A 144,179-nucleotide genomic window follows, 5' to 3' on the forward strand; every position below is an offset into this window, starting at 1 on the left:
ACAAACCAGTTTTGCAATATTAACTTCATCATACACTGTGTCCTAAGCAAAGTCAAGCGTGCATGCATATGTCTGACGATGACTTAAGTAGCTGTGACAACAGCGTGTCTTCATTAATTAATTAATGTTTTAAGTTTTTTGTGCAAGCCAAACATGCAGCTGCTATGAGCTGGAAAATACACGAAATCTTCATCCTAATAAAGGGGCTGAAAGTATTTTCAGTCTAAGAAATGTTAACATTTACTTGTCAAAGGATGAGTGGACTAATTGAAGACTTCCTGAGAAACAATCCCAGGGAAACTTCTTTAATGAAAGAATTATTTTCAATTTCAAGAAAGCAGTAATGACTTTGGGTTTGTATAATTGAAAGCGTTTTCGTGCCATTTTGACAAGTCTGTTTGGCATTGTTTGACTGTAAAACTCTTAAATTGCGTATTTGATTTTAAGACTAAAAATGACTAAGAAGATCAAGCATATTTTGTTACTACATCCTTTTAATCTACTGACACAATCAAGTGTCAAATAGGTGTGTTTGTTCATCAGGCAGAAACCCACGAATCAGCTTATCCAGGGACTTAATTTGAACCTAATTAGCATTCTTATGTTCATTTGCTGTCTGCCCAGCAGCTAATGTCTCCTGTGATAACATCGGCAACTGCTGCCTACTCGTCTGCCTGTGTTTATAGACGCCAATGCAGGCGCCTTTCCTGGACACACCCACAGCGCCCAGCTGTAGGTTGGTAGAGTAGATCTGATAGACAGCAAACTTATTATTCTCGTATCTACACAACACACTTCTTAAAACACAACATATTTCAAGCCTGGTTTCAATTCATTTTGTTTTAGTCATATTTTGGACTGCATGTTTTTAATTCTTATTGAAGCAAATTTGCAAAGGCTTGACACTTGTTACAAGTGCTACAGTGCTAAAAAAAAAAAAAAACACATTTCAGCATTTCTACTTTTTGCACGCCTGGAATCATTTGAGATATCGTATCTTTGAGGTTTTGGTTGTATTTTTTCAGTTGTGACCACTGGGGCTGATTTCATGTTTTTAGATGTATTGTAGAGATTTGAGAAAGATGAATAACCTCAGCCAGGATAAGGACTGCATGCTTCATAAACTGTTTGCAGTACCATGCACATACCTCATTTCTTTTGCAATTCAAACAGATTTCCATTTAAATAACACCAACAAGAATATGGTAGGTGGGAGTAAGAACTGTAAATTATCTTCTAGTGTTACTTGCTAACTATATAAAAAAAATAATGACAAATGGTAGCAGAAAACTGGTGACAAGCATTGAAGACAACCACGAAGCCATACTGGTTGTTATTCTGCTGATATAAAATGGTCAGTGAATCCTTCATTATTACTTCACTAAATTGGACATACACTTACAAGTCGCTTTAATAGATACACCTTGCCAATTATGGGTTGAACCAGACCAGTTAATGTTTTTCCAATCTTCAGTTATCCAATTAAGGTGAGCCTGTGCAAACTGTAGCTTGAGTTTCCTGTTTCTTAACTGATAGAAGTGGCACCCGGTGTGGTCTTCTGCTGCTTTAGGGTTCAGCATGTCAGCGATGTGTTTCTACATACATAGTCTAGGTATTCTCCACTGACCTCTGGCATCAACACTGCATTTTCTCCGAGAGAACTGTCGCTTTTCTAATTTTCTAATTTTTACACTACTCTCTGTAAATAATAGAATGCTAGTCATTTGGGGAAATCCCAGTGGAGCAGCAGCTTCTGAAAATACTCACAGCAGCCTGTCTGGCACCAGCAACCACCAATAACTTAAACCACCTTTCTTCCTCATGCTGATACTCAATTTGAACCTCAGCAAATCAACTCGACTCGCTACACGTCTAAGGGCATTGAGTTTCTGTCATGGCTGACTGTCAGATCAAAGATTTGTGTTAACATTTAGCCCAACAGGTGTGCCTAATGAAGTGCCCAGTGTGTGTTTGTCCCTCTCTTGTTGTTCATGTGAAGAAAAAAAGACATACTATTTGTAACTCACTATTTTCCAGCCCCTTATAAAATAAAGTTACCTATCATGAACGTCTGGTCAAACTAAAAACACCTACTGCACATACATTTGACTAATGCAAAGCCATTTAGGTGTTGTACTGCATAATATATGCAGTAGTTTATCCATTTCAAGGTCACCATGCCAGTTGAAGTAACTGATGTACTAGATGTGTGAGAGGATACAGCTTGATAAATAGCTTATAACAGTTGGCTGGATAAATGTGTAGTAAGCCAGTAATATATATATATATATATATATATATATATAATTATATATAGCCAGTCAGTATATATAATTATATATTATAAAAACAATATCAAACAAACATTTGTGTAATATTGCACAAATGCAGTGACATCTTTTTCTCTCTGTCTCTCTCATATTTTTACTTCCCATTTAAACATTTGCACTATGATATTTTTAATTCAGTTTGGTTCAGTTCAATTATACTTATAAAGTGACACATCATAACAGCAGTCTCCTCAAGGTGCTTTTTATTGTAAGGTAAAGGCCCCACAGTAATACAGAGAAAACCAAAACAATCAGACGATCACCTTTGAGCAAGCAGTTGGCGATAGTGGGAATGAAAAACTCTTTTAACAGGAAGAAAAGAAAGACAAGCTGTGGAAGAAAGCTACAGATTAATAATAACTAACGATTAAATCTAAAGGGGTGTATAAACACGTAGAGAGTGAGAAAACGTGAGTGAAGAAGAAACACCATCATGGGAATCCCCCAGCAGCTTAGGCCTACTGCAGCTTAACTATGTAAGGACTCAAGGCCACTCATTCCTAACCATACACTTTATTACGCAGGGACTACTATGTACTATAAACTATAATATTGCCTTACAAATGTGTACAGTAAAGATGTTTTCAAACCCAGGGGGTCGTTTTACATCCAATATCACAGCAGGTGGCGGTTACAAAAGTTCAGGCAGTGTGAGCATGACACCTCCATGCTATCATCCACTGCTATCTACATTTATGCCCATGGTCAAAGGTGAACAGCCAAGCAGCAGCTGTGTTGACTGTCTTCTTGCTCCCGAAGCTGTTTCTCATAGTCACCCCTGAGTAATCGCTGATTTCAGTTTGATTGCAGACCAAGTGGCAAGTCCTGAGTCAACCCTGTCTGCTCTGGTCAGTCATTTTGCCAACTGGAGATGCAAAACAAACATCAGCGAGTCAAACTGACAGGGCAGCGTCCTCTGAGGACCTGAAGCCAGATTATAAATCAAGACTTTCATACAGTAATGACAAATCTGTGTGCAGTGCTTTTGCATGATCTAGGGATTTAACTCTATGCACAGTGTGTTACAGTTTCGTAGAAAATGTTGTTGCCACATATAAACTGAGCTGTTGTGAAAGGGCAAGGACGTATTTATTGCTTGTTGACAGACAGACTAAAGCACATTTTCTCCAGATATTCACTGACTTAAATTTCCAGCACATGGCTAATATTTTGTCTTGATTCATGAGAGGCAGCCATTCTGGATGTACAGCAGGGGGAAAGTCAATCCAGGCAGCACTCGCTGACCCAGATGTAACCGGTGTGATGGATGGAGGAGGACTAGCCGCTGCAAAAACATGCCTATTTCAGTCTCCCATTGTTTGGTATTCAGTCATCATTGTGTATACAGCAAGTCAACAGCCAGTCTCCTGTGTGTACTACCCTTTTGCAAAAAAAAAAAAAAAAAAAAAAAGGAAAAAAGGAGCATGTGTTTCCTCTCACTCAGCACACGTCTTTCCACTGAGTAAAATGCCCTTCTCCCACTTTCATCTCTCTCATTTTCTCTAAAACACATGCTTGGTTGCATCACATGTAGAACTGGAAATGTTTGGGTGGCATGGCAACACGTTTCCAAAATGGAATAAATGCTTGGCAGTGCACGTGTTGTCAAAGTCTGCTGTCAGTCTGTGGCCCTGTGGCACTTTTTTTTTTCTTATAACAGGGAGAGCTGGCAGCATTGATCATTGCCTTTGAAAAGCACTTGATTTGAATATTTGAACGAGCTGCTGGGAATACCACAAAGGACATCAACACCAAACAATATTACCATCTGCTCCCCATAAACTGTGCAGTCGTTATGAGCAGTGTAACAAAATTAAGTCTGGGTTTTCCTGGATGCTTTTTTTTTTTGGTCAGGTACTGTGCAGATGATACAATTATTCTGTCATTCCATACCTTCCAAGTAACAACATAACTTCTTACTTTAATTCAAATGATTTCTGAAGTTGATGACAAATAGTACTCAAATGGCCTAAAGTGTTTATAGCTGCTTTTTATTGGTTTTTGTGTTAAGAACATAAATGTCTATTGATTAATAGGGCTGCTGGAAAAGGCAAATCAGGCAGCCAATAATCTTTCACTTTATTTTATAAGCACATTAACTTTAATTGTTATTATTTTTGTACTCATGAAGCCTACTGAAAGTCAGCTCATTAATGGATCTGAGATATCTACAGCTTGTGCAGCAGGGATTTTCAGGTGCTCTTGGGGCTGGTGTATAAGAAAACCAGTCATTACAGGATACTATGAAGATGTAAATCACACTGAGAGGGGGAAGGGATGGGACTGTGTTCATGGGAACCATGGTGACGACGTGTTGGGTTGCACTTTATCACCTCTGTGAGGAGAACTAGACAGTCACTGACATATGACACTCCCAGCCACCTGTCTAACTAGGTGTCTGCCAAAGCACTTCCAAGCACACATGTAGATGCAGGTAAAAGCAGGATGATTCATTTGTCCAAATGTAGCGTCAATAAACAGAAGGTGCAGCTGTCAGCATTTTTCTCTCATGGACAACGAGGTGGGAATGCCCGTTTGGGAGCTACCTTTACATAATTATGACTTTGGTTTTAACTGAAGCCTTTCTCTTCTTTTCCCTTACATGTAACACACACTGTGTGCTTATTAACAAAGTTTGATTCAATGTGAAGTAATAAAAGGCCTGGAAGCAATAGTACTGATGTCAATACAACTGCCAGTGCATTTTGTATTCTAAATACAATCATCGTTATTTTAAATGTTTAAACATTTTTATTGATGTTCACTTATTTTGCATTTACTACCTGAATGTTAACCCACAAAAGTTTGTGGGTTTTTGTGGTTTATGGTGTATATAGTAAAACAGTGCAAATGCTAAAACCTGAAATGATGTACACTAGCTGGCCACTTCATTAGGTACACCTGTTGACCCACGTGTTAATGCAATTATCTAATCAGCCAATCACAAGTCAGCAACCCAGCGTTTTTAGGCACGTAGGCATCATCAAGACGCTGATTTAAGCAGCTGTAAATGTGACATAATTGCTTACTAGACTGAATGTTTCCGAAACTGCTGATCTACCGGGAATTTCTTACACAACCTATCTGGAATTGTGTGAAACAGTGAAAATATGCAGTGAGCGCCAGTTCTCAGGGCTAACACATCTGGATTAACAATACATCAAACCCTGAAGTAGATGGGCTACATTAGCAGAAGACCAGTTACCCTGAGACCTGTCCTCAGAATTTGTGGTAAACAACATAAAAGCATGGCCCATTTTGCCATTTTGGCTCGTCCTCCCAATGGTGTAATAGTGTGGAGAATATTTTTTGGCATACTTAGAGCTCCCTAGTACCAACTGAGTCTACCTGAGTATCACCATAGTGTGCCCATCTTCTGATGGCTGCAAGACAATACGTAACGTCACAAAGCTCAAATCATCTCAAAGTGCTTTCCTTCAACATCACACTGTACTCAGATGGTCTCCACAGCCACCAGATCTCAATCTAACAGAATGACAAAGCACCTTTGGGATATTGTGGATTCATATTTTGAACGAGCAGCCAACAAATCTTGAGTAATTTTCTGATGCTATCATGTCAATATGGTTCAAAATCACTGAGGAATGTTCCCAAGACCTTGTTGAAACTGTGCCACAAAGATTTCAGACAGTCATTTACACAGGAATGGCATAATTACAATGGGAGACACAGTGACACTCAAAAAACAAACCACTTCTCTTGCTTGAGTGTATTTTTTTATACATATTAATGCTATTTTTTGCTCAACTCTTACTTCATCTGTTTCCCTGTTGCTATTCTTGACAAAGCCATTTTTAACAAAACAAGCAGCCTCTGCTTCAAGTATACAGCCACAGACGAGCATAACCGAAGGAGACTTTGAGGCATCAAGCAATTCAGTATCCTTTAATGCTGAAGTGCAAGTACGACTCCCACCCATCTGGACGCAAACACTAGATTACACTTGAAAAGGCTGATGAAAATCTGATGTCATTAATCTCCCCTCCTCTGTAGTTCTCAAAGGACAGTTGAAGTCATTTTGCTGACAGTGTTTAAGTGAAGCTTTTTCTGAAAATGCAGCCAATGTCTTCTCACATGTAATGTAGGTCGATCAGTCCAGGGCGCTGTAAATTTGTCTAACGTGGCCTTTCCTGTCTCCCTCTCTCCAAAATCTACATTTGGCAACCATAACTACAATGCTCCCTATTTATAGTGCTTTTACCTCAGATATTAACTCTCTCCCCCGCTTAGCATGCCACTTCCTGCCAAAGAGGAAATATGTGTGTGTGTTTTCTGCGTATGTGCGTGTGGTTTACTGACCTCTGGGAGCAACGAGTAACCAGACTACTGTTGATAGCAACATGATTTTATGTTTCCAGTCTTTTGTGTCCAGTTCACCATTGAAGTGTGAACTTTCAGACATCGTGTGCTTCTTTTCATGTGCCATGTTCAAAATCTGAGCCATGTGACCTTCTTCTCATCTGCAAATCCTTATTCTTCCAACATCAGATGGACCGATCCACTGGGAACGAAAGAGAAGCAATGGCTAATCCAGTTTTCCAGGCCAGGTGACTGGTTTTCTGTGTATACAAACATAGCACATTCAGTATCTATTTCAGGGCCTTTGAATAAGTGTACATGTTTGGGTGCATGTTTATGTAAGCCAACACCTAAGCGCTGAGATGTCGGAGTTCACCTTCCTTCAAGGCCATCATTGAAGGAAAGGCTGCAAGTGACTCCAACATCCTGTTTTCAGCATAAACAGTTTTGGACTGAGTGCCTTCCTCCCCATGCCGGAAAAACAATCTGTCCTATCACTTAATTTCAGCAATCAGCCTCCCTCGTGGCCAATAACAATGATGATGATGAGACAAGACTCAAATTTAATCTTAATAGATTAAATGGAGGCAAGTCTTATTAAGGTGACGGTGCTGTGAGCTTAGTTCAGAAGCTTGAACAGAAATGATAGGAAATCCCAGAGTGGAAGAACCCTGTCCGGTCTACATGTCTGGCTCCCCACACATTTTCTCCTGACATCACCTCTGTCCAGTGCAGGGTTACTGGACAGGAATATTCCATTGCTAGATATCCTGCCATTTTGTCTGGGAACTGCACACAACCAATATAATTTTCTTTGTTTTGTTTTTAAACCCGACTTGCTGTATTCTTCAATAGCCTAGGTAGCCACTGTACAGAGAAATTTTTTACAGAGAAACGATTTGGTGCATAATCATGTTATGTACCTGCGGGTATTCAAAACAATACAAGCTGAGTGAGCTTCAATGAAATGGCTCTGAAATGTTATGCAGGAAACGACTGTGTGTGGGTATGGCTTCTAAAGATTATCTGGAAACTTTGCAGCGTGTTCAGACTTTTGATCTGTCTGGGTGAAAGCTATCTTTTACAGAAATCTTGATTACCACTGAGCAATCATTACAAAATTACAAACTCAAATTAAACCAGACAAGTGAGTGCAGGATGTACGTTTATTTCATATTCATTCTTATAGAACAAAGACCTTATATTCTTAATCCTGCACAAACAGCTCATTAAAAAAAAAAACCTGTTACTTAGAAAAATATACACTGATGTTAGAACTGACAATTTGAGATTCAGTGTTTAATTCAAAAAATACAATTTGTCTATTTGGGTCAGAAAAGGTGGCTTCGATTGAGGCAAGTTTCTTGAAAAGAACTGAGACAGCAAGCATCCAGAAGAAGGCACTTTACATTTTCTGAACTCCACATAAAGCTTATTGAGCCTACATTCAGCAAAAAAAAAAATCAGATTTTCACGTGTGCACAAAAGATGAAGAGGAAGGCCAAGGGTAAGTCTGTCTTTGCCTCTTTCTGTGTCACCCCATTGTTGATGCCCTCCACTTTCTCTGGAAAAACAAATTTGAGCTAAATATAAGAGAGCCCAGCTACTGCTACAGTACTACAAACTTAAGGTTAGCTGACTTTGGAAAGGTCATCAGGTTAAAAGACAGCAGGGGGCTGAGACACTTATTTAAGACAAACCCTCAATTTCCCACTCCTGAGTTAAGCTGAATATCTGATCCAAACCCCCCCCCAAAAAAAACAAACAAACAACAAAACAAAAAAACCAACACAAAACAAACTAAGGTTACTGCTTTTTAAACAAACAGTAAGAGGTGTCATTAAAGAAGCCAGCCATTAGCAACATATGCAATGCTTCATCATATGTATCACCATCCTTGTCTTTTCAAAGCCTTTCCCTTACAAAATTAGCTATTATTTTTCCTCATATTTATCTTAATAGTCATTTCTCTATAACAGTCCAGACACAGTCTTAAAATCGTCGATGCAAAGTTTAGTTTCTTTCGATCTGTTCAAGATCCAGCTCTCCCCCAAGCTGAAAAATGTCCCTCTGTGTCCCACAGTCACCCTTCCAGAGGGTGCGTTTACCATCTTCGATGCCTACAGGAGACCCAGGCCGTGAGTCCACACTACAAGCGGAGTCGCTATCCTCGTAAGATGAATCTGCTTCCTCGTCATCTCCTATCACTTCCTGCCATGACTCTAGTCCCAGCTCAGACACGCCTGTGAAGTCTGAATCCGGTTGGTCGATTAAGTCCAAGGTGGGCGGGGAGAAGACTGACTGGCAGTTGTCGCTAGATGAAAATCCAGGGCAGCTTAAGCTTTGTAAAGTCTGAAAAAACAAGAAAGAAAAAGAAAAGACCATGTTAGTCTGGACATTTTTGCACACGTTCACATCATGGCCTCTTTCTGATGAAGAGCTACAGAAGTCAAAGACTATGTCAGGGAGCTCAGAGTTTCCCAGAATGTCAGTTTGAGATTGGGTTTCAGTTGGGCATCTTAAAAGCCGGCTTTCCCTTTCACTGATGGCATGTGAACATGTAAACATGCAAAAACACCAGTACACGCACAAGGCATTGAAGAGTATACACAGAACGCTAACCCTCTGGTTTGTTTGAGCAAAACACTGAAATGAGCACCAAACCACTAAATGTATCTCGTGTCAAACTGTGCTCTAGGCTTATTTATCACTGGAAACCACTTTGAAACACATACCTAACCCAACCCTGTATGGTAAAAGACATTTCTTATGTCAGTCATTGTTGTTCACAGTTGTTATGATGTTTTGTAGCTCACACTAGGGAGTGCCAGGGACAATCTGGATGTGAACAATTGCCTGCGTTTTTGCTCTCAAAACTTGACCTTAAAGAGACTCAATTCACAAAGGCTCCTGGTTTGCTTTCATGCTCTCTTTCCACCCTGAATTCCTCTCTGCAACAAAGAAAGGCAGCCGTGCAGCACAGTGAAGGGGTTAATGATCTCTGGAGTGCCCTCAGCAGCAGATGTTGGAGGCATGGAGGTGAATAGAGATGAGGTTTTCTCTATAAAGCCCAGGCTTTCATGACAGACACCTCTAATGTTCCCTAGCATGTGTTGAGACATTGCCTTTCCTTTTACAATGAGCTTGGAGACACCCTTTCTCAAATCTCATTTTAGCAGGCTTGCCGTTTCCCCGTCCAAGAGAAAACTATAACATAGGGTGAGGTTTAAGTTTAAGGTTAGCTCACTTTTCAGGATTAACTTTACATGCAAGTACCTCAAACACACCATGCTTCAACTGAAAGCGCTTGAGGTGATCATGTGAGGAGTGGGAAGCCTTTGCTGTAGTTACCCCACTGGAGTGGAAAAGGGGATTTCAGAGCTCTTGCTCTCTCAGTTCAACCCCTGGTATTACCCCACTACTAATTATCACAGCAGAGGAGGAGACGAAAGCAAGAGAGAAAGGAGGTGGAGAGGCTGTCTCTATACAATATGCTTTCTATAAAATCTACTGAGCCTGACTGGGATTTGGGTGGGTGTGGTGGTAGGCTGGGGGAGCAGGGTTAAATTTCTGCTGTGTACCCAGCTTTGCCAGATGAAAAACACCCATGTACACACACAAATCACTATTACCACACACATGGGCTCGCTACCCTGGACCTGTCATATCTCATATTACCCACTGCCATTACCAGGAATCTAACCATACACAGACGAAAACCACTTTAAAGTTATTATCCTCAAATGTCCTATTTAGAAACACACTTCATTTAAGGTTGGAGAACCACAATAAAATTTTTAAAAGAATATAAGAGCAGATTTCTACTTTTAGTCAAAAATGATTAATCAAGCACAAACAAAGCTACTGGAAAAAAGTGTAAAATAAAACTACAACAAAAACTGAAGCATGAGTTTGAAAGATTTTAAACTCTACACATCTCGTCCTAATCCACAGAAAATACTATGCAGCAGATTTTAAAGACTATGACTAATAAAGTGAACTTCTGGAGTCTTGGTGATGTGCTCCTTTCAGTTTTCAGTTCTTGCTGATTTGGCAAGTGCATTTAAATAGCATGGGTCTGGGACATCTGTTCTGTAAAATAAAATGCACATTGACCAGAAGCAGAAATACAAAAGAGGAATTATTGGGCCTGTTAATCTTATAGTCAAAAACTTTGGACTGACAGGGTAGGCAATATCATGTTATTTTAGTAAAGAAATTAATAAATAAGGACAAAGAAAACAACAGTGTCATCTAAACAGATAATTTAAAAGGATAATTAGTATTCCCATGATGATATAAATTTCTGTAATACTCAAAAGTAGAAATACCAGTCAATAATGCAGCTCAATCATTGACGTGTATTACTCTGTTTCACTCAAATGACTTCTCTATCACTGATAATTTGACCAAGAGCACCCTACATTCCAGCTCCAGCTACAACATGTGCAGTACTGTGCAAAAGTCTTGGGCCAGCCTTTTTAAAGTTTTTCTTTAGACACTGGCTGCATTTTCACTCATTTCTTGGTACTTCTTAAGCCACTTAACATTGACCTATAAATCACTCAAGCATAAAAAAAAGGCACCTACTACATAGGATGAACCTATGTTATGCCTACATGTAATAGATAACTTAGGAAACAATCGATTTTACATTGTATTTTTAGACATTCCCCAGAGCCCAGAACAAAACAAAAGACAGTCAAAATCCAAAGAAGAGCTTTGAATGTCCTTCACGATGCCAGGAGACATTTTCCTGAAGTATACTTAAATACATTCCAAGAAAGCTTGCCTAAATGGTAAATGGCCTGTATTTATATAGCGCTTTACTAGTCCCTAAGGACCCCAAAGCGCTTTACATATCCAGTCATCCACCCATTCACACACACATTCACACACTGGTGATGGCAAGCTACATTGTAGCCACAGCCACCCTGGGGCGCACTGACAGAGGCGAGGCTGCCGGACACTGGCGCCACCGGGCCCTCTGAACACCACCAGTAGGCAACGGGTGAAGTGTCTTGCCCAAGGACACAACGACCGAGACTGTCCAAGCCGGGGCTCGAATCGGCAACCTTCCGATTACAAGGCGAACTCCCAACTCTTGAGCCACGATCGCCCCAAGTGAGTTCAAGCTTTTTTGAAGAATAAAGGTACACTTCTTTGTATGTTTTCACATGTTAAAAAAACCCCCAAGCAAACAAAAAAAGAATTTTTTTTTTACATTTTCTTAAGAAAATATAGAGAAATGAAAGGTGGCTCAAGACTTTTGCACAGCACTGTATACATGCCTCTGCAAAACTCAGCATAGTCCCAAGCAGTACCATGTTTTAACCATACAACTTCATCAATGCTGCCATACACATTAAGGGAAATGAGAGCATGGTTTTCAGTTATATCTGACACATCAGGTCTACCACAGCCACGCATGCCTTCCAGCAAGTCATGTTTGAATGTTGAATAGAAAAAGTGAACAAGACATGAGATCCACTGGATTGGTTTATACCTTTTTTGTTTTTACGTTTAATATTCACCAAAATCCTATAAGAACACATATTTTAGAGCTAAGTGGTGTTTTCATAGAGAGTGTAGATTATTTTATACCGTGATCTACACAACAATGGCTTGGACTGTAAGGATGTTATTTAGAGCATGGGTTCAAAAGGCAGCTGCTGTCGAAGAAGCACAAGCACATGCCAGGAGGTTAGGCAAATACCCTCCTGATGATTTGGGTAAACAACTAAAATCACCGAGCTAAATGCTATGCAAAGGCCCTGTTGTGAACCAAACTACAACCACAATCACACATATAGTACACTACTGGGAGGTGCAGGTACTTTACATTGCATTCACTGTGCAACTTCAGATTATTAGTATACGAGTCGATAGTGTTTCTTTGGTTTAGCTCTGTGCCGAAATTAGGTCACATAAACATTCAGAGACACACTGGTCTGAGGATGACATGCAATCAGACCTCCAGCGACAAACAACTGTGAAGCAAAAGAGAGGACAAGGAGGTGCAAGCAAAGACAGGAGACTATAACAGACATTCACGCACACAGTCTTTGTTTTGGTGTGTGTATTCATCTACTATTTTACTCCTCTGCAGACAGAATGCCTGGCTTATTCATGCAAATGCCCAGAGGTAAAATGATGATAAAAGACTAAAGTGTTGGGCTGTCAGATGTTGAAAAAGTGTAGGCGATAATGTGTGACTACAGACTAATGTTCGGCGATGCTCTACAATGCACATTTATGACAAGTCACAACATGTCATTATACCCGGTGAGAGCTGCACCTCAAGACGCCTACCTAGGTGTTCCCACAAGCATGCAGGGCTCAGTTATGATCATCATGTCTGCCATCCAAGGAATGAAGTGTGTGTGATGGAAGAAGGAGGGGAAGACCAGAGCAGCTTGAACTTGGGCCAGGAGAAAGAAAATATTAATAGGGAGGGATACAAGTTTGTGTACACACACACACACACACACACACACACACACACACACACACACACACACACACACACACACACACACACACACACACACACACACACACACACACACACACACACACACACACACACACACACACGACAAAAATGGACAATAGCCCAGCTGAAGTTAACTGACCAGGCTGGACTTAAGCACACAGCTTCCTCAAATTCACTGTGCAAGAAGTGTCAACAATCATTCAGTGAAGGACATGGAGTTTGCTATGCCCAATAGCCAGTCCATTAAAAAACAACAAACAAAAAAACAATCCCCCAAAAAAGACAACAATGACAGGCCAAGGTGGAAGGGCAGGCAGAGATAACTTATCTACATGGCTGACTGGGAGGACATTCAAGGAATTTTGGGGGTGGCTGCATGTAAATCCCCACGGTAGTCAAGTTATAGCTTATTAGCATGACATGCATCCCCAGAATTCACACCCGCCTTCATTGACGTGGTCGAGGAATCTAAAGGCCAAATTACATCATGTTCCACTAACTCACACTGAGGGCTTGTTGACCACCATGATCCTTCACTCGGCGAGTCTCTGGCGCACGTTCCATAGAAAATTAATCAAACAACACCTGTCTGTATCCACTGCAGTTCAGACAAATGTCACAGTTTCCTGCCCCATCTACAACATGTTTGCTATTCTTTTAATCAATGTTAGACAGTATTACTCAAAACACACCTACAGTGAAAAAAAAAAAATCTGTTTACGTAGGTATGAAAAGTAATAATGTTGTCATTAGGCTCACCCAGTTCTTGAGAAAGAGTGGGAGGAATTGTGTGTGCGTAACCAGGGAAAAAAAACAAAAAACTGCCACTTCAATGACACAGAGGCCAGTTAAGAAGTCTTGTGATGCTCAAATATATAACATCAGAAGAAAGATCACATTAAATAACTGATTTCCAATCAGAGTTGGTGAAATCTATTATATTCCCAACCCTGGCAGTACTTTGCATGTTCTATCCTCTGTAGATCAGACACAGGTTGTAACCAGCCCTAGTTTTCCACATTAACACTTCCTTTTCCAGACAGTCTGCCAGCTGGGATCTTTTTCTTTCCCTAGGCTCTCACAAAGGTCAACCACTTTTGGTAACAACAATGTCAATCTCCAGCGGTATCTTCTTTGTGCTTTTGGTTTATTAAATTTAGATTGAGATATTACAACGCTGCTTGTTTAAGTTCCTGGCCACACTTGACCTGGTTTAGTTATTGACATCAAGTCTCAATAACAGGAAAAGAAAATGAAGCAAGGGAGCACGTATTAATCATACTATCTTTGTTGTATGCAATGCTTTACTGGTAACTTTCCCGAGGTGTGCATGAGGATGAGAATTTAAACATGGTTACAGTAGATCTGAAATGACCCATCTAACCTGTACGACCGGACTCCTTTCATCAACATGCACTCATGCAACTCGACTCAAACCCCCGAAAAAAGTGAAAACATTTTTTGACCCGCTAACCTTTGAGAATAGATCATTTGCTGACAATAATCTGTAACTGGCAGAGTAATGGCAATGACTAATGGCAAGTCGAGTTTAGGGCTGTGCGATATGACCAAAATCTCATATCCCAATATAAGACATCTATCGCCCGATAACGATATAAAATCACAAAAATTTAACATTTTCTTTAAATTCTGTGAATCTCTGGAAGCTCGACTTGCGTGAAGTGATTCCAGCTGGGCGTCGTGTACCTGGAGTCGAGTTTTTAACTGATGCGTGAAAATATATATTTTTAGACATAAGTTGTAACGGCTGCAGTTTTCTTTATGAGTATTTATTACACAGCGTGCTGCAGGGAAAAGCCTGTTCTAACGTTTGAGTCCAATCTATTTTTTAGCACCTGACGGTTCTTTTTTTGCTTCTCACCCGTCAATACTCTGCATACTATTTCACGTGATTCCGTTTATTTTGAAAAGTCTCAACAGGATCTTGAGCTTTATTGTGAAAAATATGTTTATGCGGAAAATAAACAAGCAGACACGCTAACGACAACGCATAAAAACAGGCGCTTGTCCGTCCGTCGTGTGGTTATATTAAATATAAGAGAAAGAGAGAACTTTAGGAAATGAATATAGCCACTACAGTGACCATCAAAACGCTGAAAAAAATATTGCTGTAAACAGTTTATTTTGCGACACCACGAAACAAACTATAGCGTAAAATGAAACGATAGACGTTTTTATATCGTCATCCGATATATATCGTTATATCGAACAGCCCTAGTCGAGTTAATGTAAAACTGGCTCCATGTGTGTGTTTGTGGATTCATTCTTTATATGTTGCATGCCTAATTTTTCCCCTCTTAGAAGCTGGCAATACAAGGGGAAACATGTTTGCTAGGCTCCATTACCCATGCCTTGTTAATCCAACCCTGGCTAGGTCCTAAGTATGACTGGCTGGGAACTAATATTATTTCCAGAAAGGAAAAGGGGGGGTATATGGATGAACTGATGATAACTTTCTAGTAAGAGACAGGAAAATTACAATATTTTCCTGAAACAAGGTACTGTGAAGGATGATTTTTGAGTATCAAATGACTTAAGTGATCAGGAAAGGATGGGTAAATAGGACAATGTGTAAAATTCCCAGAGCATTCACATAAATAATGAGCTGAATGTGATACAAGAATCAGATCAAGATCTTTCAGGGCACTAGAAAAAAGAAGAAGAAACAAAGCTCTGCCAAATATCAAAAGAGTTCATGTCATTAAAATACTTCTCTGGATCTATTTTGGGTTTGGGTTTACTCTCTGGCTGTTGCACTGTTTCCTCTGACCTTACAAAAGAACAAAAACTCTTGACATTGGGAAATCCATCCAGAGCTCTGTGCATCCAAATATACGCATAATTCACTGCTGCTTTTTCTGACAGGTAGAAATATTGGGTAGGAGTTGCAGAGAGGAAGCAAATAAATGGTGAGAAGTCCAACCTTTGGATGGACTTGTTTACCCAACAGAGTTAATGAAATTATAAACACGAGAGGGCCTTGCTAGAGAGTGGTTCAAGGCAGCGTGACTGAACATGAGGAATGCTTTCTTAGTAAGCACCGCTCCCTAAGCTAGAGGGAGGAAAGCCTGAGATCACTTAGCCTCGAAGCCTCGGACTGACGACGCAGAAAACTTAATACAGTTTAATTTAATCCACTCCCTGATCAAACTCTGAGAGAAAGAGACAGACTTAGTTTTGTTTGAAGATGTCTTGAACTTCCCTTTAGTCTAAGAACAAAAAAGCATTTGTCTGTGTTGTAAGTGCATCTGGTTCAGGATTAAAGTGAATGCAACAGAGCGCATTTTCCAGCATTAAAGCAAGATTAGAAATAAGCTGATACTCATTTGTGTGCAATCAGCAAACACATGTAATATTAAACTCTGAAATTAGTCAAATTCCAATTGAATGCATTCAAATCAATGAATATGTAAGTGCTTGTCTGTGCAGGTCAACATATGTTCAACATTTCCAGCTAACCTGAGTCATCTTTGTCAGGTCCAGGGAGGGCCGCTGCTCCTGAGCATCTTCTGGTCTCCTGCGCTTCATGCCGACCTTTTTCTCATTTAGCACACAGGGCTGAGACCTGCTCCGAGACAAACACCCCTTTCCCCTGGCTCTCTGGCTAGCTCGTCTCCCCAGCTCTGGGGTGGAGTCTGAAGAGCTGGTCTCCGATGCCTCTTCCCTCTGGTGTTCTGGCAGGCTGATCTGCTCATGGGAAAGTGAGAGAGGCCTGAGGAAGACGTGATTTTGGGAGTGGTGATGATGTGTGGCAAGAGAGGTAGGGGAGACTGGAGAGGCAGTGAATTGAGGGTGGAGAGGCAGCGGCTGGTTGAAGAATGGCAGGTCCTGGATTCCATCAAAAGTGATGCTGGAGTGTGAGGGCAAACTAAAGCTGGAGCTACGCTGCATGGTGGGAAAATGGCTTCCCCCACCTCTGACACTCCCTCCACTGTGGCACCTTCGTTTCTCAACCGTTGTCCATACTCGGGACCCTTGGGGCCTCCAAGATGAGCGGAAGCCAGTGAATTCTTCAGAGAGTGACAGAGAGCGACACTGACGTTTGCTCGGGGGTGCCGTAGGAGTTTGGCTGGTAGCCGTAGTGGTGTAGTGTGCAGTGGCGGATACGGCGTGAGTGCTGTTGCAGAGACTCAGATCTCTTATCAGGCTGGTGATTGCTGTGGTGCTGCCTGGTTCCTTGGCACAGTGGCTGTTGTGATCAGGCGTCACATCCCATAGAGGAGTACCAGACTGGCATGGAGCTCTCTGCTGGATGGCACAGCTTCGCCCCATATCCAACCATCTATCTGCCTCTGTAATAGGGAAAACATAAAAGCCTCACACTAATTGACCTCAACAGCAGCCCTTCTGACACATCTTTATCTGTGCGGCAAGCAATATTAAGCAAAAACTGCATTTGTTAACTAGAGCATGATGAATTCTAGCAGCAATATCTGGAAGGATAATTTAGTACTTAACAACAAAGACACAAAGAAACACACAAGCAGAAATAAGCTTAAGGCAAAGAGGATTGGTTGGTGTAAGAACAAACTGTTTGGAAGAATAAAGGGAGATTATTGTCTGCTTACTGCAATGGTGAGCTATTACACTAAGAAGAAAGAAACAGCTAAGTAGAAACAACAACAACAACAAAAAAAAGAAATCATGAGCTTTGGAGAATTACAAAAAAGGGGTGGGAGGTTGTTTGTCTTAACATGATTGACAAGGTTATGCCTAGAGGAAATAAAACTACCAGTTGAACAGTTCAAACCAGTGCTGCTCCTCAGTAACTGTAATGAAAGCTGGACTGAAAATTCCCAATAATGTTGAAAGAAAAAAAAATAGTCAAAAAAGTCATTTTCTGGAAAAAAAAAAAATAAAATCTGTGCATTCAAAGATGGAAATGTTTTAAAAGTCTTAAAAAGTTGGCTGCCCACCCCCCAAAAAGTCACAATGCTCAGTATAACACACTACATGCCGAGTAGGTCTCAACAAGATCACTGTCTGTCTGCTTGTTTTTCACATAAACAGCTGCAGGACATGCAGTGAAACCTCAGCTGTGAGTTCTTACTGGCACATTACTGTTTCCGAGCATGAGAAACACATTTCTGCCTCCATTACTTTTAGAGTTAAATATGCAAATAAATAAATAATACTGTGGTTTAAAACACCAACACACACACACAAACAAAACAAAAAACACACAAAAAAACCCAGATTACAATAAATTCTCTTCCTCAGCTTGAACCAGCTCACTCCACTGACTGCTATGTTGGCCATTTTTTTTAAGTTTCCAGCAGTAACATTCCTGACTATTTAAAACTTGGACATGCAAGAACGTTGATTCCAAAAACATGAACTGCACATTATGACAAGAATCAGCCAGTGAAACAGTTGGGCAGTCACTCCCATTAGTCAAGTGGTTAGTAGGATATGCGTCAAAGCAGTATGAATTTCCAGCTGTCTCACCATCGGGACAAAAGAGTTTTGTGGAGGATAATACACCTACAGTAAAGTGTGGCTAAGTTCGACTCTATTGAAGCTTTTGTCAAAAAGAGCCCCTTGCTGATCCAAAAACCATCCTTTTGGATGCTTGCCTCCAATTCTGGCACGCTCTCTCCCAGACTACTGGACGGAAATCATTGTTTTGGCTGGACAAACAATGTACGGGGGCTACAGTGACGACCTGACAGGAATGTTAGGAAAACAACTGGACAAAAGGAGAAAGGGATGAACTTCAAAAGGTCACCATTTGAAAGCAAAAGACAAAGTGGTTGAACTAACAAAACACGCTAGCCAATTTTAATGTCAGGATTAACAGTGGAAAAATCTTTACCCAAAAGAAAGAGGGGGGGGGAAAAAGGAAGAAAAAAAAGAGGGCAGTGGGAGATAGCTGGCCTTGTATTGACAGTAGTATTTCTTTTAACACAGAGGATAATTACACAAACACAGCTAAAGGGAAATTGTTGACATAGGCAGCAGAATATTCAATTACAGTTCACTCCCATGAGAGTGCTGTGCAACGTTGTGTGGAGGCAGGTGCACTCTGATCATGAGTGGGGGATGAGTGACAGATGGAAAAGGGAGAAGTGAGTGATCGAGTGTGGCAGGAGATAAACAACAAGACAACTGCAATCGCTGATTTTGATACTTCAACTTATTGGGGAATTAAAGGCGACAATTACTTGTGTTATATCAGTTGTGAAATGTTTTTTAACAAATAATCAGCCACTGCTTTTTTCCAGATGTTAAATGCAGAGCACAGAGGGATGGCGTTTAATAAATGGAAGCAGGAGCAAAGGGGGAAAGACAAACAGAAAGACATAACGAGTGATAATGAAGATAACTCACCTACGGTTCCACGGGAGAGGAGGGTGGTCCCTCTGCTCATGGTGGGGACCTCACACTGTTGAGGGCACAGGCGAACATAAAGCAAAAGTCAAGAACAAAAGCCAAGGAACAAAAGTTCAGCCCTCAAATCAAATGAGAAGACTGATTTGTCTTCATTTTGAGGTCAGGATTATTTACACGCTGCTGCCAAACGACCAGTGTGAAATAGCCAAAGATCTGCGTCAACCAAAGCCAATGCAAATGGTTACTTACGCTTACTGTTTACTTTTTATGGTCTGCGAGTTTACCGTTTTGGTTCACAGCAACAACTAGCTCATACTCAGCAACTAGCGGGTGACTAAAGAATTAGATACATTTCTGAAGAGGAGGCGGAGAATAAGCAGTGCACAAAAGAGTGAACATTAGACTCCATGAATAAAGACTCCAAATGAATGCTAATTTGCTCCATTCTTGCTGAATATGTAGGGTGTTTCCCAACAAGCTTACTAAACAAAAAACTGCACTAATTTACGCTTCATAATAATTTACGCTTGTATATAAATTTTAATACATTTTTGTAAGACTTGCGCATTTAAATAGTTTCTAATGTTAAAGCTAGTTAAGTCTCAAGTCCTTTGACATCATAGTAAATTACAGTTACACCTACCCAAGCTAGCTAGCTAGCACAAGCAGCTTAACACACCATCGCTGCTATTGTTGCTACTTAAAACTCAAGGATTCAAGAGTGTAGTCCATTATCCAGTGGGTGAATTACACTCTTTTGGACTGGTTTTACACTTTCACTTTTGTCAGAGCTGGAAACTACTTCCTAAAGATTATCCTTTAACTCACTGCAAGGTGCATGAAATACCTTCAAGGACAGCTGGACAATGATTTTACAATACAAAAGAACGTTTAGCTAAATTTTGTAACGCACCTGTTTTATTTCTTGGGTTTAAGGTACAAAGGCTATTAGGGGAGTATAAAACAGTTTTGCCTACACCCACTTATCTTTTAATCAGACACCCATCCATCCCATAGTTAATTTCTTACAAGAGGGTGTTGGCTATCTGCACACAGAACAAAAAAGAAAATGCCACATTTCACTGCAGTGACTCGCCTTGAGGTTATTATAACAAAACAAAAAAAAAAAAGTTTTCTAAGATACCAAGCCTAGAACTCAAAATAAAGGCTATTGTGCCATAGGAGACGATCAAATGACAGAATTGGTACACTAAACCCCCAGGCCTTTAACGTGAGCAGCTGATGAGTGCAAAGGTAGCAGTGAAAAACCTCTGTCCATAAGCCTTTTTGATTTTTTTTTTTTTAATTATGCATGCGATTACATTTACAGCATATTATATAAGACTTACATCAGTCTCTGAGGTTTAACAAAAGAAAAACATTTAAGACTTGTTGGGCCCAAGAAAATAATTCCTGGACGTTTCAGAACAAATCATATTGATGTTAAACGTGTCAAGAAATGTTTGTGATCCTTCACCATCCAAGCGCTTGAAGGAGTGTTGAGATTTTGTAGATTAAAAACTGCATATAAGCAGCATGATAAAAGCGGGAAAGTGAAAACTACTCTCCCGTGCTTGTCTGAATGGAGTAGTGAGATAAAAATAAAATGTAAATAACCCCTATTTTACTTTGAGAAGTGAAACCTAGGTGCTGGTTAAAAAAAACAAAAAGTGAAATAATTCTCAGGGGTGACACACCAAAAATAACATTTTGACTGAAATTTTAAAAAAGCTCTTTTTTGTTCCATACGTTGCTTTTTTTAAAGTTTTAGTCACACAGATCATTCACTAAAGAATAACGTTTATTCTCCTGACTGGCTCGCTGGAGGCCACTGACCTTTGTTGAGTGTAATCAGTCGCAAAGAGTATGCTGTACCAAAAACTTGCTTGCTTGAATATTGCCACAGTCACCTGTAGTTCTGATGTAAAGTGCAAACACTCTACATTTTCACTGCTGCTTGGTGGTGAGTTAAAAAGTGCTGCAGCCTGTAAAATAAAAGTTGAGCCTTACCGCTCAAACTAACAAATTTCAAAAGGCACAGCTTTTATACTGAAAGCAAATATCACCATTTTGCATCACACTTTTCACCATTTCACTACCGCTCAGAGTAGTTGGTGAGTGCTACGGGGGGGGGCGGCTGCAACAATCTGGGAGGAGGTTTTCAGTGCAGCATTCTTCTTCGCAACCAATTTCACCAACTGACAGCAAGCAACCTCCTGCAACCACTTGCCAACTGGCTGGAGAATACACATTTTTCCCAAGCAACCAGTGATTAGCAGGGGATTGTTAACCGGTCTCAGGAAGTGAAACTCTTGACATTTAGAATGTCTTTTGCAAGACTGTCTTGGCACAGGCAACATTAAACAACCATTTTTTTCCACTAGTAGGAAAAAGCTCCTGAAGAAACCCTCTTGTTGTGAGCCAATAGCTATAACCACTGATCCACCATGCATTGACATTTTGGAATGATTTTGAACCAGTTCCCTTTATTTTATTAGGGAACTGGTTCCTTCTTGTTCTAGGCTAACACATCCTAGAACTCGTCTCATCTGAGTAAGAGAACCTCAAAAGTGAAAATGTATCTATCATATTAATGACAGTTAAAGACATCTAAAATCCTTTAGTGAACAACTTATCGTGGTCTAACATGCTTGTGGGTACACTACCTACAAGCTTGCCTTGTGTTAAAGTCAAAACGTAAAGTTTCTCTCACCAGCCGTCGCTCGATGCTCTTGGACGTTACATCATTGGCAGCCTTCTTCTTTTCCAGTGTTTGTGAGAAAACAATCACCATGGTAGCAAGTAGCTCTGCTCCAGTCTGTTCAGGTGCAGAAAAAGGCCACAGGCAGCCATCTTATACGAGAGCAGAGGGCAGACAGTGCATTTGGGCAAAAAGCAGAGGAAGATTTCCCATTTGAAGAGCAGTACTTGTGAAGGTGGTGGAGGTAGGTCTCTCAAATGTCAGCCAATCTCTGTATTCATGGAAAAAAAGGGAAATAAAAACATTACTAATTTAATTAAAGTGCAAAGGATGTTTCTGGCTACAAGACATGGGCAAGAAGCAGGGCCTAAATAAAGCTCAGGTTTAAGCATAGCCATAACAATCAATAGTGTGCCAAATCTGGCTTCTTAACCCCAATTGTGGCTGCTTTAACTTGTTCTGTGCCATTCTCATTAAGATTTTTCACAAACACAAAAAGCATGGCATGTGCATTTTTGTCTTAAAACGTGTCTTGAGAGAAAGGTTTCTCACAAATACAAACAGGTTGCCTTTTTAATCAATCTGTGAGGTGATAACTGTCATTCACAGATAAATCACTTCAATATCTACATTCCTCACTGCTTTAACTAACATACCCATAACAGTGATTGAAAGGGGCACGGTTGAATGCGATACATGTTTGCTATATGCACACCTTAAGTTTTTCCATTCAGCATTTAAAATCCGAAAACGTACAGCAACTTCAGTCATCGATATAGATCCACACACTACATACACACACCTATCAACCTACTAGCTTTAAAAGAAAATGTGCTGATATATGTTAAACTGCTTCCTCATCCCTGTGGATAACAGAACATTTGGCCTGTCAGCAATATTACCCTGAACACAGGGGAATCTAAACATGTTGTAACAGAAGGCTAGCTTTAGCTAATTCAGGAAAAGACATTACTCACGTCACATGACTACAGATGTGGCTAGAAACCACGAACAGAAAAGAAGCATATATGGAGCTGCGGTTAACTCAAAGACTGCCTGCACCCACACATAGCAAAGCCCAGACAGAAGCTGCTTCGGTAAACACAACCGTTAAAAGCTTTATATGTATGGCAGATGGTCTATATCTTTTTTTTTTTTGGGACAAACATGCCTTGTCACATCTGCTCAACTCAGCCTTTCTGATGTTTTTCAATGCATGTGAATGACTATGGCGGAGGATGGGCAAGTTCAGTTATGCTTTCTTTAATAAAAGTAGCTGCAGTGACTTTGGACTCCGTCATTTACCAACCACCAAACACACTGACAGTATCCAATTAGAGAGTACCAGCATAGTTCAGATCCCCAATCAACTGCTGGCTAATGACAGCTTTTGACTCCGGAGCAACACATGAGGCTAATGGATCTTCCAGGCCTACTATGCTATCCTGCCCATGAAACATGTGGTTTTGTGTTAAGTAAGGGTTGTTGCACTTACACAAGATGCTTTAGGGAGAAGTGTGCACCACTGAAAAAAAACTGACTTCTGTAGAGGAAAAAAAACAAAACAAAAACAACAACAACATGGATCGATAAAAAGTGTTTTGTTTTTTTAAACCAGTCTAGTCATGTCTTCTGACTTAACAATGTCATCTCTGTCCCTTTTCTTGTTTCCAGCCCCATGACTACATAAAGACTAAGTAAATAAATGTTTCATGTAGGCCTGCCTGAAACCAAAAGCCGGCATATGACTCCCATTATCTGCATTCATTTCAGAGAGTCGGTGGAGCACAACCGGGCCTCCACAGGCAAGAGAAGGTGGTACTGTTAGTGGGAGTAAAAAGTAAAGAGTATGTTCTTCATAATCAGTTTTGCAGATTACTCTACTGATTAGAAGTGACTCTGAGTAATGGGTGGGGCAATGTATTGCAGTGTGTGTGTGTGTATGTGTGTGTTAATCAGAATAAGGGTCGAGGAGCGTGACGGCTGTGTGTAAAGGTTGTTATATTGTGCCGTTTGACTGATGCAGGTAGGAAGCGTGACTTGTCCGATCAAGGCTGAAACAGCATCTCCACACTGAGAACAAGAGCTAGCTGTGCATGTGTTTCTGTACATGCATGTCTGCTTATGCTAACCTGCACTTGTGTGTGTAGTGACTGGCAAGCAGGGTCATGGGAGAGGGCAGACCGAGTGTGAATTCAAGCCTGGAGCCATGCTTATTTAATGAACCGACTTCTCATGATGGGGAAACCAGAGCTTAATGGGCTGTGTAGAGCACTTGTGCAGAGCCATTTTCAGATCCGATCAGTCTTTTGCTCTTCAAAACAAGAGTCCTTGCTGGCTACATCACACTGTTTGAAAAGCCTTTTTGTTTGACTAGATGTCAGTCCTAACAAAAACCCAGGAAATTATCAGTTCATCTGAGGTTTGATGAGTCCCTGTTACACACCACTGAGAGAAGAATTAAATATCATTTTTACAACTTTGGTCTTCAAAGATTATAAAAACAATCATTACTGTGTTTTTATATATCCAGCACAACATCAACCTTTTTCCTGTCTTGCCTCCCTGAAAACAAAAGCATTGTTCACCAAGCACTGGTGAAATGACAGGTAAGGTTGGATCATCTGAAAAATACCATCTTAAGAGAAGTTGGTTTTATCCTACGGATAATATGTCGTTGTGAAAGCAATCTTAAAGGGCCGCAGACGGACCTGTTTCACTCATGTGCTTGCCTCATGGTGCAAAGATAAAATCTGTGGGGCCATAAATGAACACCTCAAAGGCCTGCCTAGTTGTGACAATACTGCAGGGTAGTGGAACCTGTACTGTGGGCTGAGTGATTTGTGATAGTGAGGGTTGTACCCCACCCCTGAGGAAGGAAATGCACTGTTGAGGAAATCTACTGCTCAGTAAATTTGTGTTTCCACAGTAACTGAACAATTGTTAAATAGCTGTGATTATGATTTATGATCAAACAGCCTGACATTACACTATCAATTTTACTAAGCTTTAAGTTAAATATGTTTCATAAAGCCAGACAAAATCTCACAAACTCAGCTGCATGTCCCACACAGAAAAATGTCGTTTTTGTTATCATAAGTCAGGCTGATCATCAAACAAAGCAAGTGACTTAAATGACGATTTGTCTCATCCTTTACAGTTAAGATACCAGGGAAGACATTGTGGATACTAAATGAGGCGTAAAACTGAAACTGGAAGAGCTACTTCTCCCTTCATTAGAGTCTCATATTATGATGAATGTGATGGGACAGGTGCTTTTTTTTAACTTAATACTTTTAGTATACTAATTACTTTTTTTTTTTTTATAGCTCAACAGTACAAAACAGTGAACACTACACAAAGCACCGACTGATTTAGTCAAAGACTTCCACTTGCTATAGATCAGGGGTGGGCAACTCCAGGCCTCGAGGGCCAGTGTCCTGCAAGCTTTAGATGTGTCCTTGATCCAACACAGCTGATTCAAATGGCTAAATTACCTCTTCAACATGTCTTATAATTCTCCAGAGGCCTGGTAATGAACTAATCATTTGATTCAGGTTTGTTGACCCAGGGTGATATCTAAAACCTGCAGGACACCGGCCCTCGAGGCCTGGAGTTGCCCACCCCTGCTATAGATCAACTTGCGATACTGCTTTGCCTGTCAAGGATAAAATGACTGAGGTTCATCAATTGTTTTGTCAGATCCCATCTCAGCCCTATTTGATTCAAATAAAGGAAATCTTTCCCAATAAATCTCAAATATATATGATATTTGCTGAGTCGTAACTTATCGAACTAACAAAACTTTGACCATAAGTGGGTTCAAATCCACTGGTACTTCAAGAACTGATTTGTGTATGCTGGGATGCAGAAAGCAGCTCTTGGCTCACAATAGTTAGTGACTCAGGAGGGCACAAGAAAGAGCAGCTAAGATAATGTGGCTCTTTGCCCAGGCTGTGATTTGTACAGGCAGATAAATAGAACCCTATTTGCGCCCCCCCTAAAGTTCTGTAACGGGGTGTTTGGTGTCCATCACTAATTGGCTCTGGTTGCTGCATACTTGTGTGGAGTGCGTCTGGTGTCAGGACTTTGATCAGTTGCTGTACTTGGAGGAAACCAGTTCAATTGGCACTAATGAAATGTTGAAGCCCAAATATTCAAAATATGGCATGGCTGGAAAGCCTCGGCAGATCATATTCTTGTTTTGATAAGATTAAATTAAATTACTGTCACAGTTTTCCTTAATCAAAGTGGCACTAAATGTCAGAAAAGGCTAGACGCTGACACCTGTTTTAAATAGTTCAGATGTCCATGAGAAACTAAATGAAAGCCTTAAAAAGAATAAAGGAGGCTTTCTTTTGTGAAAGCCTAAGATGTCCATTGTTAATTCAGGGTGAACACACAGCGACCCCTCTCTTGGATAATGTGGTCGAGGTTGTAAAAATGGTCTGGGAGGTCAAGACATACCATTGAATCTTTTGGCTATCACCCTAGTACCGTCTACTCCTTCAAAGGTACATAAACACTGAAAAGCTTATTCAGTGAAACTTTATGTATTTTAAGTAGTCAAGTTTTTTGGAGATTACCCTGAATGCTTCTCTCATGACAGTGACCATTAATCTCTGCATGAATACAGCCTTGAAGCTCCAATTTAAGTTGCTGTTACTCTTAACAACAGATCTACAATAGAAATAAGAGCAGTAAACATGAACCCCAAAGCTTTCTTTAGAATTAACTTGCAAGTCCAGTTAATACTGGTCTTCTTATCTCAACTATGTTGGCATGAAGACACTAACATAATTCACATAAGCAAGCACACTTCCCTTTGCACTGCAGGAGTTCTACTTCCCTTGTGGTCACATGACATGCCACTGCTGAATTGGGTGTGGAACATACTGACTTCATTACTAAATACATGAAAGGAGAAAGCCCCAAGTGATATCCACAGAGCATTGTGGCAACGAGTTAACTTCACATACACATATTCTACCATCATTTCACATTAACATTTATTTAATCATAGATTTACAGCCTGAGAGCGGATAGGTTATCTACTATATGTTAGGTAAAATTGTCAAAGTTTTTGTTTTGGGTTTTTTTCCCACAAAAATGAATCTCTGATACTTCCTGGGGTAGTTTCACTCTGACTTTAGACACAAAACAGTTGCTAGGTAGTACACTGTTTCTAGGATTTAATAGGTAGCCATAGCAGCCAAGCACACAACAGAAGACAACAATGACAACTGGTGATGTGAAAAAGGCAGATGTCACCCATCTAGTGAATAATAATGTCTGGACAGCTCATCAGTCTTTATCAGTAAATCTGTTTGTCATAGGAAACTGGACTATTGAGCAAGGCCAGTTTACTAAGGTGAAGCACTGTGACATGTAACCCGCAAACACACCACACTCTTTCTATTTAGGGTAGCCTTAAATTTATTAGGGGTTGACCTCTGTTTCTTAGACTAGGGTTTAGTTAACCGAAAGCTTAAGGAGCTTGACAGGCATAGGATCAGGTGTTTGAGTAGGTACCACACTAATTATACTGTCCTCTCCAACTGACCCAGCAATCCTTGCTTTTCTGCCTGTAGTTTCTTCCATTTTCTGTTCTGTACACACTAGAGCTCTAATCCATTAGGGGTACATTACATACACCAGAGGCTCCAGTTCTGCTAGCAATCCCAAGCAATTGCTTAGCTCAATAGGAGGGGCCATTCCTATGCTGTATAAACAAGTGATGTTATACTTACTGTCAGTACCAATGACCTAATAAGTACCCTATATAGTAGATTTTTAAAGATCAATATAATAACTCTAGTTTGAATGAGAAAAAAAAACAACAAATTACTAAATTACTAGACACATACACCCCCCCTTCCAATCCAAACTCCACATTGTCTAATGAAAAGAATACAAATCCAAAAATTCAACACGCTTGAAAATGAACAGTCTTTGACTAGTGCTATTACACGAGATTTTTAACAGTAGTCAAAGCATAAGTCATCAATGACTCAAAGTCAATCTGAAAAACTGTCAGAGAGATGTGGCTACTGTATCATAGTTTAGCAATGCTAACCAAATTCTAACAACCATGCTTATTAGAAAAAGAGAGATCGCATGCTTCTGGCAGAGCAGCAGTCATCTTCAGTCTAACACATAATATTATCATGTATACTGTAATCACTAAAATGATAGAGCTCATAATTTACAAATACATTTTCTTAAAACCAGTTGATTTCTATATAGTGTCGTCAGCATGTAAGTAGTCCATGAAAGTGTTGTATAGAGCCAGTGGCCCATGGTGCTGCAGCCGATATGAGGTTAAAAGCGCTTCTGTTGTTATGTGAAGCACAATGGTGTCAAATCAAACAAATGAAGATGATTTCGTGACAGCAGTGACTGGAGAAGCAGGAGGAATTGCTTCCTCACTGACATTAAATACGGCACTAGTGGTAAGTTAGAAAAGCTTTGTGGTGAAGTGTGCAGTCCAAATGAGCACAAAAGGCATTTGTGTAAATGCCAAACTGTGTACATCAAGGTTGAAAAATAAACTTTTATAATATTCATATGTAATGGTATGTTAATTAGCCATAAGCTTTCGCATACTCATGCTTATTAACATAAAGATATACAGTAGGTCTGCTGTTATATGCAAGAGGAGTCTAAGCAGAAGGGCTCTACAAAACAACAATTACACTGACTTTGTGTATGAAGCCGCCATGCAAAACAGTGCTGCACATACCATCATGAGAGATGGAGGCCGTTTAGCCATGCGGCCCTGTTGAAGCCAAGTTCCACCGATAGTTTCTAAAATATGTTGGCAGCACTGAGTAATTAATCAATTACTTTCTGCTGCTCTATTACATACATTTTTTGGAGATGTGGGTGAGTTTTTAGTGAGTATCGGTGGGAGAATTTCAGAACAAAAACTATGAGCAGCATTCCATCAGCCCATTCATTCATTCATGAGGGGGCTCAGCTCACCATATGGACCCTCTGACTGCTCAGCATAATGTGTACCAGGAATGTAAAACAGATATTTGAAAATCCCACTGAAGACGTGTCATTTTAAGTTTTTTTCATTGAAATAACCACATACAGTAAATGTTGGACTCATGAGTCCTATGTTAAGCAGCACTGAATAGGAAGAAGACATATTATCGATTTAAAACACATCTGTTAGTTTCAACAGTGATGACTGGGAATAATTTAAACAAGCCATTTCACATTCAAATTGTGAGCTGCGCTGTTTGAACTCATCTTTGTTGAAAAACGAAAGCAAATCAAATTGGTGCTGGAATAAAGTAAACTGCTACTGTGTAAAGGTCAAGATAATGTCCGTAGACAAAGCTTTTACATTTCCTAGTTGGACCAGGAGCTTTCTTTGCATAGTAATACACAGTAGAATTCCAATCAGTCTCTGACTTAAGACTCAATTGTAATACTTCAGTTACATCTCCATTTACAACATCTTAATAATACCGTTTGTTATTTGGCAGTTAATAAGCTCATCTGATTCAAGTAATCTAATATGTTACACAGCAAGCTACTTGTTGAGCTTCTGTGTAATGACATGCAGGTGCATGTAAAACAAGTATGTAAAACAGAGTCCATCCCAAATACTGAGAACCAACATGCTGTACAACTCCGGGGGGGGCGAGAGTATGACTTTAGATTACCAATCAATAATAATGTTAGTGCAAGGCTAGTCATGAGAAGCCAGTGTGACCAGACAACCCTGCTTGTGAAAGGATGTAACACATTAAGTGTCACATTAGTATATATCAAAAAAATGATTGTCATTATTAATTAGAGTCCTAATACTTGAAAGAGGAAGTTAGATGCTTAGATTTTGTCACAACTGTGGAAAACAGGTTCTAAAAATACATCAGATAAGGCTGTCTGTACACTAACAGAAGCTTTCAGTTCTCTCTGTCTGTTTTTTTATTAAATAAATAAAGAACTCATTTGGGAGATTCCTTCATCAGGCTGGATCTACGGTAAAGAATGGCACGAATGAGACTGGAGTTATGCTTTGGCTCATATTGTAAGGAAAAGCCAATCCAAAGCAGTCGAGGAAAATAAACAGAAGAATGCCAACCGCTGCCATTCATAAGTGTGGTGTTATGATGACACAAGGCAACACAAGAGAAAATATTGGCTCACCTGGGATTTGGGGTTTTCCAGAAGAATACAGGTTATGCACATGCACACAACATATGCAAACGACTAAAATAAATAAAGACATACTTATTTGAGAGTCAAACACGGTGTGGGCATCCTTTCTTTCCCTTTTTTAAATAATTCCTCACTATCGCCACATAAAGACTAGAGCAGAGTGTTCATTGGAGCATTTCTATTGCATCCCAGAATGCTTTTCATCTTTAAGTAGAGTCTGGTGCCTGTCTTGGGGGGTTGGGGGAGTGCTTCTCTGGTGTATGTGAGAATGCCTCTTTTCTTTTCTTTTCAGCTGCTGGTCTGTGGCTCTGTGGGCGATTTGACGCCAGACTTACAAATCCATCATGTTAATGAGGAAGGAATAAACAAAACAAGGAATATTGACAATGAAACAAATACATTGACAGAGTCAAATAACCGAGGTATTTGTTTTTAACTTCTTTAAGACTAAATGGGGAGGTGGGGTGAGTTTAAATGTGTCTGAAGCCACAGCAATTATGACTGCAGGTCACAGAGAAGAAAGGGAAGCTTCTGAAATGAATAAAGAGTACTATGGTGGCAGAGACAGCCATGGCTAACAATCCTTTTCTGGTAGGTTTGCATAATGCCTTGGGTCAGGGAACAAGGGAGGGAAAGAGAGCAACAGTGGAGCAGTAGTGGAACAGAAAGACAAATAACAGTCAAAAACAGGAGAAATAGCATGATTAATAAATGCAAAAAAGGCAAAAAGCAAAGGACAGAGAGGGGTGAAAGTGGCAGCATGTGCGTCAGCGTGTGGACTGAGTGAGAGTTGTTCACACAGACGGAGAATGGGCCAGTGGCTTGCTCAGCACACAGGCACACAGCTGCCCACTGACAGAATAGAGTTCTAATAGGGCCTTTTTTCTGCAACACAAAGACCTTGCAAATGTGTGCGTCTTAAGCACACACTGGAGTGCAGAGCAATCCCCTTTAAAAACCCACCGCCCTTAATTGCCTCCATATATTATGTTTCTAGTATGTCCAAAACAAGCCTACAGATGAACAATACCAGAGCTGTTGTTGAGCACAATTGCAGTACACTAAGTACAAAAAGCGATCACCAGGAACTGTGATGAAAATGTGTAAACTGCTTCCTTCGCAACGCGAGGAGTGTTTTCACTTTTTTGGAAAAAGTCCTATGGATTGACTTGTTTCAATATGCCTGCTTAGCCAGTAGCAACATTTCCAAACGTGTTAGAAGTTAAATAAAACAGCCAAAGTAACATATAGAAGACAACAGATTGCTTTTGTTTTCTGGACCTTTGCGGACCTCTGGCACCAGGACAGATCACTTCCACCCTGCTCCTAGTCAGACATAATAATTCGCAAGAGCAAACAGCACATTTGCAGATTCACAAACTTGTTCACACCAAGCTGAAAGATTCCAGCAATTGTTTATTTTGGAAATCAAGGCATTTTGTAGTGATCAAAATCTTCCCCAACCTGGAAAAGTAGATAAGAAGTACTCAGAACAGGTTACATCGAAGTCAAACCCGCATTTGTGAAACACCTCTATCAGCATGCCAATAGTCACTAGAGTTGACAGGTGATTAAATCTGCCCAAGCACTCTGCTTCACTTCCAATCTGAGCATCAGCTAACCTTTGCAATTGCGAAGACATTTCATTTTCTGCAAATATGCGTCCATTAACGTTTAGTTTACCAACCAACCTAGCCAGTCAAGGATGACCTCTTGCTTCTGTGTCCCTGTGAAAATTCCCAGATATTTCCAATTAATGTACCCTCATACCAAACCAGTTCTTCAGGGTATTGTGTTGATGGTGTCCACAAAGCTCAGCCAGCTGTGGTTAGAATCGGAAAGGGCAAAACATAAGCACCAAAACATAAGCGCCAACACTTCCTAACCCACAAAGGAAACAAAGATGACAAATAAGCAGTTTAGTGCTCTGCTGCCACTGTGCCCTATATTCAGAGTCCTCGTTTACAGTTTGAGCCTAAAACAAAACAGAGGCCTCATAGCTATGCCAGCGGATAACAAACCTAAATTATAATTGTTCTTATCAGCATCTTATCAGTTCTTATCATGTAGGTTTCAGTTTCATATATGCATAACATCATAGTCTTAGTTTATAATGCATTCATCTCTGTCACGTAGTCATAAGAACAGTGTACATTTTGGTTGAACTTCAAGGATTCAGCCTTATATATTAGCTGATAAAACAGAATTGAAATTGAGGAAGAATAAAGTGGCCAATAGTTTCGGGCTCCTCAACCTAAAAAAAGTACCTACTCTGATGCTCAGGGAAAAAAAAAAGCACAAGATTTAGTAATTTCAGATTCCTCTCTGAAAAGAGAACAAAAACCTAAATGTGCGGTGGAGATTGGTGGGACTTGTGCAGCCAAGCCTTATGACTCAAAGCACTAAAGCTTCTCTTAACATCATCTCATGGGTTGTGGTGAGGAACTGTGTGTCAATGCTGCAAAGCAACCACACTGCCTCTCCACCTACAGGTACTGTGTAGTTTACAGCAGTCTCAGATTCACTGCATTGCCTGACAGATGAAGGGGGAGTTTGCAGCCTCAAAGAGCTTGCTGCCTGCGTGAAGCCCCTAAACCTCAAAACGGGTTATTATGCGGGGACATTTATAGCAGCACCAGGTCGGTCATGTAGATTATTTTATATACATATATTTATTTAGAAGCTCCATAGGAACTGAGTGCAGAACAATTAAGTTGCAGTCACCCAAAAAGAGTTTAACACGCCACATTGTTATTTTTTATTTTTATATGAACAAAAAAGGTTTATACTCTTTTAAGAAATTCATCCCACAAAAAGCCATTTATGTTTTCTTAAAGTACGTGTCCTTAAAGTAACCTAACAAGTTATATGGGGAAACCCAGCAAGAACAGAGTAAACTTCAGAGCAGTGAAAGAAACAAAGAAAAAGACGTTCAATGCATACAATTTAACTAGCGTGCTACTACCTGGCTAGCAGAGGCTCTTTCGAGGTTAGGTCATCTTCAACAAACGGAAAGCGAAAAAGAAAAAGTTTATCGCAGTTGCAGCCGCCAGTTCAGCGTCCTCAGCGTAGGACCAAGCAAGACTGCAAGCAGCTGAGAGCTGAGCTTCTGCCTTCAGCATTGATTGTAACAATATCCGCGTACACATGCAGTTCAAGTCAGCGGGGGGAGAGACGAGCAACAAGGTAACCGGCTACCAAACTAATGCGGACACGGGGACACCGGGTTGTTGTGCAGTGTTCTCGTAAAGTTATAATTATTATCCAGCAACACTAAAAGTCTTTAATATGTCAACACACAAGGGGCGAAGTTTTATTCACCACTTGCACCCCCACCCTTTTCGAGTTGGTACGTTCCAGTGCCCTCGGGCATTTACAATACTCGTGGTCATTTTTTATTACTATGCAGCCCGTTTCATTGATGTTGAGTAGATAAATGAGTGTTGACGAGTCAAAATAAGCAAAGATAAACAACTCAACTAAAAGTTGCTACCGGACCCATGCGTTTTGCCTAAAACAACGAGACGTGTCGTCACGTAATAACGTGAACCACGAGTAAATAAAGTTTATAATCGTCAATTAATGCCTTATTGCGCCCCAGTGTACCAGTGGTAGTCATTACTCAGTGCGAAAAGGTCTGAAATACTTGTTCGTCCACCTCTCGCCATGGAAAGTTCACCGTTACATGCTGAAGTAATTCAATCAATCCATAAAAATCCTATTAGGAGACCTTCAAACGTGTTTCCAGGGAGATGGAGTGAAAAAACATAAATATTTGAAGTATCACACTTGAGAAGTTGAAATGAAAGCATGGTATTCGTGCTGGTAGTGCAGCCAGCGGGTTATGGCACAGAGTCTAAAACCTTATAGGTTAACATTATGAATGGAATAAAAGTGTAGCTTGAGCCATGTGCCAACCCAAAGGCTGTGAAAGCGCTGATGAGGGTAAATCTGCTGCAGACTACAGCTGAGTTCAAACCAACACGTTTCTTGTCTAATTTTCCTTCATGATTGGGTGGCTGGAAGTAAAATATTTTTAAAGATGAAGGATGAATTAGCCCCCCCTATTCATTTAAACTGGTGTTAAACTTTTCTAACTCATAAGAGCTTCTTAACAACTTAAAAAAAATAGACACAGAAAGATTAAATGTTGATAAAAGTAAAGGACAGCCCATTTAGCTGAAGCTCAATGAAGCACATTTCTCTTCATGGGAAAATCTCTGTGAGAGCTTCAAATGTGGGCATAACATGCACATCCAGGCAGGATATCCAGAGCCTTGTAAATTTCCAGGCAGTAATTCTTGTAAAGCTTGCATGTGTTTACTCAACAGCATGCCTCAACATCGACAGCTCCCATTGGGCCACTGTCTCAGCCTGCAATTAGGATCCAGGGTTTGGCAGTTATTAATGATGCCATTGAGAAAGGAAATGGCAGACAAGCTTTCCTCCCACTGAAGCCGTGGCCTCTTGCTTATTCATTATGCTAGCACCTCTTAATCACAGTACCCAGGACCCCCAAGTGCCACTTGCTTCCAGTTTATCCAATTAGTTAGGGGCTTCTTTGCATGGTATGAAAGATGACTGTAATTAAGAACCTTGTTAGGCTGAACACTTGTTTTCTGAGTGTCAGGACTCATAACGGGGTCACTGCAAAGCAACTTTAAAGGTCAAAAGATGATTTATGGAATAAGGAAAAACACTGAGTACAAGCTACTGCAGAGATGACATAATGCATTTTGCCCATAAGCTTATGATCACTAATCAAATCAAACACTGACTTGTCATCTGGATGCCTTTCTGCTACAATCAGCTTTGACGAAGCTATATTTCCATTAAATATTTTCCACTGGATTAAATAATGTTGTAACAGATGGAAAGACTTTGGATGGACATGCCATATCAAACTAAATTAGTTAACCAACCGTTTCAATGAAAACCTCTAATATAAACCTAACTGTGTATACATTGTGTGCCAACTTCGTTAACTCATTTAAGCAGTTAACATCATGCAATTCAGCACTTTTTAAAGTACAGACAAACATCAGTATTATTTGTATGTGCATTTCTGATCATAAACTTTTAAAATAAATATTTCTAAATTGGTGTTTAGTTAATATGCATTTAGTAATGAGGCTGATTGGAAATGAAAGGAAGCAAGAAAAAAAAGAGGTTTATTTTAAGAAAAAAAAAACCCCACTCCGTTGATCAACTTTGTTTCATTACACAGTCAAAAAAAAAAAAAGAGTTTTAAAGTGCAAAGATGTGACGATTTCCTGTGGTGATATCCTGTCTGACGTAAATCAATGCACTCTTTTGAAGATGAGCGCTGCTACACTGTTGCCCGTCTTGCCTCCAAATTGGAAAGTGGGTGTAGACAACTCCTGCACAAACTCAAATCCTGTGAAGCAACACAAAGAAAATGCGCAAGTTATGAAATGTACATTGCAAAAAAACCTAGCAGATGGCCAGAATCTTTTATCATCTTCTGTGGTTTTGTTACTAAAAAAAAGGAGCAGAACTGAGTGAAGATCCATTGACCATCTGTGACGCTTCCTGGGGGGCTAGTGAAGACAGGCTGTCACTGTGAAAGATGAGATCTCAGAAAGTAGTGGGCCCTCCTCAGCCAAAGTGGACATTGCTCAACTATTAGGTGGAAATGACTTAGGACCAACTTAATTGATGACAGCCAATCACATTCAAAACATTAAAGAACACCCTCTTTTAACTCATTCACTGCCATTGACGTCTATAGCCGTCAATGGCAGTGAATGAGTCAATGGGTTTAACTCATTCACTGCCAATGGCTGGCAGTGAATGAGTTAATTGAGGAAAGCCACTTTGTGTTCTGCAGACTCCTTATTCAATCGCAAGGCCCTCTGGCCCCCTGCAGGCTCTCCAGAGTGACTACAACGAGGGAACAGATGACAGCTTATCTTACTGAAATTTTGACTTAACAGGCTCTTTTTGCCTGGAGCTTAACAACCTGCCAGGTAGCGATTGTGGAACTGTCTGTCTGTTAAATGAGAATGAGACAAAAAAAAAAAAAGAGACGACTAAATTATACTGCCGCACACCCAAATGATCAACATGTTTTGGCAAATGCTTTAACCCATTTACAACTCAGCAAGTGTGCCTGTAGAGTCCCTGAGAACCCTAAAAAACAAACAAACATAAAAACCCCATAGAAAATAGGCTACTCAAGAAAGCTGAACTTATCAATCCTTTAAGTAAAAACAACAACCCCCCCCCAAACAAACGAATTTAATGTATTCCCTTTCTCATTAAAAAAAAACAAACAAAAAAAACAAACAAAACAGCCAAGAAGATTTTTGTGTGATTTATTGCAGCAAATTCTTGATCCGGGTTAGGTCATCAGCAGGTCAAAGAAACAATTCACTCCCTTATCTTAAACAATGTTAGGACTCGCTCATTAAAAAAAGAACCCCATGACATTACTTGAAGTTAAAAGCTCCACTAAAGCCTTAGTAAAGTGTTTTAAACACATTTAGATATTTAATTAATATTTTTTCAACACAAAATACCAAAAGGTACATATATAATTTTCCCAATTCTCCAAGACCAGTGCACTGGCCTTTTGCAACACCATATAAAAAATAAATAAATAAAAAAAATCAGGAAGCATTTGAGTAATATCAAGGTAGACTCAAAACTGCCACAGGAATTAATTAACATAATCCTTGGCTGCATAATTAAATGCGTGATCAAAGGTCAGGTTTACTTAAAGTGTCTAATGGGCCTGATGTAACCCATTTGCTTCAAGGTTCAATGTAATTCACTCACAGATGCTCTTCTTCATACCTTAGCAGTAGCAAGTGGTTATTTGAGCTACTGTTGCCTTCTTGTTGGCTTGAAGCAGTCTAGCCATTCTCCTTTGACACCAACAAGCCAATTTTCTCCCAGGAGAACATCCACTCACTGGTTATTTTCTCTTTTTTTGGATTATTCTCATGAAATCCTAGAGATACCTGTGTGGGTAAATCCCAGCAGATCAGCAGTTTCTGAAATACTCACAGCAGCCCATCTAGCATCAACAACCATACCACATTCATAGTCGCCTAAAATCACCTTTCTTCTCCATTCTTTTTCTCCGTTAAATATAAGCAGGTCATCTGGATCATGTTAACATGGGTTGCTGCCATTTGACTGGCATTGATATCAGCATTTAACAACAATATGGCCAGTGAGCATGTACATATTTTTAAGGCGTTCAGGTCTTCATCATCCCGTCTTTGAAATTTCCGCCAACTCAAAACTGATGTGACATTTAATACCAATCCTCAGCCATGATAACTCAGTGCACTCCAAACAGTAATGAATTTTTTCTCACCTTCACTGAATCTGTCAAGTAGCTGCTCTTTTGTCCAATTACAGGAAGTGATGGCAAAGAATCCATTATCCTTCAGAACATCTTTTAGGGCTTGGACATACTGTCTTTTGCCCTCGTTGGTGTTGACTGGGTTTAAGCTTATTGCATCAAATGTTCCTTTGTCGATACAGACGTCAAAACCTTTTAACTCCTTCGGACAACTTAAGAAGTCCATCTCCTAAAATTAAGAAAAAGCGAGAAGGTAAAAATGTAGTGATCAACACTACAGAAATGTGTACAGTTACCTGCAGAAGAAATCTTTCAGCAGATCCCAAGATGAAGTGTGCTATACTTCAATGGTTTACTTTAAAACTAAATTCCAACTGTTGACATGACAGCACTTAATTTTGCTGAGGGTTCTGGCCCACCATACCACTAGTGAAAGGACTCCTTTATCTGGACAGATGGCTGAACACCAGATCTCTGGGGTGAGCTCTAGAGCTACCTACTCATGACACATATTAGATTTATGGAGGAGGATCAACAGAGATTCCCTGAGGACAGGTACAGCTATATACTGCTACAACTGACTTTAGTGTGAGTCTGTAAAATAGAAAAAAGTGGGAAGACGTTGTAGGAATGCGTGAAGGTGAAAGTGTCAAAAGAGCAGTAGACAGTGACTAATGGAAACTGCAAAGGGGTTCTGACATAGTTCTAAGAATGACCTCTGAGCGACAGGCACGTTCATACAACTTACGTTGGCAGTTGTGCAGAAATGACCCAGATGCCAACATACATATTTCTCTCTCACATACTGAGCCCTCCCCTGCACAGCTAAGGTCAATATTGACTTCAGTGGCAGCCTTTCTGCACAAGCAGAGCACGCAGCATCATAGGTGTGAAATGCATACAACATATATGCAACTGTATTATGCATGAAGGAGTGGAAAAGTCACTCATCACAACCCTTATAGACCAGCCAGCATTCATAACTTGTTTTTCTTGCGTGTATATGATAGAAAATGTGTGTTAAAGCCTGCCAAGTTATTTGGGGTATGAGGTTGGCAGACATCCACCACATTCAAGGCCTTCTTCCTATCCAACTCTCCCACATAGTAAACACAAGAAAGTTTCCTCCAACCTTCCCAGGCTCTAGGTTGGCTCACTGTATGCTGAAAACTATATTGTATTATTGGAACTTAGGAGGGATTCATTTTGTATCAAAGCGTGATTTGTACACTGCAGAAAAAAAAAGATTCACTTAGCCCTCCAAATATTTATGCAGAATCAATTAAAAGGTTTAAATGCTACGCTCATCATTGAGTGGCAGCAACTTAATGCACAAAATCCACACGTTTAAAATTTCAGCTATAAAGTGTGTTTGGCGTTACTGCTGGTCATTTCTGTGAACATGAACACAATGTATCATCTTCCTTACAAATTTAAATGAACTCCAAATCTTGACTGGACACACCTTTACAGTGACATCTGTCAGTTTCTCTGCCTGAAGCACACTTCTGGCCAATTCCACAGACGCATGAGAATAATCTATGCCGGTCAGATTCTTGTATCCATGTTTGGCCTGGTGGGGGGGAAAGCAAACAAATAATAAATAAATTATGAACAGTTACAATAATAACCTTTGTCCTTACTAACATGTCTGTAAAGATATAAACTAAACAATTTATGTGATCTGGCCCTGCGTGTGCTGCTAAAAACAGGACATTGAGTTAGCTGCTTGTAAAAATACTTCAGAGGAAAAGCAACAATGAGAAAAAGATAAGGGATTTTCTATTACAGTGGTACCAGAAGCGCCAAGTGTTAACAGAGGAAGGCATGGAAATGGGAAATATACATTAGCTGTAGATTTTTGGTTTAATAGCTGTGGATAAAATAGTTTGCAAAAGTCTCAGTTTCATTCTGGTAAGAAAAAAAAACAAACTACAACTGGGTTGGATGCATTGTGATTAACCACAATTTTCTTGGAAAGCAGAGTTCAATCCCACTAGCTGCACCTAGTATGATTACTGTCAGACATGCTGAATCAAGAAATTACTGAAACAGAACCTGTATGACTAAGTAAAGAAAGCTAAAAGGTCTCAAAACCCAAGGCATCATGCCAAAATCTCTGTTCTTGAGGGGATTTTTTAAAAGAAAAAAGTTAGTGAAAGTCACTGACATGTTTAGGTCTGGAAGGGGTCACAAACCAATTTTTTTAAGGTTTTGAGCAGATAGATGGGAGAGTTTCAAGACAAAAATCACTGCCTAAAAAAAAAAAGATCACAAGAGCTTGTCTCATGTTAGCCAAAAAAAAAAAAATCTTGATGAATATTCTGTGGACTGATGAGAGAAATTGTAAACTTTTTGGAAGGTTTGTATCCCATTCCATCTGTCTAACTAACACAGCAAGTCATAGAGGGACCATCATAGCTACAGTCAAACATGGTGGTGGTAGTGTGATGGTCTGGAGCTGCTTTGCTGCTTCAGGAACAATGAATGGAACAATGAATTCTGCTCTTCTACCTCCTCAGGGAGATTCTCTAGCCAGCCAGCAGTTTGTGTCCTAAAGCTCAAACAAACATGGGTTATGCAGCAGGACAATGACTCGATGATTTGGAGTGGTCTAATCAAAGTCTGGACTTAAAACTGATTGAGATAATTTGGCATGACCTTAAGAAGGCCATTCATGCTCAAACCCTCCAACTGTGTTCATTTAAAAAAAAAAAAAAAAAAAAAAGGAAACGAAACGAAACGAAAAGAAGACTGGGATAAAATTCTCTATATTCATAGCAATATGAAACACTCATTGCCAGTTATTGCAAATGCTTGATTACTATTATTGCTGGTAAAGGGGGCACAATCAGTTATTAGGTTTAGGTGGCAATTACCCTTTCACATAGGGCCAGGTAGCATCGTATACATAAAAAAAACAAACATAAAGTGTCATTAATTTTACTCTATCCATACCAGCTCAACTAAAAAAGCTCCATTTCCAGTGCCAATGTCAAGAATGGCAGCATTTTCTGGGATCTTCGCTTTGTCCATCCATCGCAGCACACGGCTCATGCTTTCCTCACCAAACCTTTTAAGAAGCCACAGGTTATTGTGAAGTGAAGCAAGCCATCAGTTTGTCTCAAGAAATTATTATGGCTATGACCACTGTGGCCAATACACTGCATTATTACCATATCTCACCAACATCTCCAATATCGTTGAACGTCTCAAGCTCTTTTTGGTATGCATCATCCCAGCTGCAAACCCCAACCCCCCAGATCATTTGTTAATACTATGGCATACACATGACATGCTGTTAGGTCAAAACAAATTACTCAGGTAGCTCAGTAAATAAACAAGTCAGCAGCATGAAGCTAAAAAGCTCGTATTTAATGCTTACTTAATCTATTCTAATTTAATGGTTTAAGTGTTACACATTTCTACTTATACCATTCGCTCTATCAATGGTTACCTGTAAGCTTGTAACTAAGAATTAAACCTCTTCATGCTCGATTTGATGGCTATAAGTTGTGTTTATCTTATAGCACAGTGGACAAAATGTGTAAAGTGACTCTGAGAGTGGTATCCGCTAGCTAACTGTGTAGCCTGACACAAGACGTCCACCATCATAAATTTACGTTACAAACACTCACAACTCTTTAGTTCCGAGTTTGGACGTCCCAAAGTCATTTTCTGAGCATCGGTCTTCCTCGGAATCCGAGATATTTTCACAGCCACGCGTGCTCTCTCCGGCGTCTTCCATGCTTGTCTAGCCTGTCAAGACGTGTCCTACAGTTCCCACAAGACTTTGCGTCTAAACGGCGTGCTTCCAACCGCAGGGGTCATCGGGATTGATAGGGATGTTTCCATCATGGCGGCATCCATTTCAGGTTATACTTTTAGTTCTGTGTGTTATCACAGCGCCAACAGCAACGCGGATCATGTAAGTGTTTTAAACTGTGCTTACAAACTGTCATGCGATGGTTGCTGAGACGTGTGTAGCTCAATGGTGTGTCTGTTCGTTCACCGGCGACGTTAGTTTGTGTTGTTTTTTTTCCCAGTGTCATCATCCTGTTGCTGGCTAGCTAGTATTGGTTCCGTCTATTTACCGGCAAGTATATTTAATCAGAGTGTTAAGTTTGGGCAACATGATCACAGGGATAGTAATCTTAAGGTGATGTCATGTGTTACAGTGGCACAGCTGTAACATATACAGCCATAGTTTTGCCTATAAAAGAACACCTGTTATTTCTATGGAGGAAATCATATTGGGAAAGTTTAGATTCCAGGAAATACCCCGTACTACTTAGCATGCTAGCTAAGCTACCAAGTTAAGTGACTTCCGCGTATAGGTACTCCTAAAAGTTAAAGTCATGTTGACCTTTTATTTTAAAGGAATTTGCTATATCCTCAAAACCGAGATAACGCCATAAATCAAAAAACGGAGTTATACAAACAGATTTGTTTCTCTTGTTTCCGCATTGCTAGATTAGCTTGGTAGCCAAATCGCTGATTTTCACTCTTAAGTCACCAGTGTGTCTATTTAAACGGCTGGGATGCGCAGATTTGTTTTTCTTTATTTTCTTTAAGAACATCGAAGAAACGTCGTCGATGAGAAATGATTTTAATAGCATATGTGAAATAAGGAAACCAGGCTGCCGACAGCCTCTGTTCACATCCGTTCTCCTCTTTTAATAGTCGCCCCTGAGCAGGTGGATAGTTGCAGCTTGACTGGGCTGCAAGTCTGACTGCATTCCTGGCATAGGCAGAAAGAGCTGATTGTTTACCAGCAGCTGGCGCGACCGAATGTTCACACAGGAACAAAAAGTGTATTTGTTGTTTAATATTACAGGTTACAAGGAGTCTTTTAATTGCAGTGGACTTATTTCACAGCAGATATTTTGACATGTAGTCTTAAGTAAACACAGGTGTTACTAATAACATTTTGCCTTCAGGTTACTGAGGTTACCATTCTCACAACCTCGGTTAGAGCCCACTTCTCGCATAAAAACTAAAGGCAACTGGGCCTGTGAAACCAGCTCTAAAGACTGTTTTAATTTGTTTTTACTTGTGGTTCGGTCAAACCCGCCATAAATGTTTTCAATTTCTGTTATTATGACTGTTTTGCTGTTGTTAGAATTTAGTTATATTTGTAATAATTTTATTATGTTGCATGATTATGTAAGTCCTATGTTTGCAATTGGGCTTTTGAGACCTGGATTGCAAATGAATGTGCCCATAAAGCCTTTTAGGTCAACTTCTGTTGTATTAAAATGTGCTATAGAAATATGCTGACCTGACTTGATATTAATGACAGTTTATTTTCTAGAATAGAAGGTGATTAGTTACATGTGTTTACCTACTGTGAAATAGGTCTTATGTTGTTGTTTGCTATGAACAGTAGAAATGTATCAGATTCCAATTTTCAGCACATACAAATAAAAATCACATTTTCTTGAATGCAAAATATTGTCTTCATAATAAAACTAAATATGAAAGACTACTCGTCTCCATAATTTTCCTGATGATGCTTTGATTCTTTTATTGCTTATAGTGAGGCTGCTGGCTTGCAGCCAGCTCTGAGCGCTAGATAACTTTATGTTTAGCCACTTTGTTAGCTTCTTTAAAATGACCATGTTCAGCTGGGTGAGCGCGATTTGATTAGGTTTGGTTTGATTAGCTTTGTTGTTGCAAATGTTTTTGCGGCGCTCCTCCAGTGGTTTAATTTGACAGACTTTTTTTACTCATTTTACCACTAATCGCATGTCAACATGTAGCTGACTTCAACAGACCAGCTTGAAGTCAGCCATATGGGAGGCTGAGAATGCTGAAAAATCTGATTCCTGTGTAGTGCCAAAAAATGATTTCAGGTATTTGCCAAAAGCAAATGACTTGTTGACCTATATTCTGTCAAACACACTTGAAGCATATCTATTATATAGCGCTTTGAGGGCCCCAAAAGCGCTATATAAATGAAATCCATTATTATTATTATTGTTGTTGTTATTATTATTTATTTATCCACATAAAAATTCTCATGGTGATTCTGAATGTCTTTTTCTGAGAGAGATCTGGCCAAGAGGGCATCAGAAATTGCAAAAAATGTAATAGTTCTATAAAGATATTTTAAGTTGCCAAAGAGGACCGGATGATTTACTGTTTAGAAGAATAGATACAATAACACGGAGTCATAACGATACTTGTAAAACAGGTCATTTGTTTATTTTATGTATGACTCCTTTGTAAATCCTATTTAGTACAGCCTGTTCACCACTCTTAACAAAGATCTGGGCATCTCTAATGGAAGAGTGTTATTAGCAGAATTGGTAATCTACTGACCTTTATTTCACATCATGTGTTGCATTTATTACTAAATGACTTGTGACTTCATCATTTGATCAGATCATTTTATTTTTATAACACATCTAAAAACAACAGGAGTTGGTCCAAAGGCAAGAATAGGTTAAAAAACATAAGGGGAAAAATGTAGAAGCTGTTTGGTTGATAATCCAAATGTCTTTGAGTTATAAAATGGAGTATTAAGTTTAAAAGCCAACCTATGGAGAATTTGAGGAGTAAAGCAGCATTTTTAAAATAATCAGGGAATGTGAACATTTATGTAATTATGGGTTTGTTGTTGTTTTTTTAATGTTTTTGTTGTTGTTTTTTTGTTTTTGTCAGGTAGAGACAAGCAAACTTATGCTTAAGCCATTAATTAATTAGGAAATTAATAACACTACTTAACCACTATTCTGTGAAAACATCTTTACACAGGAGGGCTTCCTATTAGGAGATGTAAGGCAAGAAGAGACTGTGAGCATCAGTGACACACAGATCAGCAGCGCTGAACTGCTACAGGTAGTAGGTAAGCCCTGAAACAGACTAAACACTTTTGCGTTGACCGATTAACACAGGACAGAGAAGCTCACACATCACCGTTTTAAACCTCCTTCTCATGGCACACATGACAGCGGGAAATGAGCAGATTAAAATTAAGTACTGGTATTTCAATTGTCATGCTTTGATCTTAGGGTTTTTGTATGTGTTTTCTGACTCTGTCACACTGCCATGGCTTACTGAGAAACTTCCATTTCCTGAGACAGCGCAGGTGTATACAGACAAATGTTAACGTCCCTTTTACTAACTTGTAACTTTTATTGACTCCAAAACTAAGCTTATTTATTAATAATAAATGTAATTTAAAAATATCTACATTTACATCACATCATCCCTGCTAGGACATAGGATGTTTAAGGACTTTGGGGAAAAGGAAAACATTATGAGACTAATATTATTCAGCTGGACAGTCAGGCATTTTAAATTGGGGAAATCCTCTGTAAGGTGTTACTGAAGATTTTTTTTAAATTTTTATTCTTTGTTGAGTGGAGTTCTTAAGTTTACTGCTTCCTGACTTTCTACTCATACTTCAGTGTTTCTAGAAGTGACAGTCAGTGTTCTTAATGTAACTTGCTATCGCCAGTGTGTGAATGTGTGTGTGAATGGGTGGATGACTGGATATGTAAAGCGCTTTGGGGTCCTTAGGGACTAGTAAAGCGCTATATAAATACAGGCCATTTACCATTTACCATTCTTATTGTTTACTACATATTCTCATGCTTCTGCTTATTTTATTTTATTTTTGCTTATGATCTCCTCTTAAAGTATTTGGAATAGCAAGCAAGTCTAAAATAATCAGCAAGAGAAGCGTTTCTGCTTTCCAAGGTCATGTTTGCTGTTTGTGGGGCCCTATAGACATTTGTTTTTGTTCTTATAAGTTACACGTGTCTTGTTGAATTTGATAAATACACCAGTGTCAATGACATCTCATTGATGTTGTTTTGTGTTATATATTTAAATTGTGGGTCTACATGTTGCCTTAAATTTGCATCACACTCATAAAGATTTGCATACATGATGATAAGTAACTAAAGAATCTTGTCACTGCTTATTTTCACCAGAAATCCATCACCATGATCCTTGTGCACAGTTGTTTAGGTAAGATATGACCTTTGTTCACTTAAACAGGTTTCATTCAGTGTTCACTGTACAGTACACAGTATATGTACTAGTTTTTTGTTGTAATAGTGTAGTACAGACATTGTTTCATCCAAGCTAACATTGTACATCAGCAATTCGGTCCATTAGGGGTTTAGGAAAACTTGATGTAAAACTTTATTGTAACACACGCTTAACAAGATAAGGTAGGTGGATGAATTCTTACTGTAACTCATTGAAACCACGTGTTATTGTTCAGTCTCATTTTTTCTCTCTCAAAAAAACAGAGTATGTACAGAGTAGCTTATGGTATTGACAGTTGGACAGTAGATGGCCCCATATGACAAGGCTAAAGCAGAGGAGGCGTGGGAACATGATGAATCCATTTAAAACCTGTTTCTTCCTCTCTCTCATCAGCTTTTATGACTACGCAGGTAAAGTCAATGAAGAAAGTCTCAACAGCATTCTTAAAGATAGACGGAAAGTAAGTGAACTTTTTTTGTGAGACGACTGAATTGCTATGAAATGTCTTGTTACATTTATGCTGAAAGTAATCATAACAAATCCTATTTGTGAAATCATCATTGCATTGAGCTTAATGGCATTACACCTCCTTACATGTACATCCTTTGTTAAATGCATAAGTTTCATAATGACCAAAAGTTTCTATTTTTGCAGACATACTATGATGTCTTTTGTTCATTTAGCCTCTGCACATACTTGGTACTTTGTCCTAAACAGGGCATAGAGAGGCTTGAGCACATTTTAAAAGAGTTGTTTCTGTGGCCGTGCAGAATGTCATTGGTTGGTACCGGTTCCGAAGGAATACGCAGCAGCAGATGTCGTTCAGGGAACAGATCATCCACAAACAGCTGACCCAGCTGCTCGGTGTACCCGACCTCGTCTTCCTTCTTTTTAGCTTCATCTCCACCGCCAACAGCTCCACACACGCACTGGAATATGTGCTCTTCAGACCTAATCGAAGGTAATGACAGCTTTTGATAAATTATTTGCCTTATCCACAGTTAATGCATTTCTATGTCAATGGGATTGTATTGTGAATTGGTATCAGAAGATAATCTGAGTTAAGCTATTTAAAAGAAAAAAATGGATTGGTGCTACTTGTTACTTCTGATAACAAGCTGGTGCAGAATGGACTTTTTAAAGATGTGTAAATGGCAAAATATGACGCGCAACATAGTGTTTATGTTTCCTGAAGAAGTTTTTCATGGTTTAAAAGCACTAACTGGTTATATCCACTCAGTAGGTACAACCAGAGGATTACACTCTCAATCCCAAACCTTGGTAACACGAGCCAGCAGGAATACAAAGTCTCTTCAGTTCCCAATACCTCACTTAACTACGCAAAGGTCATTAAAGAGCATGGGTAAGGTCTGAATTACCAGTTTGTTTTGTTTAACTGTTTATCCTATGCCACTGGTAACTACCATTTTGGGGGGTACGGATTGTACAGCCATTTTTCTCCTATGATAAGAATGGGGCTGCAGCATCCACCTGTTTTTCACCTGATGCCATAGTATAGTTTACCCTTAAGGGCATAATTAGCAGCTAAATCCCAATGTGTGTATGTGTTTATGAAAGTTTATGGTTGACACTTTGTGCAAGTAGGATCAGCATATATTTGTTGGTGACTGCAGTGCAAAGCTGGTATGTGAAGGCCTGCACGTGCTTCATCTCTTATTTCTGTTTTTGTATCTAAACTTAGACCCTCTGTTTCTGCTGTGGAAGAGTACCGTGTGTGTTACAGGAAGAGTTTGGTCAGGCCTGTCTCTTCAGCTTATTCAGCTTGTACTTTGAAGAGTCAGTGGTTAGCTACGGTTTAACTTTACTATAGAAGACAGCAACAAAAACCACAATTTATCTGTGGTCTTGATTGATAAAATATGTAGGTTTTTGCTGTGTATCGTTTTGTTTTCTTGAAAGATGTTTGAAATCTTTTTTGGTGAATATGTCTGCAGGGCTGAATTTTTTGACAAAGACGGTGTGATGAAGGATATCCGAACAATATTCCAAGTCTACAGTGCACTACAAGATAAACTGCAGGTGGGTTGAATAATTCCTGTTATTTCACCTCAAACATTTTATGAACTTCTTTGGGCAGTAGAATATTTATGTTATTTTGTTCTATTTTGCATGAGATTTAATTTTTCTGATAAATTGTTTGCCCTATTTTTAGGCTGTTTGTGGTGAAGTGGAACAAAGTGAGCGTGTTAAAGAGAAAATTCAAGAGGAAGTGAACAAACTCAAACAACAAATTGCTCTCAGGAAACGCAAGACTGCAGAAGAGGAGAGAAGTACGTAACTGATTTGCATTCAGTATACTGGAATTATGTCATTAATATTTCAAATGCGTGCTGCTTTAAATTTTAGAACCACAAATTTGGGCTTAAACTTGGATGCAGACAGTGAACTAACATCTTGTAGATTATAACATCCTTTTAAGCTAGTAGCTAATAATGCAAAGCTACACATTCAGAGAAATTCAGTTTTAAGTTTTTAAGTTCATGTTAGACCAGTCAACAGTTAATATGCATATAAGTGGCATTTACATTTACCTTACATGTTTTTAATAGCTACATCTTTCTCTTTTCTCTGCAGGGCTCCGTGAAGCCCAAAATGCAGACTCCCATTCCACTCCAGAGGAGAACACAGAACCTTGTGAGGGTTCTCCGCTGTCCGGGATAACTTTCCCCACACCCTCTGCTCCGGAGCGGCCCAGTACCTCACCTAACCCACCATCTTACACTGACCTCATGTCCCAAGATGACTCTCTCCTGCCCTCTTCTTCCCCCCCTACTAGTGCTGCTCTGTTACCTCGACCCCAAGCTGTGGGCTCCCCAGGACACCCTACCCCTGGACCTACGGTGATGGGCTTGGGTCTTGGCCACGGGCTGGGCCTGGGCCTCAGCGCAAGTTCAAATCCCGTTACCACTCCCAGCACTCCGTACCTTGGCAATGGTGACGGCTCAAGCTCTGACTCGTTAGACAGACAAGCTGCAGGGCAGGAAGACGATGAGGAGGACGAGGACGAGGACAGTAGCGAATATGAGAACTTAGTGAGCGAAGGTGCTCACCTGCCAATGGTCTCTGCCAGCGTTTTAGCTCAAGGTCGACCAGCTGCCCTCAGCCCTGACGGGGATGCTCATGGCTCGCAGGCCACATAAAAAAAAAAAAAAAAAAAAAAGCCACAGGATGTGTAAGGGACACAAATATGTGACACACCTTGAGAGGTGGGCATCGAAAGCAATCAAAGATGGGCAAATACAGACAAAAAAAAAGTGCCAGTCCTGAAAGTGAAAGGCATGTGCAAGTGATGTCCAACTGTGTGTATTCTTGTCTTAGTCTGATCTCCATTTTAAGGGGAAACCTACTAGGCTTTGCAGGCTTAAACAGGTGCATCTCACTGGGTGAAAAGTCGTTTGTCTTTATGTTTTGTTTCAAAGTGGGCCGGTTTTGATATTTAAGTGTGGCGTTGTTGGATTTCAGGGCGAGCAGTGAAGATTTAAACATTATTCAGGCCAACTGGTTGGCTAATAGATTAGCCCATGCTTTCTGTATGTTAAGTGTATATCTTTTTGTTTCAAATTTGGATCACTGACTTTAAGCACCCACTCTTACATTACCTCTTGCACTATTTTTGTTTTCTTGCTTTCTTCTACACAAACCAACTATGAGAATGAAGGGAAAATATTCTGCGGCCTTCAAACAATTTTCAGTGAAGTAGGCAAATGGTTGTTTACTTTTTAATTTTAAGAAAGAAATATATATGTAACTAGAATTTATTCAATGTGCACATTTTGTCTTTTCGATTTTCAACTTGTTAGTGTCTTTTCCACGTTTCACGGTCTTTAATTAACCGTACCGTTGCCTATTAAAATAATGATTAGATTTCAAACAAAATTTACTCTGCCACTTCTAGGATGGGTGCTTTTATATATATATATATTTTGTCAGATTAACAGTTGATCTTATTTGACTGACAGTGTCAATGTCTCGTTCTTCTAGGATAACACTGAAATTGTATGCGCTTTGCTGCACTTAACAAAATTTTAGATTTCTTTAATAATGTGCTATACCAATGCTGACATGTTGTGCCACTTGAGTAGTCCTCTTTGACCACCCTGAGCCAAAATTAGCTCAGCTTATTTGCATTGTATGGGGTTCACAGGGCAAACAGTGTACTGTAGCTTTACTAACCAGATGCTTATGGTTCCCTTCTGCTGTTGCATCACACACAGAGAGCTGCCACTAAAAAAGAAAAATTGCATCCATCTGTACTTCATATAAAAACCTGGCTGCTGCTTCCACTTTACAGTGCTGGTTTTCTCAATACTACTGACCATGTTTGTGTTCATTTAACCACTTTGAGCTTACTTCTTACTAATATGTTCTTTATTAAAATCATAATGGAATTATGGCTGGCACCCCTGTACAGTGTGAATTGCAACTTTGGGAACAGAGACTGAGCAATCACCTTCACGTTTTTGCATAGTTGAATGCAGACCTCATGTGTTGTGACCTGCCTGATTCAGTGTAAAGTATAAGGACCTGGTTTAATGTGATGAAAACATCATGACCTTGCTTCAGTGCCTTCCACTCAGGGCAGTTTCAGTCTGCACACAAAACACATTCACAGACCTCTCTTTGGGGGGAAAAGTTGTATTTAAAAAAAAAAATACTGTGTTGTGTTTGCAATAATCAACTTCCACATTTTTTTTTGTTTTTCTTTTTTCATTTTTATTTTAATTGAGCCTTGCAGTTTAAAGCATGCATTTCCATAATGTCATGTTTTGTCTCCCTGAAACTGTCTTTTCTGCTTCCCAAAGATGTTTTTTCCCCCCCTCTTTTTACCTTTCCTGGTGGCTTCTGAGTGGATGTGTATCCTAATGTTGCAGCTGTGACTGCTTGCTTTATTATTTGAAACTGGAAACATAAATGTAAAGTCAGAACGAATCTGTGTCACGACCTAGCAGCACCCAGGGCAAAGTTGGTGAGGTGACAAACAGCTTTTTAAACCTCTGGCCCGTTTGAGGACAGCCATAGTGAGAGTGGTGGGGGTTTTTTGGGGGGTGGGGGGTGTTCTCTAGACATTATTATATTAAGCATGGAATGGATGTTTGCACTGTTTGTGGAGGTTGTTTGACATAGTGAGGAGGTTGCACTCAATTTGGAAGAGATTTCAGGGTGGAGACACTTTGCCTTGTGAACAAGCTCTGCTTTATTTACACAGCCTGTTTTATGTCTTTTTCTTTTTCTTTTTTTTTTTTTGGCCTTGGAGGCATTTGATTTGCCCTGATGTGTAATGCCAATGCATCACTGGTCAGGAACTGGCACTCAGAAATGTTGCTGAATAATCACCCAGAGTAACACAATCATGCAATGTTAAAAGAAATGATAAAATCGACTTGTTAGGAGTGTTTCCTTTGAGTACTGGAATATAATAAGGAAATAAATAATGAATGTATAGTAAACACGGGGGGGGGGGGGGGGGGGGTAGCATTTAAACTGAACTTACCGTATGAGCTTGTCTCAGTTGAGTGTTGTGGTATCAAGCAGCAGTTCTCAGTCTTGGTCCTCACTCTTGATCCTGGTCTTCAAGCCCTAGAAAATTTGTTTTGTTTTTTAAAAACAAAAATCCCTTCTGCCATCCTATCATGACCAGATGGTCAGATGGGAAACCAAAAGGACAGAAGACCACTGGTGTAAAGAGTGCGAGACCTAACATTGTTAGGATTGTATACCTTTTAAGCTCCAATACACTCATGTACTTACTGTATAGGATGACCTTTCACTTCCTCCGCCCCCAAGTGGTTCATTGCAACATAAACACCTCCCCAAAGCACAAAGTCCAGAGCGCAGATTAGATCTTCTTGGCTTTTATCTGGATTTGTGTACTTGACAATAGCTGACCAAGGACTTGCTTAGATGAGCACAGAGAATAAGGTTCTTGAACTGGGAGGGTAATAAATGAGACATGCATATGTGATATAATGCCTCTTTGTTTTGTTATTGCGATGAACAGTCTTCATTGAATGCTTTAAAGTTTCCATTTTTCAAAGACATTAACATGTAAGTGGGTGTAAATCCTCATACGTGCATTTTATTTGGATGCATTGTCTTTATAATGTAAAGAAAACTTTGTGCTTAGAAGAGTTTGGGATTTCCTGGGAAGAAAAAAAAAAAGCTAGTCATAGATTTTAATTTTATTATTATTTTTGCATGTGAAAAATGAATTGGGGAATCATTAATTATTGTGGAATATAAAAATCTGCTTTGATGATAGGAGCTTCTCACCAATATCGTCACTAGTTTCACGCTGGGAACTGTTGATCAAGCTGTCATGCATTACTGCAGACTGCTTGCTGCAGTATTTTTTTACGATGACATCATCCTTTCGTCCCTTTTTAGGGGGGAATACCACGTGGTTGATTGCCAGAGATGCAACATATTGCGATGCATAAATTATAAAACAAACACATTTTACTCTGACTAACTAAGCCTAGCGACTAAAAGAACGGGCGCTCTAATGGCTCTTTTCGTTATTTCTGTGATATTCGAGTCTGTTTTGCTTTGACTGAGCCTTTTAACAATTGGAATGAGAGACGTAGAATGTGATTGGTCCGTGTCAAGGGATACACATGTGTCAACCAATCGGCTTGCTCAGCAGATTCGGGTGGTAAATCCTGATCCTGCCTCTGACTGTAACACGGCCCAGAGCTCTCTGCTCTCCCTCGTAGTGTATTTTTAAGCCCTGCCTCGGTTGCTTCCCTTCCCTGTGCCGCCATTAAAGTCCGTCCGCTTGGTGTTTGTGGAAAACGGGAAAATGATTTAAAAACTCAGAAGAGACAGGCCGAGGGACGGGACCTGGGGAGGGGGGAGGGAGGGTTCTTGCTACGCGGTATGTGTGGACTGTCAACTGCCAAGTAAACGGCGCCCCCAAAAGAAGTAAATATGCGGCTAGTTTCGTCCAAGTGAGAGGAGCCTGAGTTCGGAGTGGAGTTGGTTTCTCCGACCGGGGGTGGGGTGGGGGGAGAAACTCCATTGGTTTTGGCTGCACCGGGCGTGGGGAGGGGGGACCGAGGAGTGTAAACACAGCAAAGCAAAAGGTGAGGGTTACAGCGTTAAGACACCTTCTCGTAGAGTTGATAAGGGCCTCTCAGACGGTTACGAGCAAAACATAATCCCGTAACGTTAGCGAGCCGCAGCCAGCTAGCTTGGCCATAAATCCTGGATGGCAACCGAGCGGTTGTTATGGAAGGTAAGTGACAGCTAGCTGGTTTCGTTAAGACACGACACAGCCGTACAGTGTCATTTGTTAGTTTACCACTACTGGCTGTAAATCACACTAGTCAAATGCTTATTTAAATAAATTCAAGTATATTATAGCGGAGTGTCTTGACAGTTTTGCTAGTTGCTTGTGAGTACCAAAGCTACTTGACACAGTTGTTTTCAGAACATGCAGCTCACAAAAAAAATGTTGAATTTCTCACTGTGTGTTGGTAAACTTGGGAGGCGTGGCGTAAACAGTAACGGGACTACAGACCTGCCCTGTCGGAGCCAGCCTTATCTTTTATTTTGGTGTTCATGGTTCAGAATACAGCGTGGGACACATACAGTTGGATCATTTAAGGTCTTAATTAGCTTTACGGCGAATTTTCTTTCTGTGCATAAGTCTCTTAACCAGTCACGCGCCTCCCTGCTGGGCGTCAGGTTTCATCTGTCCTTGTCTCTTATTACCTTGCCTGGTTGTTGTAGGGCGCATGTGCCTGGTGTATATAACTTAACTGTATGTGTTTATAGTCAGTGTTGCACTCTAGGCTGCAGTTTTGCCCTTGCACTTTGTTTTTGTGGGTCTCTAAACAATAGTTTGGTTATTACTACAAATTAATACCAGATCAAGAGTGGGCATATCTGTTTATTAAAATTTTGTTTGCCAGTCAATAATTTGAATACACAGGTGGCTGTAAATAAGTAGGCTTTGTTTGGGACATTTGGCAGTGTATTTTGCTCATTTAAACCGAGAAACAAGCTAATTTTTAATCCCTTTACCTTCTTGAAGTGTTTGCCTTTGATTAATAAGATACTGTGGTTTGTCTTTTTTATTATTTATTTAACATATCTGTTTGGGTTTTTTCCCCCCTTTAAACCTTAGTGTGCTGCTTGCTGTGTGATCTCCTTGAGAGTGGATCTGCCAAGCTGAGTCCCTCTGAACGGCAGGAAGCCTCCCTTAGCGGCGGTGCGACGATGACCGAGCTGGTTGCCAAGTGGGCCTGTGAATACTGCACATACGAGAACTGGCCGTCAGCCATCAAGTGCACCATGTGCCGCGCTCAGAGGCCCAGCGGGGGTGCCATCATTACTGAGGAGCCCTTCAAGTGCAGCCCTGCCCTGGATGCCAGTGTGCATCAGTGGGGCCCTGCAGACCTCAGCAACAGTCCATCTCAGGGGGGATCTAGCTTACTTATTTGTCCAGACTCCAGCGCCCGACCCCGCATTCGCATTGCTGACGTACCTGAGCCTAGTAGTAAGTGGTCGTGCCACATGTGCACCTATCTGAACTGGCCTCGAGCTATCCGGTGTACTCAGTGCCTGTGCCAGAGGCAGCAGGCTCAACAACAACAACACCAACAACAGCATGGGCAGCATGCAGCCCATCAAGGACATCATACCCAGCAGCCACGCAGCCCCACAGAAACACCCCAGACCTCAGGCTCTGGATGTCGCCCCTCTCCCCCAACCACCACTACAGACACTTGTGAGGAATATAATGACCGTAACAGGCTCAACACTCATACACAGCACTGGACCTGCACTGCCTGCACTTATGAAAATTGGGCCAAGGCTCTCAAGTGTGTTGTGTGCGATCACCCCACACCCAATAGTCTGCTGGCTGAGCCCATCGAACTGGCATCGGAACCTGAGAGTCAACAATCATCCTCAAAACTTGACCAGGACAGGGACAACAGGAGGGCTGTTGTTGGCCACATGGTTAGTCAAGGAGTAGGAGGTGTGGTGGGTGGTGTAGGGAGTTGTAGCAGCAGCCAGAGGAGGTCACCGCCAACGTTAAAGCGGGAGTCAGAGGTGAACATGGACTTTCAGAGGATTGAACTGGCATCAGGCGCTGGGATTGGGAGCAAAGAAGATCTTGAGGTGGATTTCAAAAAACTCAAGCAGATTAAGAACAGGATGAGACGGAGTGATTGGCTGTTCCTCAATGCTTGTGTTGGTGAGTTTTTAAGGATGGATGACTTCACTGAAGTATGTTTGACTTGTATTTTGCTTATGTTATGAGATGGGCAGTGAGTCAAGTGAATAATATAAGGCAAGCTAACACCGTGAAATGACATTTTTCCCAAATTTGTGTGAATGATTCACAGTATGTTGCTTAACAACCTGCAAGGCAACTATTTACTAAGCAGTTTATAGAACTGTATCTAGATTATCTTGAATGTAATCTTAACATTGCAGACACACTATGTATGCTTGGAAGTCCTCTGTATTCAGCTAGTAAAAAATTCACTATAAAGACAGCAAGTGTCCTGCCACCCACACTGTACACTGGCGAATGCAGAGTGGGAGGAAGGATGCGCATTGTAGGAACAACTAGTTTTTTCTTTTTTTCCCTCTCTCACACCACTGTCTTACTCTTTCTCTTGCCTTTTTCATGGATGAGTAGCGTTTGTTCTGTATGCCCACTCAACCTCCCGTCTGTTTTCCTTATCTGTCCCTCTGACAGTTGATTATTCTGTGTTATATATACTGTGTTATATATGCACAAATTTGACAGTCATGCCTGCATTTGGTATCGCAATGAAGTCCTTTTAGTGATTAAAAATTGTGCCTTTTTTCCTGCTACATTCCTCAAAACCTGTAAGAGCAATATCACTGCAGATAGTTTGTTTCTGGCTCTGCTCTGGGTCTCTTGCTGCATGTCAGATGTTGAATTCCCTCATGTCTGTGTCGCTTGTTCCCGTGGGACAAAGTCTCATCTGGTCAAAAATTTCTCTTGCAAGTAGGCATGATTTTGTTTAGGCTTATTCAAGTGTTAACATTCCTTATCTGATTGGAAATGTCTCCTAATTCATTCCTCTTCTGTTAAAGGAAAAGAAATCAAAGACATCTCTTTAAATTCACTCCCTATTTGGCAGGTTCACTAGACATACTTCGGAAAGTTTTATATCAATATCTGCCTCATGCCATCTGTTCTGATCTGAGGAATAATATCTGTGTTTATCAGCACAGACATTATTCTGTGTCTTAGAACTGCTGCTCATGTGGAACCACAGACACATATTGTTTGTTTTGTCGTTAAGGTGCTCAAATGCTGCACTACTGTTAATAAGAGAAAGTAAATAACAAAAAGTGTCAATAATCCTCCATTTTAAAAGTATCTGGTATACTTTTAAGTATAAAATGATGCTTTACAAAGCTTTACAAATTAATACAACCTTTGTCACTTCAGTCAGCATTGACACATCAAACCTGCTTTGGATAACCTTGGGCTATGTTCAGCATGAGTTCTACAGATACATGCTATAAAGACGGCTGCAGCTTCTGGGTCTGAAACGTGAAGCCTCTGCAGATGTGCCGATGCGCCTTAAACCTGAGAAGCTTTTCATACCCAGCAGGGCCACTTCTATTTGTTGCCAAAAAAGTTCACTTGTATAGAAGTCTACTGGAAAACTGCCCTCAGCCCACTTTGTGATCTCGAGCATTTTCTTGATGACTTTTTGGTTAAGTCACTAGATTGAAGAAATTTTGAATAAAACATGAAGCTCAGTTTGTAAATTATGGTAGTTATTAGACACAGAAATGAGGATCATCCAGGGTTATCCCTATTGGTTAATGATTTGTTAATCTTAAATTGTTAGCCCATTACTCTACAGTGTCCTCACTGTCAGAACCACTCCTTGCTTGTCAGCTTTAATTAGAAAACATTTGAAAAAAAGATGGCAATGGTGAAAACGCCCAGCTTGAGACTTGAGACATAACAGGTCTTCACTAACAAATGGGAGACGTCACGGTGGTTATGTGGTTCTACATCAGGCCTGGTCACGGGTTCTGATCCTGCATGAAGCCAGACTAAAGCGTGAAATATGAAATAACACGTCATGCAAGAGTAATAGAAATCACATGTTTTTAAGGCTGCATGTTTTGACAAACAACATCTGTTGTGCTGCCAAAAATTTTTGTGAGCTGAAGTTCATAGACATACACCGATCAGCATGAAAACAATAAAATCACCTGCATAATAATATGTAGGAATCCCTGGTGCTGTCAAAGTAACTCTGTTTTGAACATGGACACCTCCTTGGGGTGTCTTTTGGCATCTGGTACCAGAATGCTCACAGCACATCCTTTGGGTGAAGTGCATAATAGGGTGTGTCCTGAGCAACACTGGAGTAATTACTTATAATGTTTTGAAAAACCTAAAACCTTTTCTTACTTAATTACTCCCTGCAGAAAGGTAATTTATTACATTACTCGATATGTTCTGCAGTACTGTACAACATGACCTGAGATTTATTGTCATATAATTCGAATGTACAGTCCCACACATTGACACAAATCCCAGTCCTAAAGAGGATCTTTCTTTTAGTGTTTTATGAAAAACAGCCCAAAGAGCACTTCACAGATGTGCTGTGGCCACGGAGAGTCTACTGTCGCACCAGGTATGGGTACAAGCCCGTCTGCTCATCATAGCTTTTATTATTTGTTCAAGCTTTGGCTAATAGGCTGGGGTCAGCATGCACTCTGGATCCAGGGTTCTTCACTGCTAGCTTCATATGACCATGCCGTCTTTGCTGATGCTTACAAAGAGACACAAAGTTGTATTAGCAGTAGTGGATAGTTGTTTCTGCCACTTTACAGTAACATTCTTGTCCTTTCATGCATTAAAAATGAAAGTAATCTGAGCTCTTCAAAGTCTGTAGACCGTTTTCCTACAGAAGCCAGTTTGAATAGTTTATATAATACAAGTAACAGCATAATTGTTGATTAGGGACTAATGTAATTATTGAAATTGGTACATAAATGCATTATATTATTACAGAAAAATGTAATGTGATTACAGTGATGTCCTCTGTGAATTGGGATGGTTCTGCTGACTCTGCTTGCTGATGCTCAGTCACATAAGGGTGATGAGTTCAAGTCAGTGCTGTGAAGTTTGCCATGGTCCTCAAGCCACACCTGCACATTGTATTTTAAATAGATTGTTAATGTTATTCACTTCAGATTGTCACTGTCAGTAGTTTTAATGTTATGGTAGAATAGTGGATGTGACAAACAGCCTCTCACAAAATCAAACCTGTGATGAAGTGCTGGGGGCAAAGAAGTTAAAATTTCACTCCTATAGTTTTGAAACTGTGGTCACGGTTTCCCAATACCTAAAGTTGTTTACTGAGGAGCCTGATGCACTAAAATTAGCACGATCCATGTAAAATAAGTCAAAAATAGAAAATGCCTGTGGCTGTAGAACTTACCGTCACTCCTACAGTGTGCATGACCCATGATCCTTAAACTGAACACGTGTAGCATTTGTGTTGGTAAATAAACAAAATGCTTAGTATTATGTCATTAAATACCCAGAGGTTTTACTAGAGAACCACACTAATATGGGCAGGATGTGGTTTGGCATCATCTTCCTAAAATAAGCAAGGCCTTTCCTGAGAAAGGTGTAGTCTGGTGTAATTTTGAATTACCGGCACATTTACGGTTGTGCAAAATACTCATGCAGTGTGCGTAGATGCACCGCCATAACATGCTGACATTTAAACTTTTGCTTACTCTCTCTCCTCTTTGACCTGAACTTATTTTCTTGTGTTGCTGGCATCAAATTCAAAATAACCATACATTTTTCAGAATACTGTTCCTCAGATTTACCATTTGATATATTGTTTTTGTTTTTTTTTTTTTTAATTATCAGTTAAATAGGATCCAAATGATTTTACAAACCATCACATTCTGTTTTATTTACATTTACACATTTCAAATTTCTTTATTTTAGTAAAAAAGGGGAGTGCTCATACAGCATAAAGACTTGGATCCTCCTACTTTAGGAATGTGAAAGGAAACAGGTGCATAGTCAACGGAAGCCAATGTGAACACAAGGAATGTGCAAACATCAAACAAAATCATGTCCTCCTTTCCCGGTTGAAGGATAAAAGTAATAATGCAGCAATATTTCCACACATTTATACATTGTTGCTATATATATACTTATATAGTTTATGATATAGTTCAATCAGAACATTAATTTAATTCAGTCTTTACCGAAGTCTCATTGTCAGATATGGACAATATCTATCTACAGTATATGGACAGATTTTCCACAGTAAGGGTCCATCTGTAATGTCTCTATCTAGATGCAGTTGTAATGATGGATTGTTTTTAGTTCCCTTAAGACCATGAATATTAATAATATTATGGTATTCTCTTATGTAATATTTACTCCAAGCTGGCATTAAATATATGAAAAACAACAGAAGTGTATGCAATGAAACTGTTTCTTAATGCCTGTTTTTCCACAGTAGTGTTGAATTATCAGAATCAGAATACTTTATTAATCCCGAAGGAAATGCTAACATTTGTTACGATGCAGCATATCACAATGTTTATAAATCATATTGTTATATTATAAAATGCTAAAACAATGCCAACTTCATTGTTTTGGTTAGGTGTGACATACTAAGGGATTGTCTTGCTAGCCTTTCAGACAAAAAGCAGACTGGTGTGTCAATACCAGCAGGATGCTCAATATAATGTCAGACTACTACAAACCTCATTCAGGGCCATCATTTTGATATGTGATTGCAGGGAAAAGCCAACATGTTACTATTACACCAACAGTAACAAAACAATACACTAAGAAATGCCACTTAGCCAACCCACACAGTACAGAAGAATTTATTACTATAAAATGTGTTTGTAAATTCAGTTGCGCTTTATTAATTTGTGTTTTTCTTCTACTTTTACGTACTTTTTTCAGCAGTGCTCCTGTTAAATAAAGATGTCTAATATGTCCAATCCAGGTGTCCTTGAACAGGAAGGTATGCTGACAGAATATTTACTTCTTCTGTTTTTCTCTCTGAAGCGGCTGTTTAAACAGGAAACTGTACCAATCACAAATAGACTTTGAATCACCTACATCCATCTGTTGATTCTGCTATGATGGAGGCGCCCGCTATCACCATTATTGAAATGTGCGTCCTTTGTAGGAGAAATAGACAAGACAAGAATCACTTAGCCTGATCCATTCTGTCTAATTAGTCTGTCTTTAAGTGTATGTCTGTTTGCATATTGGAGCCTTTTGTGTTCACCAAAGGATCTGTGAGTACAGTACTGACTGCAGGGCTACAGGCACACCCACGCTAATGGAGTGTTTTTTGGAAAGTGGTTTTGTGATCCTTCTATCACGCTGCGCTGCTATTGTGTAGTTTCTCTCCTCATCCCTCACCGCGCTAGCCAGCTCCACATGGCACAGCAAGTCCTTCTACCCACTCCATGTCTCTCTCGCTCTCACTCACATGCAGATTATGCAGCTGAGCATTGTGTGTGGTCCTTTGACGCGAGAACAAAAGCGCAACAGTGTTTTAAGCTATCAAATGTACGAGAGACTACCACATGAGAATTTACTGTATACGCTAGAAATGGGAAGAGGATATTTCTGTGGCTGCTGTCATATTTGAAAGAAATTTACACTTTGATTTTGTTTTCATTACTCATAAAAACACATTTAGCTCAATGTTTTACTCTGCTTAAACTACTAATAGGTTATTTTGTCTCACTGTGGTTGATCACAGAACTAGAGGCTTGCACAAGAGTTATTATAGCTTTGTATTTTCTATCAGTTTTTACCCCTCAGCTGCAAAAGGTTGATGGGGTATTGTCATCACCCTGCAGGGCAAGCGTACAGGTGGCGTGGACACCCAAGTTTGTGAATGCGATAACTCGAGAACGAGACCACGTAGAATTTTGAAATTGATACCATAGGCGCATCTACTAGGAGGCTGAGGGATACCAGTACTTTCTTTGTTTTTTTGTAGGGTTAACTTTTTGTTTTCAGTTCCGTTTCAGTATTGGTTTTTCTTATTTAAATGTAGCATTTATTGTATAAGTGTTTTAATTATGTTTTTATATTAATTGCAATGTCAGGATTAGTTTGATGATTATAATGCTGATAATAATTTGGCAAATTGTAAGATTTACGAAGTTCAGAAGAGTGCAATAATAAAATTCAATATTGCAAAAATCAAAATAACAAAGACTAAAGCTGAGCACATTTCCTGTACCTGATTTTTTTTTAATTTTTTTTTTATTATAGCTATTTTTTTATTTACACAATAATGTTTGAGTTAGTTTTTTTTTTATTTTCTAAAATAAAGCTTCTATATAAATGTTCTTCACAATCTAAGAGGTATTCGGGCAAGAAGCTCATCACACATTGGTTTGTTGCTGATGGTTGGCTGCTAACAGGTGAGCCTAGCTCCGGTTGCCTAGGTAACCCTTTACCATATTTACAGCCCTGTGATTTGTCAGTTAGTATCCTTCGCTCTCATTGGTAGCCACTTCAATCACTCACCTCTAAGTTCTCTCCTCGCCACATCGAGATGGATCGCTTCTCCTTTAATTTGAGCTTTTTCTTTAGTTTAACTTAAACTTCATTAACGTTCCCTAACAAAGGATGTGAAAACCAAATATGTCAATTTATTTATTTCATTCTGAGCAGAACGTGTTCATAAAAGTCTCCGTCAACTTATATTAAAACATAAAGCTGACTATTAACAGTTCATGTCCGCAAATCACGTGTGTGAGTTCATGGACAAAAATTAAAATTATACTATAACTCAATTTGCAAGTAAACATACAATTTTGCAGTGCTTCATTGCATATGCAAAAGTTAATATATTAAAAAAATCTGCTGGTTTTTTTTTTTTTTTTTTTTTTTTTTTTTTTTTTTCACAGAATGACTCTTCCTGCAGTAGTGTCTCATTAGCTGGTAACTATTTGAGTTTGTTCTCTGGAAGTTGGTTGTTTCATTTACACTTTGCACCAGAAAAGAACAGACACACCAACAGCTGCTCAAACATATCCATCAACGCTTATGCTACAACATAAACATGAAGATTAAGGAGGTGAAAAAAACATCACACTGATGATCACACTCTGCCCCCTGATGTCTTTTCCCCTTGACTTCAAAGTCAGCAAAGTCTCAAAGCTGTCACAGCTGCCACAGAGATAAAGCACATTCAGATCTCCAATATTTCATAGATTTTAGTGTAGTGTAAACTGACCTCTGCGCAAGGTTGTCTTTTTATGTCTCTGCTGTGTTAAGACTTGGTGTGATTCGACTGCATTGGTCAGCACGTCTGCTCATTTCCTATTTTTTCCACAGCCAAAAGTGGACTGTTAAAGGATTTATTTTTCTCAGCAGAGCCTTTTCATTTTTATATTTTAAATGTCTTCATGAAAATGATTGCCAGTTAAATGCACAAAATTTGTGCTAATGTGGGGCAAAGCAGGAAAAAAAAAAAAGGTCTTCTCTTCAAAACTGTGTCCACAGTGATCACTTGGTAACATTGTTTATTGATGGGAGCTTTCTCCTTCCCCCTCTTTGTCTGAAAGGTGTTGTAGAAGGTGACCTGGCAGCTGTGGAAGCCTACAAGACATCGGGAGGTGACATCGCAAGACAGCTAACGTCCGACGAGGTGCGCCTATTAAACCGGCCCTCAGCATTCGATGATGGCTTCACGCTGGTTCACCTAGCCATCCGCTTCCAGAGACAGGACATGCTGGCAGTGTTGCTCACAGAGGTCAGTGCAGACTTGGTTCGCTTTCAGAAATCACCTACCCTAAGGTATCAACTTTCTGAATTATGTTTGTAGATTATCAAAGCACTAGACCATATTAAATACGTGACTATATAGGTCATACTGTGGATGATTAATTACAAGACGCTTTGTCGGCTGGGATCTTCATGTTTAGCTTTTAAGTCCTTGTAGCAGAAATTGTGGTGCCCAGTTTGTGTCTGTTTTCATAGGGCTTCAGCTGCACAGAGTAAAGGATTTGGGGATCTTGCCTGAAGTCCTTCAAAACGGCAGGAGCATAGTTGGCTTAAGTTGGCATTTTAATTGTTTTTAACGCTCCGTTTCACTTCACTACAAAGGCATACTTTGTATATTATAACTTCTGTGTTCTTTGTAGGATGTACTCAACTGTAAATGATAGTCTGCAAAGCTTTGCATATAACCAACACACAACCATGGTGGTCTCTTTTGTCTGTACAAGTGTCCTCGAAGTGCTCTGCTTTCCTCTCACAGTCCACAAATATACCTGTTAGACTCACTGGCGATTTTACAATTAGCTGCAGTTGTGAATGTGAGAGTGTGAATGGTTGTCTGTGTCTGTGTTAGCGCTGCTTACATGTACTGGTGACATGTTCAGGGTAGGGTTGCACAATTATGGCCAAAATGGTTATCACAATTGTTTGGATCAATAATAAGATCACCGTTATCTACTGAATTATTTATTGATTTTAGCGACAAAATGTTTTATTTATAAATGACACTCCCCTACACTGCTCCTTTATTTCCGTTGCATTGTTTTGCTGCTTGATGATGGACAATTCATACTAGCAACCATTTAATTATTTTTCTTGGCCTTCGTGTATTGATTACACTGTAGTTAGTGGTGTGTTTTCAGGTGGTTGAATGGGTTAGTTGTGTTGGTTTGTCGTGCAGACGCAGCTCTACAGGACTCTTTGAATATGGTTCATTCTTGGTTAATACCACTCGCCCTAAATCTGAAATATTTTCAACCAACCAATGATGATCCACTTCTGGGAACAGGTTCTTCACCTTCTGCTGTGCCAGACACTTAATTTTTGTTTTGTAGTTTTGTCATTTTAATAGGGCTGCTCAATTAATCGAATTTTAATCACGATTACGATCTGGGCTTTCAACGATCATTAAAAATGACTGAGCCGATTATTAGCCCCTCCCTCATGCTTTACTCTCGCGCTGCTCCGTGTGGCAAATCAAGCGCACTGCTCTGCATTTCGAATACTTAAGAGGACCCGAAGGAAGCTCGGAAAGCTAAGCAGAAGTTATTTGGAGAGGAGAGTGACTGCCGTTGGTTGAAAAGAGAGGTAAAAAAAAAAAACCTTCAGTGGTGTGGAAACATTATGGGTTCGCGGAGTCAGACGTGGATCAAGTAGACACAGTGTGTAAACTTTGCTATGGTGTCGTAGCTGCACCACAGAGCAACACTGCAAAGTTTACATTTTTCATTTATTTCTTATATTGCAAACATTTGCACTGTTATCAGTATTTGCACACTATTTTATATTATTTTTTAAAGTCATTATTCAATACATTGTTATTGTTAACCCTTTAAAGCCGGTCAGAGCAGCATGCTCGTTTTGTGTAACTATTTTTAAATCCCTGTAGAACCTGAACCGCTAAGCTAGCACAATAAATTTTTCTCCATATGAAACCAGAGGAGTTGTACTTACATCTTATGCCATCAGCTTGTCCTAGGTCACGGTTTCCTTCCACATATAGCTTTGCAAAAATTGCATAAAAAGCGCTTGCAGGAACAAAAACATAATATTCCAGAAACACGCTTTGCCGATCCGATCAGCTGTTCATAACACTTCCCACATTGAAAAAGACATCAACGGGAACTATCGCAAGTGACGTCATTTTCGCGGAAAATGTAGTTTTTTACTTGTAGGCCTTAGAACTCGAATTGCACTGCTGGAAATAGTTTATTTTGATGCACATGCACATTCTTTGCAAATTTGCATCATAGGATTGTTTTTTTTGTTTTTCCTGCAGTGTATATAAAAATTGCTGTATCTCCAAAAATAAAACTATGAAGACACTCAAAATAAATTTCCTGTGGTGGGAAACTATTTTTTGGAACTTTTTTGTATTTAAAGTTTTGAGGGATAAACCTCTTAAATTTCTCCAAGTAGAAATATATGTAAACAAAACAAAAACGATTTTCAATTTTTTTGTAGTTTATTGCACTTTTTTGCAATTAATGTAGTTACTATGGACTTAATACATACACATTATTAAAATATAGGCTATAACAGTTGTATTGATGTATAGCAACTTGAAATGCTCCCACAAATGGCACTACAGCATGTAAAAAAAAAATAATATAAGCTCTGGCGGACTTGGTTCTATGGTAGATCTTAAAGGGTTAAATAAATATCGTCAAATAATCGTGATCTCAATTTCAGTGAAAATAATCGTGATTATCATTTTTGCCATAATCGAGCAGCCCTACATTTTAATGTAGTGTTACTTGTCCAGGCTACATCCAGGAAACTTCATGCTGCATAATACAGGGAAAACCACTACGACTGGCACAGGCAGGCACGTCATCGAACTGTAATTTAGGGAGCGCTTGATCTGGTTTTTCTTTGTATTGTTGAAGCACACATTTTCAGTGTCGGCTGTTTGTGTTCATTTGTTTTGTGGGTAGCCAAAATCACAATCGTGATTGACATTCGATTTATTGTGCAGACCTAGTCCAGGGTGTACCCAGTCTCTCACTCAGGCTCAGCTGGGACAGACTCATACACCCCATGCCCCTAGCTGGAGATGCGATTAAGAAAATGCATGGATGGAAAGTAAAATTAGGCTCAATCTAAAAAAACAACAACTTTTAATTAGATAACACCTACACATGGATACTTTAAATAAATATTAAATAAGAAAAATACTATTGGTTGAGCTCTTCTACTCAACCTAGTAAATGTAGTTTTATTTCTGAATATGAGTATCTGCATGACCCCAAAATTGGCTTCAAGCTTCTTCTCCTACTCTCATTTAGTGAGATCAGCCAGGAGAAGTCCTAGGACCAGAGTGTTTTTAGGAAAGAGAGGGACTAAATTCAGCTGCACACTCCTGTTCCACAAACTGTATAATAATATGTTCCTCTGTCAGTAATTATTTAATAGCATTGGTATTATATGTTCAGCATCCTGGTGTGTCTGTGCAGTGAGGCTCGCTGAGTTCATGTGTGTCTGCTTGAACTGTGCATGTGCTGATGTTGATTGCACCCCTCTTGCCTTCAGCACTGTGATCCCGGATTATCTGTACACACACCTCTTCACCCACACTCAGCCGCTGCCCCAGTTTCTTTTCCAACAGGGTTAGTGAGTAACCACTGGATCATGTCTCTGAAACGCCCCAAAGCTGACACCTGCGTGAACTTGCTGTGTCCTGGAGGTGATTTAGATTTGATTAGTGAAAGTAAAATTAGCTCAGAACACAGTGAGCTAAGTCTTCTGCCTACAGACCCCAAAATGAATGACTTTCCCAAGTATTCAGACAGCGAATGTGGTAGAATTTGTTTAAATGGCATCTCCAGAAATTTACTAGGTTTATTTAAAAGGAGAGATAAATCGGATGCTTCACACAGTCATAATTTTACCGCTTTGCTCATAATCTCTCTCTTCATAGAAGGTTTTGGTTTTTCAGTCTAGGTAAGAATATAAAAATGAACTGACTTCTTTTCTTGTTCTTGGCCTCTCTAAATTGACATAACGTATCAGACAAAAAGGATTTGTTCAGAATAATCTCTCCAGATCTCTTTATCTTAACTCCATCAGATATTATCAAAGTCAAGTGACTTTCAGGGCGCTGAAGCTGTGACTGTTAAATTTTATTCTTCTTAGGCCTCGGTGGAGCAATGCATTCAGTTGGTTTTGCATTAGTTTGTGGTTTTATGGTTCTTTGTAGTTGCAGGAAATGCTCTTGCTTTTTTCTTATTCTGTGCATCCTGTACGCTTTATGTAGATTTAAATTCTCTCTCTATATGCTCTCCTCTCTGCAGGTATCCCAACAGGCAGCCAAGTGTATTCCAGCCATGGTTTGTCCCGAGCTAACAGAGCAGATCCGTCGTGAGGTAGCCGCCTCTCTTCACCAGCGCAAGGGAGACTTCACCTGCTATTTCCTCACCGATCTAGTGACATTCACCCTGCCTGCAGGTCAGCACTGCATTAGCAGACAAACGAGTAAATGCAGCCAGAAAAAAAACAGTTTACAAAATATCATAACATAAATTCCAGAAGCCGTTCAAAGTGTCTGTAGCTGAATAAACCCAGCCAAGCCATTCCGTCTGGCTTTCCGAGTGTGTATCAGAATGCTTGTTTTGTTTACTTCTGGCGTATAAGATTGCTTGTTGCTCGATCGCTGCGGGGACATAATGCCACGGTTGTCTGTTTCCAGCTGCCACAACATGGAGGCTACATTGTTTGTGTATTGTAATAGCAAACTGAAAATACCACGTACTGCCAACTATGCACCAGCCATGCTTGACTTTCATTCATAGCAAAGCCATATTTAGTGTTTTGCCAGTGTGTTTTGGTAAAATTGCAGGCATTCAGTGCTATTTCTGTTGAATTGTACTGTGTGGAACTGATCTAGTGGTTCAGTCTGAAGCTGGTAGCTAAGCTAAGGATTTTTGTTTTGCAGAGTGTTCAGGACATGCCGACCTTGGCTTCTGGCCACTATAGAAACCCATTCTGTTCAGTTCCACTAAGTCAATGCATTCATTTATTTTAGCTAAAGAATAAGCTACTGTGCTGAGCAGAGCTCAGGGCAGAGAGTGAAAGCCACGGGCTGTTGTGAAGAGAACAAAACATGGTGGCTTGAGTTGAAATGAGTCAGAGAAATTTTTCTGTCATTTTAGTAAAGTTTTACAGGTAGTTAAAACAAAGATGCACACATCTATCAGGGTAAAATGTAAATCAAACCAAGACCTGCTCCTATTCCTCTTCTTTGTGTTTCAGACATTGAGGACTTGCCTCCAGCAGTTCAGGAAAAACTGTTTGATGAGGTGCTGGACCGAGACGTACAAAAAGGTGGAAATATTTACTCTTTTCTGCTTTATGAACACATATCACATGCCGTCCTCAAGTATCCATGCACTTGTTTTTAGCATGTGAGAGAGAAACCAGATCCCCTGATGGTCTGGCTGCTTGGCACACAAGGGGAGTCCCCTCACAAACTGTATACTATAACAGGGAGGCAGCAGAAGGCTGGCTATGTTGTCTAACTGGTATTTTCTTGCTTGCAAACAGTTTTTTTTTCTTCTTCCTGTTTGTCAATCTGCCAAGCGCTCTCACTTCAGGATATGTACCAGTTGCCTTTGTCCTAATCAGCCTAAATGAGTTTTAGGAATTTCTTTGATCATTGCTGAATGATTGTACTTCCTTTCAGGTCACACATAAACGCTTATAAAAGCCGTCACCTTTCTTCCTGAAGGTCCCTTCTCTTTTGTGTAGCCTTCTCTGTGGTTCACCGTCTCAGTGTGTGTCAAACATTGTATTAGGCCATACAGTATCTTTATTTCTGTCTTTATCTCTTTTTAGGTTTCCTGTCATAACCTGAGCCTGAGTAGTCATTTGGTTTTGTGGTTTACAAGCAGACATTGTTATGTCACTACTATTTTCACAGATGTGAGCAGGCATTAGCTAATACTGAAACACCATGACCACTGTACAACCACACTGTTGCACTTCCTTGTACAGCATGTTTCCTTATTATTATCGTTATTGCTTGAATTTTATTTTATTTAATTTTTGAAGAGATATCCTGCCGTCTCCCCTCTTGTTTAGAACTTGAAGAGGAGTCTCCCATCATCAACTGGTCCTTGGAGCTGGGGACTAGGTTAGACAGTCGACTTTATGCCCTGTGGAACCGCACAGCTGGGGACTGCCTCCTTGACTCTGTGCTGCAGGCTACGTGGGGCATCTATGACAAGGACTCAGTACTCCGCAAAACCCTCCATGACAGTCTGCACGACTGTTCTCACTGGTAAGGCGACGCCACGGGGATTAAGTGTGTAGTTCGAGCTGATTTGCACTTGTCTTTTAAATCAATTCAAATTATGTTACATTGAATGACACAGTGCACCAAACATAAAATTTAGACAGGTGTTAACAGAAATTGGAGCTTGTATGTTGCTCTTTTTAATGACTAGTAGTTAGGAGACAACTTAAATAGGCAAAAAAGCTACATTTTTTTAAGTACTATAGTCTGAATAAACAGGGATATGTTTACTCTTAACTTATTGCCGACAGACATCCCTGTCTCGTCCAGTGTTTCCTTTTTTTTTGCTTAGCTGACCTTTTTACACAGAAACATTCGTGGATCATGAAATGACTGAGCTCAAGTGCACCACTGAAGGAAAACAAAAGCTTGACTTTCAAAAGTGTCAAGTTACATTTTGTTTTCCTTCAGCGTGTCTATGGAACATGTGGTTTAGAGGCCGGGGTCTACGAATCCTAAGTTTAGATTGGCAGCTTATAAAGAGATCAGAGACTTTGATCTGGAAATAAGAAACAAGGGCTTTTTTATTTTTTATTTTATGTCCTCAAAGATCTGTTATGACTCCTGCATCTTCTTAGTTTAATTGGAAAAACCCCCAAAACATTCTCTTCTTTAAACTTCCACACGAAATTATTTAAGTTGCACCCTGAATCACGAGTGGCTCCAAAATGATTGCGATGTTCCAAAACATGCTCATAGGTGCAAGTGTTCAGGCAGATGAAAATTGAATGCAGGCTTCTGGTGTCAAACTCACATAAATTGTTCTGTACACGAAAGAGACAAGAAAAAAAAAAAAGAAAACACATTTTTGAGTGGAGGGGCACGGAGTCTGACTCCAAAGCCCAGCGTGACTCACGTCTATTTGTGAGAAACAGTGGGTTTTTTGGTGAGATAATTGCTGTTTAGATATAATGAGTAATGCCATCCAGCCCAAACCACGACAGACGTGGAGGAATGTAGTCAATTGCAAGCCCACGCCTTGCTGCACAGAGGTCAAATAATGTCACAGGCTAAACAGTTTGTGTGCGTGTGTATCTGTGTGTGTCTGTGCAGGTTTTACACCCGCTGGAAGGAGTGGGAGTCGTGGTATTCCCAAAGCTTTGGTCTGCACTTTTCCCTCCGAGAGGAACAGTGGCAGGAAGACTGGGCTTTCATACTGTCCCTTGCCAGCCAGGTACATGTACATGGAAGTAAACACACTCACACACAAACATGGAGGACAGGAGCTTGATGTGCTTAAAACGTGACACGCTAATAATGCATGAATTATGCAAGAAGTTTTACTGCTCTTGGTGCAGTATACTTAACCTGTAATGCCCTCTGAAAGTGCATCCTGTCTGTCATCAGCACTTCTCTGCTTCTCACTGCTCTTTGTGACCTCACTGACTAAGTATTTGGGTGGGCTGTTATTATATCTGGGTGTGAAAGCTCATTAAATTAGTGTTTTCCATGTTTTCACATTTAGAGTATCCTGGCTGCATTCAAGAACCCTCATTTTATCGCTTCCCTGAGTCCTAGAGCATTGTTTTGTATTTTTCTGACTTTGTGTGTGTGTTTTTTTTGTTTTTTTTTCTTTTGCAGCCAGGATCCAGCTTGGAACAGACCCACATTTTCGTTCTTGCACACATACTTCGTAGGCCTATCATCGTCTATGGAGTAAAGTACTACAAAAGTTTCCGTGGTGAAACACTCGGGTACACCCGTTTTCAAGGTGAGCAAGAAATAACGTTTCGGTCAAATATTGTTTGCTGTTGTGCTCAGCATCATTCCAGCGGACGTAGAACTAGACTTCCTTTGTGAAATAGTTCCAGCCTACGTGTGTGTGTGTGTGTATAACTTTCATAGGTGACATAACTGCCCCTCTGATCCGTCAGTAATTATTGTTTACAACAGTTATTAGTCTAGTGTCTTTCATTTAATGGGTAATTTTGCTCCATGTTGCTCAAAATAACAAAAACAACATAAAATGCCAGGATGAGTCACAGGAGCACGGAGAATTCATATTGTGGTTGCAGACATCCAGATACAGCTGAACATATGAAAATCATCAACAGTCAAACAATCCTGAGAGCACCGAGAGCGGGGGCCACCTTTACAACTAGCAGTAAAAACAGTCTGGATTCAATTTGCCTGCTGAGTGATGCTGTACAGGGGATGATGAAAGTGCTATGTAAGGGCCAACTGCTTGTGGTAAAGCCTGCCTGATGGACCAGTGATTTACTGTTGCCAGGAGCCAATGTATACACACACATACACACACACACACACAGAGGAAGGGGTGCTTATGGGCGCCTATAGAGAGGGGTGGGGTACCTCAATTAAAGTGGTGAACAAGTGAACCCAGTAAAACCACAGCGGTTACTAGGAGAGTAGCAACACACAGGCTCCTCAATAGCGGTGTTGGTTACAGATGTATTCATGAGATGCGAGAGCTGCCTTTGTGTGTTATGGAACTAAAGAAATATGAGACACTCTGTGTTGTCATCCTGCATTGTTTTGTTTTATAATCAGTCTGGTATTTGCAAGTCAGCATTGACTGTTGTGAGACATTTATTCAAGCATTGCTTTCAATCCAGGGTAACTTTGAGTGTTTTAATTTCTGCTGAGCTATTCTTTTACCCTGATGCATGTCAGCACACAGTGTTCTCATAACTATTTCTACATTTGTTTGTGAGGGTTAGTTAGTACCTACTCTAGATTATAATAGCTTGTGTAAAACAAAGTCGTGTATGTGAAAAAGACAGTTTGAGAGTGAGAGTACCTCTATAAAAGCACATGTTCTAGCAGTTTGCTGGTCTGAAGCATTCAGGTATGTGTTCAGACAAATTCCACAATCTTCCCAGAAGTGGTCAGATGATGCACCTCTCTCCTAAAAAGAACAGAGCTTGGGTTCACAGTGTTAGAGCTAAATAAACCACAAGACATCTGGAACAATGTCATTTGAACGGCTGAGACCAAAGTGGAGATGTTTGTCTATAATGCACACAACCACATTTAAACACAAATGCCTCATATCAGCTGTCAAAGGGGTGCGCTGAGAATCTGAATGACCGTACACTAATCACCTCAACAGTGTGACACCAGTGTGTCTGCTGTGTTGAAACTACAATGTGCAGAGGGTAGATGGCAAAACGTGCATCTAAAGTCACTATAACATATCCTTACCGTGTTGTTGTGAAAAATATCAATTCATTACAAAAATCTGGATTTTAAAGACGAGTCAACATCTAGAGCCAGACTTGCTAACAGTCAGCAGCAGTGCAAAGCTTTCTTTCATCATTAAAAAGCTTCTGGATTTACTAAAGAGGCACAGTGTCAGTTTTGTGACTGCCAGTTGTGGATAGTGCTGTTTTTGCAGCTGACCTTCTGGCATATGTGTTTGCAGGAGTTTCCCTTTGAAGAGGAAAATATCTCAGTCACTCGAGCATGATTTGCTAATGTTCATGGCATGCAGTTTTACTGCAAATTCCCCTAAATCGAACACCAAAAAAAGCCTGTTCTGGTTGTGATCGCTGCTTCTAGGAGTGTTTATTTATTTAGACTGAGAGGGGGAGATTTTATCAGAAGGAGTGCCTAATTGGAATTTTGGTTCGATGGCTCAAAACTGTGAGTACAATGCCAACACTTTGGCTCTGTCCTAAAACTCTTCACTTGAGCATTTAAAGCTGAGCCCAACTTACTTTAATACTGGGATTTTCATGAAACAAAGCAGAAATTAATTAACTGAGCTGTTTATTTTTCCTCAGCAGTGTGCACACAGTGAACGACTTCTCTCTGCTATTTCTAGAACAAATAAAAGTGTATTCATTAACAGACAGACGGCTCATTAATAATTGTAAATAGTGTTTGTGTACGTACAGATCTCAGCTTTATATGGTGGATTAGTTCATAACAATGCAGCTCTTCTTTGAATAAATCCCGAGCTCCACCTGAGTCTCAGTCCTCAGGACCTCATGCACATTTTAATCCTCCTTCAGCCTCCTCTTGTTGACCTAAATGGCATTTTCAGAGGGGAACGTGTAAAACCTGAGCGTGCGCTGTATTTTGATTGGTAGGTTTGCATCAAGCTCTTCCTCAGCTTCCTCATTGGGTCTGCTCGTTTTTGAGACACTAACCTGCACCGCTCACCAAAGAAGGCTGATTATTCCCCTGTAATTGTGGCATCACAATAATCACTTTGTAAATGTGTGAAATTAAATGCATCATGTTTTATGTAGTGATTGATTGTAAATCCTTCCCTCCTGCTTGTTTAGAAGTTCTATGACTGAAGCAAAATATTCTCCATCCATCAATTATCCCAGCTGACTCAAAGTAAAACAGACCTTACTAATGCCCTGGAATTATACAGAATACACTTTGATAAATTAGTTCATAATCTGGATTTAGAGATCAGACATAGAGAGTGCTTGCAAGGCTGGATGAGAAGCAGATTTTCTTCCAGCAGCATGATCTTCAGAGTCTAGCTGTGCATTTAACAGGTTATTGCTGAAAATACAAAACAGATTATGATATGAAATGGAAAATACATGGTCAGATGGTCCATCGCAATGATCCTTTCATAAAAGACAGCCCCAGTGTATCCTATCCTAAAGGAGGTAGTGAAAGTGTTGAAACGCCTTTGGAGAAGTCAAACAGCTCCTATTATGGTACTTCCAGTTTATGTAATTCGGTTAGGAACTTAACTGAGCAAAATGAACTACTGGAAAATGCACAAGCTGTTGCAATGGACTAGTAAAAGACCATGCCAATCTCCAACTGACTACAATGTTGTGGGTGGGATCTTTAGAGAGTTGTGCATGAACGAATGTCCACAAACTTCTATAAAATGAAACGATATCTGAAAGGAACGTGACCTAAAATTCCCCCACAATGATGTGAGAGATGGATAAAGTCGTAGGGGAAAATATTATGTCAAGTTATCGCTGTTACAAACCTTTAAATCATGAGGTGTACTTAGTAGTTGTTTGGATCTTTTTTGTTTTCTATTTAAAGGAAGTACGTCATAATTCATCTTCTCCTTGAATCATAACACCAAAATAATTCAAAATATTCAAATTAAATATTTTAAGTTTGCTCACAAAAGTAGTAAACAGATGTGCATCCTTTTTTGTCAGCGTTTCAGACTCTGCTGCAGTAGTGTAGTAGTCTATTTTTTATATATTTGTACAGTATATATTTATGCAGTACCAAAAGATATAGTATAGTGAATTTGTGTCTTTTACGTCCCTCCAGGTGTGTACCTGCCTCTTTTGTGGGAGCAGAGCTTTTGCTGGAAGAGCCCCATCGCTCTGGGATACACGCGGGGCCACTTCTCAGCGCTGGTGGCCATGGAGAACGATGGCTTTGACAATCGCGGCGCAGGCGCCAACCTCAACACGGACGATGACGTGACAGTGACGTTCCTGCCTCTGGTCGACAGCGAGAGGAAGCTGCTTCACATTCACTTCCTCTCAGCGCAGGAAGTAAGGCACTCAACAGACGTGGTGTTTTTCTACTTTATTAAGTGGCTGCATTATGCTCATTTACAGGTACAGGAAAAGACTGTAAGGACAGATGTCGCCTGTATGCTTTCCATTTTTCTTTTTAGCTTTTCACCTGCTTTTAGAAACTACAAAATAAATTGCTTAGACTGTATTTAAAAGATGGATGTACCCATCATGATGTTACCCAATGATTTCTGGACTCCAGATTTTGGAGCCTCAGTGTGAGTGTTTTGGCCAGCGCTGTTAGTTGGAGGAGCCAGAAATGGCCACAGTTAGACCAAAGGGTGGAGAGTTGTTATCAGCTGGTTAGTGTGGTGCTTCCATAAACTATATGTGTGCAACAAACACACAGAGATTTGCTAATTAGTAACACTGAAGTTAAGTTCAGTTCTTTCTACAGCATAAAAAGTGGTATGAAAACACAGTGACCCACTTCCAGTGTTGTTTACTGGACTGGTGGCGGTGGTTCCTCTGAAATACAGCTTTGACGTAGCTGTGGGCAATGGTTAAATGATCAAAACTAACAGCAGCATAGCCACACAGCGTTTAACATTAAGGATTTAATTACTATTCCAGGGACGGTGCTGCCAATAATAAAGAAATTCACTCAGTCTGCAGTTCCTCTGGTGTCAGACGTGCAGAAAGGAAAAAGTATCTGAGGAGTTAGCAAATGCAGATCTAGCCAGTAAATAACAATGTCAGACTTGGAGCTGCCATTCTTTGGCTACGTTCACATTGCAGGCGAAAGCGCATCAAATCCGATTTTTTTGACGCTATGCGACCCATATCCGATCATGGTATGAAAGTGTGAACGGTACAAATCCGATATTTTCAAATCCGATCTGGGTCACTTTTGTATGTGGTACTGAATCCGATACATATCCAATGTTTCAGAAAGCGACTGCTGTGTGAACGGTCATGTCGCATTAAATCCGTCTTTTACGTCACTGACACAAGACAGACGCCAATTATCAGCGCCCGATAAGACATTGCGAAAGCTTCTTGGCCATCCGGTGAAACTGCTGGGAAGACAACGTTGGAGAAACGTTAACATTTTATTTGTACTGCATAATCTGCAGATTCTGACAGAAATCTGCAACTATCCTTTGAAGCACCGCTCCTCTCTAAAACAGCGATAAGGATAATTATTAGGTTATCTACATTATTATGTAAATAACAAAATAACTTAAAGCAAAAATTGGGAAACGTGAAGTCCGAAGTCTTTATATTAAGGGCCATCAGTCAAACAATATTGTTTGCTCTGGGTCTAAACAGAGTGCGTTGTGTGTGACATCTTCTTTTGCGCATGCGGGCCGCTTTGAGCGTTCACACTAGAGCGCGTTTGCTGTCGCATTTTTTTTGTAGTGTGAACGAGCAGACAAAAAAATCAGATTTGATCAAAAAATCGGAATTGAGCATTAAGACCTGCAGTGTGAACGTAGCCTTTGTTTGTGGGTATTAAAACTCTCCACTAGAGGCGTTATGCAAATGTGTTACATACAGAAAAGCCGTGGGGGAAGAACCTGTACTACAGACTAGCAGTTTCAGGAAGTTCAGCAGCAGGTAGATGTGGTCTGGACCGTGTCACTTTGTAAGCCTTGCTTCTCTTATTCTGTTCTGAGTTACTGTTCAGAAGGAGTAAGCGGTGTTTGGGCTGTAGTGAGGTGACAGGGCTCCCTCTGATGGTCATGTCTGTCCCCTCCTGTCCTTCAGATGGGTAATGAAGAGCAACAGGAGAAGCTCCTGCGGGAGTGGCTGGACTGCTGCGTGACAGAGGGCGGCGTTTTGGTTGCGCTTCAGAAAAGCTCCCGCCGCCGCAACCACCCGCTCGTCACTCAGATGGTGGAGAAGTGGCTGGACGGCTACCGCCAGATCCGCCCCTGCGCCTCGCTGTCCGACGGCGAGGAGGAGGAAGACGACGACGACGAGGAGTGACGAAGCTGAAGTGGAGGGAGGCTATCTGCTGGGGGGCAGGACTCCTCCCCCATCCTCTCTCTTTTAGTTTTTCTTTGAGTTGGGGATTTTTGTTGTTGTTGTTGTTGTTGTAGTATCCCCCCCCCCCCCCCTTTCCTGACACGGACAAACTGTGAAAAATCTTCAGGAGAGGGCAGGGAACCACGAGCCCCCACCAGACCTCCACCTGACAGAAGACACTACTGCTCTTCTGGCAAACACAGGCGCTCGGATATACACAAACACTTTTCTCAGACCAGCCTGAGTCTAACGGAGAGAAAAAAGATTTACGAATGCAAATTTTTGATTTGAGTTTTAAATGTAAAGGAAGAAAAAAAATATCTTTATCCATAGATGTAAATGCATGTGGTTGTAAAAAACAAACAAACAAAAAAAAAAGAGTGTAAGGAAATATACCAGCAGTGATTCAAATACTTTATATCCATTCAATATGGGCACTGGGGAAAAAAAGAAGCGCACATCCAAGTTTTTTCCAGATAAGAGTTGGCTTGTTTGGCTTTTTGTTTTCAAACAGGCATGGACAAAGCCAATAAATCTTATTATCTCCAGAAGATTAATGAAAAAAATGAGAGACTCTGTAATCACAAATGACTTTAATCCTTAATACTAAGCACTGCACATTTATTAAAACATTTCTATATAAATACAGTATCATTGCTTGAATTGAGGTCACATATGAAGCTCTTGAAAAGGGAGATGTTCCCTTCACAAGTCAAATCTACACTCACTAAGTTTTAGCGCACTAACGTTCATGTTGGATCTCTTGGTTTACCTTTTTCAGACTGATTGAAGTCGTGTGTGTGTGTTTTATCTTCTATGAATTTATTCTACATATTTATTGTTTGGAAACTTATTTGAGCTAATAAGAGCTTTCTGTATATTATTTTCTCTCTTTTTTTGTGGTTTTGTTAATGATTCAATCTTGATGAAGACACATTGCACAGAAACACTGTTGCCGCGAGGAAAGAACCAATCATAACCATCAATGAAAAAGTTTACTTGGGTTTCTTGCGTATGGTTTTTAGTACCTCATATGGATGCCTAAAACCTGGTGCTTTTATTTTTTCTGGGCAGGTGAGTGTGGACATAACCCCACCCCCCACCCACTCTGAGTCACGCTTGTCTAATCGCTGTCTTGTAGTTCCTGTTTGCCCCCACCTTCCTTACAGCCTGTGTTGTGGAGGTCACCCTCATGGTACACGTGACATCGCTGCCTCTGTAAAGCCCGTTTGTTGTCATCATGTGAACCCACTTTTATTTGATTAGTGACAGATTTCACCACGTAAAACCAAAGCTGACAGAAAAAGAAAAAAAAGTTGTTCCTTTCTCTCTCTTTTTGCTGTGAGTGTTTGCATCTTGTTTCCTCTCGCCATCGCACTCTGTAACCTCTTTGTGTTTCATTCAAGTCATACACGTTTTTGAGCATCACCTGTATGTTGCTTTGTATTTATGCAATAGTTGCAGTTGTGACTACGATGGTTTGTGGATTTAGGCGTGACTTCGCTAAACAGAGTGTAACACAAAGAAATGGGCAAAAATAAGGAAAAAAAAATAAAAGAACCTTTTTGAATGTCCAACTAAAACGCTTCCTGTCACTTCATTTATCAGCTAATGATGTCCTCAACATGTCCACGGGTTTAAGTGTGTCACTTTTTTTGTATTTTTTTTCTTTTTTTTTTTTAATTGGACCTACTTTCTGAAGCTTTTGTCATGTGTTCAGGTTACAGCGCCCTCTAGTGGAACTAAAACCAGGTGAATTGAAGGTCCATCTTAAGTTATTGTAGTTTCAAATATAAAGTTTCCATTAATTTACAGAAAACAGTTAAAAGGTCAAACTCTGTGGTCAAATATGAAGGAGCACATAAGGTCTGGTGGATTAGATCAGAGCCTTATGTTTGACACCCCTGTATCAGAGGGTAGTGGCATGTGTAGCATGGGGGGAGGCTAACCTGGGTACCATTACTGGATGCAAGCACTGACTGGGATTTGAACCCCCGCCCAATTATTTCAAAGACCGTAATGACATAACAGGAACTTAAGGAACAACTGGAGCAGATGTGGAAAGTCAAGTTCAACGTGATCCCAGAACCTTAGAAAGGCAGAACCCATTAAAGTCCCAGGACTCGGATCGAGGGCCCAAGCTTCATTATCACAAACATACCACCCCCCAGGGGGTGAGAGGGAGATTTCTTTTTTTAATATACATATAAACGCATATACATTATGGGCTAATTTGAATTTTGCACTTAAGATAAATGGATTGAAGTGAGCCATGGCTAGAACCTAGAACAAAGTGACAAGCTGTGCAGCCAGAGGAGACTGGCAGGGATATTTGGACAATTTTTATAGTACTTGAATGTTTTATCCCTTCACTGTTCACTGTTTGGATGAACAGTCGGTGATTTAGGGAAAAGCAGTTTCAGGCAATACATCTAACGCTGTGATGGAACTGTGACGGCAGTTACCGTGCTTCAGTCATAACAATCATGAAAACAATTTTGTTGAAATTTGACAAAAACTGTAGCGTGATCACAGTGTGTCCTTTGCTCTCCCCTTCATATCTACCTGATCGTAGCAGTTGGCTGGCAATCCCTGAGAGCGCTGCTGCTGCAGTTTTCTTCCTGTTAATTTTCCTTCCCACCATTGCCAAGTGCTTCCTAATAGAAAGTCATCTGACTGTACAACAGTAAGGTCTTTACCTTACAATATAAAAAGCAAACCAAAAAACCTTCCACGGAGCCAATCGATCAATCAGAACAGTAAGTTTTATTTATTGGTTCCAGCTGCACTGTATGCTATATGTTCACTTTGTACAAGAAACAAATACAAATACTCACACTAAAAACCAAACAATCTGCGAGCAGCCGCCTCTTGCTAACGTCACGGGGCTAAAGGGAATGAACGTGGCTGCCGTTGTTCCAAGAGGGCTCGACGCCTCCGAGGGCGCCACAGCTGGCTTTCATTAGAGCAGAAAAACAAGGAGGAAGAAACTATAAGGAGGAGAGGACGCGGTTGGTCACATCAGACTACGATTATATGAACATTTAACAAGGCAATACAAATCTAACAGGAGTGAAAAGCTTGAACATCAAAAAATGTACATTTGATATATAAAAAATACCACAATGGAGAAAGATGTGGAGACGTGAGGAGCAGTAATCAAGACCTATTTTCTTTTTTTAAACTTTTTTCTATTCCTTTTTGGACAGAATTGAAGGTTATTATATTGTTCCTGAGTCAGTAAGAGATTTGCTGTTTTTGTTTTTCCAAAAGCTGTCATACTTCAGAAGCTTTTTTCTTTTTCTCTAAAGGTCCTTTGGATGCAAACAGATAATATTTGGGACACTGTTCGCCACTTTAACTAAATAAAAGTACCTCAGTTCAGCAGAGTTTGGAAAAGTTACAACAGGAATACATAATTTAAGTGACGCGGTCCATGTACGATATTTAACCATGAAAGCCTGCCATTTTTTATTCTTTATATTTCCTCCTTTTTGGTTTGAAAGGATGATTTTTCCACATCTACTGCCCCGCATCCCATCTCTTCACTCAGGCGGCCTCTAGCCGGCAAAGATGGAGTGCAGTTTGTTTTTCTTTTCTTGTCTGAAAACTGTAAATCTGTTCATTTTCACACACTGAAGAACAGAAACACAGTAATATAGGATAAAAAGAAGAAAGTCTAAGAAAAAAAAAACTAAACACAGGGTATGTTTGTGCTGAAATGGGCGCGACTGAAGGAAACAGAGTCGTCCTGTTGAGCTTGAGGGGAGGGTTTCCATCCTGCACGTGGCTACTGTCAACGTGTCCCATAAGTCAGGAGGAAATCTCCCTAAAATATACTAAAACAAAAAGTATTGTGTAAATCGAGAAGGAATGAAGATAAAAGATATGAAGGGAGGGGAGATTTCAGATCCGTGTGGCAGCTCATTTGTGTATTAACGTCCACTGTCCTCACTTAGTGGTTTCACAAAAAAAAAAAAGAAAGAAGAAAAAGTGTGAAACGTTGCCCGGCAGGCAGTCTGCTGGTAGGTTCGGATGGCTGAAATCAAGCGTACGTATAGTCGGATGGTTGAGTTGTTAGGTCGCTGGGTTTGTTTGTTTTTTTAGTTTACATCAATTTTTAGTTTCCTCCTCTTCTCAGCTACAGCAGCAGTCCTATGGCTCAGTCATGTGCTCTCTCATGGGGTCGCCGTGTTTGGAGGGCTGATTGGGGGAGGTGGCCTGTGACGGATGGGTGCCAGGGGGCAGGGTGTGGGCGATGGGAACTCCCCCGGCAACCAACCCCTCCATAGGTCCGGGAATCCCACCGGGGGCGACGCCCACCACGCCAGGAGGAAATCTGGAGATAGATAAAGCGTGATCAGCAGATATGTTAAGGAGCTAACCTTTTAATAAGTGTTATTTTTCCACATTTTACACTTTTTTTTCCATAAAAAACTAATATTTGTTACTCAGGATCATTTCTGTATGAAACTGCATGTTAAAAAAAAAATCATGATTAAAAACGTAATGTGAAATAAGTAATGCACGATGACGCACTGAGGATGCAAATAAACCAACAGAAACTTAACAACTGATATGCAGTGAACTTACTGAGTAACATCAGCTTAAAAATGTCCAATAATGGTACAAGTGGTACAGGAGCATCATCCTGGGATTAATGTCATGGTACTTTGGGGCTATATAAATATGTGCATACAAGTGGTGCCAATGGCTCTACTTATTAAAGAAGCTCCAAGCTTTAACTTGACGAGGCCAAAGGCTGTTTATTTGTCGTTGGTGATCGGGATCTGAAAGGATTTGTTTGACATCATTCACTGGATTGATCGGAGCAAATGGAAAGCCCAAGGAACTGAGTGAAGATCTGAGAAAGAGAACTGTAGATTTCTACAGTTAGAGTTGGAATTGTCTAGTGAAGTCATTTCCAAATAACTGCAGATTATTAAGAGCATCAACATTTATGGATCAGAACTTATTCAGTTGTGTCACCACTTTGCTGAGGCCTGGAAGAAGACCCAAATTAGTCAGGATGTTCAGAAAAAGCCCAGGAACCACCAAGGCTGAATCCCACTGGACCCAGAAGACGTTGACCAAGAAAGAAGCTCCTGTGCAAAAAAAATGGCACCTTCAAGCTCGACTTAAATTTGCCGTTGCCCACACAGGATGCAGAATGGCTCCTTAAGAAACGTTTTATGATCAGACGAGACACAGATTGATCTTATTTGGCCACAGTGACGTGAGGTATCTTTTAAGAAGTGAAGGTGAGGCTTTCAACATCACACTCTGAAGCTGTTTTGCTGCCAGTGGTGCTAGAACATCGAACAAACTGGATAGAATAATGACGGAGGAGGACGACCTCCAGCATTACGCTTCTGGACTGGCCTTCTGAAAACCATGTATACTTTTGTGTGTCTTAGAGAAAATCCAAAATCAATTTAAACTGGAACGTTCTTGTTTTGGCTTTTTTTAAGAGTCATTAAAGATGCACAATGATTCCAACCTGGAAAAATAAATCTTTAAAAGCCCCAAATTACCATGACTTTCATGCTCATGATGAGTGCATGTACACTTCTGACCACAACTCTAAATGATAATGTCAGGGGATCTTATCTGAACTAAAAGGGTCATTCGCCCAAACTACAAACAAACAAACAAACAAAAACCCCATGACAACAACAAAACAGGAGAGATAGGCTGCGTTCACACTGCAGAGCCTTAGTATTCAATATGGATGTAATCAGATCCAGCTTCTTTAAAAAAAAAAAAAAAAAAAAAAAAGTGGCTAAACCTTGTCGGGAATTGTCCAGAATGCAAAAACAACCATTTTTGAGGTGAGTGTGTGATCCATTCAGTTAAATTAATCGGTTGTGTGTGTGAGATTAAAGATTAAATTAAAGATTAAATTAGTGCTGTCAGCGTTAATCTCGCGAACATGACGTTAACGCCATAAACGCATTAACGTCCGTTAACGAGCTAACCGCGCTAACGCGTTGACGTCATGCAGCCCCACGCACGGGGCGATCTGCGTTAACTCACTAACAGAGAGTTAATCGCGTTAATGCGGTTATGGCGTTAACGTCATTTTAACGAGATTAACACTGACAGCACTAGAATAAATATAAAACAGAATTTAAACGTAGGCATGTAACATAGAACAACAAAACTACTGTAGCAAACAGGAACACTAAATAGCCTCATATCTCATGCCTGAGATAACAGTAACATTTAAATGTGAGTTTCTCTCTGTAGATGGAAATAGATTTCATGTAATTGCCAACTTGACCTCATTCAATCACAGACTTGATGAGAGCAGGCTGACTACCTCTTATGGCAGGTTTTAGTGTTGGCTGTGCTCACCGCGTAGCAAAACACATATGGAAATGGCCCTAAATTAAACTGGAAAATATCTGATTCTGTGTGTTTGGTGCTGTTCTGAAAAAAAAAGAAAGAATTAGATTTGTGTCCACTTTTACCTGCAGTGTGAACCTTTTTTATTTGATCAGATTTTAGGATTTAAGATTTCAGTGAACTGGTTATAGCTCCTCCCAGAAAAAATAAATACAGCAGTTTGGGTGAATTGATCCTTTATTATAGGGCGGGGAAATGTGGGGGGAAAACGCTCACTGCAAACAAAATCACAAATAAATATTATAAATTAAGATTTCTCCGCCAAATCCCTTTCTAGAACTTTAATTCTCCCCCCAACTTCCTGCTTTCAGTCTTCCCTCGTGAACTGTAAGAGTAATGGCGCCTTTTTCTACTCAGTCCACATACATAACTACAGATGTACCACTTCCTTACAAAAAACAAAACAAAACATCAAACATTAGAGTGACCCTGTGTACTGCTTTCCACTACTTCAGGGAGGGGAGGGCGAGCCGGGGGAATCGATGGGATGCTGGGTAGAGTGGGTACAGTTACAGAACAGGGAGGTTAGAGTGAGAGGCAGAAAAAGGCTACAGGTTTCACAGGGGTTTTATTCATGATGTTATTCATTTGCCCTGGCCTGTTGGCCAGCAGTGATGGTATTCATTTACCTGGTTGGGAATTAGGTATATAATTTGTCCTGCATTCCCCCCGTTGCTATGGCCTGTACCATGGTTTGGTTCACTCGGCTGTGTGAGAGAAGCAGTTCAGTCTGGTTTAGACAATATAGAGACTGAGAACTTAACATGGGATTCATTAATTTGGGCCAAGTTCTATGTATAAATACGCCACAAAAACTAGGACCCAGCCTATTATGCAGAATTGTTACAAACACACATATGAATATTTAAGCTACCCCTCCCCCACGTATTAAACCTCACTACTGCAGGCGCTCAAAATGACAGGTGATCTCTGCGTTATGCTGGGCTCACATAAATCCACCTCCTACCTGTAGGCGGCACCGTTGATCTCTGGGTGAACTTGAGGCTGCTGCTGCTCCATCATTCCCCAAGGCGCCGTGGTAACAAAGAACTCTTTGTTGACGCAGTTTCGGAGGCTCTCGGGAATACGGCCTGTGTCGGGGCGAGATTGAGCTATGGTGAGCAGAGAAATGAGAAATTTGAGAGCGAGCGTGGGAATGTGTGCCATCTAAGACGTGTCGGTACCGGTTATGGCTCTGCGAATTTCTGTGGCAGCGGCCTCTCTCATCTCCAGCGATGCCTGCTCGCTGTACCAGGCAGTGTGGGGTGTGCAGATCAAGTTGGGGGCGTCTTTTAGCGGACCTTGGGAAAAACTGCTGAGCAGCAAATAAAGACAGAAACGGGGAAGTTAAATACAAGAGGAAGAAAACATTATTTCTATTGAACTGAACTTATAAACAAAGGATGATGCTGAAAGCACCTGAAAGGTTCTGACTCATGGACGTCCAAGGCGGCGCCCCGTATCCTTCCTTCTTTCAGGGCCTGAGCCAAAGCCTTCTCATCCACTAGACCCCCACGTGCACAGTTGACCAAGAAAGCACCTTGACGCATCTACACACAGAGCAGCGCAGCATTCAGTGTTCATCTCTCGATAAAAATGTCTCACTTCAACAAATAACAGCATGCGTGCTTTTGTGATGGCACACACAGAGGGCTGCTGTCACTGGCTCAATGCTGCACGGGAAGCAAAAACAAGGCTTCTGTTAATAATAAAACGGGACACGTAAATGACACCGATGCCTTCAAATTCAATTGCTTTTATGTGATGATTTCAGTTATTAAGGTAAAAAATCTACCTGACTCCTATGTGAAAAAATTATTCCTGCAATCGAGTGTTTGTGATAACTGATATTGAGTCTTTCACGTTGTTGTGGAGGAATTTTGGTGCACTCTTCTTTGCAGGATTGCTTTAATTCAGCCACATTGGAGGATTTTTGAACATCAACAGGCTTTTTAAAGTCATTCCAAAACACCTCAATCACATTTAAGTCTGGACTGTGACCCGGCCACTGCAAAACCAGTCGGAGGTTGACTTCCTGATGTGCTTCACATCACTGAACTTCTGCATAACCCAAGTGTGCATGAGCTGCAGGGCTTAAATTGATAGCTGGATATTCCACTTCAGGATTTTCTGGCAGAGGAAGGAATTCATGGTTCCACCTACTACAGCAAGTCACCCAGGTCCTGAAGCAGCAAATCAGCCCCAGACCATCACACTACCACCACCATGTTTGACTGTTGCTATGATGGTTCTTTTATTGAGTGGGACTCAAACCTTTCAAAAAGGGATCATCAGGATGTTTGTTCGCAAGCATTCTTTTTGGTAAGCAGTGGCTTTCTCCTTGAAGTCTCCCATGGATGTCTTTTTTTTTGCCCAGTCTCTTTCTTATTGTTGAATCATGAACTCTGAGGCACACAATGCCTGCAGTTCTTTAGATGTTGTCCTGGGTTCTCTTCAAAATTATTCTTGCAGTAATTTAGGTAGGTTGACCACGCCTGGGAAGTTTCACCACTCTTCCAAATTTTCTCCATTTGTGGATAATGACTCTCTCTGCGGTTCGCTGGAGTTCTAAAGCCCTAGAAATGGCTTTTTAACCCTTTCCAGACTGCAAGATGTGGGAGCGAATGGTGGTGGAACATGATTCTGAGTTTTTATCTTTAGAGTGTGGCCCGAGTGAGAGTTTCTGCAGAGCATGGTGTGATGTGTGGGGTTTTGGGGGAGGTTTTTTTTTTTTTTTTTTTAGATTTTTTTGCCTAATTCACTTTGTCAGACAGGTTCTATTTATGTGATTCTTGATTCAGCAGAACTGGCAGGAATCAGATGTGGGTGTGTCTAGTGAAAAGACTGGGGGTTGGGGGTGGAAATCATCACTTAAACACTGCTTTTCTGATTTACTAAGGAGAACTTTGTCTAATATTAAAATCTTTAAATGATCTGAACCATATAAATATGACAAATGTGCAAGTTGGCTGCATTCATGATAATGCTTAAGATCAAACAGCTCAATTTTTGTTTCTGTAAGATAAACACAAGTACTAATATGCGCTTCTGTACGTTTGCAGTACAGGTTAAGTTCTATAGGTGGCAGCAGTGACCAGGAAAAGACTGTAGAGGCGCTTCTTGTATTCTTAGTGCTACAGAGAAAAACTTGACAAGACATGTGTTATACTGCTAAAAAACAGTTTATTAAATATATAAGAAAGTCAAGTTACTGTGTTCTATTTGGGTCAGAACTATTTAATTTCATTAGCATTTAAAAAATAAAAATATATTTTCTGTCCTATAAATGTACTGTATATGGTTTGTGAAAAACATGCACCAGACCATACTTTGACTGCACATGCTCCTACACCCACATACTCACATATACTCTGGCAGTGTTTGGGAGACACTAGAAAGCTACAAAAGGACAGAAACAACATGGAAGAACAGCCTGATTATGTTAACACCCCCTGCCTACCACTTTACAGATGCAGATGGATCCGCATATTTGATTTGTCACAGATTTTTACGCCCCTTCCTGACACAGTCCTCCCAGAGATTTGTGCCTCCACCACCCACCACTCTAAAGAAAAAAAACTCAGAATCATGTTCCACCACCATCCACTCCCAAATATATAATCAGAATTCAGAGATTGTCCAAACACCTGTGTTTCTTTGCTTGATCCTAGCACTCATTAAAAGCTCGCTTTAACAGCCTGTTATTTTAAGTTGCCAACAAAGGAGCGCTGGCAGTCTAGATAAACCCAAAGCTGGCTGACTCGGCTGCTGGTCTGAAGCTGTCCTACCAGCCTCAAGGAGAAAGCGCTCCTGCCAAGGCGAGACAATCTCCCTTTACCTCATGTCAGAATTTCCCGGTCCCCCCACCTGTTTGATGGTGAAGTCGTTGATGAGGTGGTGGTTGTGTTCGTTCAGGTTGCAGTGCAGGGAGACGCAGTCGCTCTGGTAGAGCAAGTCCTGGAGAGTATAGACTCGCTGCACGCCCAGCGAGCGCTCCAAGCCGTCCTGGAGGTAGGGGTCGTAGAAGATCACGTTGAAGCCAAACGCCTTGGCCCGCATGGCCACTGCCTGGCCTGAACGACCTGAGGCGGCCACGAGAGGAGAAAGAGCATCAACTAACCTTACTTTTAATAGGTGTTAGTGAAATGTGTCGGCAGCTGCTTAATGTATTGATAGGAATTCAGGTCAGACATTTAAATATTATCATTAGCTTCTGCTATACTTTGTGTTCAGTGCCTATTATATAATATCAGACTCTGAAGGTGTCCTGATGGGTCATGCACAGGAGGAAGCAGATCCTTTAATCTGTGTAAGACGCACATTGTGGTGGGATCTGGGCAAGTTGTTCTATAAAATTATGCAGTGAGGCAGGGTGCACCTGCTAAAAGAAGCTAGTGTCCTTGGGGAATACACTAGCTATGAAGAAGTTTGGTACTGTTAGACAAATAGATAGTATGTGTCAAAGAACATCCACACAAATGCTGGAACTCGAGGTTTCCCAGTCGAACACTGCCCGGAGAATCACACTGACGTCTGTTCTCATCTCGGGTTAAGGTTCATCCAACCAGCCCACCTTTCTTAAAGTTTGGGTGCTCATGTGTCTACTGAATTTGCTTTGGGCAGTGGATAGAGGACGACGTTCTCCAGTTATAGAGGGATATGTGTTTTTTTACTTCTCTTTCAGAGCCAACATGAAAGTTTTTCAGCATTTTTGCAGTTGTAACTAAATAATCATTGTTATTTACTTGACCTACAGAGCTTACCAAATGTATTAGACCAAAACTTAATGCAAGAATTGTTCCAAAGTTGCACTAACAGTACTGGTAATTACCAAAAATTATTTTGTAATGAATCTGTGATGAATAATCTATCAGTATGTCCAAGCTCTTTAATTAAAACGATATTTTTAAACCTAAAATATAATTGTCATTGTTATTTGTGAATATTCAATATGTATTTACATAAAAGTAGAAAAGTAGACTCTTTTTTTTTAAAATAAGATGCCAAATAACAAATAACAGGTCTAATGTTATGCAGAGAATTGGATTCTGTTTGTTTTGTGGTTAATAAATAACAATATAATTTTAAGTTTTAAACATGTTTTTGACAGATTTCGAAAATATTTGTGGGTTTTTTTGACAGGTGGTCTGTATCATTGGTTTCAATGCTGTGGCTAATCATTCAATATGCACTTTTCAGCTCTGCACGCTTTCTGCAATAAAACCCAAAACAAGCAACTTACCAAATCCGATCAGGCCCAACGTCTCTCCTCGGATCCTGGCTGCTCCTGACGCCACCTCCCGGATCTGCTCCACGCTCTGGACCCGCGTGCCCTCCCGAAGAGCCTGGTACAGCCAGGTGTTTCGCCGGTACAGGTTAAGGATGTGACAAAGCGTCGAGTCTGCTGTTTCTTCTACGGCCGCTGAGGGAATATTACACACTGCAATGCCTGGACAAGGAGAGATAGCAATTTAGTCGACTACTGCTGTAACAATATTGCTTCACAGATTACTGTCACTGCTTTGGAGAGAGAGAGAGATCCATTTGCTAGTATTTTATTTTACGAAATAAATGGCAGGATATTTCTCCGTCTTTATGACTTACTACAGAATAAAATCCCGCTGTGTATAAAACTGAAATATGAATGATAAGAGGATCGTTCTAATTGCTAATTATGCCCACCAAAAGACTGGCAGCGTACTGAAATATAGGAGCGCAAATGACAATAATTAGGATATCACACAAATCCTGTTCTCATACCAAACATATGCCGACGGGGCCAAATGGGAATCACAGGGAGAGTTTGATATCAGTCGGAGCAGCTGCTCTGCATGTGAAATTAGCTCTGTTACATCTACTGTTTACAGTAAACTCCTGTACATATGTGTCGCGTAAACATCGTGAGCAGAGTTTGATTTGGTCCTCCTCCGCGATGCATATTTTCCACTTGATGAATCATCCTTTATGTTTTCTCTTTGTAGTGAATGAGCTAGCCACACGAGCAGATAGGCTCCTTCATTAGTCACGCCGCGTGATTACGCTCCGCGCCTGAGCCGCCCTGCTCGCAACGCTCATCTTTCGTGTGCATCTGTCCCTCAGTCTCACCGAGCTCCCCGGCAGCCTTGATGTCGATGTTGTCGTAGCCGCTGCCGATGCGAATGATGATGCGCAGCGCCTTGAACTTCTCCAAGTCCTCTCTGGTCAGGGTGATGGTGTGGTACATCATGGCCCCTACGGCCTCATTCAGCACCTGGGGGACATCAGAGAGGATAAGGCCTCATCATCATCACTGCTTATGTCCACAGCCATTATTAGTTGAACATTTTCATCTGCATTTATATTGCTACCCCAATGTCATTACTGTTCTTAATCATCCTCAACCCGGCACTGATATTCAGATGGCTCTTCTGTAACAGCCAACATGAATATGCGTGCTCTCGCTACCTCCCATCTTCCCAAAGTTTATGTCCGCTATTCTTCATCTAAATGCAAATGGATTGTTTATATGTGCACTAAAATATGAGTGATTGCCTTTGTGTTTACTGTACAATGAGTGCTTGCCAAAGCTGGTTTTTGTCACAACACATCCATTCAAACTGTATGCAAACAAGGTTAGAATGGATGCAGGCAGGACAATAAAGTAGACTGACAGCTGCTGAGAAACCCACAAAGCATAAACAAGTAGATTCTGCAAGCCAAGGGCTGTTAAGTAACCGGTCTGAATTCACATCCTGCTAACTAAATTAACCCTAGCCGAGCCAGAACAGCGCAGCCGTGAATTTCCACAGAGCATTCACAGTGGAGCTATCTGAAGGAAGGGCTGGGTGCTAAACTCAAGGTTAAAGCTCTCCTCGTGCATCGCTCTCATTACTCGAGTAAAGCGGGCCAGCTGGAGAAGGACAAACAGGGATACAAGCTGAGTGTACATGAAGTGGAAACTGTGAGAAAAATTACGTTTTCTTTCTGTGGTATTCATGGCTGTTTAAAAAAGTGCCGCTCTGAGCTGATACATCACGTGCTCCTTCGCATTTAAACACAGCAAAGGATCGTGATTACTGCAATCCATTTCAATTTGTGTGGAGATTAAACTTGAAATATGTTTGCAGTTGTGTTTGAAAGGTGAGAAGAAGAATATTTCTGTTTTCAGTCTTTACACTAAACTAAGCCCAACATATCTCTCCTTTAGCCAAATGAAAGCGTGTGCCACTTACAGTCATGTGAAAAAGAAACGGCACCCTCTTTCTGATACATAAGGTTTTATATATCAGGATGCACTGACAAATCAGCTGGCCCATATCAGGTCTTAAAATTAGGTAAATATGTCACACATTTCAATCAGGTCATTGCAGAATCTTGATTATTTTCTATTTCAGCCATTTCAGGGATTGTTGTCCTGTTGCATGACCCAGTTTTAACACGATGGCCTCACATAATCTAGAATACTTTTGTATAAGGAGGAGTTCATGGTTGACTCAAAGACTGCAAGGTGACCAGGACCCAAATCATCACCCCTCCACCACCATGCTTCACCGTTTGTACGAGTTATTTGTGCTGAAATTCAGTGTTTTGATTTGTTTTCTTTATAATTGGTACTGTGCATTGTAGTCAAACATCTCCACTGTGAACATTGTTCCAGACGTCTTGTGTTTTTTTTAAGATGAACTTTGCAAACCTAAGCCGTGCTCCTTTAGAGACAAGGGACTTTCTCCTGGCAACCCTTCCAAACAAGTTAGTTTCTGTGTAACACATCACGCACTGTTGCTCACACCAGGTTATATTTACCTAATTGCATGACCTACTCAAAACCAGATGACTTTTCATTCCTGTCCTAATCTGTAAAATCTTAGAACAGAGAGAGGGTGTAGTTCCTTTTTCACATGACCATAGCTTCTGAGGTGCCGGTAGGCTTATTGTTGGCTTTAAACCAACAAGCTAAGCTAAGTTAATCACCTGCAGCTGCTTCTAGCTCCAAAAGCCATTTCACTACAACAATGAAGCAAACTTCAATCAGTTATTTGACCACTTTCCTCTGCACTTTAAGCACCTTGTTATGCAATCACAGGCTTGGGGCTTCAGAGGAAAGTTTTGAATTTTGGACTTGGGTTTGTTGAGTTTTTGTGTCGGAAAGGGAAAAAGGATTGCTGATCGGCAGCTAGTGTGAAGATGGAGTTGATGGAGGGATGAATGTAAAGAACAAATCAATTCACTTCAGTTTTACTTATATAGCTCCCAATCACAGCGGCAGTTGCCTCAAGATGCTTTATATTGTATGGTAAAGACCCTACAACAATACAGAGAACAGAGAAAATCTAAGACACATCAAGTCAAGCACGATCAATTTTTTAAATAATACATTTACTGCTCATATATTTTAAGACTATAGCTGAACATCTTTGTTTAATGCCCTACTTTTCCTAACACTTGTCAACCGAAAGCTTAAAAATACTAAATTAACTAACATTTCTCCAACATAAAATCTTTTTCTCAATTATATCTGCAAAAGTGATCACTTTTCAATAGAATATCAGCTGCAGTTACTTTTATAATGACGTCAAAGACACTTTTAAAGCGCACCACTTTGTATCTTCAGAAATCCAAAGGATCTTCTTTGTCCTTTCAAGGACGGCACTGTTCCAGGGAATACGCCAGAAGTACTTTCTAATAAATTCCTTTTAACGCGTGCTCGGCAGAAGTCGAGGTGTTTTTGGCAGGCTTGCAGTTGCACATTGAGAGCTCAAGAGCTACAGTTTAGTACGGAGTCTTTAAGTGGAGCATAACTCAAACACTGCATCTGCTCACTTCCAGGCAGTCACAGAAAGAGACGGCAGCATGCTTGTGTTTGCACCCTAAGAGTTTGTTTATGTGCACGTGTGTGAACACTGCTTCAGCTCTTGTAGTGAGGTTGTCGGAGGGTGTGTGTGTGTTTGTGTGTTTAACCTCTGCTGCGCAGTTACAGTCATGGGACCGTTGCCAGCATCTATACTCCCAGGTGGATCCTCTGTGAGAAATGTATTCATAATGTCTTACTGGACGCTTTTGTGTGTCGTGTGTGTGTCTGTAAGGTGAAAATAAGGTGAAATATCAACCGTTTGGTTTCTTTTTAAGCATAAATGTTTTCAACAAATTCAATCAGACCCATTTTTCATTACACATTTACAACAACTGAAATATGGTAGCATTTTCTCTGAAACTGACATGGCATGAATTGGAAGGCTTCCTTTCCTCTTTGTGAGCGTGAAGACACAAACCCTCCAGCTTGGACTGTAAAATTGCTGCTCGCTGGCTCCAGTGCATAGACAGTAAAATAAGACAAATGTTTCACCCACTCTGGCTGAGAACAATTATACTGCATTTCTATTACCAGCCGCCTCCTCCTCCTCCTCCTCGTCCTTATTTAACAAAGCAGCACTTCAGCACCCAGTGGGATTAGAGTCAGTGATGAAACCATTATAGCTGAACTGGGAGAGTGGAACAAGCCAGTGGGCTGAAATATTATTAAAACATTAGAGAGGAGGAGACGGAGAGGGAGGAAAGAGATGATTCTACTGCACTCGACTGAGAGCAAATATTTCAAGAAAAACATTAAAAGTCCACACTGTGTCAGTATCACAGTCAGTGCTCCTGCAGATACTGCCACTGGGGCTTCTACAAGTGTTACAGCGAGGAGCATCACCTTGCAAGAAAACGTCAATAATTGGTCTGACATAAATCTAATATGTAGTGCATCTTAAAACTGTTAAATGTCAAAATATGGAAATTATGAGGAGGAAGAGTCAAATCTCTAAGTAAAGAAATGGAAAATGTTGGGCTTCTTTATTCAGTTAGAACATAATAATATAAAATACATTATAATATAATAATAATAGACACAATGGCCACTTAGGCCAGTGAGCGTGCCTTGCTAATACTGGATTTGATCCACTTTTGCCCTCAGAACTCCATTAATTCAGAATGGCACAGATTCGACAAGGTGTTGGGAAACCAAAGGTTCATGGCTTGTTTGAGCTCTGGTTATTGTCAAGTTCAAAAGGCCAGTTTGAGATGATTTGAAATTTGTGTAATGGGACTAACATGGCCAGCAACAGCAATACTCAGATACTATTGAGTACTGGTCCCAAAGTGTGCCAACACTATTGCATCCTGAAACACTGATACAAGGGAGGATGGCTCAATGCTTTCATCTTGTTTACAGTAAATTCCTACTATCCAAAAAGAAACTGAGACTCATCAGACCACGTGACATTTTTTCCAATCATCTACTGTCCTATTTTGTCGAGTCCGTGTGAACTACAGCCCCTGTTCCTGTTCTTAGCTTGCAGGAGTGGCACACGGTGTGGTCTTCTGCTGCTGCAGCCCATCTGCTTCGAGGCCATTCTCCTCTAACATCTGGAATCAACAAGACTTCGCCCAAAGAACTGCAGTTCACTGGATAGTTTTCGTATCAGAGCATTTTCTGTTAACCCTAGAGCTCGCCGTGTGGAAAAATCCCAGCGGATAACCAGTTTCTGAAATAGTCAGACTGGCACTAACAACTATGCCCCGTTCAAAGTCAATTAAATCCCCTCTGAAATCTGACGGTGTACCTTTTCATGTATCTCCTGCGTGGACTGAGCGTCACAGAAAGCCACGGTGGCCAGATCTTTGAGGATGGGCATCTCCACAGTGCAGTCGCGCCCATCCAGCAGCGCCACCAGAGGGCGCGGGTGCATAGGCCCGTTCATAATCTGGGGCCGAATACCTGCAGGGAGACAGAGAGGAGAAGGAGTTAATTATTTATGTTTGGCACACACCGTCAAATGAGCGAAGGAAGAAGCAGGAAAACGCAGGGAAATCCATGTCGCAGTGGGAAGTGCTGGACCGGTGTGTGTGTGGGCTGTGATATCAGTGGCACACACACACACACACGTGAGTGAGATCGATACACTTAAACTTGACTTTAAACCACTGTCATCATCTCCCTTACCTGGCAACACTGGTCGATATCACACACTCGCACCCACACACCAGCGATATGACTACCCCCCTGGTCTCTTGCTGTTATCCACACTGTTTCCAGGCAACAGGTCCTTTCACCCTGTGAGGTCATCACCTCCTTATCCTATCACCATACAGAACCCAGCAGGCCTTCACTGTGTGAATATCTGTACCTTCTGGACTCTGACAGCACTCTATCTGCAGTAATTCAATTTAAACTTGATGCTCCTCTCCAGGAGTTTGCAGCTGGTCACTGAGACACTATACAGTGGCCTGTTAGGGTAAAAAAAGTGAGTGTTCTACTTTAAACACTTTCCTGAAAATCAATGCGATGATCTCTTCTTTGGGTGATCATAAAACAGCGCAGCTTCTATTAAGAAAAACAATCTCACAGTGTGGAGCCAAAGTCTGGTTAAAAGAGGGAAAAGGAGGGAAAAGAAAGGAGGAGGGGGGTCCACACACCATCACCACCACCACCACCACTCTCTGGCTCCCTGCTGCCTGTTGTCATGGTGATTAGAGGATTTGGGCAGGATTATGAAATATTTTATTTAGTGGCATCTGCGCTGGTGGTGAGGACGTCCAAGCCTGCTCGCGCTATGTCTGTCTCTCTAACTGCTCCATAGCAAGGACAGTGTTTGTGACCTCCACAACTACACCATGTTAACATATGCACTGCAGGCAGATCAGAAGAGAGTAATGTAAAGCGAAAGAAAAAAAAAAAAAAAAGGAAGACGTGCATGCAGCAGTATTTCTGCGCCAGCAGGCTTGTTTTTTTGGGTTTTTTTATTCTGGACAGAAGACAGCCTTCTGAAATTGTATTTTCTTTTCTTTTAAGGACCTGGAGATAAATTTTCTCAGTCAGCTCGTTACTATGTTTGACACAAACCCAAACACTTCTGCAAAAGTTTAAATAGCCTTGGCATTTCTGTGCATTTTATTTTTTGGGGGGGTGGGGGGGGGGGGTAACACTTCCTGCACGTGCAAAGAGTTGGGGGAAGCTCTCTATCAATGATATTGCATTTCTCTTGTTTTTTGGAATACATGGCAGCTTGGCAGCATCGCGGCTCATTGGTTAGCACTCTTGGCTCACAGCAAGAGGGTCCTAGTTTCAAAAGCAGGCAGGGCCCTTTTCTCTGGCAGCTCTGGTTTCTCTTGCAGAAATAAAACCAAACATACTTGTTTATTGCCACCGTTGTCAGGCCAGGCTGCTCTTACAAAAGAGATTTTTAATCTCCAGAATTTCAAGAAAAACCAAGAGTCCAATATTTATCTGTCGAGTTGAGTGTTCCCACTTTCATCTATGACTGGTGACCAGAAGAATAAGGCTGCGGATACAAGGGGCAGCAAATGATCTTCCTCCAGAGGGTGGAGACTGATAAGGAGGAGTAGACCAAGATCCTCACCCAAAGGGAACCAGCTGCAGTGGTTCAGGCATTGGATAGGGCTGCCTACTGAACATCTCCTGGGTGAGGGATTTCAGGCAGTTCCCACTAGAAGAAGACTGTGGAGCAGAAGTAGTACACTTGGTAGACATTATGTCTCTCAGTTGGTTTGAGAAGGCCTCAGCATCTCAAGGGAAGAGCTGGAGGAAGCAGCTGGGTAGAGGGTGGGCTGGCGCTTAGTGTCCTGCCCCCAAGACCCAAGCCCGAATGAGTGGCAGAAAATGGACGGACAGATGGATGGATGGAGCTGTGTGTTTTGGCTGCTGCCATCTTGGATTTTTGAAGGGACAGATCTGAAGCATAAACTGTTTAATCATCTATTTGACTCCAACTGGGAAGATAATTACAAAAAATATTGTGAATAATAAGATGTGAAACCAGAGATTGAGACCATAAACTCACCAGGAAAGTGTTTAATGAGGTGATAAATGAAGTGAACATTAGCATCAGTTGCTTGCAAACTTTTATACACTCATATAAAGTCGCCCCCAGCTGGCCGTTAGACATTTCTACAGCGGCATCACTTTTCAGACCGCATGTTGTCAAGGTATGCAGTGCATATGCACACATGCAACAGGAGGAGTAACTCATGGGGAATTCAATGACTGCACACATGAGCTACTTTGAACTGCTCACAACAACATAGCATGTAGCTCAACATGTTTGGTTTGGGTTTTACCTTTCCTGACGCAACCCCGAAGGGATTTGTGACTCTGGCTGGAATCAAACTTGCAACCTTCTGCTTGCCAAGCAAATGTGCACGCAGTCTGTACACATAAAGCTACACAAAAAAACGAATAACAGGCTGTTGTTCTACATCCAACATTGAGAAATGGAAACTCTGGGTTAATTTAAAAAGGAGCTTTGCAGATTGTCGTCACCATCCCAGCTCTGGCTGTGATATTAGCTGACATACAAACACGTGCATGTATTTTTATGGGGTTATTTAATCGAATACTCTGGTTCTATTGCTCTGTTATACTCAGTGAAATGTCAAAATATGGGGCCAGGGAGTAAAACTGCAGTGAGGAAAAACTTGAGACTCTGTATCATCATATCTTTAAAATTTAACAGCTCAAGTGGATTGCCTATTTGTTGGATGGATTTGAAGACAAGACTGATTACTTTTAAAGCTCCGGATGGGCATTTAAAGGAGCAATACGCCAATCTTTCACCTCACAATTGTATGAAATCTTCTGCAACCCCGGAGGGAAACGAAAGTGTGTGACATTATTAACAGAAGGCATGAGTCACAAACTCAAGTAGCGGGGTATAAAAGAAGCGGAGTTCGCAGGGTGGCAGGGTTTAATGAAAGAGGCTGCAGAGTTGCATTATGGGAAAAGTTTCTCCATTGAGGCCTCTGTTGCTTTGATTTTAATAACGCTTTTCAAAATCTGTTTCTTCTGAGCTCTAACTCTATGAAAGCACAGCACACAGGCCTCCCCCGTGGCTCTGTTAGCGAGCTCAAACTAGCAGATTGATTATAATCTGTTAATAGCTGCTTGAAATTCACTTTTATAGACTTGTTTAGATGAAATGATACTCTGTTAGTTATTACTGCCATTGTTTTGCTGGTGATTTTTTTTATGTTATTGCTTTGGTTCTATGTTTTATGTTTTGCTGAATTTATGAGTTTTACAACAGATATATGAGCCACTTTATAACTCAGCTTCATAAAATACTTTGGAGATAAAGAGACAGTTTTTATTATATTCTATTATATGACAGCCATTACTAATATTATTACTGTGCAGCGCTTTGGGGATATTATTGAAGCAATATTATTTGCAAATGTGTGCGGACAGTTGTGACTATTTCAGTCTGTATGTCTGTATCTGATTTGTGAATACAAGCGAAGATCTGTCTTCAGATTAAAACTGCATCACTTGAAATGTGTGCAATCACCAATAATATGTTTTGCTGATGTGTATACAACTTTAGAAAACTGTAAATGCAGTCAAAAAAGTAATTAGAAAACTCTAACTAATTAGTATCAAGAGCAAATGATAATTATTAGTTTCCAGCAAAGACACTTATGTCGTCTTTCTATAGCCAGGGTTTTTATTTTACTTCACCTGCATTCTGCTTCCCTTGCGGTGAATCTACAGCCTGTGAAAGTGGTGGAAGTGTCTAGTGATTTAACCATAGTCCTGCTGGGCTGTAAAGGTAGATAGTATATCAAAAGCAAAAAGTCAGGCACCAGTCGCCCAGGGCTAGAGACCAGTTGGTGACTGCCTGGCAACCACTGGTCGCCAGGGAAAAGTGAGTATTCCCCAACTTGCTGCATGTGAAATCAACTGCTAAAACTACAGACAAGTATGCTTTGACACCAGTCAGCGACTGTCCTCCTGGTAAGCACCATTTACTAAGGAAAAATGTGTATTCACAAACTAGTTGGCAGTTGCTTGCTGTCACTAGGTGAAATTGGTGCAAAGGAGTAAACAGTGCTTCGCTGAAAACCTCTTTGTAATCGATTTGTTCACCAGCAGACTGCAGCAGTTTGCAGCAGTTGTTTGCATGGAAGACACCTAGCAAAGCCAGCACAAGGAGATTTTTGGTGCAGCTCCCTCTTCATGACTGATTTTACACAGCGATTACCAGCAGCAACCACTCTGCCAACCAGTTCAGGGAATACATATATTCTTCCCTAGCGACCAGACATTCCCAGATAGATGCCATCTGGTCTGCAGGGTTTTGTGACTGAGGAAATTGGGGAACTGTGTTAGCAAAGGCTGCGATAGACTGTTTTGTCTCTCTTTTCTGCTCTTCTCGTCCTCTGACTCCTCATTGGTCAAGCATGGCAGTCCCTCCCTGGGAGTGGTTCTACTGGAGGTCCCTTCCTGTTCAAAAGGCGTTCTTCCTCCCCAGTGTCACCAAATGCTTGCTAACAGGGGATCATCTGACTTTTAGAGTTCTCTAGTTTACCTTACCTGTCGTAAACTGACAGTAGGTACTCTAAACTGAATAAATATCACATGCTCTTGGCAGGTGAGTCACTAGTTAATTCCTGATGGCCCCTCCATCTAGCTTTGCTGTCATAACTGAGGAGCATAGAAAATGTGAAAAAGTGTCTTTTGTTAGCCTTTGAAGCAAAGCATTCACAATTTTCACTCATAATAAAAAGACACACAAATGTTACACACACATTGAGAGGCTTGTCCACTTAAAATTCTCAGTACACAAAAAATGAATATATCTTTGGAAAGTCTCGCTCGTATTTAATATATATTATGTTTTACACCTCTATTAAGAATTCCTGCTGAAAGCAGTACTTGATACAAAGTCTTCAGAAGGTATAATCTGAAAAAAAGTGGCTTCACTGTGTTTCTTCAGAGTATAAGATGAAAGCTTTTATTATTCTCACCGGATGGACTCATTTTGTATGTGTAGGTGTGTTTGATGTGTGTTAGCGAGGTAGGTCCAGAGAGAGGACTCCAGCTCGCCAAACACACCTGTGGCTCCACAGCTTTCCCTGCGCCTTGCCTCATCACACTCCTGCCGAGTTCATTATCCGACTGCAAAATACTGCTATCATCCAGGAGTCACACACAAGGAAACATATTCGACTTGTGCATATACACACGCGAGAAAAATGCAAACACACACACCCAGAGATAAAAGGAGAAAATCAGTTGCTCATACTTTGTACACAGATAAACAAGTTGCAGCTGGCGGGAAAAATCAGTCACTTACAGGAAGTAGGTCAAAAAGCTGTTGATTAATTATTTCCTGGTGGTTAATCGTCTTTCTCCGGCCTAATAAGGCAGAACGTGGCACCGCGGTTAACACATGATGAATCTGCGGATAATTAACACTTAACAAAGCTGTTAATGTGAGTCTTAATGACTCGGATCCCTGACCAGTGATTTGAAGGAGCTCACTGGTGCTGAACAGAAAGACTGAATCTTCCTTCAGACGCTAAGCTACAGAAAAAATGACAGCGTGTCAATGAGCAACTGTACGTTTCGTGTACTACAATTAAGAGACAGTTCACACAATAAGAGCAGCCAGGACAGATACTGATGTATAACATCAATAATTCTTACAACTTTACCCTCACATTTGCAAATTTTAGACTAGAAGAATCAACCGATTAAAGTAACTGCAACAATTTTTAACTGCAATAACAGTATGAGGAGGAAAAGCTCACCTAGCAGTGGTGCTAACATACACTTTTCCTTTATCATGTTTATTTAAATGAAAAATTTTGTTCATAGCTAATTGTTTTTAATCATTCCTCTCGATCATTCAGTTCCTAACAAAGAATGTCTGGTTCACTTTATGGTTCAGCCACACTAGAATAAAAGTAGAACAACAACCTCCTTGGGACTAGGAAAAATTGGTGGTTGCCAAGTGATTGGAGTGAATTTTTTCCATTTCACAGACTGATTACAACTACTTGCAGCGAACAACTGATGGCCCAGAGATTCTCTAAGCAACCACTTTTGATTGCACGATGACTCTTGAGAGCTAGCCTGTCTCTACATCACAGCAACAACTCTCAGACAGACTGGCGAAAGTTTGCAAATTGAAAATTTTAAGCGCAGACAGATTACCAACGTGCTGACTCAGTTTGCACCAGTGTCAAAATTGGTGACCAATCATTTGGATATTGTGGAGATTTTAGTTGTGTGGAAAGGCAGGATGAGTTTTGGAAGTGATCCAGTCAGAGGTGATCTCTTCCTGCAGTAAGAATTGGGAGGAAGACGAGAATCGACATATGGACACATTTTGCATATGATGTCTAGGAAAATAAAACACTAGTGGAGCAAGTGTAAACAGTGTGGAGCAACTCTAACTGTAAAAACCCCAAAAAATGTTACGCTTTATATTTTAGTCAACTCAGTCAACTTTAGATTTAGTCTACTATAATCTTATGAGATTTACTCCACTAAGACTAAAAGAATTTTAGTCAAGAGACTACAGTGTCGAAGTGAATGCTTGTCTGCACAAATGAACACAACTCATTTGCAGCTGCAACTATTTTTTGGTTACATTGCTATGTCTACGCAAGATTGCAGATTGTCTTGGGCACCATTGTGCAGTAAAACGACATCATCATTTGTGGAATTTCTGTTTCAGATCCATGGTGTTCTGGCTGGAGTTTGAATATAAGCAGTTCATGGGAATTTCTGTCAATGTGAATTACTGTAGATGGCAACAGGTTTGCAACAGACGGCAACATATTTGCGATTTTTGTCAATTTATTACAAGTAATTGTCAATTTATAAACAGAATACATGTCAACTTGACTCCACTGAATCACAAACGGAAGTTGCTTTGCAGATGGCAACTGACTTTGAGGGGTTCCAAACCAGGTACACTATCACTAAAAATTCACAACACAAATCCTGAGGTAACCAGCCAGAAAGATGGTCGAAACACCTTGTTTGCATTGTAAGCCATTAAGGTCTTCATGCCGTAAGCTCATCATCAGTTTTGGAAGTATAGTTGCTTTATTGTACGTCTCATTACTACGGGCTTCTGTAAACCACACGTTGATTACCACAGTGTCATTATTGGTCCTTGTGGAATATAACTGGGAATTAATCAGCTTGTAGCTGCACGCAGCTGTAATAACAGTCATCTTTATAAATGCGAGCAGAAAAGTACCTTCTGTTTGCTGATTTTAGATGATTAGCTTAAGAGAATCAGGCACACTTTTTCCCCCTAATAATTACAAGATGACAATTTTGGGTTGTGTTAGGATCATGCATTAGTTATTTTGCGCTGATGAGAAAACAAAGCCGGCTTGTGGAGGTCATAAAATAATTATTCCACAGGAAAACAAACACATGACAAGCTCCGCTGTTTATTCAGATGGTAAAAAGCCCACAGGAGAGCACATAAGTGAGTCTTATCCCAATAATTCATCTCTATTTGTTGGTCTCTTGTAGAAAACCTGATTGCATCTGGTTGCTTTTCTGTCTGTATATATTAGAGTATCTGTTTATGTGCCTCTCTTTGCCTCCCCGGTGGGGTCAACGTCAGCCTGGGGTGTTTATCAGCAGCTTGCCAGCTGTTCCACCCAGCAGCCAAACCCAGAACCTGGACTCAAGGAAACACAAAAGCAAAGCCAGAACTCTCTCCGTGTCCAAACAGAGTCCCACCCAATACCAGACTCCTTCTTTAGCAGGGCAAAAATTCACCACGGCCATTATTCAAGTCCTACTTGCTGTTACATAAACTTCTGCAAGCAGCAGAAACAACACGAATGAAGACGGTTTACATTAGGCTGCAAGATATTTTGGCTGGTAGTCTTAGGGATAAAAATGCTAATTGCTTGTGCCAATTTCCTGTTATTGTGCACAAAGTATTTATCAAAGCACAACAGCCAGCATTGTGTATAAGCCAGCAAGTAATAAAGAAACAAAGCCAACAGCTTGACTAACTAAATCTAAACCATGTTCAGTGTGACAGCAGATAGGCTTATCCAGTGGAGGTCATGTGTTGCTACATCCCTCGTGGGATGCTTGAATGGCCTAAAGTTGATATCATCCTAAGCCAACGCTAATCACAAACTGGATGATTTGTCAGGAAGTATGAAAACTTTTGGCAGAGCTGGCAAGCGCGAACTCTCAACCACAAATGGATTACAGATGTTCCAAACTAAAAAGCCTTTTTGGATTGTGACAACAGAAATAGAAGCAAAAGAAAAGGAAGCAGGACTCGTAGAAATATCTCTCCTTAGTGAATACGATCTGGTGTCTAATTCTCTCATTTGGAAGGACTGATCTTGGAAAAGCAGCTCAGACACTGCCAGACGCTGTGAGTCACAGTTTTCAGAGGGAGAAGAATCATTTCCTAAATAGAGCGCAAACAATCAATGAAAGAAAATAAACCTTTGCTCAAATAAACCTCAAACCTGTGTCTCTCCCCCTGGATTTGGAAACTGTTCTTTAAATTGGTTTTTAATAACATCACACTACATCAGTTATCTTTTTCTCCTCTGGCTCTATTTTCTCACAGATTTTGAGCTCTGGTTTTCAACATGACTTGGTTGGTTTACAAAGACCAATTTATTTGGAAGTTAATCCACTCTCTCCCCACCCCCACCCTCCAGATTTACTTGAGGCTTGTTTTTGTGTGTGTCTGTTTTTTTTAGGTTGTCACACACTTTGAAGTGCAAATGGTCCACTCTGGGACTGCAGAGACGTATTAACTTACCTGCACTATTGTGATTTCGTGAATAATTTCACTGTGTAGTCTGCCATCTCAAATCTCTCATAATGGCTTTCTGAGACAAGTTAGCGTCCTCACTAACAGAGGAATGAAACACTTTAGAGACTCTTTTATATCCTGACGTCATTTTAACTGACTCTCAATTACAGGTGACTGCTTTTATTAAACCCTTGCCACCCCAGCCGCTCGTTCTTTTCACTTTCCTCTTGCCCTCACTTGCTCCATTTCTCATTTCCTTAAGTGAAAGGTGGTGAGATGCTGCTAAATTAATCGAGCCGGTGTGACACATGCCACGGACGCTCAAACACTGGCCCCCGTATCAACGGAACAATAAGACTGCAAAAACAAAAGGAAGTGAGGAAGATTTTCCATGGCACGATGATGTCAGGGACACAGTGGCGGTCGCTGAGTTCACAGCGAGCTTTCAGAGAAAACTATTCTGCAGTTGATGCGGGACCAAAATGGGCTCAATGGGCTTAGGACCAACAGCTGGTTCTGGTTACCTAGCAACTCCAAAGCTGGGGGGCCTCAGTGATGGGATAGTCCAAGAGTGAGAGGAAGGGGAGGAGGAGGTGGAGGAGGGGGCAAGCTGTGGCAAGTGCAGCAGGTAGACAGGAAAAGCTTGATTAGGGGATATCAAATCTTAACCCTTCGCATGCCACCCATACCTGGCAACCCAGTGAATGAGGTCTGTATAGCAGAAGTGGCACAATCATGTTTATCTGCGGCATTTTTCTTCCAGGGAGACATTGGGAATACAAACACAGCTCAGTCCTGTGCACACGCACACACATCAACACAGAGTTTGGCCGCACTTAAGTTCGCACACACCCACAGATGATAGCCATTAATGACCAGCGTTTATCCCGGGTGTCGCAGATCTTGTTAAATAAAACACCGAAGGGCATTTGCGCCTCTGAATGCGACAGCCCCCATCTACTCTACTTCTTTTTTCATTGCTTTCGTGCACGTCCGTTCACATGCTACTCAAAATCTAAACCACCAATGTCACAGTCTGCAACTGTGCATACATGTTAACAAGAACCCGGCGCCTGTGTTCTTGGGAGTGTCTGCTTTCTTGAGTGTGTTTACGATCCCTTGGCATCTGTAGAAAAAGAGGGGGTGTGTGTAATCTTTTCTTTGGCAGACTTGCTTTCTCAAGGCCCCCACCGGACCAGCTACGCTGCCGCCACCCTAGCCTGTCTCTTGTTCCACTATGTGGACACACAAAGACATTGTTTGTCCTCCCCTCTGCCTGCCTGCACCCCTCCCCACTCACACCCCCCCCACCTCCAAAGTTATCACCACCAAAAATGCTCTGCCAGATGGGTGAGGGAGTGACGGGGATAGAAGAACAGGACGAAATGAATGTGTGTGTGTGAGAGAGAGAAGCGTACGCTCGCATAAAGATATCACAGGTGCCGTCTGTGGTAAAAACTGACCACAATGCAAAGTGAGGATGAAGACAGGCATCCATCCTCTTTAAATGCTGCCCTTTGTGCGCCGCTAGCGTGGACTACAAACAATCGGCGTTTGGAGACAAAAGCAGCTGTCAGAGCTGATAAACAGCAGACAGTGCACTCCGGCTTTACTTCACACGCACACATCGAAAAGAGCGCATCCAGGTCAGGAGCGCACACGTGCACGCACACACACACACGAGGGGTGGGGGGCGGTGGATATAACATCTCAGCTTTGCTATCATTCACAAAAAGCACAGATACAAAATCAATCAGCTATGTCCTTGCAGCATCATAAATGGAACTTGTTTGAATTTTGCAGGATCCCAGTGAAAACTAAAGGTTTCATTTACTACTGTGAAAAGATGCAGCTCTGCTTTTTGTTTACAGTAAACAAATCAAACAAAATACCCTTTTTTGCAATAATTGCAACCAGTTATTAAAATCATAAACGGTTACAGATCAAGTTTATTCCAAAAATGCAATTTCCATGCTAGCACCGATTGCGCCTGTATTCTCAAGTAGAAATAAATTATTAGACTTGGCAATACAAAAAATGTGTTACAGGCCACAATCGCACAGCAGACCATTAACCTTTACGCGCAGCTAATCACACGCTCATTCTCCTGTGACCTTTGACCCCAGAAATGACAACTCATCCAAGCTCGCCGTCCTCTTGCTGCTGTGTAGAGACCTCTGTGGTTTCAAACCAAGGAAGCACTGAACGCACTCACATGGGTGCTTGCCCTCGTGCACGCACACACACTGTTTTCATGACACACTTCATTGCAAAAACATAAGAGGCTCATTAGCCTTAAAGCCAAATCCAGCCTCCCCCCACTCCCAATCCACACACCCACACCCCTCACAGTCACCCACACAAACACACACACTCCACAGCTTTTTATTATTATCCTTGATGAGTGTACGAACGCACACGTATGCATAAGACAATGTGAAACATGCTCCTTGCCTGGGAAATGTCTCCACATTCTTCAAATCAGGTGCTGCACATGGCAGAGGAAACGTACTGATGAGGGGCAGAAAATAAAAAAGAAAAAGAAGAAGAAGAAGAAGTGGGCGTTGGTGTATTCTCACACAGTATGCCCTGAGGTTATCCTCTCCTCTCCTCTCTGCCTCCTACTCCAGCCTCCCTCCTCCCTCTCTGTCTTCCTATGCTGTCTTCTCTTGCTCTCCCCTCTGCTTGTTTCCAAATCTGTCCTCCTTCGTCACCTCACCCCCAGAAGTTCCATTTCAATTTCTCAGACGACTTGTACTCTTAAGGGGAGGAAAAAGAAAACCCAACCAAAACGTATGGTGGCACAGGAGGGCAGTGGGTGAGGGGGAGGACAGGAGAGCGAGAACTACGATCGTCACTCCCCCCACCCGTGCAGTTAAGGCACTGCTTTCAACTCCTTTAATCTCCAGAGAGGAGGAGGGGAAAAAAAAATCGGGATCTCTATTTGTCTTCAGCCAGCAATCAGCACTTCTCTAGCGCTCTCCTCTTTCCGCCTCTTCAGCCAGATCAGTCGTATCTTTCCTCCTCAGCCTCCTCTTCCCTGCTCCGTCTTCCTCTGCTCTCCCTTCACAGCAGGTTTGGGCTATTCATTCAGACGTCAGGCTCACTCCGTCAGCCTTTTGTTGCAAGTCACAGAAAGACGGAGAGAGAGCCAGGGAGAGAGAGAGTAAGAGAGACAGAGAGAGAGAGAGAGAGAGGAAGGCGTGGGGGGAGAAAAATGTGAAAAAAAGAGAGAGAGAGAAAAAAAAAGAGAAAACAATCCGGTGTCACGGCTATGCAGAAGAATTTCAAAATGAAAGAGGGGGGAAATAAAAGAGTCGAAGGAGAGGGGAGAAAAAAAATCCTTGAAGAGCACCAGTCACGGGGAGAGGTGCAGCGCTCCTGGCACACGTACGACTCCCTCTTTCATTCTCTCCGACCTTCCCCTCCGCTCAACATATTTTCCTTTCGCTCTTTTTTCCCTCCCCTCCCTCCTTTCAGCCTTTCCTCCCTCCCTCCCTTTCTGTTTTATTATTTGTGATCTGGCCTTCATGGTCCTTTAAGAGTGCCAGCTCTCCCCCACCACCACCACCACCAACTAGCCCTCCGCCCAACCCTTTCTCAGTTTCATTCCCCCTTGTTCACAAACTCATCTTCACAATCTCAGCTGCATTTTTCTCTTCCGCCACCCTCTCTTCTCACTGTTTGAAATGGACATGATTAGATATGTTTTTCACTTTATAACCCCTTGGATGAAATTTCAAGGCTTAAACACCAGGATGTTTGTCAGTTGCAAGCTTGCACAAAGATGTAAGATGTAGATTTTGGTTGCATACAAGGACAAAACGTGGTCGGAGCCTTCACATGGGGGTGCTATCATATGCATGCACATTTCTGATTTAATAGAAAATCCAGCAGTTGCGAAATTAATTCCCAATATCTAAACGTTTGTAGACTCTCTCTCTCTCTCTTTCTCACACACACTGACACTCACCTGCTACTGAGCTCTTTAGAGCTCCTCCAAATGCAAGTACAGCAGATCCCTACAATTAAAGTTTTAAAGTTACGGTAATCCTTCCTGGAGTCTAACGGATCCCGGGATTTGAAGAGTAACAGATTAGGATGTTTACTACGACACCAGTCTGAGAGGATGGCTAAATACCGAGACGCCGTTTCTAAAAAAGGACTCTGATAGTAAAGGTTAACAAGTCTGTCTGAGTTTCTGGGTCATTATTTGTACCACAACACTGCTTTTCAGAACCCGAAATCCAGTTATTAAGATGTCAGCTCATTTCTGATACAAAATATTATTTTTTGCCATACACGAGTCAAAAATTTCAGGTTATTATCTTAAAATTTTGACTTAATAACTAATTTCAAGTTGGGTTTTTTTTCAATTTCTAAAGTTCAGATAATAGCTAAAAATTTAGATTTATAGAATTATTTCTTTTTTCTAAATTGTTCAAAAGTAGTACAGATAATTAAAGATATGAATGATGTGCATTAATGCTTTATAGCTGGGGTGTCATACAGTCAAGCATACAGTCTAGGGGCAAGAACTGAGCAAGGCAAAGGGTCTAATTCAGCCTACTGGTTGGTTTTAAAGAAGAAGATTTGGACTTTTTTTTTTTTACTGTATTTCTGTCAGTTTTACAGCCTTCTAAATTACAAAATCATCAAGGTAAGTAAGTGGCAGATAAAATGACAGAAACAGATGTTTTTATTGTTAGTAATGCATCAAATAACAGAAAAGTCCATGTGTTTCATTATTTACAAAAAGTTGGGTTTTGTTTTTTGCAGTAAAATAAATACATGTATCACGCATTAAAGAACTTAGAGTTCTATGTTTTATACTTATGGGACAAAGTTCTCCTAATGAGTTCATTTTCAGTATTTTTCACATTTATTTCATGAGGTTTAACCCCAAAGAGCCATCTCTATTAGCAAGGATTTATATTTGAAATTACACTTCTCTTTCTTAAGACATGTCAATGATTAGATGTGTAGTTAAACTTCTTTACACTGGCTATGTTCACTGATCCAGTCCACTAAACACCTAATTGGGTCGTGTGTGGCCCATGATGCAAAATGAGACTGACACCCCTGTTTCATAGGTTAAGGTAGATTTAACCTTTAGGTTTCTAAATTCAAGTTTAAAGAAGCTCCTGAGACAAGTTTAACCTCTTAAGCCCCAACGCACCCTGATACGGGGGCAAAAGGCAGGAGATCAGTTAGGCTTGGGGCTTAAGAGGTTAAGGACCTGACATAATAATATCTATTCAGGCTGCTCATATATTTATGATCTCCAAATATGCAACAAGAGTGTTTTATTTTTAATTTGGAAAAATTAACAAACACAAATGTGTTTCATATTTGTTGTAAGATGCCAACTAGCTTGTTGTAAAAATGGTGAATTTACAGGATTTCTACTGCTCTCTTTCTTTCCTTATCAACCACTCAAAGTGTTTTACATTCCAACCCACAATCGCCCACTGACACACACGCATACATCGGGGCAGATTTATTTTTTAGGTGGTTTCAGCATCTTGCAGTAGAACATTTTGAAACCTGTACCGGAGAAGCCGGGAGGTCAAAACGATGACCTTCTGATTGGTGGACGACCTGCTACAGCTCCAGAGCCGACCGCCTCCAGCTGCCCAAAACGAATGTCAAATTTTGCATCATTCTGCACACCGAAGGCCAAACATCTAAGATAAGCAACGATAAACAAAATATTTCTTGGAGTTGATGGTGGACTTACAATGTTTTATTTATTATGATCCTATTTCAGCTGTGAAAATGTCTTCCATATACGTTTTTGTGTAAATGTCTTGAAGTGAATAAATTCTTACTTTTTTTAAATCTTTAAATATTGGAGCAGGGTTAAAAAAAAAGAAGAAGCTAGTTTTAGTCAATAAACCAAGGACACATGCTGCCATCAATGTAAAGCACACAGTGTGGCTCAGCATGAAAGATGAGAGTGGATGACATGAATGAACTGTGTGAATTTGTTGAAACGGTAAACTGATTATTTCTTTTAGTTAATCAAAGAAAGAAGCCAAAGAAACAACCTTGACAATCTTTTATTGAAACAATGGGAACGCAGCATACTTTTTGGACTGTCACTATATTGCAAAGTTAAAAAAAAGCAAATGTTAGCAAACACTGAACACTTCTGATTAAATAAAGAACAAAGTATACCACGTGTATAGTAACACATTGTGATGTGTTTAGTGTAAGCCCAACCGAAGTGTGGTGAGTTTAAAGGACTTCATTGAGGAGGTTTGGTTACAACATGTAACCAGAGCCCGCAAACCAGGCCTGGAGTAAAAAAGTCTCATTCATGAAAAGAGAGTGCCTGACTAAGAGAGCCTACTGTATAATTTGACCTCTAAAATTCGCCATCCCATCTGCCTCCTGTGATCTGCATGTCGTGCTGCTGCCAAATGACTGAAGCACAAACGGCATTCCGGGGGGACGAGTAAGAAGAGAAAAGGGAGAAAAAGACATGGCACAGCTGCAGGTGGACAACAGATGCTGAATTTCACCACATAAATTCTTGTTCCCATCCACTCTCCTTCTGCGCATCCCTCCAGCTCTCTGACTCGCCATCATCTCTTCATCCACCTTTCTCTTTCTCGGTGACTTGAGCCAACTGGCTTCACTGGAAAGAGGATGAGATGTTAAGAAGATGTGAGAGACTGAGTGCGTCTATGTGTGTGTGTGTGTTTGTGATCACGATGAATGGGGGGAAGGCATCACTTTTTTCAGCCCTCATCCCGGCTGCAAATTTGGACAAGTAGAGTGCAGACAGGAATCACATATCTGATTTCGATGTAAGACGCTGACTCATTTATCAGTAATCTCTCTTTTAAATAATTTTTAAAAACATAATATAAATTCAGGATTGGAAAATCCAATGACGGCTGTTCATATGCATGAAAACACAGGTACGCACAAACGCAAATCCTCGCGCGAGACTAAAAACACTGTGAAACACAAATCCTATTTACAGCCCCCCTCCCGTGATCCTTAACACGGCTGACATACCTACTGAGAATTGTACAATATTTTCCTTGGGTGCAAATGAAATTCATCTGCACCTCTAAACATATCCAACCCGTTGGCTTCTGGTAAAACACTGCCGAGCAGAGTGTCAAGTTTTGCGCATATTCACGTTCAGCTTATTCGTTGTTCGCCTCAAAACACATGAAGATTAAATTTTCTCAAAATGAATAATTCAGAGTGACTCTCTGGTCACTGAGGAAAAGAAAAGAGAGAAAAAACAAGAAGAAATTAGACAGGAGGTGGTAGGAAAGAAAACGAAGGGAAGGAAGTGAGAGGAGAAAAGGTCTTTTTTTGATGAGGAAAGTAAACATAAGCTTTCAGCTTCTCAATTTATTGCTTTCTTTTTTCTTCTACCTTTGAGCTACAACTGTTTGAGGATTTGACCTCGACTGCCTGTCTTCTCTTTGCTGTCTCTTTCCATTTTCCACATTATTTACAAGTATGACATCAGCTTCTTTGGATCTGGGAACAGAGCTCTGCATGGATTGGCAGTGTCCTCACCCTGCACTCCCTCACTCGCTTGCTTCGTGATGGCACAACAGAGTTTAAAATAATCTACCCATTTGTATTCCTCAACCATTTCTAATCTAATCTATAGCATCCTTCTCTGCGCTGAACTGCGATCTTTGGTCTTTCTTCCTCAATCTGTTCTTCTGTCTTTGCTTGGGTTCAGTCACCTCACATCTTCAGATTACTCATTTCCCACATTTTCTTGCAGCTAGGCTCTACAACCCACAACCACAGTCAAGAATGAATGTGCTGAGCTATTACGTTTGAAACATATTTCTCCCATTACCTCTTTCTCTTTTCCCTAAGAAAGACCAAGAGGCAAGTATGAGACAAGAGGGAACGACAAAGAAACACTGGAAACAATTTAATGTTAATTTAAGACAAAAAGAGGGGAAAACATGAACGGAAAATGACTACTCAATATTCGTATAGATGTAATCCCAACAGAGTCAGTGCCTGATAACGGGAACATCTGGAGGGGAGAGAGAGACTGAGAGACTGAGCACCGTGCCTTAACAGATGCCACCAATACCATCTGCAAATGTCCATTTACACAATCTCTCATAAACACATCTTACATACACTCACAAAGAACTTAACTGGGAACAGCTGTGCAATCCAATGCATTTTTATCAAGCACTTCAGTTTTTAATAACATTGCACACTGTACTATCACTCCCGGTAGTCTTGGCTGCTGTGGCGTAGGGTCCAGTAAGGGGTATAAATAAGAGATAAGATCCAATAAGACAAGATCCAACAGCATAGCAACTGAATTCATCCCAAACTGTCCTACAATTAGTAATTTGATTCTTCTTAACAAAACAATTGAGGATCACAGGTGATGCCTCTACTTACTTTGTATGCAAAGAAGCCTATCAATTTACAGTATCTCTCACACCATTGCATCACCAGCAACAGCCTGAACTCCTGATACAAGGCAGGATGGAACCTTGCTTTCATTTTGTTTAAGCCAAATTCTAACTTTACCGTCCGAATGTTGCAGGAACAATCAAGACTCATCGGATAAGGCAGAATTTTTCCTCTATTGTCAAACTTTCACAAGCCAATATGACCTGTAGCCTCCTTTCCTGTTCTTAGTTGACAGGAGTGATACTCGGTGTGGTTTACTGCTTCTGTACTCCTTAGCTTCAAGTAGAGCTGGGCGATATATCGAGTTTTTAAAACATATCGATATATTTTTATACGAGATATAAGATGTGACAATATCCTTTATATCGATATAGTCTATGTTACGTTATAATTATAGTTGTGGAGCCGCAAGTTTGCCTCTCTTTCGTCCACTTTTGTCTCTACGCAACGTTACTCCGCCTCGCCTTCACTGAAGACAACTCCCCCTCCTCCCCCATCGCTTCACGTGCAGGCAGCGACAAGACGGACACGGCAAATCTCCGTTAACGAGTTACTGCGCATCGCCCCATGCATGGGGCTGGACGGCGTCAACGTGCTAACGAGCTAAACATGCTAACGAGCTAACAGCGCTAACCCTAAAATCCTTTCATTCTCTCAAAAGTTGACAGCGCGCCTTATGTATGAATTCTGGTTGTGCTTGATGGCCGCGAACCGATTTTATGTGGTACACGGCGCTCAGCAATCTGTCAAAAATGTTTGAGTACGACTTTGGTAAGCTACGGAGCTGCACCGCTTGATAGATTGTCGGCGCATTACGGCTACCGAGGAGCTTCGCGGAGTGATACGTACTGTGCATCAACGTAATATTACCGTATTGTGTGTGTATAAGGACCATAAATGGCACCTGTAAGAGACGTGGTTATGAAGCGGATTTCAAACTCCAGGCTATCAGTCACACAGTAAAACTTGGGAACAGAGCAGCTGTGAAATCTGTCTGTCTTTGTTATTACGCTCAGCGTCTTTTAGTTTACATTTTGACTGCACAATTGTGAGCTCTTTGTTTAGCACAAAAACAACCTTGTTTTCTTTTATTTATGGAGCATTATTATTTAATGAATGCTCATAATTTAATTTTGAGTAATTTTTTATGTACATCTGTGCTGTATGTTAATAAAAGTGCCTGTGTGACATCTGGGACACAGCTTTGACTAAGAACTCTCTTTTTGTTCTTACTTTATGGCTTAAAAAAAAAAATCGAGATATATATCTTATATCGCCATCCAGCTAAAAAATATCGAGATATGAATTTTGGGTCATATCGCCCAGCCCTAGCTTCAAGGTTTGATGTGCTGTGTTCAGACATGCTTTTCTGCATATCTTGGTTGTAACGAGTGGTTATTTGAGTTACTGTCGCCTTTCTATGAGATTGAAGTAATGTCACCTTCAATAAGGCATTTTCTCCCAGAGAATTGATGCTCACTGGCTTTTCTGACCATCTTCTGTAAACCCTAGAGATGATTCTGGGGGAAAAATCCCAGTAGATCAGCAGTTTCTGAAATACTCAGCGCAGCCTGTCTAGCACTAACAACCATGCTGCATTCAAAGTCCCTTAAATCAACTTCCTTCCTCACTCTGATGTAAATAAAGTGGTGGTTTAAAGTAGTGAATGATTTAGCCTTACATAATAATGATAATAATGTGGTTCATGTATGCAGATGGCTGTCCCCTCTGAGCCTCATTCTGTTGTACGTTTCTTCCTGTTAAAAGGGAGTTTTTCCTTCTCACTGTCGCCAATTGCTTGCTCATTGGGGGTCTTCTGACTGTTGGAGTTTTCACTGTATCACTGTGGGGTCTTTACCTTAAAACATAATGTGCCTTAAGGTGACTGTTGTTGTGATTTGTTGCCATATAAATACAAGTGAATTAAACTGAATTGTTTAATCCTTTTTTAAAAACGTTCTTAAGCACTTTTTAGAGTCCTATGCTAGACTGGCAACCTCTCCACTATGCATGTATGGATGCATGGCATTTATTTGGTGGGTAAAAAAAAAAAATTGTGAGCAAGGAACATGGTGGCTAGCCAGAAAAAACCAACCAACCAAACAAAACAACCTTTGACTGCCACCCAGATTTAGGCCAATATGTGACCTTCAAAAGCCAGATGAAAGATTGACAGCCAACCTCATCTCTATGGAGAGTTTAAGGTTGACTGACAGCTGTCAACGCCCCGTTTCCCCACCCCACCGTGCAGCTTGAAGTCATCATCTATCAGAAGCAGAACTATGTCACTTTCTCTCCATCGCTCTCTCTCCCTTTTACTTAATCCCTCAGTCAGTTTAACAACTGTCTGTAGCTTTGACCTGGACCCCGTTAATACATAATCTGCTATCTCCAGAACGAACATGCCACAACCCTCCCCCACCATCGTGCCAGGCCTAAGCAAGCAAGAAAATTGCGGCTAGTGTGTCAGTCATGCATTGCAGAGCAAAGCAAAGCTGACGTGAACTGGCACTGAGTCACCTGGCCAAAGTCCGTGATGAGGGGGTCAACGCCCTCAGCAGGGGTGGAAGTAAAGAAGGTAGAGTCCTAGAGTAGCTTATATTGTGTTTATGCCAGTTTGGGGGTGGGGGTGTCCTAGTTAGCCCTGCTCTAGGGTATTCCATAAAGCATCATATAGTGAGGTTGGTGGGGCCATGCCATCTGCATTTACACATGGGCTATTAATTCAAAGGGAAATTCTTTCTGCTTCTGGATGCAACATATTGCTAATGAATTATTTGAGGTATTCAGAATATCCAATTTACAATCTCATAACTTATTCAACAAAAAATGTTAGAGAAGCATTATTGCTGCCATCTATCCATTTTCTATTACTTGTCCAGATTCAGGTTGTAGGGACAGACCTCTATCTCCCCAGCAACCATTTTCGGCTCTTCAGGGGTGATATCGAGCCACTTGTGAGACCTCATCTCTCTAGTGTGTCCCGAGTCTACCTTCACGAATTCTCTTGGTTGGAAAAACCAGAAACACCTCACCTGCCTGGAGTTAATGCTGCTATTAAGACTAATAGTGTTACCTGATAAAACAACATTACAACATTTTACCTGACAGGCTGAAACATACTATATTGCTAAGTCTGAATTATGTTATCTTTTTTGGAAAAAAGTAACCAAAACCTCCAAATAACTACTTAGCCATCCCAAAATAAGTGGATGATTTTTTTGCATTTTTTTTTCTAAATGCATTAGCTCAGCCTGCCTTTTTGTATAAGGAAAAAAACGGATGGAGTAAATTTGCAGTGTTTTATGACAATGGAGCGACCCTTTAACCAAAAGCAAATCTGCCTACGATTACCACCAAAACCCATGTTGCCTAGCAACGTACAATTTAGGAACATGCTTTCAGAGCAGCTTTTGCGGACGTGTCCATTAACAGATGAAATTACCAAAGCAACAAATGTCAGCCACATGCAAATGAGGTCTACTCTGCTGACTGTGTGTGTACTAACAATGTGATATATGTGTATGACGCAGACATGAAGAAATCTGTTTCCAAAGCATATTTTGACTATCGAGCAGTGGGGTTCTTTTAATGTCTGCTCTTTTGGGCTTAAAAACAAAAGAAAACAAAGGAACAAAACACACACACACAAGAGGACAACAAAGCTGTCTCCGTTCAATAATGTGTATCCAGCCTGTCCTGTACATTTTAAGTCTATTTCAATCCACTATCTATGTACAGAAGGTCTCACGGAAAGCCAGAAGGCTGGTCTGAGCAAAATGGGACTATCTATGGATTACTGCAGCAAAGGAAGGATTAAGCCTCACTCCCTGTACTCATCAGAACCTGCAAAGAGAGAATGACACAATCACACATCGGCCATCAGCAGTGTAATTCGATTTTATCTGACCAGTGATGCTGCTAGTCAGCCTCGGGTGAGCTGGTGCTGATGGAGAAATCGGCCTTTATTGCCCAGCCTATAAAATCAACTTCTATCAGGCCATGGGATTTAAATATAATTTAGGTAGCCACTCTTGTGCTGATTTAAAGCTTTAATCTGATATCCAAATAAATCTGACCGACTACACAATGAGGATGAATTGACTGAATGCATTTTATTTAATCCGGAATTGAAAAGTGAATTTGGGACACAACCCATTAAATAAACACTAAAAAAACAGAAACAAAGAGGAGTCTCAGAAATAAAATGAATTAGCAGATCTGTTCATGAGGAACAAGGTAAGGCTAATTGCTATTCTACGCAGGTTGGCGGTACACCTTGGCAGGCAGAAGGGCCTGAAGGAATGCTGTGTGGCCCGAGTGGCTATAAAGCTTTTCGAGGCTACCGTGATGCATCCTTATTATCACAATGAGGGAAGATATCTGTGTTTACTGCAACAAGGGCTCAGGGGCCATGGGGAGACGGTGCAAGGCACAGAAAAAGAGGATGTGATCAAAAACAGCTGCAGTTACAATGACACCCCAGCTGAAGAGCTACACAACTAATGCTGCAATCACCATTATGCAACATCTTGAATCCTATACAGTTGTGGCAGAACAAATTCTTTTTTTTTTCTTAAATGGCCTGTTGATTTTGCTTTTGCGCCAAATAGTTACCATTTGATACAGCAGATAAGAGCTAAATTATTTTGAAAAAAGCATATCTGCAGAAGGAGTCGGTGGCAAACTCAATCCCACATACTGCACACAGATGCACACACAAGCTACCTCCTGTTCCCACACAATAATTGCACACAACATCTGACTTCTCTAGTCAAAGAAATCCTAATGTGAACTGTTCACACATGAATGCGGTGACTGACAGACTGTAACATGAAGACCGTGCACAGTTGTTAAATTTTAAAACATATCAGAAAGGCTGCTGACAGCTGTTCCTCCCAAATCCTCTATATTGCGCCTCGTCAATGCCATTCGTGTTGTATTTAATGGGCGATATCTCATTCTGACAAAGGAACTGCATGAGATTAGTGAAATGACAAAAGGTCTTCAGAGAAAGTAACAGGAATTCTGACAAATCAGGCTCTCGCAGAGATAAGCAGACGAGAAAGTGAGATGTAAGTATCGGCTTAGGACGTGGGGTAGATTACAAGAATGCTTAAAGCAAAAAGTTATCCTTTTATGGTAATAATTCAAAATCTGGACAGCAGCTTTATAAAAAATAGACAAGGGCAGCAAGAAAAGACACATCATTTATCTACTGTTGATGTAATTAGTGCCAAGACAGGAGAGGAAACAAATGACAGCACAGACCAGAAAGATAAAACGATTCAAAAAGTCTTCCATTAACATTCAAACTGTGTTTGGATTTTTTTAAGGTCAAGAATCATGCATAGCATACCAGTATCCATGCTGAGCTAAATAGATTTCACATACCCCTAGTCTGAATGCTGGTATAAAGCAAAGTATGCTGGTATAAAGCGAAGGCTTATCTGGTATTCACTTACTCATGATTCATCACGACAAAGGATGAAAATAGATTTACAGTGTCTTCTCCTTTTATTTATTTTTTTAAAGAAACAACTGCTGAATGGCTCTTAGAAATGTCAAAGTAATATTTAAAAGTTGATATGATTTCTAACAAAGCAGCAGCACTGCTTTGTGCTGCTCCTGAAAGCAATGAGAGGAATGGGAACTGGTATCTTACATAAATCACACACAAAATGAAGAGCTCTGTCACAAGTAAACAGCCTTATCTATTGAAAACATGTGAAACAGCCAAGAGCACATCTATCATGAAAACAGACAAATACCAGATAAATCTAAAAGGAGAAAAAAATAGGATTTACTTGTATCTGGAGATGCCATAGTCGACACGATGACTGGTGGACCCGTGCGTCGACTTAGCTTCTGGTTAGCAGCCAGGGCACCTTGGCCTTGAATGGGTGCTCCCACGGGAACGAGAGCATTGTCTGATCCTGGTCCCCCACCCTTTCGGATCAGCTGAGGACTAGGGTGAGGGCTGTGCATGGGTGACAATGGCACTAAGTTCCTGTCCCTCTTCATCAGCTCTATGGGCACTGTGTAGTTGGTAGAGTATGCTTTTGGTACCTGTTGCGGTGGCTGTGGTAAAGCAGGCATGGATATAGGCATCTGCTGTGGCATACCTGGCATCGAGTGAATGGACCCCGCAATGGCAGGCATTGACCCAGTCATCTGGTGAGGCATTATCTGCATACCTGGCATAGGCACCCCTGGCATCCCAGAAGAGTAGGCTGACATGGGTCTTGACTGGACAGACATGAGGGCTCCAGCGTATGGCCCTGGTGAACGAGGGGGTTGGCCTGGGTATCCTCCAGAGGCCTCCAGTAACTGCTGCGAGGGAGCACTGCTGGGCCTTCTACCGATTACTTCTCCCATCCGCGGAGAGATAGTTTGCATGGCCCCAGGTGTTGGTGGGGGCATTAGTTGGGGATCTACTGCTAAAGGTTGTGGGGTATGTGGTGGATGATGATGGTGGTGGTGTGGTTGATAGATGTCTGCGCGATGGCTAAAGCTATTAGAGCGACCTCGCATGGGCGTTTGAGGTTGGGAGGGGGCTGGTGTAGCTTCTATTGGGCGCTTGTAATGGTGGACCAGGCGAGACAGCACACGAGCCTGACCGAGGTTTGGGGCAACTGTGCGGACATCATTCTCCTCCATGACAGCCAGCATGCTAGTGGAGTCAAACCCCTGCTGGATAAGTGAGGAGATGGTGCTCTCTGAGAGGCCCTCGTTTCGCAACAGAGAAAGAAACTCTGGATCGACCGACTTCTTGGGATCCACCGGCAAAGGAGTCTGTGGGGCGGTTGGTGGAGGAGCGGGAAGAGGGGCAGGGAGTGGAGTAGCTGGGGGAGGAGGGGCTGGAGTTGGAACCACTTGCAGAGGTGGAGGTGCAGCAGGGGCAATTGCTGCAGTATGGACTGGAGTAGGTGGAGCAGGAAGTGGTGCAGCCATAGAAAGGTTAGGGTCAGTGACCGGCATGGTAGGCGGAGGTGGCAGAGGTTGAGGTTGTTGCTGTTGCAGATGGTGTTGCTGCAACTGTTCTTGCTGAAGATGCTGTTGCTGAATTTGCTGTTGTTGTATTTGTTGCTGTTGTAGTTGTTGCTGCTGTAACTGCTGCTGCTGAAGTTGTTGCTGTTGGAACTGCTGCTGTTGTATTTGTTGATGCTGTTGTAACTGTTGCTGTTGTATTTGTTGCTGCTGTTGTAACTGTTGCTGCTGTATTTGTTGCTGATGCTGTAATTGATGCTGTTGCTGGATGGTTAACGGTGAGGCTGTCTCTTGCCTCATAATCATGCTTTGACTGGCTGGATCTACCACTAGACAGGTGGCAGCCTGCTGCTGCGGATCCAGAGGGCGGCCATTAGCATCAGTATAAACGGACTGACTTGTCAGAGGCGGAGGCTCACTGGCATACCGAGGAGACGGCTGCTCCATTCCATAGTGAGCAGGAGGGGGGTCTCGAGGGGATATCTTAGCAGAAGTTATAGCACCAGGTTCCCTATATGCCCTATTCAATTCATGAGTGCTTGGAGGAGGGGGAGGAGGTAAAGGTGATGGGGGCCCTTGAGATCCAGCCCGCACTACCTGACCTTGATCCCACGCAGTACGAGCCCCAGGTGTCATTCCTAAATGTGAGCCCGACCTGCTGAGAGGATGAGGCAGCGGAGGCTGATGCTCAGATCGGTAAAAGGCCTCCGGTGGCCGAGGAGTCATGGCTGGGTCATGGGAGTAGTAGTCCTGGTGTGGAATGGATCCTCGATGAGCCATGGGCACTCGTTCGTAGTGGTTTAGATCTGGCACAGAGCCCTTCCTAAGCCCCCGTGGGTCGTGTCTCTCGGCGTAAACCTGTCCGTAAAGGGAATCTTGGTAGGAATACGGGTCGCGTTTCAAATCGAGGTCAGGAAGACGCACCCCAGGTGGTGGCTCATACCACCCTCCTCCCTCTCCGTATGACAAAGAGCTCCGCCGGCCTGTTACTCTTGCCTGCTGTTCGTACACGCTGTCAGGTCTTTCCCACTGACCCTCATTCCCCCCTAACGTGTCCCAACTGTGGGAGCGTCCGAGGCTCACTTTGTTAGGGACAAGCATTGGCGAAAAAGAAAAAAGCTGAAAATCTGTTAACAGAGGAAAGAAAAAAACACAGAAATAGAAAAAATAAAGAGCTCCCAACAGGCAGTGTGTGTGAGAGAGAGAAAGTTCTCTTTCAGGTCTTCATGTGCAGCAGCAACAAAAAAATTGAACGGAGTGAGAAAGGATGAAGATGAAGCAAAGTCTAGCGTTTCACCTGATATCTGTTTGTAATATTGTAAGTCCGTGCTATCAGGTGACTTCCCCCTTTGCTGGCAGCCCTTGAATAATTAATCTCTGGCCATGCTGGCTTGTTGCGCATGAGGAAAGAGGACACCACACACAAACATATCCACATCACACCAAACCACACAAACACTGCAGAGGTAGAAGACACAGAAACAGAGTGCATGCTTGAGCTAGCCAGCAAACATTCATCCAAAAAAAAAAAAAAAGGGGGGGGGGGGGAGAAGTGGATAGGTTGGGTTATAGGTTGGGATGGGCAGGGGCTTGTACTAATCCAATAGGGTTTAGCTGTCCCTTCTCCGGGACATTTTACTTGCTCTGCCGATTGCTATGAGGGATTACACCTAAATAAAGCCTGTTTAATTCCACATCCAACTGTGACGTCATGTGAACCAGATACGAGCGTATCTGGTGATGGTGATGAGTATCGTGATCATGGTAATGCCAGTGATTTTGATTCCATTCCCAAATCCCTTACCCGCTCTTTCAGAGACACCTACCTGAAGCTGCTGCTGATGCGCTGCCGTCAACAGGTCTCAGAACGTAGTTTGGCCGAGTGATGGCGAGGGGAGGGGAGGCCAGGCAAGACGTACAGCTTCATTGAAAACAAATGAAATACAGGTCTCCCAGCTAAGTCCCATGTGCTGTCAGTAAACATCAAATCCACTCTGATTGGACACTAATCCTCCAGGCCCCATGCTTGCAGCAGAGCCACCACGCAACTGCTGCCCAACTCTCTGTGAAATGTCATTGATGGCTCTGTGGTGCTTACTGACAGTGCCTCACTCTCTTTGATTTGGGATCAGTCAGACCTGCTGTCTGTATGTAAAATGCAGGACAATGAAAATTGTGATTGCAGAATGCATGATGAAATCCACACGCAACATCTGGCCTCAAAATGAATGAGTGAAATACGTCACTTTGTACAGACCCTCAGTATAATTTAATCTGGCCATTTATATTACAGTTCTATCTATATGCATCTTACTGTCAGTAAAATACAGCACCTTCCCCCTCTTTCACAAATCTCCTCTGATCTCCTTCACTTAGGGAGGCTCTGTAATCTGGATTTGCCCCTTTGCAGAGAAAACTAAAACACCGGGGAGGGGGATACGAGTGTGTGCACATATGTGTGTGAAGGGGGAGGGAGGGATCTTTTTGTAACAGCAGTTAATCCCAATGCACCTACAACCTTCGCTGAGCAAGAGCACCAAAACACAATCTCATTTCAATTTGTTCAAACAAGGAGGCGTATGAAAACAAAACAAACTGTGCTATGTATCATCCAAGAGACATTCATTAAGTTGTAATTAACTGGATACATTTATCATTTCAATTAAAAAAGGTGATTTTCATTGCGTGGCTCTAAAGGTGTACTTACCCAGCTTTCTGCAGGTCTTACTTCATGCCGTTGTGGCTGAAACCCGATCCTGATCTGGATCTTGTTTATTAATGCATGAAAATACATGTAAGATGAGGAAGTGTCCATCTGAAATTCCCTCTCAGAGACAGCGAGGGTGTGGTAATATATAAGACCAAAGCCTTGGTTAATATCGGTGTTAATGGAAAACTCCTGAATACTCATTGGCACTAATATTTTGCTTAATCGGAGTTGTGTAATTAAAAGAAGGAAGAGACCAAAGAGGGAGACTTTTTGGCTGTTTTCTGAGAGCTTTTCTGAACTGCTAGCCTGCTTCATGTGAGAAAGGAAATTAAAAGGGAAGGAGAGGAGGCACGAGTGAACCATCACAAAGATCTAAAACAGACTGTAAAGATGAATTATTAAATCAAAGCAGAGGAATGGGGGGGGGGGGGGGGGGGTCACTTTTGAATCCCATTTTGAATTTATTAACCAATGGGGGGGTGGGGGGGTTACATTCATTCAATCTACGGGTGTCATTCACCACCTGAAGACACGCAGTATTTTCTGTGTTTAATGTTAAACTTGGACAACACAGAAGCAACTTTCCATGCTGTCATAATCCAAAATGATTATTCATTTCCAAAAGTCAGACTTCACACATATCATTCCTAATTGAGACGCTTGCCTACAACCATCATCGCAAGGCTGACAGTCTTTATTGAGAACTGAATAATGCTGCTTAGAGCTGGAAAAAGAAATATCGCTAGCTCTCTGTCAGTATATTCATTAATATATCCACATTTGTGTCAAGGGCAGCAGGGTAGTAAAGACCGACTTCCTTCCCTAACCTCATCCGCTCCTCTCATTACTTTTTCTGCCCTGGTTCTCGAGCGACTCAGTACAGCAGAGCAGATCACTCATGCCCATAAAGTCAACTTCAAATAGAGAGACGGGAGCAGAGGTGTGTGCTCAGGGTTTGCGGATCTAATCCTAACAGGAAAGCAAATCACGGCGTTCTGTTTGCTTCAAACTAAACAATGTCTGACTGTCAAATTTTAATGTTCCAACATTTGCCATACTTCCCCGACTGTGCACACAACGCCAGATTTCCCGTAACAGCAGGATTAAGGAATTAAGCCGAGGATTTTTAGAACAAATATAATACCACCCCAGCAGAAGCTTATAGAGACCCTAGACTGAATAAGATTTGACTGGTTAAAAATTCAAAAGCTCTAAAACGTATAGAAGCCTCAAGTAAATGAACCTGGAGTGAAAATGCAGTTATGGCATTAATAGATTACAGAAAATACTTCTCTATGTTTTCTCTGGTTTTACTTTTTAAGAATCAGAAGAGTGCACTTTTCTCAGTATTAAAGAGAAACGCATTAAGAAGCAATTTACATGAATGGTGTGCAATTGCTAGACCTATGGCTAATCCATTGCACAATACGAACGCCATTGTTTAATAAACATGCTTCAACTCTCTGTCACTCAGCCCTCTCAAACATTGCAGCTAAGCCAGCGGGACAACCAGACGTGGGTCACTTTATGTGTCCACATGGTCTTATCATGCAAAATGTTTGCATGCTTTACCAAATGTCAAATCAGAAGGTTTACATGCAACAAGCAGATTTAGAAATCTGAGGTCTCTCCACACGCACACACAGATATTTGGCTTGAGCAATCCCATATCCCCACTCAGCTTTTTGACCCTGCTCTGCTCTTCTTCTGACATGCAGCACAGACAGCAGTGGCCACGGTGCTTCATTAATGCTCCTTTTCATTCACACGCGCAGACTGCTGCTAAAGCCTTGGCCTTGGTCTAGTGTGCATACATGAATAGGAATCACACGCTAACTCAAAGTGAATATAACAGGAATAAAAAACAACTGTCTCCTAGAGTGTGACACGCCACGTACCAAAGGCATGATTCGAATGTTAAACACACATTGACTTATGCATGAGCGCGAGGCAGGAGGCACTAACTGGAAATGGGATTACAATGCCAACACTGCTGCAAAGAATAATGCTGTCAGATGAATTGCAATGCAGCCTTAACAGACATTATGTACATGACTGGCTTATATGTGATTCCAGTGGGATTATTTGTCTCTAAAGGCAACTCCATGGGGAATGAATGGACAGTAAAATGGAGGTAGATGACAATGAAGCTGGTACTTATCTAAATGACAATCATACACAGGGCAAAATTCATAAGTGACACACAATTCTTTCCATTTTTGCTGCTACATATACACACACAGCAGCAGAAGCCCGCAAATTCTCCAGAATTTCCTCTATGTCAGCTATGTTACACTGTGATCCCTCTACACATAATCCATCTCCATTGCGTGCATCCCATCATCCCACCTCTCCAGCCCATCCTTCATCCAGTCCCTAGCCTGATCCAAGGAAGCCACAAGTCATTAAATACTCCTTGTCGTAGCTGAGGAGTGCATTTGATTTCTTCCAGGAGCCCATTTCCAACTTTTAACAAAAGTGCTGTATGCCAGCATAAACAAAGCCAAATAGAGGCACTAGACGTAAGAAAACAAACAAGCAAAGTCACATGCTAATGACAATAACAACAAAATCACACATGACAGTGTTTTTCCCTCCAAATATAACACTGTTGTATCTTTGCTTTTCTGCTCCCCTCGCTCAGTTATGCTCTCCATAAAGCCTATAAAGGGGTCGTGGATTTTGGTGAGGAGCCTGGAACAAGCCCGAAGGCAGGGTGGTGGGATGGTGGCGGGGGGAGCTCTGACCCAGACACCACTCCGATGACTTCACACAAGAGCTGGATGCCAGAGTATGGAGAGAGTAGGGTGGATAATGGGGGGCAAGGGAGGGTTAAAAGCAAAAAGGTATATGTAGCAGAGCCCCGAGTGTGCTAAAAAGCTCAGGATACAGAGGCCCCATGCACCTCACCCCCTCCCCCTCTGGGGTGTGTGTGTGTGTGTGTGTGTGTGTGGGGGGGGGGGGGGGGGGGGGATGACATCAGGACAACTCCACCCTTTTTTCCCCCACTACGTCCCTGCTTGTCCTCTCTGTTTAATTTGAAGCGTTTGGTTATAATGAAAAAGCGTGCAGGTCCGTTAAATGCGAGGAGATGAATAATTCACGGGCAAAATTTTACAGTGTAGCGGCTTGACTGGCCACATTATTTACTACTCTCTGTTAAAACATTTCTCCCCGTTGTACACATGACAAAACAAGATGCATTATCAGGCATTAACATATTTATTTAACTGCCAGCTAAAGCACTTGGAGTCGCCATGACAAATTCCACTACCCCACCTTGTGGTGTTTGCGTCCAAGCACAGATTCTCAACTTGTAAATCAACATTCAGGAACATGCTGTCGCTGCGACCTAGTTCACATCGCAGCGCCATTCACACCCCGTCTCTGCCTGGATCAGTCAGTTAGCTCTGGCTAAATAGCAATGGCAACAACTTGCATTGCTGCCCAAGCCAATGCATGCTGGGTACACAGATGGAGCAGACAGAAGGAGACAGAGAGAGGAGAGAGTTAGAAAAAGGAGGGGGAATGACAGAGTATGGGAACTGATGCTCACAACAGATGTTTGCCATAGTTCCCTTATTGCGGTTACACTCTTCTTGGCACTTTATCAAACCCACAAAGAGGAGGAACATTTGCACTATATAAATTTTAGAAGCTGATATCAAAACTAAACAAAAGAGAAACAAGCGGAAACATCTCTGTAATCAAATAGGACTCACTTTCATGATGGATTAATAAGTTTAATAAACTCCCTCTATGTCGACACAATTAGCTGAGTAGTCAGTAGTTGGTTGGTGCAGTTTTTAAAAGTATTGTCATACATGTGCACCAAATTAATTTGATTCTGTTGTTGTTTAACTCCCAACAACTACAGATTCATTACGTAGTTCATACAAGGGGGGATACAGTACAGTACAAGCTCGGGGGCTGGAACCGGCCCTCACACTATCTCAGTCCAGTCCCCAGTGGCCTAAGTCAATGAAAGCTGTCGCTTCAGCAGGAGGCCTGTGCTACCCATGATTTGTTTTTTAATACATGCATAAATCATACTAAATGTATGTTTCTCATCACTTGAACTGACTCAAAGTGCACCTCATTAAAATGAAGTTTGTGAGGGTACTCCTTCTGCTGCTCTGCAGCATCAGTAGGATAACACTGTAGCAGCACAAGAACCAGTTCTCAACTAGCTGCACGTCCTGGTTGGAGTGACCCTCCAGTTCCCAGAAAAGAGAGCAAATCAAAGAGTACCGTCACCTGCAGTCTGAAACGGGTCGTGAAGTTTGTCGGACTGCAAGATGAGTCTCACAATAATAGCCTGAAGAGCTTCCCAGTAGAGAAATAGGATACAGAAAGTGCTGTGGTTGAACTTTCAAAACAAGAGCACAATCGACTGCAAGAGATTATTGATCACCGCTGTCACAGTTAATATATGGTGCAAAATCACAACAACTGTCACCTTAGGGCGCTTTTGATTGAAAGGCAAAGACCCTACAGTAATACAGAGAAAAGCCCAACAATCAGAAAGCCCCCTGTGAGTAAGCCCCTGGTGACAATGGGAAAGAAAAACTCCGTTTTAACAGGAAGAAACCTCCTGTGGGACCAGGCATCTGCACCAAAGAGCTGGGGTAGGGGGAAGAAGACAGGACAGAAGACACACAAAAGAAGAGAACCAATGAGACAGTCTCATAAAAAATAAAATAAAATAAATAAAGACATCGTAAAATATGCTTGACAAGACTTCCTGAGGAATTGGTGACTTATTTTAATCTGTCATGTCACTAAAAGTCATGAATTTCAGCATTGTTCAATGTGCAGTCTTTTGATTACTGCATCAACACGGGTCTTTTTCTGATTATCCAAATCAGGGTCACGGGTCTGCTGGAGCTTATCCCAGCTATAATAAGGCAACAGCCAGGGCCTATCATAGTGCTAGCACAGAGAGACAACCATTTATGCTCACATTCACACCTAGAGCCAATGCAGAATCACCAATTAACCTAACATGCATGTCGCTGCTGGGGAGAAAGCTGGAGTACCCAGAGGGAATCTAAGTAGGCACAAAAGGCCCCAGCAGACTGGTGTATACAAATCTGCTGTGAGGTGACAGTGCTAACCACCACACCACTGTGCTGCCCCAAACACCTGGTCATTTAAGCTCTAAATCTTAATAAATTGAAGCATTAGGGAAAAGGGCAGTGGTGCTGTTTCATGCATCTAATGAGTGCCTTTTGTCCACTGATACAACTGAACAAATGACAACATTGTTTCCAGTTCTGGGAAGTTTACCAACTTTCCTAAGACAACTTCTTGCGGGAAAGCCCAAACTGATTATTGATTAACCGTCAGAAGTGCTTCATCAGGCAAAAAGCCGAACAGCATCTGTTTTCAAAATCTCAAATCCGAGTATTTGTTCTATACTGCGATGCGAATATCTTTGGACGGTGAATCACATCGGATATCTTCAACAGAAAAACACTCACCGTTCCAGTAAATTCTACATTCCAGCACCGTGACTACCTTTGATGGGAGTAAACAGCCACACTTGATCAGCCGTTTCGAATTCGATTTAGGCCGCAGGCGCAGCTCAGTTAGCCACTCATCACAATGAGTAAAGATGTAATCAATGCGCTCTGCTGTGAAACAAGTATTGGATTGACACAGTTATCCTCAGAAGATAAATGGAGATTACAGAAGCTCCTCCTGCCGTCTCGCCAAGTGCAGCCCACGACAACAACACAATCACAATCACTCCATATTGTTCTTATTTTTGTCAATACACATGATATGAACTTTGATTTCTATTTCACGCCTCAGTCCCACCACTCTGTTTATAGATAATAGTGGGTGGCTTTGACATTATGGTGTAGAACACCCCATGCCTCTGGTTTTAAAATACTCTTTTTATATGGTTCAGTAGATTTAATGCTACCGTGAAAGCAGCGTGATTCACCACCCTCTGATCTTTTAACTTCCCTGATGTGAATCACCCTCTTCTACAGATTTTTTTAAGAGCAGCTGTGATGACTAACTGCAGTAGAAAAAAAAAAGTCCCCCTTCATCTTTGGCAGTGACTTCATTGTTGATAAGTAGTGCAGATATGGACACTGCTGACACTGTGGAACAAACAAGGCAGCTCACACAACACTGTTATATATTGAACAAAGATGGTGCCGGTGTGTGCGGCTCACCGTCTGTCTCTGTCAATTTTGTGTTTGTTTGTTTTGTTTTTTACAATTTGTGCCACCCAAATCAACTCGCGACTGGTATATGAACGCCAAAAACTTTTGGATCTTCAATAGTTTCTGACAAATCAGCAAGGACAAACAACAGGGTATCCCCCATCTCTGGCTGATGTTCCTGCTTACCTGCTATGCGGAGCGCTTCCTGCTTCAACGCATCGTCGCAGATGCCGCAGTAAACGAGCCGATCAGCTAGTGAAGCTTAAAGCTTGCCTTACTTTTTCTCTAGCGGCTGCTCCAGTGGATTATAGTCTGTTCCATCGCATCCCAAGGCGTCTCCTGAATCATGTTGCTCCTTGTCTGGTTCCTGTCGTAGGCTTGAGTGGACGTGTGCCTGCTCGCTGGTGTTTTTCACGTCTTGGGCGCCGTGGAATAAACTTTGTGAATTTGTGCCCATTAACTTGAGTGATCAAGATGGCGCCGAGTATGGCAGCCTCGTCGCGAGCTCCCCCAAGCAACGGCTTTCTTCTGTGTTTAATTTTACTTTTCCTTTATTTTTTCACGAGCAGCACTTGTCTCCTTGTGTACGACCGACAAACCTTACTGGACATAAAAGACGGTCTTTCTTATAACTTTCCGGAGTTCAAGTTTTGCAACACGGACGCTCCGTTTGCAGACCCCCCATTCATCTCACCTGAGACGCCTTTGTTCTCTGGCCCTGGAGGCCGCAAACGCCGACGCAGAGGGAGAAGATCTGGCGTTCTGGTTCGACTGAGACGGCGCACTTACAGACCACCGTTACCCAGTTTATTACTGGCTAATATGCAGTCTCTGGAGAACAAGCTGTGCGAGCTTCGGGCACGGATCTCATTCCAGCGAGAGATGCGGGACTGCTGCGTGATCTGCCTCACAGAAACCTGGCTATCGGACAAAGTACCGGACTCCGCAATACAACTGCCGGGGTTCTCTGTGCACCGCGCGGACAGGTCACAGGATCTTACTGGGAAAAGCAGAGGCGGTGGTGTGTGTTTCATGATCAACAACAGCTGGTGTGATTATGCGAACGTGCACCCGGTCAAATCCTTCTGCTCACCGGACCTGGAGTACCTGATGATTAAGTGCCGGCCATTCTGGCTACCGAGGGAATTTACAGCAGTGATTATTACGGCTGTTTACATTCCCCCACAAGCCGACACTGACCGTGCACTCAGGGAACTGTACAGCGCGATCAGCAGCGAGGAAACCGCACACCCAGAGGCGGCGTTTATCACAGCCGGAGACTTTAATAAGGGAAACCTGAAGAAAGTCTCACCAAAACTCCATCAACACATCCTTTTCAACACACGTGGAAACCGGCAACTCGACCACTGTTACACCTCTTTCCGGGATGCGTACAAAGCCCTCCCCCGCGCCCCATTCGGCCAATCAGATCACTGCTCCATCCTGCTCCTGCCCGCCTACAGGCAGAAGCTGAAACAGGAAGCTCCAACCCGGAGGGCGGTGCACTGTTGGACGGACCAATCGGAGTCTGCGCTGCGGGACTGTTTTGATCACGCGGACTGGGAAATGTTTCACGTGGCCGCCAGAGACATTGATGAATACACAGACTCAGTCTGTGGATTTATCAGGAAATGCGTGGAAGATGTCGTCCCATCCAGAACAGTCAAATCCTTCCCAAATCAAAAACCCTGGATTAACGGAGATGTTCGCGCGGCACTGGCGGCACGGAACACCGCCTTTGCCTCCGCGAACACATCGGACTACAAACACGCACATTACCAACTCCGGAAGACGATCAAAGCAGCCAAACGTGAGTACAGGGACAGGGTGGAACAACAGTTTGACAACCCTCGGAGTATGTGGCAGGGACTAAACACGATCACAGACTTTAGAGGGAAAACCAGCACACCGCAGACCACGGCCTCTCTGTGTGAGGATCTAAACGTATTCTACGCTAGATTCGACACAGCGAACACCATGAGACCGGACAGTGTGCGCACCGCGGATGACGTCAGTGCGCACACTGTGTCTGAGGAGGATGTGCGGAAGTGCTTCAGGAAGGTGAACGCACGCAAAGCTACTGGTCCGGACGGGATTCCCGGCCGCGTCCTCAGGTCATGCGCGGCTCAGCTGGCTGGAGTGTTCACGCACATCTTCAACCTTTCCCTCTCTCTGTCTGTAGTCCCAGCCTGCTTCAAAATGGCCACCATCGTCCCTGTACCCAAATCCTCCACCATCTCCTCATTGAACGACTGGCGACCTGTAGCCCTGACCCCCATCGTAAGCAAATGCTTCGAGAAGCTGGTCAGGGACTTCATCTGCTCTGCACTACCCGACTCACTGGACCCTCTACAGTTTGCATACCGCCACAACAGGTCCACTGATGATGCCATAGCCCTGACACTACACACTGCCCTGTCACACCTGGAGAAGAGAGACACGTATGTGAGGATGCTGTTTGTAGATTACAGCTCAGCATTCAATACCATCGTTCCCTCGAAGCTGGACAGGAAACTGCAGGATCTAGGACTGAGCAGCTCCCTCTGCAGCTGGATCCTTAGCTTCCTGTCTGACAGACGCCAGGTGGTCAGACTGGGCAGCATCACCTCATCCCCCATCACACTGAACACTGGTGCTCCACAGGGGTGTGTACTGAGCCCTCTCCTGTACTCACTCTACACCTACGACTGCACAGCCACTAACAGCTCCAACATCATTGTGAAGTTTGCGGACGACACTACAGTGGTGGGTCTTATCACCAACGGTGATGAGACGGCTTACAGGGAGGAGGTCAGCGCCCTGACCCACTGGTGTCAAGACAACCATCTCACCCTCAACGTCGCAAAGACAAAGGAGTTGATAGTGGACTTCCGGAGGTGCAGAGAAGTACACACCCCCATCACCATCAACGGCGCTGCTGTGGAGAGAGTGAGCAGCTTCCGGTTCCTTGGCGTACACCTGGCTGAGGATCTTACGTGGTCAGTACACACAAACAAAACAGTGAAGAAGGCCCAGCAGCGCCTCTTCTTTCTCAGGAGACTGAAAAGATTCGGCATGAGCCCCCGCATCCTCAGGACCTTCTATCACTGTGCCATTGAGAGCATCCTCACTGGATGCATCACCACCTGGTATGGCAACAGCACCGCCTACAACTGCAAAGCTCTCCAGCGAGTAGTGCGGTGCTCTGAACGGATAATTGGAGGTGAGCTTCCCTCCCTCCAAGACATCTACAGGAAGCGGTGCCTGAGGAAAGCGGGGAGGATCATCAAGGACTCCAGTCACCCCAGCCATAAACTGTTCAGACTGCTTCCATCAGGAAGGAGGTTCTGCAGCATCCGGTCCCGTACCAGCAGACTGAGAGACAGCTTTTTCCATCAGGCCATCAGACTGCTGAACACGTCATAGACACCTCAGCTTCACTACTGGAACTTCAACATTATGCACTCCACACTGTATATAAATGCCACTTGTTTTGCACATATTCAACTCTGTATATTTTATATATTTTATTATTATTATTATTATTATTATTATTATTTTATTTTATTTTTTTACTATTTAATTTGTAAAAATGTGTATACACACACACACACACACACACACACACACACACACACACACACACACACACACGTAGGAAAATATTTAGTATACACATCCAGAAATGCATACACTATTATATATTGTACATATATTTATTAGTTTCAGGTTGGCCATTCTTGTATTTTGCTCGTTTGTGTTGTTGTGTTTGCACATCTCTGTTGCTTGTGGGGCTCGCACACAAGAATTTCACTCGCATGTGCTGTGCCAGTGTGCCTGCACATGTGATGTGACAATAAAAAGTGATTTGATTTGATTTGATTTGATTTGGGCTTCACAGACAACTTCTGCCCAGACTCCAGCTCCAATGAGGATGGCTTTAATAAATGCCCGGTCCATAGCAAGTAAAACGTTTGTCATAAACGATTTCTTTTCTTCAAATGGATTGGATCTCCTTTTTGTGACTGAGACATGGATGAAAATTGGTGAGTCTAGCTTCATTTCTGAAATATTGCCCTCCGACTGCTCATTTTTAAATGCTCCAAGGATATCAGGTAGAGGAGGAGGAATATTGACAGTTTTTAAAAGTAACTTTAATTGCAAGCAACTCCATGTACCGGTTCCCCCCTCCAGTTTTTAACTTTTGATGTTTGAACTGGGATGTTTTCAACCGATTGTGTGTGCAGTAATCTACCGACCACCAAAGTTTAACAAAGACTTTTTAAATGACTGTGGTGGGGCGTGGTCTGCGGTGCCGTGCGGACGCACCTGCACGGCATCCACAATCACGCCCGCCATGTTAAAACACGGGGACTCAGGGGTTGGGGTTGTGTTGTGGTGAGATGTGAATAAAGATGGCTCTAAATGATACTCCGTGGTCCCATCCATCCATCCATCCATCCATTCGCTTCCGCTTATCCTTTTCAGGGTCGCGGGGGGCGCTGGAGCCTATCCCAGCTGTCATAGGGCGAAAGGCGGGGTACACCCTGGACAGGTCGCCAGTCTGTCGCAGGGCTAACACATAGGGACAGACAACCATTCACACTCACATTCACTCGCACATTCACACCTAGTGGCAATTTGGATTAATCAATTAACCTATCCCCACAAGCTGCATGTCTTTGGACGGTGGGAGGAAGCCGGAGTACCCGGAGAGAACCCACGCAAACACGGGGAGAACATGCAAACTCCACACAGAAAGACCCCGGCCTGATGGTGGAATTGAACTCAGGACCTTCTTGCTGTGCGGCAACAGTGCTAACCACCGTGCCACCGTGCTGCCTACTCCGTGGTCCCGCCGTGCCTTATTCTCGCCACATTGGTGCCGAAACCCAGGAGGCGGCACGACGGGCCCACAACAGAGCCAGGGAAGGGAAGAGCTGTCCCAGATGATGGCTGAGACAGCGGCTATCCAGCGGGAGCAGGCGGCGGAGGTGCGTCGCCAGCAGGAAGAGCTGCGGGACCAGACCGAGCGCCACCTGAAAAGGATTGGGGATCTGGCGGCGCTGCTCTGGGCCTGGGCACCACCCCCCACAGGGGTGTTCCGACGGTGGTGAAGCAGTGGAGGAGCCACGTAAGGCACTTCAGCAACTGGAGGTGGTAGACGAGAGGAGCAGCGGTCCGCTCCGGCCGGAGGAGGAAGAGCAGCCGGGTGAAGGGCTGTTCCTGCCGGAATTGGTGGAGGAGCCGCTCCAGTCGGAGGCGGCGGACGAGGCACGCGAGGGTCTACACCTGCCGGAGGTAGAGGAGCTGCTGCGAGAAGTGCTGCTTCAGCCGGGAGCGGCACTCCAACTGGAGCCATGCCTGTGGGGCCGTGTCCGCTTGCTACGCGGGCGACCTCCGGACCAGCTTCGCCGTCGCCTGGCCAGGGGCTGGGGGCGCCGATGTTTTGGGCCGAGTCTCGCCCCAGTTCGCAGGGGGGAGTAGGTTCGGTCAGATTGCTCCCCGGCCTCAATCGGGCGATGGGGGTGTGTGGTGGGGCCCCACACACCAGCAGGGGCACACTCTTGACCTGGTGTTATCATGCGGTTTATCTGTTTTTAATTTGGAAATTGGAGATTCCGTGTTTTCTGATCACAAACCTGTTTTATTTGACATTTCTCTTGTGCATGAGTTTAAAGCTCGTGCTCCACCCAGGTGCTGTCGAATATTTAATTCTTCCACTGCTGCTCTCTTCTCCTCAACTTTTATAGAAAAAAATGCTTTTATTGACCCTGAAATTAGTTTAGGACTTAGTCTGGAACCTGTATTGAGACCCTAAACATTATGGCCCCATTAAAAACCAGGCGCCCTGAATGTATTCCCCAGCCCTGGTTAAATGAAGCCACCTGAGCGGTCAGACGTCAATGCAGGAGAGCAGAGCGAAAGTGGAAGAAGGACAAATTGCAGGTTTCTTTTGAAACGTTAAAGGACTGTTGGAAATGCTATCAAAATACAGTGAAAAATGAGAAAAACAGCCATTTTTCTCAGGTGATTGCATCAAATTGTCATAATCCCCACGCACTTTATAAGACCATCAGTTCTATTTTAAATGTGCCCCAGTCTGCCACCCGGAAGGCTCTGCTAATAGATGTAATCAGTTTCTTTCTTTTTTTGTAAACAAGGTTGAGTCCATCAGGTCAGCAATAGTACCTCCTACATATGACCCATCCACGTTTAGTCCCTGTTAAGCTGCCTTATACCAGTTTGAACCCATCTCAATTACACTTCTTAACGAGATGGTTAGTCACATTAAACCTTCTGGTTCTCCCGTGGATGTGATCCCTGCATGGCTCTTTAAAGAGGTTTTCCCTTCAATTGGAACCTCAGTCCTTGCTATTATAAATAGCAGTATTACTTCCAGTGTGGTTCCTGATGGTTTTAAACATGCAATTGTTAGCCCTTTATTTTAAAAAAAATGGCCTTGACCCTTTAGTTTGCTCAAATTTTAGACCTATTTCAAGACTTCCATTCCTTTCAAAGTTATTGGAAAAAATAGTTTTTACCCAACTGAATACGTTTCTTGATGCTAATGGCATCATAGAGATTTTTCAGTCTGGTTTTAAGCATCTACACTCCACTGAAACAGCACTTTTAAGTGTTTTTAACGATCTCTTTTCAGCTACTGATTGTGGAAGTTCCGTGATCCTTGTGCTTTTAGATCTTACTCCAGCGTTTGACACTGTTGACCACAATATTCTTATCTCTCGTTTGGAACACCTGGTTGGCATTAAAGCTGCAGCACTGGATTGGCTTCGCTCATATTTGAGTGGCAGAACGTTGAGTGTTAAAGTTGAAAATTTTGAGTCCACCTCAGCCCCCCTTCCTTGTGGGGTGCCCCAGGGCTCAATCCTTGGCCCTCTTCTTTTTTCATTATACCTGCTCCCTTTGGGGTCTATTTTTATAAAACACGAAATATCCTATCACTGCTACGCAGACGACTGCCAAATTTATTTGCCTTTAGCACCAAATGGCCCAGGCTCCATCCAAATCCTTTTGAACTGCCTTGAAGATATCAAAGCTTGGATGGCTCTGAACTTTTTGAGTTTCAATGAGAGTAAAACGGAGGTGATTGTATTTAGACCTAATAATATTTCATGCAGCCCGCTTGTAAATTGTGGTTGGCTAGGGTCTTATATCAAGCAGCATGTGACAAACTTGGGAGTCATTATGGACTCAGATTTTAAATTGGACAAACATATTAGTTCGGTGTTGCAAAAAAGCTTTTTCCAGCTGAGGCAAATAGCTAAGCTGAAGCCAGTTTTGTCAAGACGTGACATGGAGAAGGTAATACATGCCTTTATTTCAACACAGCTTGGCTACTGTAATGCACTGTTTTTTGGAGTCAGCCAACGATCTCTTGCTCGTCTTCAGCTCATTCAAAATGCTGCTGCCCGCCTCTTAACTGGTACCCACAGCTATGAACATGTAACACCTATCCTGTCTTCTCTTCATTGGCTTCCTGTTCATCACAGAATTAATTTCAAAGTCCTAACACTGGTTTATAAATGCCTTAATGGTCTTGCTCCCCCATACCTTTCCGAGTTACTTCAACCTTATATTCCTTCACGGACCCTCAGATCAGCTGACCAGCTGCTGTTGGTTGTCCCAAAATCAAGGCTTAAATGTAGAGGAGAACGAGCCTTTTCAGTTATGGCCCCAAAACTTTGGAATACGCTGCCTCTAAATATTAGACAGGCATCTTCGTTTCCTGTTTTTAAAATGCTTTTGAAAACACACCTTTTTTCGATAGCGTTCAGACTGGCTTGAGTTGATATGGTTTTTATGTGTTTTATTATGTTTTATGTGAGTGTCAGTGGTTGTATCTTGTGTTTTACCCTGTGTTTCTGTACAGCACTTTGGGCAAACTTTTTGTTTTTAAACGTGCTATATAAATAAACTGGATTTGGATTTGTTTAAGATATTGCCTCCACAGACAGCACACTGTAATTACTCTCCATTAAAAAAAAAAGAGGAGGGGAAATGTGTTTCCATGCAGGGTTGGTGGTTTGGAGAGGTTTGAGATGCCACATGTGGATCTCATTGTGAGGGTGGAAACTGAGAGCATCAAGGATTCATTAAGAAATCTATTAAGTAGTGTTTCCCAATCTTAGTGGGTTTTTTCTTCTTAGAAATAATAAAGTAAGTTTATATGTGATGTGTTGAAGGTGTCCAAGAATACCATAATATCATGCAAATTACTAAAATTACTTATATTTGCTTATAGTTTTTGGCAGCTTTAATAAAGACAATTTTCATTGACTGCAAGACTACATTCATTTGATAGACAGTCCAATTCAGACTGTCCAGCTCTTTTTCTCAGATTAATTCCAGCTGAGTTTAGAAAAATCAGGTCTGGACATTGTCAAATTTGCACTTTTTCACATGTAGTACAGAGAGGCAGACGTGTTCTCACTACTGGAAACACTCTTTGATTTAGCCGAGGGTCTGCTCTCTTGTAGGACACATGCAGCCCACTCGCTTACTATGATTTCACCTGTGCTATTTTAACACAGAGCCAGTCATCCCCTGGACTCTGTACTGGGGATGTGCCATATCTTAACATCCACCACTATACAGACATAAAAAACATTTATGGGATAGATAAGTGTCCCATCATGATATCAATGATATAACAACACCATGCATTTACATTCCCAAACATGCACAATGACCCAAGCCCAGAGATGTCTGAGAGCGAGAGAGCAGCGAGTCAGCCTCCATAGATGATTCAGTCCCTAAAAATGAATCTAACCTCCAACAAAGCCAACAAATACTTTGCAAAATTTCCACACAAAAAAAATAATCCTGTTTCAGGATTCAGTCAAAAACACTATATTAGCAGACACTAGCAGGTGATGATGTGCAGGAAGAAGAAGAGAATAACTTGTTAAAAAGATCAACCCAAGGCACAACATCCCAGGCAGAAAATATTTTCCACTTTAAGTTTTATTATGTGACAATATGGTGCAAGCTCTTGAAGAATTACAAGAATTACAAGTAACATTAGTTATTGTTATTGTTAAAGTGTTAAGCAGTTATTTATACTTTTACTGAAAATGTCCAGGGAAAACTGCCAAGGCTACTTTGTCTGCTTACATTTAACTTATGCTATATCACCCTTGTCTATAATGCTGCTGCTCCTAGAACCACAACAGATTTACACTTCAAATGAGGTAGTTTGTCATCAACGACACAAGCTTACTGGAAAAGAAGGATGGAAAATATCCTTCACTTTGTTCACACTAATAAATGCTGCTGCCTGCAAGCTGCAGTCACAGATAAAGTGTTGTTCAGAGATGCCACTATTGCAAATTTCCTTGAAATATCATGGTATAATTTTGAGGCTATATTCCTCACCCTGCATTATACCAGGGAGCTGGCAGGTTAAAGAATGTTATGTTATGTTAATGTTATGCTGGACATTTGCATTCATACTTTAAACGCCACTGGTAAACATCTAGGAATTCTCAGGGGTAATAAATAAACAGCAAGGAGGTGCAGCTAATCATTATTATAAATATCAGTTACTTTGATTAAACAATAAATCGATAAACCTGTAAATTATTCACAAGGCTTGTTTTATCTGACTGTCGAGGTTGTTGAGGTGTAAGATCCCCGCATTTTTTCAAATAAATCATGAATTAATGAGCTTGTAATTTAGCTTTTAAACACACTTTTTTTGTGTGCTAAATTTATCTCGATGGCTTGTAGATCTAAGACAAAGTGCTGAGTATGGCACTAAAGTGTTGGTGCAGCTGATGAGTTTGGACAGATGCCTGTTGACTGTTCGGTAAAAAACAAAAGACAAAATGCAGAAAAGAAAAGTTTCTTGTTTTGTGCTTCTCTCCATCTTAAACACACAAATCAACTCCAACTCCACCAAATCCCAGGGCTCTGAGGAGTGCTTCGCTTTATTACAGTCTCCCTACTTCATTCTTCCAGCAATGTGGAAACATTGAACTCAAGCCTCAGCCATCAACCCAAACACACACACACATTTTTTTCTGGGCTAGACATCCTTCAAAGATGAAGTTTGGAGCCTCGGCGGGTCCCAAGGCTCCCTTTTGACACACACAAACACACTTATGCAAACGATCCCGCTGGCTTTTTCACTGAATTTTGTAGCAGCGGGCTAAAAAGCTTAAATACTTGTGGAAACTTCAGAGTGAATTACTCAGACAAACTCAAAAGTTATATGTGCCCACTCAAAGTCACAAGAACGCCTGCAACCTAAAACAAAATAAAAATCAATATTTGAATGTATAGCCAGCATTTCAAATGTAAACACACAGAAACAGAGAATGAAGAAGTTCGCCACACTCACCCTCACAGATTCTGTCCAGCCGCTGGCGTTTCACTTTATGCTTGTCGATTAGAGCCATCTCGTCACAGCTTGGTAGATGAAGTGACTTCTCCTCTCCTGATTTTTGACCCTACCTCTTGTCCTTAAAATCCCAAAGAAGCTAAGAGAGTTGATATTTTACACCTGAAATTCAAGAAAGCAGTGACAAAGATCATTAATGAAAGGATGCCTAGATGGAGGGAGGTTGTTTAGAGTATTTATACTTTTAAATTTTTAGTGAGCTACCACACATATATCAGGGTAAGCGTGATAAGTGATGAGCTATACTTGGAGTTAAGATAATTTGCATCAGCAGTCCCCTTGGGAGGCAGCACCTCGCACACAATACTTAACAATGCAAAGCAGCACAGTGCATGCATATAACTGCCAATAAAATGTAGAGCCAGTGCTTAGAGTTAGGTGCCTTTTAGCCAAATCCTTTATTTGGGATTACCATAGATTTTAAATACAGTCTTAACATCTTCCAATCACGATTTCTGGACTGTCTGAAGTGTCATCAGGCAATTCATTATCGCTTCATTTACTATGTTTATTAATTTACCTTGCAGAGGCTGGTCTTTCCACCAGAGGGAGCCTCGTCCCAGAGAGCACATTTTATTTAAATTAATTAAGAAATGTCACTTGTGCAACCCGTGCTTTCCAAATTGAGTAAAACACAGCAGCAAGCAGAAAAACGGGGAGTGAGTAAATAAATGAGGCATTTTAGCAATCATTATCTTCAGTGACTGATGCTACTCTAAAGAGCATTCTTCTAATTGGCTCCTGCTGAAGCCTGAGGGACACGGCACAGTTTTTTTTAGTTTTTTTTTTTTTTTGCCAGGCAGGCAAAGATAGAGAGGATGGTACAGGAAGGCACACAGACACACACACACACACTGAGGGCACACAGAGGAATGTGGGTCAGTTAGTCAGCAGACAGGAGGAGGTTGTATCAGCAGAATAAAGACATAAAAGGGGGTAGGTGGGAGAGAAAGTACTAGAAAAACATCATCTAACAGGATGAGTACAGCGTGACACTATCCTCCTACATTTTAACTGTATGTCTGTCAGCACTTTTATAACTCTGCGCTCTCCGTTTCTTTCCATTTTTTGCCTCTGGGCCTAATCCTAGAGTGCTACACTTTCAGAATGGCTCTCGCGTTACCATTTACATGATGATATATCGATATTTGCTCTAAATGCAATTATAACCGGTGTGTTTTTGTGGGGCGCGGGGTGGGCTAAACAATGTGGCTGAGTGATGAATTGATGGTGCATTTTAATTTGGCCAGTTGTTGGGAGGGAGCGAGGGGAGGTGTAGTGCACTGCAGTGAAAGGGAATTTAAAAGCAACACCGGAGGAGGTGCCACAGTTTGGCGTCTTTCTTTAAACCCAAGCACAGTTCAGCTCGCCCCACCAGTCAGCTGTGCTTCAGCTTGCCTCCTCCACAAGATATGCCTCCCTGCCAAAGAGCTGGAGACCCACATGTGGGAGTCAGAGGAGAAGTAATTGAGCAAGAGTGAAAGCAGGAAACAGTCACTCAGAGGCGGGGGAGTCACTCTGCCTCGTCTATGAATAGACCGGAGGAGACATGCATGGGCATCTCTGATTCTGTGCTGCAAAAGACGTAACCCTATAGGTCACAAGTGAATCTGGCCATTAATTATAAGCTCTCCTGATACAGACTTCACTTTGCTGATGGCTGCCTTGGTGGACAAACTCTGTAACACAAGAAGATGTCGGTAATGATGCAGCGACCGGTGCAGACAGAACAACTTGGAGTGATGTATAATTACACGGAGTTGCTTAGACAATGTGATGATGGGAAGAAAATGATGCTATCACAATGATGTGACATCTAGTATAACTAGCTTTTTAAAGAGAAGCTTGTGTAGAAACAAGATGAAACAAATGAGCTCTCCGTTTATTTTTAATAACGCATACTGAATATCGCAGGCCGATGCTAATGCAGATATTCAAAGAGCAGTAAAATTATGTATACTGGCTGACATTCATACATATAAATACATACTGTATGCTGGAGTTATTCTGAAAAGGAGAGGCTAACATTTCATTAACTTTTCAGGAATTCATTTCACAAATTACTTTGCAATTCACAGTGAAGACTCTGCATATGTCTGTTAAGCAGAACAGACTGTGCTACAAGAGCTGCAGCACTGCGAGTATTGTATACCGTATACAATACTGTACAATTTTTAAAAGACTCCAAATAAACTTGTGTATTATGCATGATTAAAAAACGTGTGTAGTCGCACTTTATATATGCCTGTACCACTACATGTGCAATAGGTGAATATCAACCACCCAAGGCATCTATCAGACTCTAATTTTTAATTTAAAACTATACTTTGTCGAACTGCATTAGGGTGATAGAATTATAGGGTTCACACTTGTTTTTCTTATATTATGCAATCATAGACAGCACAAAATATGGATGTATTTTTTCTCATACAAGCACATTTTCTATGCTTTATGTAAGCGCTTTCTATCTAACATTCACACTCTGATGGATGCATCGGAGAGCAACATGGGGTTAGTATCTTGGCCAAGGATATTTGGCATACATCTCCTCTAGTTGTAGTTCATGTGGGAAAAGTTCTAGGGGTATTGATCCAAGATGGCGCCGGTGCGTGTGGCTTGCCGTCTATCACTGCCAGTGTTATGTTTGTTTGTTTTGATTTTATTGACTATTGTAATAAATGCCAACTCTCTCTTGGTGTATGATCGCCTAACCCTACTGGATCTCCGACCTTCTGTCAAAGGCTGGGCAAAGTGGAACCAAGCTGAACATAAAACTTTGCCCCCGCTAATATCGGAGATCCCGGCTCACCTGTGCCGTGTTCCAGATCCACCACTCCGGCAAAAGTGCCGTCGCCGGGGTCGAAGGGCTGGCTTCCTGGTGAAGCTGAAAGCTTCTTTAAGGTATTCTCTTAAGCCCTTGTCCAGAAAACAAGGAGTGGTGCCAAACTTCTGTTTCTCTCGGCGATCGTTGGAACCTGTCTGTGCCTGGCTGGTACCTGTCATCGGCCTAGATGGGATGTCCCGAAAACCCTGCTCTCCTCGCCCCCGCCGACGTGGTGTGAATCTGCGGAACCTGCGGCCTCTGTGTCGGGCTTCTAGGACGGCTAGCGACGGGGATCCGCTGCTTACCGCCAGGATTGGCCTGGTAAATGCTAGGTCCCTAGCGAACAAAACGTTTATCCTGAAGGATTTTTTCACATCCCGAGGACTGGATTTTCTTTGTGTGTGCGAGACGTGGCTGAGCGCCGGTGAGTGCAGCATCTTCTCGGATCTTCTACCCGGCGATTGCTGCTATTTTAATTCCCCACGTATGTTGGGCCGAGGAGGAGGAATAGCTACGATCTTTAAAAGTCATTTTAAATGTAAGCAGCTATCAACCCCGTCATTCACCAGCTTTGAACTGTCTGTGTTTGAGCTGGGCTGCTCTCACACAGTGTTGTGTGCGGTGGTTTACCGGCCTCCAAAATACAATAAGGACTTTGTGAGTGACTTTGCTGACTTCTTGGCTGAATTCATGCCAAAATATGATCGTGTTCTTATTGCTGGGGATTTTAATATTCACGTGTGTTGTCCTGACATGCCCATGGCGAAGGGCTTTTTAAACCTTATTGATTCGTTTAATCTGGTGCAATGTGTGACAGGTCCCACACATGAACGTGGACACACGCTTGATCTTGTTTTATCTCATGGTTTTTCTGTTTTTAACATAGAGATTTGTGATGCTGTGTTTTCTGACCACAGTCCTGTGATGTTTGAAGTTCCTCTTGCCTGTGCCTCAGTTAAAACTCGCGCTGCTGCTCAGCGCTGTCGTGTTTTTAACTCCTCCACTGCTGAACACTTTTCAACAGTCTTTGACCAGATCTGTAAGATCCCGGATTTTTTATGCAGCCAGACTGAGGAACTGAGCTCATGGTTTTATTCTACCTGTCGGACTGCTTTGGACACTGTGGCTCCATTAAAATCCAGACTGCCTAAAACTAAATCTGAGCCCTGGCTGAACGACTTGACCCGAGCTGTCAGACGCGACTGCCGTCGAGCTGAGCGCAAGTGGAAAAAGGACAAACTACAAGTGTCATTCCAGATGCTGAAGGACTGTTGGCGTCGATATCAAAGAACTGTAAAAGATGCCAAAAGAAAACACTTATCTGACATTATTTTGTCAAACTGCCACAACCCACGTGTTTTATTTAATACTATTAACTCTGTTCTTAATGCACCATATACTGACTGTATTGAGCCCTCATCAGAAGCCTGTGAAAATTTTTTACACTTTTTTATCGAGAAGGTCTCCTCCACAAGGGCTCAAATCTCTCCTCATGCTCACGACCTCTCAGTCTCTGTTTCCTGCTCTGCTGTCTTTGACAGGTTTGAGCCTGTGACTCTATCCCTTTTAAAGGAGACTGTTGGTCATCTTAAGCCTGCAGGGTCTCCAAATGATGCTGTCCCTCCTCGACTTTTAAAAGAGGTGTTACCTACAGTTGGTCCTTTGGTGCTTGAGCTGGTAAACCATAGTTTGATGTCAGGTGTTGTCCCTAAAGATTTTAAACATGCAGTAGTCAAACCCCTGATTAAAAAACCTGCTCTTGATCCTATGGTTCTTGCAAATTACAGGCCTATCTCCAAACTACCTTTTCTTTCCAAAATTCTTGAAAAGGTAGTTTACAGCCAAATAATGGCCTTCCTGGAAAAGCAAAATGTTTTAGAGGTTTTCCAATCTGGTTTTAAACCCTTTCATAGCACTGAATCAGCCCTTTTAAAAGTTTTTAATGACATATTTTTAGCGACTGATGCTGGGGACTGTGTTGTTCTTGTGCTTTTAGATTTGACAGCTGCGTTTGATACCGTGGATCATGCCATTTTATTCTCTCGTTTGGAGCACTGGGTGGGCATTAGGGGCACAGCACTGGAGTGGTTCAGGTCCTACTTGACGGGGCGAACTTTTTGTGTCAGCCTTGGTGACTATGCGTCGTCCTCCGCTCCCCTCTTGTGTGGTGTCCCACAGGGCTCAGTTCTAGGCCCCCTCCTCTTCTCTTTATATCTGCTTCCTCTTGGTTCTGTACTGAGAAAGCACGGCATTGCTTTCCACTTTTATGCTGATGACTGTCAGATCTATGTCCCTCTAAAGAAAAAAGGCAGATACCTTACACAGCCATTACTTCAGTGTCTCGATGACATTAAGGCTTGGATGTCTGTTAACTTTTTAAAATTCAATGATAAAAAGACAGAGGTGATGGTTTTTGGCAGCCCCACTGAGACCCCCAATGTGTATGTAGATTCCCTGGCACAGTATGTTAAGCCAACTGTCACAAACCTGGGGGTCAAAGTGGACTGTGATCTAAAGTTTGATAATCAAATTAAGGCCGTGGTAAAATCTAGCTTCTTTCACCTCAGGCAGCTGGCAAAAATAAAGCCAATTCTTTCACGGCAGCACTTTGAGACAGTGATCCACGCTTTTGTTAGCACTCGGCTGGATTACTGTAATGCACTTTATATAGGGGTCAGTGCATTATATATTAGTCATCTACAGAGGGTGCAAAATGCCGCAGCTCGTCTTTTAACTGGCACTCGAAAGTTTGAGCACATTTCCCCTGTTTTAGCTTCACTTCACTGGCTGCCCATTTCTTTTAGGATTCATTTTAAAATTCTTTTATTTACTTTTAAAGCTCTCCATGGCCTAGCTCCATCTTATCTCTCTGAGCTGCTACAGCCTTATACACCCACCCGCTCTCTCAGGTCAGCTGATCAGCTGCTCCTGAAGATACCCAGGACTGGGCGTAAACTTAGAGGAGATCGTGCTTTTGCTGTAGCAGCTCCCAAACGGTGGAACGAGCTTCCTTTAGAGATTAGACAGGCCACTTCTTTATCTGTTTTTAAGTCACTCTTGAAAACCCACCTCTTTACCTTGGCCTTTGACACCACGTGAGATGTTGGTTTTTTATTTTTATTTTAGTTGTTTTTAGGTGATTCGATGCTGTTTTATCTTGTTTTTGCTTTAACATAGGGCTGTTTTAATTTTATGTCTTATGTGTTTTATTTATTTAATTTGCTGTTTTTTGTTATTCTATTGTTTTAACTTATTTTCTGTACAGCACTTTGTTCCTGTGCTGGGTATTTTAAAGTGCTTTATAAATAAAATTGGATTGGAAATTGGATACAGACTGGAGCAGATGGGGATCGAACCACCAACTTTAAGTCATACTGACTGAAACATTAAGTTCAGCTGTAAGTTAGTTATTTCTGGACTCAGAAAGGAAATACTCATTGGCTAATGACTTATGAATCACTAAATGTGTGGATTCAGTCAAAGCTACTCAGTTTCAAACAACTAAGATTCAGCACTTTGCTAACCAGTGGATGCTGTCATGGCAGCTATATGCACGTATAACAGTGAGACATTCCACATCAATAGAACTTGCTTTTATATGGTTCTTTTGATGTGATACATAAGGTTATTTACATATGAATACTATATAATTTAGGCCTATATAGAATACTGTGCAGATGTCTTGAACCTCCCCCTGTTTCTTTATTTTTCTTGTTTCAGACATGAGAAATAGCTGCATTGGCATTTTTTAAAATTGTTGCCATGCTGAAAAATGAACCTGTAGCCAATCAGATGCTCTCCAGGTGATATTGTATGTTGGATTCAAATCTGAAGATCTACCATCAATTTTACCAAGATCCCCAACACCACTGGCAGGAATGCAGCTCCAAACCATGACTGCTCTGTATTTTACAGATGGCTGTTGACACCCACTGCATCTCTCTCCTAACCTTCTCCATATATACTGATGACAATTTGAGCCAAACATTTTCAGTTTGGATTCATCCCTGCCTAAGACCAGTTGCCACCGATTTTCAGTCGAGTTCTTCTGTAACGTGGCATACGTCAGTCTTTTCTCCCTATTTCTATCTTTAAGAATGGTTTCCTGACATCCACCCTTCCATTAACAGCATTTCTGATGAGGCAGCTGGATCAGCTGAAAGGCCAGATGCATCTCTGAAGTCCTGTGTCTGGTCTTTGCTAAATGTGCTTTTTTTTTCTTAAAGACATGACTTTCAGCTACTGCTTTTGGCAAACAGTTTTTTAGGAATCACGTTGTTGTTCCCAAAAATTGGATTTTTGTCCTATCAAACTGTTTTATCTTTGACATTTTTCATATATTTAACTAAAAAAAATGGAAATAAATGACGTGATTTTGTGACAATCTGCTAGTAGCAAAGTGACTAAAGGCACAATTCAGACATGAATACTGATTGATCCCTTGAATTAGATGGCTTTTTATGCCTGGATGATCACTTTTAAGTGGCTTAACAAGCAAACAAAAGGCATTCTTTTGGAAATGGTCAGGTGCAAGGATTTGGCTGAAAATGAGTGAAAAAGAAACCAGTGTTTAAAGAAAACTGTTGAAAACCCCACAGAAAGCCTGGAGAACTATTGCTCAAGACCAGTT

General features: G+C 41.5%; 5 protein-coding genes across 12 annotated transcripts; 2 read left to right on the top strand and 3 right to left on the bottom strand.

The window, feature by feature from the left end:
- Positions 1–7,899: 7,899 nt before the first annotated feature.
- Positions 7,900–33,455, bottom strand: LOC146619835 (protein FAM53B-like). Of its 2 annotated transcripts, none has more exons than XM_085369141.1 (5): positions 33,345–33,455; positions 22,214–22,472; positions 19,498–19,552; positions 16,627–17,459; positions 7,900–9,002 (listed from the first exon to the last, which is right to left on the bottom strand). In XM_085369141.1, the coding sequence occupies exons 2-5, from the start codon at positions 22,292–22,294 to the stop codon at positions 8,664–8,666; spliced, it is 1,308 nt and encodes a 435-aa protein (XP_085225267.1). In that variant the 5' UTR covers positions 22,295–22,472; positions 33,345–33,455; the 3' UTR covers positions 7,900–8,663. The 2 variants fall into 2 exon arrangements, with proteins under 2 accessions (XP_085225267.1, XP_085225268.1); XM_085369142.1 differs by lacking the exon at positions 33,345–33,455 and adding an exon at positions 32,071–32,100.
- Positions 33,456–35,578: 2,123 nt separating this feature from the next.
- On the bottom strand, positions 35,579–41,464 carry eef1akmt2 (EEF1A lysine methyltransferase 2). Of its 2 annotated transcripts, XR_014906663.1 has the most exons (7): positions 41,354–41,464; positions 40,892–40,957; positions 40,674–40,788; positions 39,181–39,288; positions 37,728–37,944; positions 37,199–37,365; positions 35,719–35,777 (listed from the first exon to the last, which is right to left on the bottom strand). XR_014906663.1 is itself a non-coding variant. In XM_085369190.1 (6 exons), exons 1-6 carry the CDS (start codon positions 41,461–41,463, stop codon positions 35,680–35,682), a joined length of 714 nt encoding a protein of 237 aa, XP_085225316.1. In that variant the 5' UTR covers position 41,464; the 3' UTR covers positions 35,579–35,679. The 2 variants fall into 2 exon arrangements, 1 of the variants encoding a protein (XP_085225316.1); XM_085369190.1 differs by lacking the exon at positions 37,199–37,365 and having other exon boundaries at positions 35,579–35,777.
- An 83-nt stretch (positions 41,465–41,547) lies between these two features.
- abraxas2 (abraxas 2, BRISC complex subunit) lies at positions 41,548–49,468 on the top strand. Of its 2 annotated transcripts, none has more exons than XM_085369145.1 (9): positions 41,548–41,643; positions 44,475–44,565; positions 45,659–45,695; positions 46,113–46,179; positions 46,490–46,680; positions 46,963–47,082; positions 47,675–47,759; positions 47,893–48,010; positions 48,315–49,468. In XM_085369145.1, exons 1-9 carry the CDS (start codon positions 41,572–41,574, stop codon positions 48,878–48,880), a joined length of 1,347 nt encoding a protein of 448 aa, XP_085225271.1. In that variant the 5' UTR covers positions 41,548–41,571; the 3' UTR covers positions 48,881–49,468. The 2 variants fall into 2 exon arrangements, with proteins under 2 accessions (XP_085225271.1, XP_085225270.1); XM_085369144.1 differs by having other exon boundaries at positions 41,570–41,643; positions 46,960–47,082.
- Positions 49,469–52,732: 3,264 nt separating this feature from the next.
- On the top strand, positions 52,733–77,595 carry zranb1b (zinc finger, RAN-binding domain containing 1b). 3 transcript variants are annotated; one of them, XM_085369766.1, is made up of 10 exons: positions 52,733–52,822; positions 53,869–54,942; positions 62,340–62,527; positions 66,567–66,720; positions 67,525–67,596; positions 68,353–68,551; positions 69,620–69,740; positions 70,148–70,277; positions 73,799–74,028; positions 75,763–77,595. In XM_085369766.1, exons 2-10 carry the CDS (start codon positions 53,961–53,963, stop codon positions 75,982–75,984), a joined length of 2,298 nt encoding a protein of 765 aa, XP_085225892.1. In that variant the 5' UTR covers positions 52,733–52,822; positions 53,869–53,960; the 3' UTR covers positions 75,985–77,595. The 3 variants fall into 3 exon arrangements, with proteins under 3 accessions (XP_085225892.1, XP_085225890.1, XP_085225891.1); XM_085369764.1 differs by lacking the exon at positions 52,733–52,822 and adding an exon at positions 52,833–52,974; XM_085369765.1 differs by lacking the exon at positions 52,733–52,822 and adding an exon at positions 53,289–53,346.
- A 1,228-nt stretch (positions 77,596–78,823) lies between these two features.
- Positions 78,824–118,529, bottom strand: LOC146619839 (C-terminal-binding protein 2-like). Of its 3 annotated transcripts, XM_085369152.1 has the most exons (10): positions 117,732–118,529; positions 104,731–104,746; positions 93,015–93,169; positions 88,537–88,681; positions 87,674–87,880; positions 86,299–86,513; positions 83,851–83,981; positions 83,616–83,743; positions 83,399–83,522; positions 78,824–80,362 (listed from the first exon to the last, which is right to left on the bottom strand). In XM_085369152.1, exons 1-10 carry the CDS (start codon positions 118,527–118,529, stop codon positions 80,179–80,181), a joined length of 2,103 nt encoding a protein of 700 aa, XP_085225278.1. In that variant the 3' UTR covers positions 78,824–80,178. The 3 variants fall into 3 exon arrangements, with proteins under 3 accessions (XP_085225278.1, XP_085225277.1, XP_085225276.1); XM_085369151.1 differs by lacking the exon at positions 104,731–104,746 and having other exon boundaries at positions 116,246–118,529; XM_085369150.1 differs by lacking the exon at positions 104,731–104,746 and having other exon boundaries at positions 83,616–83,746; positions 116,246–118,529.
- Between the last annotated feature and the right edge of the window lie 25,650 nt (positions 118,530–144,179).

Source organism: Diplotaxodon limnothrissa, linkage group LG13 (genome assembly GCF_057381915.1).
Source record: "Diplotaxodon limnothrissa isolate DT_005_m linkage group LG13, D_limnothrissa_male_GT1.1, whole genome shotgun sequence".
In the NCBI taxonomy this organism is placed as follows: Eukaryota; Metazoa; Chordata; class Actinopteri; order Cichliformes; family Cichlidae; genus Diplotaxodon; species Diplotaxodon limnothrissa.

Bases quoted from the DNA above. Each gene is read 5' to 3' on its own strand.
- LOC146619835 (XM_085369141.1), bottom strand. From the start codon at position 22,294: ATGGTGATTGTTTTCTCACAAACACTGGAAAAGAAGAAGGCTGCCAAT. The intron at 19,553-22,213 runs GTGAGAGAAACT...TGCCCTCAACAG, and splicing joins AGAGCATCGAGCGACGGCTG to TGTGAGGTCCCCACCATGAG. The intron at 9,003-16,626 runs GTTAGCTGGAAA...TTGTTTTTTCAG, and splicing joins ACCTGACAAAGATGACTCAG to ACTTTACAAAGCTTAAGCTG.
- eef1akmt2 (XM_085369190.1), bottom strand. From the start codon at position 41,463: ATGGAAGACGCCGGAGAGAGCACGCGTGGCTGTGAAAATATCTCGGAT. The intron at 40,958-41,353 runs GTGAGTGTTTGT...TGGGGTTTGCAG, and splicing joins AAACTCGGAACTAAAGAGTT to CTGGGATGATGCATACCAAA. The intron at 40,789-40,891 runs GTAATAATGCAG...GCTTCTTAAAAG, and splicing joins GGAGATGTTGGTGAGATATG to GTTTGGTGAGGAAAGCATGA.
- abraxas2 (XM_085369144.1), top strand. From the start codon at position 41,572: ATGGCGGCATCCATTTCAGGTTATACTTTTAGTTCTGTGTGTTATCAC. The intron at 45,696-46,112 runs GTAAGATATGAC...CTCTCTCATCAG, and splicing joins CCTTGTGCACAGTTGTTTAG to CTTTTATGACTACGCAGGTA. The intron at 46,681-46,959 runs GTAATGACAGCT...ATATCCACTCAG, and splicing joins CTCTTCAGACCTAATCGAAG to TAGGTACAACCAGAGGATTA.
- zranb1b (XM_085369764.1), top strand. The intron at 67,597-68,352 runs GTGGAAATATTT...CCTCTTGTTTAG, and splicing joins GGACCGAGACGTACAAAAAG to AACTTGAAGAGGAGTCTCCC. The intron at 74,029-75,762 runs GTAAGGCACTCA...CCTGTCCTTCAG, and splicing joins ACTTCCTCTCAGCGCAGGAA to ATGGGTAATGAAGAGCAACA.
- LOC146619839 (XM_085369150.1), bottom strand. From the start codon at position 118,529: ATGCTTGTCCCTAACAAAGTGAGCCTCGGACGCTCCCACAGTTGGGAC. The intron at 88,682-93,014 runs GTACACCGTCAG...GATGTCCCCCAG, and splicing joins CGCAGGAGATACATGAAAAG to GTGCTGAATGAGGCCGTAGG. The intron at 87,881-88,536 runs GTGAGACTGAGG...CTCCTTGTCCAG, and splicing joins CAAGGCTGCCGGGGAGCTCG to GCATTGCAGTGTGTAATATT.